Source organism: Lactuca saligna, chromosome 7 (assembly GCF_052625555.1).
Source record: "Lactuca saligna cultivar CGN05327 chromosome 7, ASM5262555v1, whole genome shotgun sequence".
Taxonomy (NCBI): domain Eukaryota; kingdom Viridiplantae; phylum Streptophyta; class Magnoliopsida; order Asterales; family Asteraceae; genus Lactuca; species Lactuca saligna.
In genome coordinates, this window is record NC_136423.1 from 100836537 (window position 1) to 100980715 (window position 144179).

A 144179-nucleotide genomic window follows, 5' to 3' on the forward strand; every position below is an offset into this window, starting at 1 on the left:
AAATTTTACCTGAAATAATATCATCACCCAAAATACGGTATTTGACTTTTAAAGAAAGTAGGAGAATATCACTAGTAATATACTAGGGGAAAATAACATATACCTCAGCAGAAAATACTGCTGACTAAGGCAAAAGAAATCATAGACTCCAGGAGAGTATCGAATGAATGATACGCCTAGCTCAGTCTAACTAAAGGAAACACATACCCCAGATGGTATCAAATGTACGATACAGCTAGAAAGTTCTAAAACAAAGAAACACAGACCCCAGATAGTATCAAATGAAAGATACAGCTAGAAAGGTCTAAAACAAAGAAACACAGACCCCAGACAGTATCAAATGAAAGATACAGCTAGTAAGGTCTAAAATGAAGAAACATAGACCCCAAATAGTATCAAATGAAAGATACAACTAGCAAGGTCTAAAACAAAGAAACACAGATCCCGGATAGTATCAAATGAAAGATACAGCTAGTAAGGTCTAAAACAAAGAAACACAGACCCCAGACAGTATCAAATGAAAGATACAACTAGTAAGGTCTAAAATGAAGGGTGAATGTGAACTTGTATGTAACCAAGCTGATCGACAATAGAGTATCCGATGACCCTCCAGGTCATGCGTAGAGGTAGTGGTAGTAGGAGTATTGGCTTTATGTCACCCATGGGCCTTACCGGCGCGGATTGTAGCTAGTAGTCAGGGTGTGGGAGTGTCAGTCCCGTATAGATCTATACACATGATGTTCTCTCTCCTTTCCGGAGACTCTGGTTACACGGTGCTGGCACAATGAAGCGCTGTAGAGGGAAATAGTGTGTCACATTCTAAAGTAAGAGCGAGAGAGAGAGAGAGATAGAGAGAGATATAGAGTGAGAGATAGAGAGAGATAGAGTGAAAGCTAGAGTGAGAGATAGAGTGATAAATAGAGTCTCCTAACTATTCCTATAATAGTTACTAGGGTTCCAGGAACATGACAATAGAGGGAGGCCTTTACTAACCAAGGCGATGTAATGGTTGAGAGCGAGAGAGAGAGAGAGAGAGAGAGAGAGAGAGAGAGATTTTATGTCTGTATATGTATACATGATATATAACTAATTTTTAAACGACCTTGGGATGGATATTCGATACCCACCAGACCACATCCCAACGAGGAAAAGGAAATAGGGCAAACTAGCCTTCCTAAGTCTTTTAAACATTATTTATATAACTATACAAATACATGCATGCATTTAACAAAGTAAAAGCATAGAAGAAAACATTGATGAAAACTTTGGAAAACCTTTACACATAAGAAATTTACGACTTGAAGTCAGTTTGTAAAACAAGTTTGAAAACCGTTCATAAACACGTTTAGAATATAATTTGATAAAACAATATAAGTAAAGAAAACCTTTGTTTAAAACACTGCTGGAATTGGTTTAGAAGTAAAACATACAGCATGAGAGACATTTTGAGAAAAGATTCAAACAAGTAAAGATGTTTTGGAAAACCATCTATAGTGTTATACTCTGTAAAACAGCTGAAAGTATGGTAAATCCTTGTGCAAGCCAGTTATTAATCACATATGATTGATATGATAACTAGCATGTTTTAACTTGTATTCCCCCCATAAAAACATGTAAAAACATTTAAAAGATTAATTCAGGGGTATGAACTCACCTGTTGTAAGTGGATCGAACGAAAGTGTCGGTTGGGTGCTCGGTGTCAAGTGAAGACTTGAACACACTTAGTGACCTACTAACATATTATGACATATGTTTACATATAATTAGTAAATATAATACTAATTAAACATGTATACGCATCCTAAAGTGCGGAAAACACTTTGGTTAAGTGCTAGGAGTGCCCCGGGTAACATCTAAGGGAGTGTATGGCCTAGATAGGGAGTTTACTCTTCAAGAGTAAACTCTTTATAGAGTTTACGGCCCTAATACCAACTCCCCACGAGTTTACGGCCGTAAACTCATGCTGGGGGGTGTAAATGGTCTTATCTCACTCGTAGAATTTGGCTAGGTCCAACTATAAGGCATATAAATGGGTTTAAGGCAAGAAATGGACCATTTAAGGAGTTCATGGCCCTAAACAAGGAGTTTATGGCTGTAAAATCTCACTTGGTCATTTCCTTCATAGATCTAAGCCTTAAATGATAGAGTATAAAGTTCTAAGCATTATTCCAAGTCAAATGGGGGTGTTAGGGCATCATTTGGCCACCTTTTGGGAGTTTACGGCCCATTGACCAATCCTAAGGGGGTTTATGGCCGTAAACTCCTATGTCCAATGATTCTTTGATTTTTAATGCCTTTACTTCAATGGTGGTTGCTTCTAGACATTTTCCAAGGCCATAGGAGGTGTTTGAGGGCAATTCTAACACCCTAAAGGGTGTTGACGTCCTATGAAGAGGGGTTTACGGTCCAAGAGTGTTCTGATGGGTTTTGAGCATTCTAACACTTCCTAAGTGTACATGCAACCCTAATAACCTTGGATCTATGTTTGTCTAATTTGTCATGCAAAGTTGATTTCCAAGGTTATATTCCTATCTAGCATACATGGGGAACAATTTAAACATAAAGTATAGATAGAATAACTTACCTTGTTGTTGCTTGTGTTCCTTGAAACCTTGTGAGCCTAGCACCCCAAGTGGTGATGCCTCAAATGCTTCACACAACACCAAATGCTCTTGGAAGAACTTATGAGAGAATACTCACTTCACAAAATCGGCCAAGCCCTCTATTTCTTAGTGTGCATGTGTGTAACCGATTTGGGAGGACATCATATTACTTATATAGTGTTGACACATCTAGGGTTAAACCCTAATGTGTCATGACTCTTCATTTCCATGACCCATGGGTTTGTAACTCCCATGGAGCATCCATGGAGCATCCTATGGGTGGAACCCAACTTGATGATCCATGGAGCCTTTTAGCCCACTATACAAGATATGGATGATTTACTTAATCAACCCATATATTTAATTAGTTATCTTTTGATCACTTAATTAATTCTAAATTAATTCTTGATCAAACTAATCAAATAATATATTAGAGCTTATAATATATTAATAATCTCCAAGCGTTATTTCTCTCATTTAGTCTATCCAATTGCATGGTGCCATGCAACCCAAATGGACCATGCCGGGTCGGGTCAAGTACATACCAGAAATAGTTATGGACTTAGACACCTTATCCAACAGTCTCCCACTTGGATAAGTCTAGTAACTATTACTGCAAGTATGACTTCAGGAACTGATCGGCAATCGTAGCATTTTACAAGGTTTCTCGAAACTTGAGAAGATGATGGTACGCCATTTAAGATAAGTGATCATATAATCCTCTGTTCTAGATATCAGTCGGACAAATACATGGAACAATGTCTTACTTATTGTCCAACATTTGTTTCCCGATTTCCGATTTGTTTGACAAAGAATTTTATTGAACACATCAATTTAGTTCTGACCGGGCCCGGTACATAGGTCAAAACAAAATCATCGAGGGGCCCAGATATCAGCTTCTAATCCAAGAAGGAACAGATAAACTTCGACTCATATGTTTGTTCTACTACTCATTGAATTACACATAAGAGCACGATTTTATAACATCGAGTTACCAATGCGTTTTTCGTACAATCAATGCATAACCAACTTGTAAGTAACAAATCATATCTCTAGGTTTAAAGACTTATATGATATTACCGTCTCACGATCACTCGAGATAGAATTCCATGAAGTGATTCCAGTGAGCGTGGGTTGAGTCCAATGCTCAGAACTTATGAGCACTCATGATTGTTGTAGCCTTGTCCCAGACCTCTACAACCAATCATGACAGTCTTGATTCATACCTACTTCCGACATATGACCGACTGTGGAGGTTTGAATAATATGTTAAACCAAACAAAATTATTCTGGAAGTCAAAACATGCAAAAGAAATATAGTAAACGATCGACAAGAGATAGCAACACTTTACTTATAAATAAAACACTTTTATTCATCATCAAATGTCAATTACACTTTACAAATTTCGAGATTATCTAACTACTAAATTTAATATCATCCTTCAGCCCTATGCTCCGAGCATGCTGGAGATGCTTAACCCAAGTCAGTCCCTTCGTGAGGGGATCTGCTGGGTTCTCATCCGATGATACCCTCTTTGCCACGAGGAGTCCTTCTTCGATCCGATGTCTGATGAAATGGTATTTTCTGTCGATGTGTCTGGATCTCCCGTGATCCCTTGGTTCCTTGGCTAAGGCAACAACACTTTCACTATCACAGAAAATTTCCATCGGCTCTTTAATAGCTGGTACAACTCCAAGGTCTCCAATGAAGTTCCTCAGCCATAACGCCTCCTTTGCCGCTTCGCTAGCTGCAATATACTCTGATTCACAAGTAGAATCTGCCACTGTCTCTTGCTTGGAACTCTTCCAAGAAATTGCTCCTCCATTTAGGGTAAGACCCAGCCCGACTGAGAGCGGAAGTTATCCCTATCAGTCTGGAAGCTAGCATCACTATACCCTACAACTCTCAAGTCATCACTCCCACCGAGGGTAAGGACCCAGTCCTTAGTCCTTCGTAGGTACTTGAGAATATTCTTTACCGCAATCCAGTGTGCCTTGCCAGGGTTCCCCTGAAACCTGCTAACCATGCTCAAGGCAAAAGCTACATCAGGTCGAGTACACGTCATAGCATACATGATCGAACCTACAGCCGAAGCATAAGGTATTCGACTCATTTTTGCTATCTCAGCCTCAGTGCTAGGGCTTTGTGTCTTACTCAGTTTGGCGCTACTCTGGATGGGCAACTCTCCTTTCTTGGAGTCTTGCATTCTGAATCTCTTCAGAATCTTCTCCAAGTAGGTACTTTGACTAAGTCCAATTAGTCTTTTACTCCGATCTCTCAAGATTCTTATCCCCAAAATATAGGCAGCTTCACCAAGGTCCTTCATAGCGAAACACTTTCCAAGCCAGGACTTTACTTCCTGCAGGGTTGGAATGTCGTTTCCTATGAGTAGTATGTCATCCACATACAATACCAAAAAGCTAACTATACTCCCACTAGCCTTGACGTATACACAAGATTCATCTTCACTCCTAGAAAAGCCAAATTCCTTGACCTTTTCATCAAAGCAAAGATTCCATCTGCGAGGTGCTTGCTTTAATCCATAAATGGATTTCTCAAGCTTACACACTCTATTAGGGTACTCGTTACTGACAAAACCCCCTGGCTGACTCATGTAAACATCTTCAGCCAACTTTCCATTAAGGAAAGCGGTTTTGACATCCATTTGCCAGATTTCATAGTCATGAAATGCGGCTATGGCTAACAGAACCCGAATAGACTTAATCTTGGCTACCGGAGAAAAGGTCTCATCATAGTCCACTCCAGGAATTTGAGAGAAGCCCTTTGCAACCAGTCTAGCCTTATAAGTGTGTACTTTACCATCCATGTCGGTCTTCTTCTTGAAGACCCATTTGCACCCTACAGTCTTTCGACCTGGTACATTCTCAACCAAGTTCCAAACTTGATTGTCATACATGGATTGTATCTCGCTATCCATAGCCTCTTTCCATTTGGCAGACTCGGGGCCCGCCATGGCTTCCTCGTAGCTGTTAGGGTCATCTTGACTTACTAGTGTCTCATCACTAATAAGTGTCTCACCTTCTGCAGTAATATGGAATCCATAGTAATGCTCAGGTGCACTCCTAACTCTCGTGGAACGCCTCAGAGGTACAGATTCGTCAATTGGCTCAACAGGAGTTTCCTCCTCAAGTTGAGGGCTAGAGTTTGAAGTTCCTTCACCACTTGACTCTTGAATTTCTTCAAGATCAACTTGCCTCCCACTGTCTCCTTGGCTTATAAACTCTCTCTCTCGAAAGACTCCTCTTCTTGCTACAAAGACCACATTGTCACTAGGTCTGTAGAAGAGGTAACCAAAGGATTGCTGTGGGTAGCCGATGAAAATACACCTCTCGCTTCGGGGTTCAAGCTTATCATGAGTCTCGCGTCTCACGAAAGCCTCGCAGCCCCAAATCTTGATGTGGTCTAGTTTAGGTACTTTACCAGTCCACATCTCGTGAGGAGTTTTGGAAACTTTCTTTGTAGGGACTAGATTAAGGATATGGGCGGCAGTCTCTAAGGCATACCCCCAGAATGAGATTGGTAGCGAAGCTCGACTCATCATGGAACGAACCATGTCCAACAAGGTTCGATTACGCCTCTCAGCCACACCATTCAACTGCGGTGTCCTGGGAGGTGTCAATTGTGAGACAATCCCACATTCCTTTAGATAGTCGAGGAACTCTGAACTAAGATACTCACCACCTCGATCGGATCGAAGCATCTTAATGTTCCTGCCCAATTGATTCTCGACTTCCTGTTTAAATTCCTTAAACTTCTCGAAAGTCTCCGACTTATGCTTGATTAAGTAGACATATCCATATCTACTGTAATCATCGGTAAAAGTCAAATAATAACGATTAGCATCTCTTGTGGCATGTTTGAATGGTCCACACACATCCGTGTGTATAAGGTCCAACAAACCTTCACCCCTTTCACATGAGCCTGTGAAGGGTGACTTTGTCATTTTTCCAAGTAAGCATGATTCGCAACTATCATTTGACTTTAGGTCAAACGACTCCAAGACTCCATCCTTTTGGAGTTGGCCTATGCGTTTCTTGCTTATATGTCCAAGACGACAATGCCATAATGATGCTTTATCCAAGTTACTATTATTAGTAGAATCAATACACAAAACATTATTTCCTAAGTTATCTACAATAGATACAGCTTCATACACACCATCACAAGGTAATGCTTTAAAATAAAGTACATTATTAAAGGAAGCATTAATCGAACCAACTTCATTATCAAACGAAAAGGTGAAACCTTGTTTGTACAATGCATGAAAGGAAATAATATTTCTTGCCATTTCTGGCGAATAACAACATTTATTCAAATCTAAATTTAACCCACTACTTAGCGATAAAGTATAAACTCCAATCTTGGTGACAGGTGTAACTTTCCTATTCCCCATGATTAAGTTTATTCTTCCTTGCTCCACATTCTCACTTCTTCCTAGTCCCTGCAAGTCACAACAAATATGAATACCGCAACCTGTATCAAGGACCCAAGATTTCGAATGGGGTGAGTTATTAGAAATGATAGTGTAAATACCTGCATGGTTGGGTTTGACTTTCCCATCCTTCACATCTTGCTGGTACTTTGGGCAGTTCCGCTTCCAATGAGCTTTTTCGTGGCAATAGAAGCATTCAGCCTCTTTTGGGTCAGAAGAAGGAGTAATGCAACCTTTCTTGGTTCCACTTGAAGAAGAGCCATCAAGGGTCCGAGCCTTGGTACCCTTTGAAGATCTCTTTCTCTTCCTCCCTCGACTTTGCCCGATTGCCAAGACCGAAGTTGTTTCTGGAGTAGGAGTGATAGCAACCGACTTCCCCTTAAGACCTGTTTTTGCGGTCTTGAGAAGTCCCTGAAGTTTGCTGAGGGTGACCTCTTCCTTGTTCATGTGATATGTCATGCGGAATTGATCATAGCACGATGGTAAGGAGTGCAAAATGATATCTATTGCAAGCTCCTCAGGGAAGTTCACATTGAGCTTCAGCAACCGATCCACATACCTTTGCATTTTCTGCATGTGGCTCGTGACGGACTCTCCGTCCTTCATCATGGTCGTTATCATGGAGCAGATGACTTCGTACCTCTCTTGTCGTGCACTTTGATGGTATCTTTCCATCAAATCTTGGTGCATTTCATAAGGGTAGAAGTCTTCATAAGACTTTTGGAGTTCAGCTGTCATGGTGGCTAACATGATGCAAGCCACCTTGGTTGCATCTCTTTCATGAGTATGAAAGTCAGCGATCTCCTGGGGAGTTGCAGTGGACTCGTCAATTTCCTTAAGCTCCTTGTCAAGGACATATTCTTTGTCCTCGTAGCGGGTAATCATCCTGATGTTTCTGATCCACTTATTGAAGTTGGATCCATCAAAGGTGACTTTCCCACACAGACTCATAAGAGTAAAGGGGCCATTAGGATTCGAGCCAGAAGCATTATTTGAAGACATCTGAAAAGAAGAACAAGTTTAGTTTAGATTTAAGAGAGTCCTTAATAAAACACCCAAATGTAATATTAAGGCTAGGATCCAATCACAATATAATATAACTTAGAAGAGGTATGCCGTAATCTAAGCTATACCATATTTGAAAGGTAGGTGAATGACGATTCACCAATTTCCACCACGAAAACCGAAATAATAAATATTTAGTTTTTTATTGGTTTTTAGAAATTCCTAGATTCTTTGAGATCCAATGAACTTTTCAAAGGCATGTTTCAATCTCGGGAGTGCCCTCCAGGTTTTGTGACTGGGATGCCGAGGATCACAAAACGAGGTGTGAAGTAACCATGCAAATCACTTGGTACCCTTAAAGTTTATCACTCAATCGATGTGCCGGTAAACCACACACGCTCCACCGATACTATAATAAACCTTAAGTCACCCTTTACCTACCTTGTTAAGTCCAAGTTAGTGTGCCGGTTAACCACACACGCTCCACCAACGACTCAGACAAAGTGTAAAGTGTAATTTCATGGATTAGCACCTTATTCACATTTTTCCTAAAGTAACTAAGATTGGGAATTTAATAAACATTTAGTTACTTTATATATTCATCATACTTTGAATGAGAATTTATAAGTCCTTGTCTTACCCGTTCGGCTAACGACCCTCCACCAGTCAAGCAAGCGGTGGGTGAGAATATTCACCCATTAAGTCACCATTTTATAGGCAACAACCTTATACCCACCTTATAGACCGGCTTCGTGAATGAGGCGTACTAGCGGTAAGACGACTTGTTCTTATACATATATATATAATTATTAAATCATCATAATATAAGTATAAGGGTTGAATTTTAACTTTTAAAATTCTAGGGGTTGGAACTAAAGTTTTAACTTAACTTTACTTGTTCCAAAACTTGAGGGCAGGTTTTGTAACTTTCAAAACTTTTCATTTCTTGTAACTTATGAGTTTAATAGAGTCATAAAATGAAGACTCTTCATTTTTATAACTCTTGTGTTTTCTTAATGGTTTTTTTTAACTCAAGTGACTCTTGGTTTTCCATTACTTAAGGATAAGTTATGGACTCCATTAAAACACATTATGATCAAGAATTAAACTACCAAATAGGTTACAAATAATTCCTATGATCATCTAAAACTTCATAAGAACAAGAACATGAATATGAACATAATCAAAAATTACATAAAACTTTGTAATTTTGATAACTAGTTGTTGTAAATGAATTAGCAAAACATTACACCACCAAAAACAAGTTTATATTTACTAAAACAGTTTAGGGTAATGTTTCTAATTCATTTTTCCAGCAACTTAATCGAAATTCTGCACTCATTCGACCCTACTCGCCGAGTGCATGAGCATGACTCGCCGAGTTGGTTGAAGATACACATGGACTCGACGACTCCCCCCTATGGACTCGACGAGTCCGATCGCAGACAGCAAATTTTCGATCCTGTTTTCAACTTTTAAGCACAAATAAGAACAAACAAGCCTAGGCTCTGATACCACTGATGGGTTTTGAGCATTCTAACACTTCCTAAGTGTACATGCAACCCTAATAACCTTGGATCTATGTTTGTCTAATTTGTCATGCAAAGTTGATTTCCAAGGTTATATTCCTATCTAGCATACATGGGGAACAATTTAAACATAAAGTATAGATAGAATAACTTACCTTGTTGTTACTTGTGTTCCTTGAAACCTTGTGAGCCTAGCACCCCAAGTGGTGATGCCTCAAATGCTTCACACAACACCAAATGCTCTTGGAAGAACTTATGAGAGAATATTCACTTCACAAAATCGGCCAAGCCCTCTATTTCTTAGTGTGCATGTGTGTAACCGATTTGGGAGGACATCATATTACTTATATAGTGTTGACACATCTAGGGTTAAACCCTAATGTGTCATGACTCTTCATTTCCATGACCTATGGGTTTGTAACTCCCATGGAGCATCCATGGAGCATCCTATGGGTGGAACCCAACTTGATGATCCATGGAGCCTTTTAGCCCACTATACAAGATATGGATGATTTACTTAATCAACCCATATATTTAATTAGTTATCTTTTGATCACTTAATTAATTCTAAATTAATTCTTGATCAAATTAATCAAATAATATATTAGAACTTATAATATATTAATAATCTCCAAGCGTTATTTCTCTCATTTAGTCTATCCAATTGCATGGTGCCATGCAACCCAAATGGACCATGCCGGGTCGGGTCAAGTACATACCAGAAATAGTTATGGACTTAGACACCTTATCCAACATGTTCTTGGGCTGTAAACTTATGTTTACTCTCCAAAATGCAAGGTTTTGGAGTTCTAAGCTCGAAGGTGTAAGTCCACACGTTGTATCTGTTGGATAAGGTGTCTAAGTCCATAACTTATTTGGTATATACTTGACCCAACCCGGCATGGTTCATTTGGGTTGCATTTCATCCGAACTATTTATGGATAATTTTACGAGAGTTATACACATATGTCTATTAATATATTATAAGGTATAATATATTAATATGAAGTCATGTTATTTAATTAGTCTTAGTCTTAAATTAATTATGAATTAATTTAGAGATTAAAAGGAAGACTAATTAAATTGTGGGCTATTATATTTTATATAGTGTGGGCTAATACTCATTTGTTAATGGGATAAGCTAATATGGAAGTCCATGGATGATCCATGGAGCTTTTAACCCATGGATCCTTGGAAAAGGAAAGGTCATGGGTTATTAGGGTTTCACCCTAATCATGTACACTATATAAGCATCCTTATGTTGCATGAAATAGCTACTAGTGAAACTAGTGTAACTAGTATGTGTGTTTGTGTGTGGCCGATTTTATAGTGTGTATACACTCTCTCAAAGTTTCCAAGAGTTTGTGGTGATTTGTGATTCCATTTGAGGCATTCACACTATTGGTGCTTGGCCCTCAAACTCCTTAGGAATCAAACTCATCATCAAAAGGTATGTAATCTCATCTAATTCTTTTATGTTTAAAAGTACCCCATGCCATGTTAGATAAGTTATGAACCTTGGAAAAATTATTATTTTGCATGTATTTAGACAAACATAGATCCAAGGTTTATTAGGGTTGCATGCATATTTAGGAAGTGTTAGATTGCTCAAAACCCAACAGTGGTATCAGAGCCTAGGCTTGCTTGTTTGATAATTGATGCAAAATAATGAAAAAAGTCGATATTTTTGCTGTCTGCATGATGGAGTCACCGAGTCCATGGGGGGACTCGTCGAGTCCAAGGCAAAATTCATCCTACTCGCCGAGTAGATTCGTGCACTCAGCGAGTAGAAGGTTCAGAATGCAGATTTTCGACTTTTGCTGCTGGAAATGGACTAGAAACTTTACCCTAAATTGTTTTGATGTTTCAAAACTTATTTTAGTTGGTGTAATGGTTGTTCTAATCCATTTACAATAGCATATATCAAAATTTCATGCTTTGTATGTGTTCACATAATTCTTGAAACTTTGATAATCATGTTCATGTTGTTATGAATTTAGAAGATGATAGGAATTATTTGCTAAATTGTTTTGGATTAATTCTTGATCATTTATGTGTTTTAATGGAATCCATAATTTGTCCTCAAGTTATGGATATCCAAAGGTCACCTTTCTTTAACACATATTAAAAACACATAAGTTACATAAAATGAAGAGTCTTCATTTTATGAACCTTTAATTCATAAGTTATGAAATGAAAAGTTTTGAAGAGTTACAAAACTTGCCCTCATGTTTTGGAATTTGGAAAAGTTTCACACACTTTAATAAACTTTAATTCCAACACTTAGAATTTTAAAGGTTTAAATTCAACACTTATACTATTTATAACATTAATGGTTAATTATATATATATATATATATATATATATATATATATATATATGTATAAGAACAAGTCGTTTTACCGTTAGTAGGCCTCATTCACGAAGCCGGTCTATAAGGTGGGTATAAGGTTGTTGCCTATAAAATGGCGACTTAATGGGTGTCCACTCTCACCCACCGCTTGCTTGATCGGTGGAGGGTCGTTAGCCGAACGGGTAGGGCAATGACTTTAAATTCTCATTAAAAGTATAATGATTATTATAAAGTAACTAAATATTTTTTTTATTTAATTCCCAATCTTAGTTACTTTAGGAAAAATGTGAATTTGGTGCTAGCCCATGGAATTCACACTTTGTACCTTACCAAGTCGTTGGTGGAGCATGTGTGGTTAACTGGCACACTAACTTGGACTAGTAAGGACCACGAAGGGTGACTTAATGTTTGTCATAGATGAATGGAGCGTGTGTGGTTAACCGGCACATTGATTAGGTGATAATATTAAGGGTACCAAGTGAACTGGTATGGTTATTCACACCTTGTTTTGTGATCCTCGGCATCCCAGTCACAAAATTTGAGAGGGCACACTCGAGATTGAAACATGCCATTGAAAAGTTCAATGAATCTCAAAAGATCTAGGAATTTCAAATCCAGTTAAAACATAATAAATTTTTTCGTTTTTCATGGTGGAAATTGGTGAATCGTCATTCACCTACCTTCAAATATTTTATAGGTTGGATTACGGCATCCCTCTTCCAAATTATAAAATATTGTGTTGGGTCCTAGCCTTAATATTTCATATTGGGTGTTATATTAAGGATTTTGAATCAACTAACTTGATTTTCTCCCATTATAGATGTCTGGTTCAGACAACTATGATCTTCCCAAATTTCTTGAAGATGGTGTCCCTCAACATCCAACTTCACTTCCTCCACCTCCTCCAATTATTCTCCCTCACCCACAAGTTCTTGAAAAGTTTAAAGTTACTCAATCCTTATTGGCAAGCATAGTCTATGTGTGCTCACATCTTGGAGATAAAGTCACATATTGACAAGCCGGGAGAGTTGGGTGTCAAAGTCTCGTGAAAGTTGGATGTTCAATCACTTTCTTAGTAACATAGTGAGTCTCTTTGGGACTACTATGAGACAGACTATGACACGAGCCTTAATGATCTTATCTATTTGCTCAGTGCTGCAGATTCAACAATGATTCTGAACACTAGTAAAGCAAATTTTTTTAGAAGATCAACTTCCCAAACCTTAAATGGACATTGGCAATGGTAGCATTGGATATCTAAAAACTCATTTCTCTTCCCAATGGAAAGGGATCGGCCATAGTCAACTCGGTTGACCAAATGGTAAAGAGAAAGGCTAAGTCTGAGATAGTCTCATGTGCCATTACCAAATGGTCTATATGTTTTGTTGCCAAAGGGAGGGACACTGATTGCGAAGCTACCCTATTCACCTGAAAGGTCATAAGGTTGATCAAGTCAAAAAATTTGACTCTACTTCAGTTAAAGTCCACTGACTAACTGTATTAAGTTCCTATTTGGAGATTCTTAAAGAATCAAAGAAAAGATAGGATGCTTAAAGTAAGTATATGTTGATTCTGATTGCGAAGGTGGGTTTCGATCGCATGGTTCGGTAATCAGAATTTTGAGCTGTTGCTTAAGAGTTATAATATATTGCTTATGAATAGATAACAACAAGGTTTTCATGTGGATTGTAAGGATAAGTTTTTCCGCAAAGTTTTAAAATAAAAGAAAAAAAGGGTTTTAATTTATTTATTTTAAAAATATCCTTACAATGGCATCTGTGGAAAATTGTTGCTTATATGTTTCCAGTAATAGCAATATTGGAAAGTGGATTTGATTCTTTCATTTGTGGTAGTGTCTGAATTTACCAAATGAAGAAAGTTTTTCATCACCTAAGTTTCAATTGGATAGAAACTTGGAATCATACAAGTTGTATTGTATGATGAATGAGAATTTTCATCTTTGAAAATTAAGACTAATTCTTTGATCACATGTATATGTGAGTCAATTGAAGGACTAAGGAATTAGGTACACTGGGTGTGCGCTGGTCAAGGTCCACCACAAAGATTGATTTGTCATTGTTTACTAAAGATTAGTAAATATGATTATACTTATGAGATTAAGCATAATTCTATAACATTGGAAAGGTTACAATGTATGACAAAACAAATGAGAAGAATCAAATTAGGTAGAAAGATAAAAGTTTCTCAAATCTAAAAGGATGGGAGAGTACTTTAGTATCATATTTCATGATCATCTTAATGATTATGAAACCATATCACAAATTCATACTCTAAGGACGTCTTAGTGCATTGTTATGGCTAAGAAGAGAGGTCATGAATTGTTGGATTGGTTAAAATCAAGAAGATGAGTCATACTTCGTTCCAAAACAGTTATTAGAGTCATACCCCAAGATTGTAACCGTGAGTGACATAAAGGAAGATTTATTAACACTAGTCAAATGTAAGAGTAAAATGTTTTCTACTCTTGTACATTTGAGATTGGTAAGTTGTGATGTCTTGGATGAGACAAAGACCAACTAAGACCAATTGTGTGAAGTGTTAGTCTTGATAAGAATCCGCACTATCCTTTGAATATTTGTTTTATCAAGGAACGGTTCTTGACTGGGGAAACTTATATGTCAAGGGGACAGTGGGAGCCTTAAAGATCCTGAAAGAGTTTCAAGATTTAATCAAGAATAAAACCTGTAATTTATCACTAGCACACGACTTAAGGTTTGCAACCGATCATGTTGACATAATTCTTATTTCTGTACCTACTTCAAATAAGTTGAATTTGCATGTGAGTTATCAGAGTTCAACTTGGAAGCATTGGTGGGCCTTGTGCTACCAAGAAGACAAGAAACTAAGATTGAACAAGTTTAATCCATGTAGGGCTGAATTTGTCACTAACCTTATCTTGTGATTATGGTTTTAACAAATTCACATGGATAGGAACTCATACACTATAAAATCTAAGTGTCATAAGGTTTCTCTCCGATTCATGAAAATGATGGTGAGGAAACGCTTTCACTAAGTAGATTTTACGTAGATATCAATTGTGTTATTTGCATTTTCAAAAGTCGTTAGTGGAGCGCGTGTGGTTAACCGGCACACTAACATGGACTTGTGAGAAATGGCAAATGCCTAAGCAATTGAGACTATGATTATGGCATCCCTTTTCATAGTTCTGAAAATTGTTTAGACACACATGTGAGCTATCTAAGAAAGGGTGTATGAATCTAATTTTAGAAGTCCAACAAATTTCTGAAAATATATCAGAGCTAGTGGGAGCATAAGTGTTATGCTGATAATCGTCATGTTAGTGGGAGCATGATAATTATGATTAGTATTGCAAGCTAGCAATGTTAATTATAGAAAAACAAAAGTTTCAATTCGTGAAGTTGTAGGGGTTGAAAAAGTCGTTTTGCTATAATTAAGGGAGAGAAAATTATACTTCATTTCAATTCTAGAAGCTTAGATTGAAATTTTAATCATCTTTAGTCAAGGAAATATATATGGATTTTATGTCTGAATGGTTCGACTGAAGGAAATTCTATATATATTGCGTTCTCAAAATTCAATTATGACTACGACATCCCTCTTCATAGTTAAATTTTGAAAACATGGCAAATAAAAAAATATTGTAGCAAAAGACTGGTCTAGTATTATGTCTTTATGTGAGACATAATGAATCGGTTCCCATATGCTTTGGATATAGGATCGATTTCATGTGCTACAATATTCATCCTTTCTAAATTTTCCAAATGCTCAGGGCATTTAGAAGGGAAAAGTCTAGAACTGGATATGACTAAAGTGATTAAGCAATTGTCGAGGACAATCTGAGGTTTGCCAAAGATTGGTTGCTCAGGAACATTTGGAAGTATAGTGTTAATTTTGGTAGGACCACATTGACATTTTCTGAAAAGAGGTAACTCTTGTTCGGAAGTGATAGTCAAAATGGGACTATGGAAATGTCTCCTTAGGAGGAAGTTATTCAATCTATGTAAGATTAGAAAACCTTAATGCAAGAAGGATGTTCAAAGCAATGTACTTTGAATATGAGACTTTCATTCCATAGAAGTTGACCTTCTTTGGAATACTCTGTAATGACTGGTGACAAGGTTTTGGTGCTTTGTGGATAATCATTACAAGAGGAACATTGCATAAAAGTTTAAAATCTAACATATTTTTTTTGGTAAATGATAGGAATTGGGGATTCTCACATTTACAATAAGGATTTGGGATTGTGAAATGAGTATCATTGGAATCATGTTCAATTGATCTATTTCACAAAGTAAAGATCATAGACGAACATAGTGTGCACACTTGGAGTATGTCATAACTATTGTTTAGAAAAGAAAGTGTGCATGCTAGGAGCATGAGACAACTATTGTTTTTATTCAAGTCTTAAGTTGATTGTTTGAAACATTATACAATGAATAATGTGTAATCAATATGGTGATAAATAAAAGGTGGTTCTATTTATATTCAAAAGGGTTCTGAGACCATATTAGATTCGATTATTATTGTGTTTCACTTTACATGTTTTGACTTCCAAAATAGCTAGGTTATTCTTTCTGAATGACTAAGTTATTTAAACACTCCACAGTCGTTCATATGTTGGAAGTAGGTATGAATCAAGACTATCATGAATCGAGTTTGTAGATGGCTAAATGGGTTTAGTCATAGCAATGGTTGCTACAACATTCATGAGTGCTCATAAGTTATGAGTATTGGAATAAACCCACGCTCACTTGTATCACTTCATGGAATTTATCTCGAGTGATCGTGAGACGGTAATATCATATAAATCTTCAAACCTAGAGATATGAGTTGTTACCTATGAGTTGGTTGTGCATTGATTGCACGTAAACACATCAGTAACTTGATGTTATAAAACGTGCCTTTGTGTACAATTCAACAAGTAGTAGAACAAGTATATGAGTCGAAGTTTATCTGTTCCTTCTAGAAATAGAAGCGATATCTGGGCCCCTCGATGATTTTGTTGTGACCTATGTACCGGCCGGTCAGAACTAAATTGATGTGTTCGATTAAGTTCTTTGTCAAACAAATCGGAAATCGAGAAACAACTGCCAGACAATAAGCAAGACATAGTTCCATGTATTTGTCCGGCTGATATCATGAAAACAGAGGATTATATGATCACTTATCTAAAATGGCGCTTCTTAGTTCAACATAGTTTTCGAGAGCTACGATTGCTGGTTGGTTCCTGAAGTAACATACGCAACTATAGTTATTAGACTTATCCAAGTGGGAGTCTGTTGGATAAGGTGTCTAAGTCCATAACTTATTTGGTATATACTTGACCCAACCCGGAATGGTCCATTTGGGTTGCCTTTCATCCGAACTATTTATGGATAATTTTATGAGAGTTATACACATATGTCTATTAATATATTATAAGTTATAATATATTAATATGAAGTCATGTTATTTAATTAGTCTTAGTCTTAAATTAATTATGAATTAATTTAGAGATTAAAAGGAAGACTAATTAAATTGTGGGCTATTATATTTTATATAGTGTGGGCTAATACTCATTTGTTAATGGGCTAAGCTAATATGGAAGTCTATGGATGATCCATGGAGCTTTTAACCCATGGATCCTTGGAAAAGGAAAGGTCATGGGTTATTAGGGTTTCACCCTAATCATGTACAGTGTATAAGCATGCTTATGTTGCATGAAATAGCTACTAGTGAAACTAGTGTAACTAGTATGTGTGTTTGTGTGTGGCCGATTTTATAGTGTGTATACACTCTCTCAAAGTTTTCCAAGAGTTTGTGGTAATTTGTGATTCCATTTGAGGCATTCACACTATTTGTGCTTGGCCCTCAAACTCCTTAGGAATCAAACTCATCATCAAAAGGTATGTAATCTCATCTAATTCTTTTATGTTTAAAAGTACCCCATGCCATGTTAGATAAGTTATGAACCTTGGAAAAATTATTATTTTGCATGTATTTAGACAAACATAGATCCAAGGTTTATTAGGGTTGCATGCACACTTAGGAAGTGTTAGATTGCTCAAAACCCAACAGTATCTAAGCCCTAGGGGTAGTTTAGAGGGCTTTGGGGCTTCAAAACCCCACTTATGGGTGTTCACGGTCCAAGAGTGTTCTTGGGTTGTAAACACATGAATTTGACCCTATTTGATGTCTTAAACACGAATTTTCATGTTAACTAAGCTACACAACAAGTTAGGATAGATTACTTACTAGTTTGGGGCTCGTAATGGGCGTTTTTTGCTCCAAAACAAGTTGTAGAGAGAGAGTGTAGAGAGAGGGTGGAAAGAGTGTGAATGCAGTCCACTCACCCTTATATAGGGGTTGAGCTTGGAGCTCAGTGGAAATCTGTCACACCCCCAAACCAGAATGGCGGAAACATTCGGGGGTGGATGACTTCACGTAGTACCATAACAATTGAATATCGTAAAGAAAGTACACAACCATCATATATATATATATATATATATATATATATATATATATATATAATAAAAACGTATATTGTTACGTTATACATATTTCAAAAAGAATATTACAATATGATGATGTAAATGTTTAATAATAAACGTCCTTAGCGTTCCTTCTTCAAAAGCTGATGGTTACCTGTATTACTGATTCCCTGAGAAATACAAGTGGTTTCGAAAAAGTATCAACAATTAAGTTGGTGAGTTCATGGGTGTTTTGTATGGAAAAAGTACGTCCTTTTGGTAGCAAATCAATGAATGAAGTTTTCAGAAAATCCAATATTTTCTATAAATAGTTTGATAAGTTCTCAAAGTTGGAATGCGTTAGTATTTTTCGTACTTGAATGATAAAGATAATCTTTGTGCTCAAAATAATGTAGATACTGAATGCATATATGAATCTCGTAAATCAAGCTTGTTTTTATACTTTCATGTGAGTTTTATAACCATGCTATTGACACTGACTGCCTGTAACAACATTCTTTAGGTGTTGCAGTGTTATGACACTTGTCACCCCAGACCTGCCGGTCTAACTGTAGCTAACAGTTTAGGTGCGGGGTTGTCAATCCCGTATAGATCTATACACAAGTATCACGCTCTCCCTCCAAGAGATTATAGTACACAATACAGGGCTTGAAATGCATACGTATGTTGAAGTTTGAATACCTCACATTGCTTAGTATAAATAGATTTATAATAAGACTGACTTTACTTCTTTTGAAAGTATTTCGTTTTTCAAGATATATATGTAAAATGTACGATTGACCTACTAATATACCCATTATAGATTTTCAGAAAGTATGTTCTATCTGGTGAAAATAATTTGGTGATGTACTAGCTCTTTATACATAAAGATGTTTGAATCTTTATTCTATAAGATATATATTACATTTATGTTTATAAAATGATATTTTGACTTGTAATGTACTTGTATTTCCCCCCTAAAGCATGAAAATAATTGAAAGGTAGGGGTATGAACTCACTTTTTCGGGTTTGAGAGAGTGGGGCTAGAGTCGAGCAGAACTTCAACCGCGGAAAGATGCGTCTTCGAGCTCTTCGGGGATCTCGGTAGCGTAGAACCTTCGTCGGGGTTCGAGTACGGAAAAAAAGAGTGTCGGGATGGTTTCTGGAGCTCTAGGGTGTGTGAAAGTGAGAGAGGATATGAGAGATATGTGTCAAAACCCGTAGCTCAAACCCTCTATTTATAGTGCTGGATGATCGCGTACGCGGGGCGTACCACCGGAGTACGCTGGGCGTACGCGTTATGCGAGGCGTACTTCGGTTACGCTGGGCGTAAAAATGCGTCATGGATTACGACTCCGATCTAGCTAACGTAGAGCACTCGAGCCGATGGGACTTGATACTGGGCCTAGTACGCTGGGCATAATCTTGGATTACGCTGGGCGTAATCTAGTCTTTCATCTTCTAAATTCCGTAACTTTCGCGTACGGGCTCCGTTTTCCGCGTTCTTTATATCCATGCATAGGTGAGATTATGCTCTACAACTTTCATTTAGATTCCGTCGGCTGGTTTTGAATTCATTTTTAATGACATGTTTTTAATAGGCCGGGACTGCTAAAGTCGGTTAAAAATATATAGTTTCTTTATTCGACGTCGGTTTTTCGTTTGTCTTTTTATCATTTTACTCCTATTGTGGAGGCCATCAACTTTCGTTTAGGTGGAGATAGCTAAATAACACTCGATCTTCAATTTGAGTTTTTAGCCCTCTACTACTGTTACGAAACTTTAGGAAATTCGTAACTTCTTCATACGAGGTCCAATTTGGGTTATCTTTTTATGTATGTTTATAGTCTAACGAACTCTACATATTTTGTTTAGATACTTAAGGCTAAAATGTAGTTTATTGAAATTTCACTTGTTACGTTAAATAGCGTTTTAACGGTGTATCGAAAATATACGAGTGTTTATAATTTCTTCAGTATAACCCAGTTTTGAATGTTCTTAAAGTTTTTGAAAACCTTGGCACGATATCTAATATTTGACGCATCCCATATTAGTTATTTGAACACTTTATTTTTGAGGTTAATTTAGCTGATTCCAAATAGTTTTTGTTGTATTTGACTTTTGAGCATTACACTGCTTTTGGAAAAATATAGGGTTGTCACATCATCCCCCCGTTAGGGGAATTTCGTCCCAAAATTTAATCTAAGATAGAGTTTACAGGTTAGGAAAAAGATGCGGATACTTTTTTTTTATCTGATCCTCGCGTTCCCAGGTGTATTCAGGTCCTCGCTTGGCGTTCCAGCGGACCTTCACAATACGTATGCGACTTTGCTTAGTCCTTTTTATTTCCCGCTCCATGATCTCTACTGGTTCTTCCACGAATTGGAGATTATCATTTATTGCAATTTCGTCTAGCGGGATGACAAGGGTCTCATCGGATAAGCACTTCTTTAGGTTTGATACGTGAAAGGTAGGGTGTACGTTGTGGAGCTCCTGAGGTAATCGAAGTTTGTACGCCACTGGACCGATCCTGGCAAGGATCTCGAATGGTCCGATGTATCTTGGGTTTAGTTTCCCACGCTTTCCGAAGCATATTAACCCCTTCCAGGGCGAGACTTTTAGTAGGACTTGATCTCCATCCTGGAATTCCAAGGGTTTCCGTCTTTTATCCGCGTAACTCTTTTGTCTGTCCCTTGACGCTTTCAGACGTTCCCGAATCTGAACAATCTTCTCCATAGTTTCCCTTATGATTTTTGGTCCAGTGAGCGTGTGGTCTGTTGCTTGTCCTCTTGCTAGTTGTGTGTCACCCACTTCGGCCCAGCACACAGGTGATTTGCATTTACGGCCGTAGAGGGATCCGAATGGGGCAGCCTTGATACTAGTGTGGTAGCTATTGTTGTACGAGAACTCGACCAAAGGAAGATGGGTGTCCCATGCTTTGCCAAAACCTCGTCGACTTCGAATTCTTCTTCGACTTCGAATTATTCTTCGACTTCCTCCTCGATTTCATCCGGGTCTCCTCCGGATCTTCTTCTATCCAGCCGCCGTTGCCTTGGTTTGGGTAGTAGGGGTCTCCCGGAAAAGGGAATCCGACCATTTGTCTGTACTGGGATAGAGGTATGAGAATTTTATAAGAAAATAAATTTCTATTTAACGACATCCTACGTTTCACTATATCTTACGGAGTGCAAGTTTTTCATTGTACTATTATTTGTAACAATAGTCCTTTAGTATTTCAAATTAGCGAATCTAAAATAATTTTATAAGTTTTTGACTTGTTGTCCACTACGACCATTCCTCGACGTCATTGGTCAAATCCAAGATAAATATAGTTGATCAGACTATATTTATTCTTGATTTGATTACATACCCAAGGCCCAATCGTAGTGTCGCAACTTGCCCTAATACTTTTTAGAAAACTTGTCATGATACGAGATTGATACATGCGAGTAAAAATGTATATATTTAAAAGATAATATATTTTTATGAGAATGTTTTGTCAGAGGGTTTTTGGTTCTCGTTGCATTTATAGTTTGTATATCTTATGTGGTTCGACATACTTAGTTCACTATAAACAATGCTCTGATACCAGTCTGCCACACCCCCAAACCAGAATAGCGGAAACATTCGGGGGTGGATGACTTCACGTAGTACCATAACAATTGAATATCGTAAAGAAAGTACACAACCATCATATATATATAATAAAAACATATATTGTTGCGTTATACACATTTCCAAAAGAATATTACAATATGATGATGTAAATGTTTAATAATAAACGTCCTTAGCGTTCCTTCTTCAAAAGCTGATGGTTACCTGTATTACTGATTCCATGAGAAATACAAGTGGTTTCGAAAAAGTGTCAACAATTAAGTTGGTGAGTTCATGAGTGTTTTGTATGGAAAAATTATGTCCTTTTGGTAGCAAATCAATGAACGACGTTTTCAGAAAATCCAATATTTTCTATAAATAGTTTGATAAGTTCTCAAAGTTGGAGTGCGTTAGTATTTTTCGTACTTGAATGATAAAGATAATCTTTGTGCTCAAAATAATGTAGAAACTGAATGCATATATGAATCTCGTAAATCAAGCTTCTTTTTATACTTTCATGTGAGTTTTATAACCATGCTATTGACACTGACTGCCTGTAACAACATTCTTCAGGTGTTGTAGTGTTATGACATTTCTCACCCCAGACCTGCCGGTCTAACTGTAGCTAACAGTTTAGGTGCGAGGTTGTCAATCCCATATACATCTATACACAAGTATCATGCTCTCCCTCCAAGAGATTATAGTATATAATACAGGGCTTGAAATGCATACATAAGAGTACGTTGAAGTTTGAATACCTCACATTGCTTAGTATAAATAGATTTATAATAAGACTGACTTTACTTCTTTTGAAAGTATTTCGTTTTTCAAGATATATATGTAAAATGTACGATTGACCTACTAACTATAACCATTATAGTTTTTCAGAAAGTATGTTCTATCTGGTGAAAATAATTTGGTGATGCACTAGCTCTTTATACATAAAGATGTTTGCATCGATATTCTATAAGATAGATATTACATTTATGTTTATAAAATGATACTTTGACTTGTAATGTACTTGTATTTCCCCCTAAAACATGAAAAGAATTGAAAGGTAGGGGTATGAACTCACTTGTTCGGGTTGGAGAGAGTGGGGCTAGAGTCGAGCAGAACTTCAACCGCGGAAAGATGCATCTTCGAGCTCTTCGGGAATCTCGGTAGCGTAGAACCTTCGTCGGGGGCTCGAGTACAGAAACCAAGAGTGTTAGGATGGTCTGTGGAGCTCTAGGGTGTTTGAAAGTGAGAGAGGATATGAGAGATATGTGTCAAAACCCGTAGCTCAAACCCTCTATTTATAGTGTTGGATGATCGCCTACGCGGGGCGTACCACTGGAGTACGCTGTGTGTACGTGTTACGCGGGGCGTACTTCGGTTACGATGGGCGTAAAAATGCGTCATGGATTACGACTCCGATCTAGCTAGCGTAGAGCACTCGAGCCGATGGGACTTGGCACTTGGCCTAGTACGCTGGGCGTAATTGTAACATCCTAAAATAGCAAGGGTTTAGTGGAAGGGCTAAAAGTGTAATTTGGGAAAGAGTGACTCGGCGAGTCCATGGATTGACTCGGCGAGTAGAGTCGCGTCTTTGTTGCGTGTTAAATAGCCGACTCGGCGAGTCAATGAGATGGACTCGGCGAGTAGGCGCTGAGTGGAGAAAACCCTAATTCTCAGGGTTAAGCCCTATATAAAGAGCATTATGTTTCCTCCCCAGCCTCTTTATCACCCTTTGAGTCCCTAAAACCCTAAAATCGTGGAGAAGCACCATTGTTGAGTGGATTGGGGCTTGGAGAAGTATTTGTTGAAGAAAGTTTGGAAGTTTGAAGGTGTGGTGCAAGGGGCTTTGCTTGGATTCGAATTCCTTGCAGATTGGGGCATTCTTTAGAGGTAATATCTCGTTCTTAGGCTGTTGTTATCTTGTTTATTCATTTTGGGGTTTGAGGGAAGCTTATCTTGGGTGATATTGGAATCTAGACGTTAGATATGAGGTTACTACCTCAGATCTGGAATGGAGGAGAGTTGGAATGCAGGAAAGTCCCTTTGTTGAGTGTTGGATGAAGCTATCTTGTCCCAAACCTTAGCCCTAATGTGCAAAATGCATATATCTCTTTGGATTCACGTAAAGATTGCCACTTTACGTGATGAATGAGTTGTAGGAGGCTAGATGTATGTTTGGGATCAATTGCATGGTCTGGAACGCTTCTGTTTGGATGCAGACCGGTGGTACTCGGCGAGTCTCATGGGTAGACTCGACGAGTTGCTTGAAGATGAGCTGGAACTCGACGATTTTGAAGATAGCCTTAGACTCGACGAGTCTGTTCTTGGACTCGACGATTTGGATGAACAACTCGGTGAGTAGGTTGAAGATAGCCTTAGACTCGACGAGTCTGTTCTTGGACTCGACGAGTCTTGTCGAAGAGTCCCAATATTTTCTGGTTGAGTCGAAGAATCGGCGAGTCAAGGGATGACTCGGTGAGTTATGTGCGAGTAGACTCAGAGTTGTTGGACTCGGCGAGTCTCGGGGTGACTCGGCGAGTTAGGTCGCGGATTGAGTGAAGTTTTGAGTTGGGAACTCGGCGAGTCATAGGGTTGGCTCGGCGAGTAGGGTCAGTCAGGGGTTGACTTTGATCCAGTCTTTGACCAAGGGTTAACCAGTCGTTTCCAGGGGTATTTTGGTAATTGTTGATTATGGTTTTGAGTTCAGTGCATTGGTGGCTGTCCAGTGGTGGAGATTGCATCAGGGATCGGAGCAGCTTGGGTTATCTATTCAGTCGGCAGTTTCGAGGTGAGTTATCTTCACTATATCTATCGGGTTTAAGGCACCAAGGCCGACCCTTTTATCGGATAGAAATCCGGGTAATTATCTATTGTATGATATTGCGGGATATGGGCCGGAAGGCGTTACGTTATGGGACGGAAGGCATCATATGTTGTGGGTCGGATGGCATTACATGTTGCGGGCCAGAAGGCAATGCGATGTGGACCGGAAGGTCATGGCCTGGAAAGGCGTATGTGCATAATTATTATGTTGGCTGAATCGTAGGGTGATGTTATGCTAGTGATTGGCTAGGCTGGTATCTTGGTTAGGGTAATGATATGTTATGTGATCTATTGATCGATTTGCTAACTATGAACTGTTATATGATTACATGTTATGTGTATGGTTGTCTGGTCTGGAGTGTAACCCGGTATGCATGGTTGTTCTATGTTCTGTCATGATATATATATATATATATATATATATATATATATATATATATATATATATATATATATATATATATATATATATATATATATATATATATATATATGCTTTTACGTTGCGGGCCGGAAGGCGATATGTTATGGGCTGGAAGGCAATATGTTATGGGCCGGAAGGCATTACGCTATGGGCTGGAAGGCGATATGTTTTGGACCGGAAGGTTGTGGCCTGGAAGGGCATATATGTGGTTGGTGTTTTGGGGGTATCTCACTAAGCTTTCGGGCTTACAGTTGTGGTTTTTATGTTTTCAGGTTCTCAGGAGTCTGTGGCAAGGCAAAGGCGTGATCGTATCTTTCCTCTCGTTGGTGTTTTATGAAATGGACCTAGGAAAATACTCTGTTAAATAATGTATTGAAAACCTTTTTGTATCAACGTTATTAAAATGGATTGTTTTGAAAAGTTTTAATTGTTTCAAAATTTTGGTCGTTACAAGTTGGTATCTGAGCCTTGGTTTGAGTGAATTGGAGGAACACTTGTGTCACTCCAGTCTCAAATCGAGGAAGGTTTTAAAAGAGAAATTAAAATGGTTTTAAAATTAAGTAAAAGGAGGACACGGAGGTACGATCAGCCGGAGCCTGTAAGTAACACCAACTTACCAATCATGACATTTGTTTATTTGAGCTTTGATAGAACAGCATGCTAGTGTTAGGCTAGGGATCTTCAGGATTTCATGATAATGTTGCCTGTTTTATGATGCCTGCTAGCCTAAGGTTTTCCTCTGTCGAGATTTCCAGTGTTCCTCTAGGAGTGAGGATCGAGCGCTTGCTATGAACATTTGTCGCTAGGGTGTTGTGGTAGTACTTCATACAAATATGGGTAGGTGTGGAAGGTAGTATGGGCCCGTACTACTGAAAGCACAGGACCCATACGCGTATCAGGGAAACCATGACCTCTAGAGTTGGGTTGAGAGTGGGTTCCCGGGATAGTGGGAAGAGTCTGAGGTTTTCTAGTATATTTTCAGTAAGGAGATTTCGAGGCATGCTGGAAGCGGATCCGGGTCAGGATCGGGTACAGGAGGAGGAGTTGCGGACGGGTCAGTACCGCCCGAGATTATTGGTCAGATGAGATCGTGCAAGTTGGATGCGAGGATTCATGAGAGCCTGCATGATGAGGTTGCCGCATTGTTTCGGGCCGAGCTGTCGGAACTGTTTGGGTCAATCAAGACCGCCATGGTTGAGTATTTTGATGAGCGTTATGCGGTTCTCACGAAGACAGCTGCCGCGGCGGCTACAGTGGCTGTAGCAGCGGTAGGGGGAGGAGCTGATAGGGATTTTCAGTATCGGGACTTCGATAATACGGAGCCTCCCACCTTCGATGGGGTTCAGAACCCGATTGTTGCTATGAGATGGTTATCGGACGTGGAGGGGTGTTTATTCATGTGTTCATGCCCTGCTGATCTGAGGGTGAGGTGTGCTCTGAACCTGTTGAGGCTCAGGGCGAAGGATTGTTGGAGATTGATCACGGGGTCATACTCGGATGCGCAGAGGGTTGCGGTTTCATTGGATCAGTTCAGAGAGATGTTCAGTAGTCGTTATGTTCTACATGTAGAGAGGGAGAGGTTGGCTCAGGAGTTCCTTGAGCTGAATCAGGATTCGGAGTCGGTGACTGAGATCACCAGGATGTTCCCTGAGAGGGTGATGTTTTGCCCTGAGTTCGCTTCGCAGCAGGCTCAGATGTCCCGATATCTGAGTATGCTAAAGAGAGACATCAGACAGTTTGTGTCCGCACAGAGGTGAGGGACATTGTTGGAGTTGTAGGTGGCCGCCAGGCGGCGTGAGTTAGAGGTTGAGTTGCAGTTGCGTGAGCTGAGGCAAGCTCCGGTTCAATCGGAGTAGGCAACGAAATGGTCTAAGACCGTTGATTCCAGGATGGGGGATCTGAGCAGCCACACTTGTGGGAAGTGTGGGAGGAGTCACACCGGAGTTTGTAGGTCCGGTGGTGCATGCCGCAAGTACGGAAAGGAGGGACACCATGCGAGGGATTGTCGGCAGCCAGCGCCGGTTCGGGATTTGAGGACTTGCTATCATTGTCGTCAGGTTGGACATATGAGGGTCAACTGTCCACAGTTTTCCGCGGGACCGGTGCAGGCTCCAGCACCGACCACTTTGAGGATTTCAGGAGAAGGTCAGGGTGGAGCGGAGCCCCCAAGGGCTCAGGGTCGTGCTTATCAGCTTGCGGCAGAAGAGGTCAGAGCAGTGCCGGATGCAGCTGCAGGTATGTTTCTTTCTTGATGTCATGTTATCTTCCGATTATTATGGTGTATTGTTGTGCGGGTATATTTGTGTGGTTTTCGATGCGGTATTCGTCGTTTTGCGGGTTGAGGTTTTGGTTATGGATTCGTGTTTCGGGTTTTCATCTTGGTATCCGTTGTTCGTTGAGGGTTTGGCATGGTTATGGATTCGTGTTTCGGGTTTTCGTCTTGGTATCCGTTGTTCCTTGAGGGTTTGGCATGGTTATGGATTCGTGTTTCGGGATTTCGTCCTGGTATTCGTTGTTCCTTGAGGGTTTGGCATGGTTATGGATTCGTGTTTCGGGTTTTCGTCTTGGTATCCGTTGTTCCCTGAAGGTTTGGTATGGTTATAGTTTGGTGTTTTGTGCTTTCGTTGGTTATCATTCGTAAGGGTTATTAGTGGAGATGCGACATTGGGTTAAAGGTCGGGTAGCATCGGCTTCCTTGGGAGATCGATGAGTCTTTTAGAGTGCTTAGCTGTTGGGATTCAGTAGTGTTCTGTCAGCCCAGAGTATAGGCTGATAGGAGCGAGTGTCGGGTATGCGGGGCGGGATACCAACCTAGGGCATTTGATTGTGGAGGCCTGGGAGCAGGCCGGGATCGAGTATGTATGATGGAATTAGAGTTCAGAACCCCTAGAGGGCTAGAACGGTATGCATGGGAGGATTTCCGGGGGCGACAGCTCGGAATGATGAATGCTTGTTGAGCGGTCCAGAATGGATTGAAGGCTTGGTAAGACAGTCCAGTCATGCTGAAGACTCTGCAGGTATTGTTGGATCAGTTGGAGGATATGGATTGGGTATGTCACAGTGTGTTTGCATTAGAAGGTCTGGCCCCGGGTAGTGATCTTGGTGAGTTGAGATAGTGCATGGGCTTGAGATTCCCTGCGATGAGATTCAGAGTATGTGTGTTGGATGGATAGCGGATACGCTATGAAAGGGTGGTGTAGTGTTGGGCGAGCACCGTAGCACTTATCGGAGTGACAATGTGGTCGAGTGGTTTCCTTGGTAAAGGAAGAGAGAGTGAGGTGTAACTCCGAAAGGGAGTGCAAGTTCACGGAAGTGAAAGCGGTAGAGCAGAGTTGTGATTAGAGTGATTCGAGTATGGTTTATGAGCCGCATGTTTGCGGCAGTGGAATAGGAGCTCATCCGGTGTGGGATGCCTGCTGAGGTTGCGAAGGGAATTCCGCAGGTATAGAGCCAAGAGGCTTGGAAAGGATGCAGGGAGAGAGTTGTGACAACCGTCATATTCTGGTCAATTCAAAGTCAATTGGGTTAATATTCGCATATGGGTTCAACATATGAATTTTTGATTTCGCAAGTTTAGAGTTCAGAACTAAACTGTGTTCGCATCTGGAATGAAAATTTTGTGAATCGCATTTGATTAATTAGGTTAAAATGCAAAGGTGATTAATGCGAAGGGATGCGAAGGGTGTAAGAATGAAGATGCGAAGTATTTCACAGTAGAATGCGAATTGGGGAAGAAAACAGAAGATTTCAAATATTGTCCCTGGAGTTTCGCATTTTTGGAAATAAATACTCAACTTCGCAAATGGGGGTCATAAAATGCGAAGGTGATTAATGCGAAGGGATGCGAAGGGTGTAAGAATGAAGATGCGAAGTATTTCACAGTAGAATGCGAATTGGGGAAGAAAACAGAAGATTTCAAATATTGTCCCTGGAGTTTCGCATTTTTGGAAATAAATACTCAACTTCGCAAATGGGGGTCATAAAATGCGAAGGTGATTAATGCGAAGGGATGCGAAGGGTGTAAGAATGAAGATGCGAAGTATTTCACAGTAGAATGCGAATTGGGGAAGAAAACAGAAGATTTCAAATATTGTCCCTGGAGTTTCGCATTTTTGGAAATAAATACTCAACTTCGCAAATGGGGGTCATAAAATGCGAAGGTGATTAATGCGAAGGGATGCGAAGGGTGTAAGAATGAAGATGCGAAGTATTTCACAGTAGAATGCGAATTGGGGAAGAAAACAGAAGATTTCAAATATTGTCCCTGGAGTTTCGCATTTTTGGAAATAAATACTCAACTTCGCAAATGGGGGTCATAAAATGATGAAATTGCAGAATTTTTAAAGAGATACACACACATAGACAATTATAAGACATTGTTCTTGACTTTTGAGTCCAAAGACGTATGATCCGAACTTTAATTGTGAAATCGTCCTTGATTGAGTCAATTTCCTTTTTAGGAGTAATATATTCCATTGTACCTTGCAAGTTAAAAAAAAAAAAAAAAAATCAAAGTCACAAGCAACCACCCCACACCCACTCTATGACCAGCCATACCTCCCCACCTTACCTAGGTCACATCAATGTCTTTTCCACTCAATTATCCCTCTTCCCACGTTTTTGAGGGCTGATTATTCATCCTCTCTCCTCATTTCCTCTCATTTGCCCTCATTTCACTAAGTATCAAACACCGCTTTCTCTCTCAAACTTTTCCCACTCCAAACTCGAGATTCAAGGCTGATCTTCACGTGTTCTTCCACTCTTAGTAAGTATAATTCATCCTCCTTATGATTATTTCACTTCATTCTACTCAAATCATGAATATCTTACACAAACTCCATCATAATTGTGTTAGATCTTCGAATCTTCAAGTGTTTCCTCAAGTGTTCTTAGGTTGAACACTTTCCTTCTTCAACACTTATCTACTGAAATCACTCAAGGTGAGTTCATACCCCTACATTTTCATGTTTTCTCAAGTTTTCAAGGGGGGGAATACAAGTTAAAACACTAAGAACATAACTAAATTTCTCTAACAGCCTTCATCAGAAAAGTTCAACTCCATTCACGGACTGTTTTGGGCATCTTAAACATTTTTGTTTTCAAAACTGTACAAGGTGCAAATAGTTCAAGTTTTTAGCTTTAAAATGGCTACTTGCACATCTCCATATGATTTTTCTACAATTTATGGTGATTTTTACAAAACTGCCTATCATTTCAAACAACAATCCGGACCAGTCTGTGATTATGGACTTTTTCACCCAAGTTAGAGGTCATTATAAATTGTGATAAAAATTATGAGCAAACTAGACACATTTTGTGAACTCTCAGAATTTACGGATCTAGTTTTCGACTTCGTATGATTTTTCTATGACTTTTCCAAAACAGGGCAGAATTGCTAAATTTTGCCAACAGCATGTAAATATCATAACACTTTGTATTATGTTGAGCAAAGTGTATAATCATAAGTTTTAATGTTTGAATGTGTTTCCTAGTTAGTTTATCATTATGAACTGAAACTAAGACATTCATATTAAATATTATTCATTCATTTTGGAACACGTACTATTAAACTATAAAAAGTATAGTTTGATAAATTCAAAACACTAATACATTTCCATAAAAGAGTTCATACATAGTACATACATTTTAGATAAACTATAATAGGTATAGTTTATGATACATCACTCTACGCACTCGTACAAGAAGGGTACATTCATACAAGAAAGATTTCTATTCGCACACATTTCACGTAAACTTGTTACCCTATATTGTGAGTTTCTCTATTTTTTTCCCTCTCTCTATCTCTCCCCGTACGTCCGAGTGCGGGATATAATTCCTGGTAGTTATAATCAGAATCTCCTTGAGGGAGAACGTGATACTTGTATATAGATCTATATTGGGTTTGACACCCCACACCTTTCTGCTAGCTACAGTTGGACCTGCAGGTCTACGGGTGACAAATGTCATTTTATTTTTCGCGACACTGAGAACGTCGTGGCAGGTTCACATAGTCATAGTATGATTATAACGGCTCACATAGGGAACAATCCATAAGTTTACGGGATTTTATTTTTAAAACCTAAATGAGTTTTATGTCGATTTAAAATCACCTTTTATCTCTATGGGTACAAATACAAAACGTCGGGTCTCTATACAAAGTTATTATGATATTAAAACTATATTTCCTCTAGAATTGTTAGATTTCAGCTATAGTTGCTGAGCGTATATGTTTGAGTCATATAAGAATTTAGTCATGATTGGCCTAGAATTGGTGGTGCCCGCCTCATCTCCTGTTCCTCGTTGGGTTGTGGACCTGGGGCAGACCCACTATATTCAACGTTTTATCTAAGTTAAACCTTATATAACTTATATATGTTGGACGATTATAGAGGAACTCTACGGATTACTCTAGGGTTCATTAATGCATCATGCAGGATTATTTCTATTCATACTTAACTAAGAAAATATTGGATTTTCTGGAAATCAAACTAAATCGATTTTACAAGGAAAAACGGTTTCTACTTCAAACAAAACTCTTATGAACTCACCAACCTTTGTGTTGACACTCTTTAAAACTACTTGTATTCTCAGGAAGTCAGTGAAACAGGCAAACTTCATCGCTTTGAGGATGGGACGCTAAACCGTCAACAAATTTATTTTGTCATCATAATGTAATTGCTTTTGAAACATGTAAACATATACTTTGGTGTAACTTTTGCAATTATATTTATGGTGGTTGTTTTTACTTTGAGCACTAATATACACGTTGTTGTGATACTGTACATGAAGTCCTCCACCCCCAGACGTTTCCGCCATCCTTGGTTTGGGGGTGTGACAGATTGGTATCAGAGCATTGTTTATAGTGAACTAAGTATATCGAACCACATAAGATATACAAACTATAAATACATTGGGACTAAGGTCTCTGATTTTAAGATTTCAAAACCACTATACCTTTAAGAATAAATAACTTTTGTTAAAAGAATACATGCATGCATACATACTAAGGTCAGCATTATTTTAGGACAAAACAAAAGTAATGATTGTTGGATATCACAGGTAAGCCTAGGGATGTATGATCAGTCTTGGGAGTGGCATAGCCTGATCAACTATGCTGGTCCGAGGAGTGATTAGCATATGCCCAAGAATGTTTGTGATGTGGCAACAAGTCTGAAAACTTACCAACACTACCACAATGAAATACCATAGGGGTATTTTGGCATTATTAAAATTACATATGTGAGAACTAAATAGATCTTTATCAATAGGTCAATAGTTGCTTAGTGGATACATTAAAGTTTTATGTATCCAGGACGTCATAGACTTAGAATCTGTGGATCTTTGCTCTACTTCCTGTTCTCGTTGGATTGGGGATTTAGAGTTAGGGTCGCTTATTCGAAGGTCTATCCTGTCCCGAATACATATAATTAGTATGCACTAAACAATTTGTTGAAGTACCTGATAAAGATCATCGTATAATTAGCTAATTAGTACGTTTGCTTAATTATTTCTTATATCCCCATTTCTCGCGAAGATATCATGGTTGGATTTCCATCCACACGACGACCGTACTACCCTAACCACGACAATACCAAATGGCTCGGAGAGGAGCCAGAGAATGATTACCCAACCCCTGTAGATGGTCACCAAGCTGAAGGCTATGCTGATGGTTCTGACTCCGACGCTGAAGTGGAGAACTTAACCCCGATGACTCTTGTTCCGAATCCCAACCCTCGACCGGCTATCAAGGCCTGACGCCTCCTTGGGAAGAGTGCTTGGAAACCGGGAGCAAAGAACAAGACCAACATATGTTGTTTAATAGAGAACGAAGTTTCTACAACATAAACGAAGGAAGCTCAGCAGATACAATTTTTCCAATCCTGGTCCATAGAGTTGCCCGAAACGAGATTCAGGGTAGAACAACTCTCTATAGTATCGCAGAGGTTGATAGAAATGCAAGAATACATACGATCCGCACCAATCGCCTTGAGCACACTCGTGAAAAATCTAAGAGAGACCACAAAACCCACTAACTCGTGAACTTCATTCATATGGACTTCCTTTATGAACTATATATAAGGAATTCTTAAATCGAAGAAAAATGCTGGAAAAATCAAATTCTATAACAACTGACTTGTCTTTACTAGTAGGAACTTACCATCTGATCAGTTTTCCTTTTGCAAACTCATGACAGAACAATGTCACCGAGGGAGAAACCACTCCGGAACTGCCCGCAAATATCAGTACGTGTTTCTAACATCGACATTTAAATCCCGAATTTCTTTATATGCTAAATCTAGCATCGATTAAAGCATGCATAGTAGTAATCATGTGACATCGGGCGAGTTATTCCTTACCATAATCAAATTCTCGTACTACGAAAAGTTATCCCCATCTTTCCTCTAAATTCCTGGATCCCCATTCGAAGTGCAAATTTCGGGACGAAATTCCCTTTAACGGGGGGATGATGTGACAACCGTCATATTCTGGTCAATTCAAAGTCAATTGGGTTAATATTCGCATATGGGTTCAACATATGAATTTTTGATTTCGCAAGTTTAGAGTTCAGAACTAAACTGTGTTCGCATCTGGAATGAAAATTTTGTGAATCGCATTTGATTAATTAGGTTAAAATGCGAAGGTGATTAATGCGAAGGGATGCGAAGGGTGTAAGAATGAAGATGCGAAGTATTTCACAGTAGAATGCGAATTGGGGAAGAAAACAGAAGATTTCAAATATTGTCCCTGGAGTTTCGCATTTTTGGAAATAAATACTCAACTTCGCAAATGGGGGTCATAAAATGCGAAGGTGATTAATGCGAAGGGATGCGAAGGGTGTAAGAATGAAGATGCGAAGTATTTCACAGTAGAATGCGAATTGGGGAAGAAAACAGAAGATTTCAAATATTGTCCCTGGAGTTTCGCATTTTTGGAAATAAATACTCAACTTCGCAAATGGGGGTCATAAAATGCGAAGGTGATTAATGCGAAGGGATGCGAAGGGTGTAAGAATGAAGATGCGAAGTATTTCACAGTAGAATGCGAATTGGGGAAGAAAACAGAAGATTTCAAATATTGTCCCTGGAGTTTCGCATTTTTGGAAATAAATACTCAACTTCGCAAATGGGGGTCATAAAATGATGAAATTGCAGAATTTTTAAAGAGATACACACACATAGACAATTATAAGACATTGTTCTTGACTTTTGAGTCCAAAGACGTATGATCCGAACTTTAATTGTGAAATCGTCCTTGATTGAGTCAATTTCCTTTTTAGGAGTAATATATTCCATTGTACCTTGCAAGTTAAAAAAAAAAAAAAAAAATCAAAGTCACAAGCAACCACCCCACACCCACTCTATGACCAGCCATACCTCCCCACCTTACCTAGGTCACATCAATGTCTTTTCCACTCAATTATCCCTCTTCCCACGTTTTTGAGGGCTGATTATTCATCCTCTCTCCTCATTTCCTCTCATTTGCCCTCATTTCACTAAGTATCAAACACCGCTTTCTCTCTCAAACTTTTCCCACTCCAAACTCGAGATTCAAGGCTGATCTTCACGTGTTCTTCCACTCTTAGTAAGTATAATTCATCCTCCTTATGATTATTTCACTTCATTCTACTCAAATCATGAATATCTTACACAAACTCCATCATAATTGTGTTAGATCTTCGAATCTTCAAGTGTTTCCTCAAGTGTTCTTAGGTTGAACACTTTCCTTCTTCAACACTTATCTACTGAAATCACTCAAGGTGAGTTCATACCCCTACATTTTCATGTTTTCTCAAGTTTTCAAGGGGGGGAATACAAGTTAAAACACTAAGAACATAACTAAATTTCTCTAACAGCCTTCATCAGAAAAGTTCAACTCCATTCACGGACTGTTTTGGGCATCTTAAACATTTTTGTTTTCAAAACTGTACAAGGTGCAAATAGTTCAAGTTTTTAGCTTTAAAATGGCTACTTGCACATCTCCATATGATTTTTCTACAATTTATGGTGATTTTTACAAAACTGCCTATCATTTCAAACAACAATCCGGACCAGTCTGTGATTATGGACTTTTTCACCCAAGTTAGAGGTCATTATAAATTGTGATAAAAATTATGAGCAAACTAGACACATTTTGTGAACTCTCAGAATTTACGGATCTAGTTTTCGACTTCGTATGATTTTTCTATGACTTTTCCAAAACAGGGCAGAATTGCTAAATTTTGCCAACAGCATGTAAATATCATAACACTTTGTATTATGTTGAGCAAAGTGTATAATCATAAGTTTTAATGTTTGAATGTGTTTCCTAGTTAGTTTATCATTATGAACTGAAACTAAGACATTCATATTAAATATTATTCATTCATTTTGGAACACGTACTATTAAACTATAAAAAGTATAGTTTGATAAATTCAAAACACTAATACATTTCCATAAAAGAGTTCATACATAGTACATACATTTTAGATAAACTATAATAGGTATAGTTTATGATACATCACTCTACGCACTCGTACAAGAAGGGTACATTCATACAAGAAAGATTTCTATTCGCACACATTTCACGTAAACTTGTTACCCTATATTGTGAGTTTCTCTATTTTTTTCCCTCTCTCTATCTCTCCCCGTACGTCCGAGTGCGGGATATAATTCCTGGTAGTTATAATCAGAATCTCCTTGAGGGAGAACGTGATACTTGTATATAGATCTATATTGGGTTTGACACCCCACACCTTTCTGCTAGCTACAGTTGGACCTGCAGGTCTACGGGTGACAAATGTCATTTTATTTTTCGCGACACTGAGAACGTCGTGGCAGGTTCACATAGTCATAGTATGATTATAACGGCTCACATAGGGAACAATCCATAAGTTTACGGGATTTTATTTTTAAAACCTAAATGAGTTTTATGTCGATTTAAAATCACCTTTTATCTCTATGGGTACAAATACAAAACGTCGGGTCTCTATACAAAGTTATTATGATATTAAAACTATATTTCCTCTAGAATTGTTAGATTTCAGCTATAGTTGCTGAGCGTATATGTTTGAGTCATATAAGAATTTAGTCATGATTGGCCTAGAATTGGTGGTGCCCGCCTCATCTCCTGTTCCTCGTTGGGTTGTGGACCTGGGGCAGACCCACTATATTCAACGTTTTATCTAAGTTAAACCTTATATAACTTATATATGTTGGACGATTATAGAGGAACTCTACGGATTACTCTAGGGTTCATTAATGCATCATGCAGGATTATTTCTATTCATACTTAACTAAGAAAATATTGGATTTTCTGGAAATCAAACTAAATCGATTTTACAAGGAAAAACGGTTTCTACTTCAAACAAAACTCTTATGAACTCACCAACCTTTGTGTTGACACTCTTTAAAACTACTTGTATTCTCAGGAAGTCAGTGAAACAGGCAAACTTCATCGCTTTGAGGATGGGACGCTAAACCGTCAACAAATTTATTTTGTCATCATAATGTAATTGCTTTTGAAACATGTAAACATATACTTTGGTGTAACTTTTGCAATTATATTTATGGTGGTTGTTTTTACTTTGAGCACTAATATACACGTTGTTGTGATACTGTACATGAAGTCCTCCACCCCCAGACGTTTCCGCCATCCTTGGTTTGGGGGTGTGACAAGAGTCTTGAACTCTCAGTGTGATTTTGATCAGGGTATGGGGTATGTATTAGTGGCTTATCATGGGGAATGTTTGAGGATATTATTAGTGTATCAGGTTTTCCTAACCTGAGGGTGTTAGAGCTAGTCCAGCATGTGTATGCGATTGCAAGGGGAGAACTCGTGAGAGTTGCTCTGAGATTGAGAATGGGTCTCTCAGTCGTCCCGGAATGGATTGAGTGGGATTCAGATCGGGGATCCGATGGTTCATGGTTTTCTAACCCTTATGGGTCGAGTGATTATTGAGATTTGGGGCAGTAATGCATCTTGGGTAATTCTCGGTTATTGAGTGTGATTATCAGAGGGTACAGCCGGTGCCCGGTTAGAGACGGTGGTCAGGACACCGTAAGGGAAGGGAAAGTGTGTTCGAGTTTCGACGGGTATTCCTTGTGGGAACATCTTTGGAGTTGTATTACTGTAGGCTTCGGGGGTGAAGCCTAATTTAAGTGGGAGAGAATTGTAACATCCCGAAATAGCAAGGGTTGAGTGGAAGGGCTAAAAGTATAATTTGGGAAAGAGTGACTCAGCGAGTCCATGGATGGACTCGGCGAGCAGAGTCGCGACTTGGTCGCGTGTTAAATAGTCGACTCGGCGAGTCAATGAGATGGACTCGGCGAGTAGGCGCTGAGTGGAGAAAACCCTAATTCTCGGGGTTGAGCCGTATATAAAGAGCATTATGTTTCCTCCCCAGCCTCTTTATCACCCTTTGAGTCCTTGAAACCCTAAAATCATGGAGAAGCACCATTGTTGAGTGGATTAGGGCTTGGAGAAGTATTTGTTAAAGAAAGTTTGGAAGTTTCAAGGTGTGGAGCAAGGGGCTTTGCTTGGATTCGAGTTCCTTGCAGATTGGGGCGTTCTTTAGAGGTAATATCTCGTTCTTAGGCTGTTGTTATCTTGTTTATTCATTTTGGGGTTTGAGGGAAGCTTATCTTGGGTGATATTGGAATCTAGAGGTTAGATCTGAGGTTGCTACCTCATATCTGGAATGGAGGAGAGTTGGAATGAAGGAAAGTCCCTGTGTTGAGTGTTGGATGAAGCTATCTTGTCCCAAACCTTAGCCCTAATGTGCAAAATGCATAGATCTCTTTGGATTCACGTAAAGATTGCCACTTTACGTGATGGATGAGTTGTAGGAGGCTAGATCTATGTTTTGGATCAATTGCATGGTCTGGAACGCTTCTGTTTGGACGCAGACCGGTGGTACTCGGCGAGTCTCATGGGTGGACTCGACGAGTTGCTTGAAGATGAGCTGGAACTCGACGAGTTGGATGAACAACTCGGCGAGTAGGTTGAAGATAGCCTTAGACTCGACGAGTCTGTTCTTGGACTCGGCGAGTCTTGTCGAAGAGTCCCAATATTTTCTGGTTGAGTCGAAGAATCAGCGAGTCAAGGGATGACTCGATGAGTTATGTGCGAGTAGACTCAGAGTTGTTGGACTCGGCGAGTCTCGGGGTGACTCGGCGAGTTAGGTTGCGGATTGAGTGAAGTTTTGAGTTGGGAACTCGGCGAGTCATAGGGTTGGCTCAGTGAGTAGGGTCAGTCAGGGGTTGACTTTGACCCAGTCTTTGACTAAGGGTTGACCAGTGGTTTCCAGGGGTATTTTGGTAATTGTTGATTATGGTTTTGAGTTCAATGCATTGGTGGCTGTCCAGTGGTGGTGATCGTATCAGGGATCGGAGCATCTTGGGTTATCTGTTCAGTCGACAGTTTCGAGGTGAGTTATCCTCACTATATCTATCGGGTTTAAGGCACCAAGGCCAACCCTTTTATCGGATGGAAATCCGGGTAATTTTCTGTTGTATGATATTGCGAGATATGGGCCGGAAGGCGTTACGTTATGGGCCGGAAGGCATTATATGTTGTGGGCCGGAAGGCATTACATGTTGCGGGTCGGAAGGCAATGTGATGTGGACCGGAAGGTCATGGCCTGGAAAGGCGTATGTGCATAATTATTATGTTGGCTGAGTCGTAGGGTGATGTTATGCTAGTGATCGGCTGGGCTGGTATCTTGGTTAGGGTAATGATATGTTATGTGATCTATTGATCGATTTGCTAACTGTGAACTGTTATATGATTACATGTTATGTGTATGGTTGTCTGGTCTGGAGTATAACCCGGTATGCATGGTTGTTCTATGTTCTATCATGATATATATATATATATATATATATATATATATATATATATATATATATATATATATATGCTTTAACGTTGCGGGACGGAAGGCGATATGTTATGGGCCGGAAGGCAATATGTTACGGGCCGGAAGGCATTACGCTATGGGTCGGAAGGTGATATGTTTTTGACCGGAAGGTTGTGGCCTGGAAGGGCGTATATGTGGTTGGTATTTTGGGGGTATCTCACTAAGCTTTCGGGCTTACAGTTGTGGTTTTTATGTTTTCAGGTTCTCAGGAGTCTGTGGCAAGGCAAAGGCGTGATCGTACCATTCCTCGCGTTGGTGTTTTATGAAATGGACCTGGGAAAATACTCTGTTAAATAATGTATTGAAAACCTTTTTGTATCAACGTTATTAAAATGGATTGTTTTGAAAAGTTTTAATTGTTTCGAAATTTTGGTCGTTACAGTAATCTTGGATTACGCTGGGCGTAATCCAGTCTTTCATCTTCTAAATTCCGTAACTTACGCGTACGGGCTCCGTTTTTCGCATTCTTTATATCCACGCGTAGGTCAGATTATGGTCTACAACTGTCACACCCCGAAAATCGAAGGCGGAAACATTTCTGGGGCGGACTCCACGTTGAGTATGAAATCCAATATACATAGTAATCACAGTAAACAACCATTACATTACATATATTTGAAAGTTTACATTTGTTTCAAAAGTAAATTATACAAGTGTTATACATATATCATATGAACAAAAGTTGAGACGAGTCTTCTAGGATCTCCGTCTTCACCAAAAGATATCGCCGGGTACCTGTCTAATTTGGACCTGAGAATACAAGCGATTTGAAAATCAGCATAAAGCTGGTGAGTTTATAAAATGTTTGTTTTCTAAAAATGTACCAGTTTCCTTTAGTTTTCCGAAAAGGTTTGTTATCAAAGAAAATACCATATTTTCTTATGTTAAACAATTTAGTTATCCTTCATTACAGTTCAATTACGCGTTATATGTTAACCCCAGGAAAATCCCATATTTTCCTAAATGCAAGATTGATTGATTAACACAAAGTATAGTTTAATACACAAAACTATATATTGAGAATCATGGGATTACTATCCCGAATTAGATATAAAATACTTTAATATGCACAAACTGTAGATAGAAAGTAGTTTGAAAACCTTGGGAGTAATATCCCGAACTAGATACAAGATAGTTTGATATACTTGAAAATATAGACTGAAACCCATGGAACTACTATCCCGGACTAGATACAAAATAGTTTGATAAAACCATGGGATTACTATCCCGAAATAGATATAAGATAGTTTGATAAAATCATTGGATCACTATCCCGAACTAGATATAAGATTGTTTGATAAAATCATGGGATCACTATCCCGAACTAGATATAGATTCTAACCATAGGAATAACATCCTGAAATAGATATGAACCCTATAGACTAAAAACCATGGGATTACCGTCCCGAACTAGATATAAGATCTAAAGATAGAAGATTGATATAAAATCAAATCCAAAACCAAGTCGTGAATAAACTTATATTAATACGTGTTGTGAGTCGGGTAACCATGCTGATACAACAAAGAGACCTCCTTGACGCTTGTCAGACGTCGAATGATATACAGAAATTTGTCACCCCAGACATGCCCGCCTAACTGTAGCTAGCAGTTAAGGTGTGGGATTGTCAGTCCCGAATAGATCTATTCACAAATTCCTCGCTCTCCCTCCAGGAGACTCTGGTTACACTTTCGGGGAGGATTTACTGATCATCCATAAAGGGTAGTGACTAACTCACAAACTAGTACTAAATGGTTCTCATACGATATCAAACATACAAAAGATTATGAAACATAATACAGTGAATATAAATACATACAATGAAACTATCTGGCAATACATTCAAATGATACGGAGATAAACTGAATTAGACATAGTTTATCTAATAATTTTATATACATATTAGTACATGATAAAACGAACACTAAAGAACCCCGAATTATTCCCATAATAATTTGATTAGTTTGGTTATTTTCTTAACCAAAATCCATTTAGTTGTAGTTGATAAATCATCCCTCATGCTCAGCATAATACATAAGGGGCTAAAGTGTTTATAAGTTTACCAGATATTATTTGAAACATTTTAATGTTATAAATTCAAAACCAGTTATAGTTTGCTTGTATTCCCCCCCACCCCTGAAAACATTGAAAAACACGGAAAAAGCGTAGGGGTATGAACTCACCAGTCGAGAAACGTGATGATTTAAGATGTTAAACGTTGGTTCGGAGCTTGCAAACGCACGAGGTTCCTATGTATAATGAAAAGATACACATTTTTACCTAATTAGGACTTGAATTGTCTATTAGTTACGGACAAACACTTCTAGTTGCGGAAACACTCCATTACAAGTGTTTGGAAGGACTCGGGTGGCATTTAAGGACATGTGAAGCTTGGATATGGAGTTTACTCTTCAAGAGTGAACTTGCAAGAGGGTTTATGGCCCTAATGACCATTCCCCATGAGTTTACGGCCGTAAACTCATGGGTGGTAAGTTATTGGACGCCAATGGTCAAACAATGCACACGGAAAGTTCTAGGGTCGATTCCATGGCTTAGGAAGTGATCGGGACTTGAAATGACCTTGGAAATGAGTTTAAGGTCTAAGGAGATGTTCTTGGGGAGTTTAATACCTTAAACTCATGAGTTTACAACCGTAAACTCAAGTTTTTCCATCAATCAAGGGCCTTGGTGGTTGTAGTTCAATCACATGTGATTCTAGTCCGACATACAAGCCATTCAAGGTGATAAGGGCACTTAAACACCCATTTGAAGAGTTTATGGTCTAGGAAGATGAGTTTACGGTCTAAGAATTTTCTTGGACCATAAACTCTCGTTTGTTCGATTTATGAATGTTTTGGTGCATTTCTTGAAGGGTTATACTATTATATGCACTCATGGAAGTTCATTGAAGGTGTTTAGGGGTAAACTAACACCCAAAATGGTGTTTAAGGTCTAAGATTGAAGGTTTACGGTCCAAGCATGTTCTTGGACCATAAACTCATGTTTGGTCCCTTCTTGTATGATTTGGTGCTTCAAATTATGAAGTAGAAGGTCCTAGACAAGTTTGGAAGCTTGTGGTGGTGTTTAAGGGCCTTTTAAACACCTTAAGAGGTGTTTATGGTTCATGCATGGGGGTTTACGTTCCAAGAAGGTTCTTGGGTCGTAAACGCATGTTGATACATCAAATGTCATGATTTTTGGGTCCTTATTCCATGCATGCAAGTTTCTAGGTCGAATCTAGGCCCTAGAAGTGTTTTGGAGGGGTTTTCAGGCTTCAAAACCCTCATATGAGGTGTTCACGGCCTAAGGAGGGTTCTTAGACCATAAACACATGTTCATATGTGTTTTGGGTGATTCCAAAATGAATTTGTAAACCAATTAAGTTAGATAACAAGTTTAGGATGGATTTCTTACCAAATGATGCTTAAAATAGGGTTTTTGAGCCAATTCGAGTTCTAGAGAGAGAGTGTAGTGAGAGAAAGTTTTTACAGAGAGGGAAAAAGCCTCAAAATGATGTTACTCAATCCCTTATATAGGGGTTGAGTTTGTGGCCCAGTGGAATTCTACCCGATACTGTCGTTAGACGATGCTTTTGGCCGCACCAGATAAAGTTGTCGTAATTACGATTTAGACGAAACTAAATATTTTCTAAATGAAAATAGAAAATATTTTAATGAATTAAAATATATCCCAACACTTATGAGATTTAAATGGAAGTCGCAATTGATTAAATTAATCCAAAGTTAACGGAAAAATTTGGGACGACACGGTTTTACTAACGGAACCGGTTTAAAGCGAAGAAATAAATTACGGGGTGTTACATTATCCCCCCATTAGAGTGAATTTCGTCTCGAAATACAAACTTTAGATGCGAATTGCGGATTTGAAAGGAGAACACGGATACTTCCGTTCTTTTGAATCATCACACTACCTAGTGAATTCGGATTCTCTCATGACATTTCAGGGAACCATTCACTTTTTAGAATATGGCTTGTTCATACGTTTAACCTCTTGATCTAGAATTTGATCGATTCTATAATGATGCTCAAATCTTCCTTGATTCTTGTCTCATCAAGGGGATTACCAAGGTTTCATCGGGTAGGTGCTTCTTAAAGACATAGACGTGAAGTACCAGATAGATGCTACTAAGTTCTGAAGGCGTTCGGAGTTTGAAGGTTATGAAATCAATTCTACGAGGATCTCGAAGGATCTGATGTATTATGAGGGAAGTATTTTGCACTTCCCAAAGCATATCATGATTTTCAGGGATAAATCCATCAACATGATGCACGATCCAACATGAAGGCACGTCTTCATGGAGTCGGGTAGCTAAGGGTTTGATGGCTTTAGTAGGAATTTATGGGTAAGACTGTGATATTAGTCGATGGGACCTGAGAATTGATAGGTTTTTATAGGTATTTTCGGTGCCGACAATTTCCCTATTGCCTTAGACGTAGGAGAAGTACACGGTTACGACTGCTTTGCTTGGCTACATGATCGAGGGAAAGAGATTTGACCGAAAGGATACCACTACTAACCCATAGTGATCATATCAATTCTTGGTCACCATGTTGAACACGCCATTCTCACTGAGGTTCGGTCACGAGGTAGATCCAGAGATTAGGCCGATGCGGAACTAAGCTAAACGTTCGAAAGGAATTCTCGGGAATTCTTCGGGAAAGAAATTTAGGGGAAAGAGCTGCTGACTTCTCGTTTCTTAATGATCACAGAAACAAGGAATACGTGGTAATTCATATCAGGAAAAACTTTTGAGCTTTAAGGCATGGATTGATACGAAGGTTTGATGCCGAAGATCACGAGAGTCGGGTCGGGGAAAAGATCTAGACGAGCGACCCTTTTCAAAAATAAAGGATAGCAACATGAATGAGACTTGGTCATTCCATGTCAAACATAGCATCAAAGTATTTTGTGAAAAGTTTCCCCCTTTTAAATCGACTGGAACAGAATAATCCTCCGGACTGAGTATTCAATCTATAGGTACGAAGTTAGTGTTCTCTATCTCACTGGTTAGTCTCCTTAATTGTACTTAATTTCGATTACGAACAAAGGATTAAGTTTAGAAATTGCTCGGATGGATAGATAACAAGTTTTCCTTCTGGTACTAGAGTCGAAAAGAGTTGTAGGGATAAGAATTGTCAAAGAGGAGTATACCTACGGCGACAGTGGGATCAGCGGTTGTAGCTGCTTTGGGGCAATTTCTTTTGAAATGCCCTACTTCGCCACAATTATAGCAGGCTGGACTGATTCCCGCTCCAGATGATTGGTTCGTTGATTTGGCTGGTTTTCTGCAGGTTCGAGCAAGATGGCCCTTCTTGCCACAGTTGTCACAGATCCTTTCGTGACATGGACCAGGAATACGGTGATGGTAGTTTCACTTACCACACCAAGGGAGGGTACCAGTGTATCTACTTATAGGAGTTTGGGCCGTGGATTCGATAGCTGAAACAGCAACAGGGGTAGTAGCAGCATGGACCGTTACCGTTTGTTGTTTCTTAGAGGAACCTTGCGCACTCTGGGCCTTCCGCTTATTCCAGAATTTCTTTTTACTTCCACCTCCACTTGTGACTTGCTCAGGAGTGGTGTCCTCCTCATCAGAGTTGTCTTCGTGATCGATCAAGATTTGTGCAAGACATTTGGCGCTGTCGTAGGTGTCTGGCTTCGCAGCCAAGACATTCCCTTTTGTTGGTTGGGTCAATCCCCAGATGAATCTCTCGATCTTTTTACTCTCCGGGGTAACCATTCCCGGATAGAGTAATGCCAGGTCATCGAATCTTGAAGTATAAGCAGCTATGTCAGAACCCTTCATCTTAAGGTTCCAGAGTTCGTGTTCTAGCTTCTGAATTTCACCCCGAGGGCAATACTCTACAAGCAGAAGCTCCTTCATAGCTTCCCAACCCTTAGCATTTGCTACAGGTAGAGTCAAGGATTTGATTCGGCCGTTCCACCAAGTCAGGGCTTTGTCAAGGAAAGTGCAAGCGGCGAACTTTACTTTGTTAGACTCCAAATAGGCGCATATTTCAAAGATTGATTCGATTTTCTCGAACCATCGGGTGAGGGAAATGACACCTCCAGTGCTATCAAAGGATGTGAGCTTCGCATTCATGAAGTCTTTATAGGAACCCTCTTTTCGGTGTCCCTGGCAATCTTCTGGGTTTTGGGGCTGGGGACCACCTCCTGAGCCACCAGGATTCATTTGCGACATGGCTGCTACCATTGCAGCAGTTAGAACTATCTGAAGCGATGCAAGATCAAATTGAGGAGGAGGTGGTGGCGGAGGAGGATTGTTGTTGTTCTTTGAGCTGGGTCTCTTTCTTGGAGGCATCTTGATCTAAAAAGATCAGGAAAGAGAGGGTCATAAGTCCTCTGAATTGGATCAAGAGATATGGAACAGGGGATATCTCATCAAGATAGATATGGCATCATACTAAGTGATAAAGCAGGAAAGAGTTATCAAGACAGAACATTTTTATCGCCTGAGGAATGATCAAGTAACAACGCGTATACGAGGACTTTCTACCAAGGATCGGCTCGAGAAATACTCCCATAGTATTTCATGATTCGCTGCAACGATGACTCGTTGTTTGGGGTATTGGGTAAGTTTTAGGTATGTTGTGTACCACAGTCACTCCCAAGAACATGTTGGCCGTGTCTCAAATGAATATAGTTGGCCAAGCTATATTGATCCTAGACACGACTACATAACTTTCCAGGTTTTACCGCAGCGTACAACACCCATTTACTTATGTTTTGTTCTACTTGTAGTTACGGATCTCGACGGTTCAGTATACTTGTATACTTTTGAAAATAGTTATAGTTTGAAGATACTTTTATTTCAGAGCACTTAGGGCCTTTAATTTTTATAGTTTTATACCATGTAAGGTTTGGTATACTCCGTTCACTATAAACAAGGGCTCTGATACCAATCTGTCACACCCTAAAAACCGAAGGCGGAAACATTTCCGGAGCGGACTCCACGTTGAGTATCAAATCCAATGTACATACTAATCACAGTAAACAACCATTACATTACATATATTTGAAAGTTTACATTTGTTTCAAAAGTAAATTGTACAAGTGTTATACATATATCATATGAAAAAAAAGTTGAGACGAGTCTTCTAAGCTCTCCGACTTCACCAAAAGATATCGACGGGTACCTGTCTAATTTGGACCTGAGAATACAAGCGGTTTGAAAATCAGCATAATTCTGGTGAGTTCATAAGATGTTTGTTTTCTGAAAATGTACCAGTTTCCTTTAATTTTCCGAAAAGGTTTGTTATCCAAGAAAATCCCATATTTTCTTATCTTAAACAATTAAGTTATCCTTCATTACAGTTCAATTACGCGTTATATGTTAACCCCAGGAAAATCCTATATTTTCTTAAATGCAAGATTGATTGAATAACACAGAGTATAGTTTAATACACAAAACTATATATTGAGAATCATGGGATTACTATCCCGAATTAGATATAAAATACTTTAATATACACGAACTGTAGATAGAAAGTAGTTTGAAAACCTTAGGACTAATATCCCGAACTAGATACAAAATAGTTTGATATACTTGAAAATATAGACTGAAACCCATGGAACTACTATCCCGGACTAGATACAAAATAGTTTGATAAAACCATGGGATTACTATCCCGAAATAGATATAGGATACTTTGATAAAATCATGGGATCACTATCCCGAACTAGATATAAGATTGTTTGATAAAATCATGGGATCACTATCCCAAACTAGATATAGATTCTAACCATAGGAATAGCATCCTGAAATAGATATGAACCCTATTGTCACAACTAGAAGTTTTGTGTCTTGTAATCACTAAACTCAAGTGAAGGTTGAATGAAAAACTTATGAGCATGTGTGACACCTATTATTATGACATCAAAAACTTCAAACAAGTACATTGTACAAGTACTACAAATGGTCATCAAGAAATTGGAAACCCTTAAGTCCATTTTGGACTGGGACTTCCTTATTGGGCCCAAATGGACCAATAAGCTTCCAATTTGACTTTCATGGGCTTAGAACCCTTATATGGGCTCTAATTGGACCCACATTTATTTATTTCAATATTTTGGGCCATGTTGGGCCTAGAATGAAATGAATTAAAAGCTTTGATCCATGATTAACCTAAACTAGCTCAACAAAGTATAAAAATCATATTATATTTCCTTTTAGGTTAAAACTCATCCAACCTAACTCCAATATTGGGCTTAGGGGCAAAAAGCCCAAAAAATCTTTCTTCCCTCTCCATTCTCGGCCCAAGCCCAAGAATAAGGAGGAGTTGACTTTGGATTGCCACCTCACTTTTATTTGATGGATATCCATGCATGCAACTCATACTTCCAAGCATCTATCTTGTCAAAGCCACCCTCTTCTTTCCTCTTTCCCCCTCTCGGCCGAATCCCAAACACACACACAAACATTTCACTCATTTTTTCTCTCAAGGATCTCTCTCCATTTCTCTCCAAATTTTCGAAGATCTAAGAGGAATTCAAGGGAGTTCTTCCACAAAGATCATCATCTAGGTAAGTTGAAACTTGGATCCACATTTTAGACTTCTTCTTATATCCAAAAATCTCTTCTTAACTCTCATGAAATCATAAATTTGTGTCTTAGAACTCCATAAACTCGAAATCTTCATCAAGGGGTGCTAGGGTCAAAAATCACCAAGCTTTCTTCCATCCTCTCTTCAAAAACCGAATCAATATTCAAAGGCGAGCTTCATACCCCCTTATTTTCGGTTTTTATAAGTTTTTGTGGGGGAGAATACAAGCAAAGGTGTAGATCTATCATTATGTGTATGCTTTGTATGATTTCTATGCTTATATGTATGTTTGGTATGATTATGATGTTGGATCTAGTCATAAATCACTAAAAACCGAGATATACTTTATGTTAAATGATACTAACATAAAACATACTACTACATACAAAGTATACCAATAAAAATAGCTAAGTGGCTTAACAATACATACTTTGGGCTAAAAACTCATTTTTTTGACATAAATGTTAAAAATACAAAGTTGAAGGGCCCAAAATGAAATATTTCGAAATTTGATGGGTGAGATGAGTCAAAACAGTTTCCATAATGTATTTTCTGAAAATATACTCTTTTGGAGGATTAAAAACATAAATTTCAAGCTTAATGGGCTAAAAATGACAATTTCGGCCCAATAGGGCCCATTATGCGAATTTTTCTGTTTTGGAGGGCCAAAACTGTGTTTTTCTGTAAAACAGTGGACTACTAGTGTTACAAGTACTTTTCAAGGGTTTAAAATGCTTTTCAAATTTAAAAAGGACCAAAGTTGCAAAAAATTTCCAATTAGGGCCAAAATTGTAAATACTGCAAAAAAGAGGGGTTATAACCGAGAAAACTGCAATTTCAGGGACTTAAACTGTTTTCAATGAAAAATATGCTGAAAAATATTAATTTCAATAATTTTTGGTGTTATAATGTCAAGAAAAACGATTTAAGGACCAAACCGGAAAGTTATTTAATTAGAGGGTTGAAAAAGTAAATTTTATAAACAATGAGGGGCTGAAAACAGAAAACTTTCAAGGCTAAGTCAATACGCGCAACTTGATCGAATATTGGCACCGCGACTACCGACAGAATACACAACAATACCAAAAATCGTTGTTAAACGAATTCATTCGGTCTCGAATCAATAACAAATTCAAAACTACTAACACTACAACGCTCAATACACATATGGAACTCTCGGAACTCTATACTCTCGTGGAATTACTCAATACGTCGACGTACACTCCTTAGGCCCAAAAGTTGCAAATCATGCTTGTTGTGCCTAGCTAGCCCGATGACATGATCTTTATGCCTAAGGGATACTTGCTTACATGTAGTTGGGTCTAATACGACTTAACCGCGTGTAAAAGGACTTTCAATGGCAAACGTGCTGTTGGTCCCCAAGGGTCCTTCGGTGCTGCTAGTAAAGTCGGGAACTCACGATTGCGGGTTGGGCTTCAGGCCCTTCGCAATTGCAATGGTCTTGAAGGACGTAGGGAAATACCGAGGGTTTCGCACCTTCTCTTTTTCTCTTCGGTCGTGGGACTACACAAGTCCGGGAGGATTGAGTTGTGTGAATAAGTGTGAGTGATGCCTAAGGGATCGCTAGTATGGTTGTCGACTGGACGTTTTCATTAACGGACGTTACAACAATTCACCACCCACTGTATACTCAATGTCCCCGGAGCTCAACGAATACCTCTAACGTAATGAAACAATAACACATAAACTAATTAAAGCAAAGTGATAGGAAAACGTCGGGTTAAGTAACAAATAAGTGAAGAAAGGACTGTACTCTATGATTGATTTGCGGTTGATTAAGTAACAATGAACAATTTATTTTGGGGATGTAATGTTTTGGGACAATGTAATGGATGTAAACGTTACCAATTGTATTATTCCAATGCTTGGTGATGTATGATGTTATGTTTCATGTATATTCATTGTAATGGTATTCAATTGAGTCACAACAGCCCCCGGACGTTTCTGCCGTGTGGTTCGGGGGTGTGACAGGTTGGTATCAGAGCTTTGTTTATAGTGAACTAGCATATCTAGCCACACATTGATATGCAACTATAAACCAAAAAGAGGGACTAACATAACTCTGAACAAAACAAGTAAATAAAACACCCTTGCTTGCATTAGGAATAGGAACATAACGCCGAACCAAACAAAAAAAAATAATACTAGTATCTCGGTTAAATTCAGGACTGTTCTTAGTGGTACCAAGGAGTGGATGTGGCATGATCAACTACACTCTCTCCAAAGTAAAACTAACACACGTCTTGATGAGATCGGGATAGCTAGGGAACCTAAAACTATACCCTTCTACCACTAAAAAGAGAACGCCTACTTGGTCTATGCGATAATTGTAGCATCCTAGGAATAACGTTAGCATAATTACACACTCTCGCAGACCGCATGGCTGGTTTTCATCACCCCGGAGATCCTTACTTCCCTAACCAGGGGAACAACGGATGGCTAGAGGAGGAGCTTGAGGAAGACCCCGAAGAGGAATCTGATGGGGAACCGGAGGCCGAAGTTGAGGGAGAGCCTGCCAATCAGAGGAAGATGAAGGAAGCCTCGAGGAGGATACTGATGATAGTGAAGGGGGTGATTCAGATGTGGAGTCCGAAGTCATCAACCCCCTTACCCGATCAGGGTGCCTGCCTATTGTGTACGCCCCACTGGTCCTACACCTCCCTGTGGTATTGATCTTTGGAGATAGAGCAGACAGCAGGGACAGCGACCCCCGTACGGCATGTCACGTGACTTCTTTGACCTGAGAGATAGAGGACCGGCCGATCGAGCCCTTCCAGTCATGGTGAAACGGTTACGGAATACGGGCGACCTTGCCCAGGACACTACTGATCAGATGCGCCAGTTGAGGACTAGGGTCGAGCGTGCGGAGCAGAAGACGCGTGACGTCCTTCGAGAGTTTCACATGAGACAGGTTCGGTGGGAGTCTCGACTTCAGGACGCAGAACGCTTGGTGGCTCGTCTTCAGGGAGCATCCACATCCTCGGCACCACCTCCGGACGCAACTCATCGCGGTTAGGGATAGACTTATCTTAGTAGGTCGTTAGGAATTATGCTATGTACCCCGACTCTATGTTTAAGTGACTACACTACTCATAGAGTCGTTATGCTGTCGAACTAGTATCACTCATGTATGCTCTTACGAGCAAAATTTTCATGTATCAAATGCGGATAATATTAATAAAGTTTTACGTGTTTTGTTACGATATTACAAATTGCTATGTGTTGAGAAATTATGATTGATTGGTCAATAGTAGTAGTGTTTAAGTTCGTACCATGCACCTAGTCAGTAGGATCACGACCTCACAGAACCCACATACCCTCAACATCTTTCCGTTTTGTGACAGAAAGATGCCTCTCCGACCTACTCGCGGAAACCCAGGACCAACCCCAACTAAAGTTGACTCAGCCGCGTTCCAAGCAGTTGTATCTGCAGCAGTCACTGCAGCAATTGCGCAAATTCATCAAGGGAACAATGGAGGAGTCAATGGACAAGGAGCCGGAAGTTCGAACAACGGAATGAATCAAGGACCCACCAAGACATGTACCTACAAGGACTTCACAAACGCCAAACCACGAACTTTTAACGGCACTGGAGGGGTGATCACTCTGAAGCGATGGATCGAGAAGGTGGAATCGGTATTCGAGATATGCAATTGTCCTGAGCAGATGAAAGTAAAGTCCGCGGCCTGCACTCTTGTCGATCAAGCGCTCACCTGGTGGAACGGACATGTAGAATCCATGACGCTCCCTATAGACAACTCTATGCCGTGGGCAGAGATGAAAGAAATGTTAATGGCTGAGTACTGCCCTCGAGGCGAAATACAAAAGATGGAGCAAGAGCTATGGAACCTCACTGTGCAGAATGCGAATATCGATGCCTACATATCGAGATTTAGCGAACTATCTCTACTATGCCCAGGTATGATCACCTCGGAAGGAAAGAAGATTGAGCGATTCATCTGGGGACTAACTGTAACGACCCGTTCTCGGTATGTTAATAAATTGTCAATTGTCTAAGTTTTCAAGAGGGACTCGGCGAGTTCTAGCCTGACTCGCCGAGTTGGGTCGCGTATTTGTGCACGCGGGAGCCGGGGACTCGGCGAGTCCATATCCCGGACTCGGCGAGTCCGTCCGTCTGGGTGAAACCCTAAATCCCCGGGTTTGCCCACTATTTAAACCCCATTATAGCCTCATTCTCGCCACTTTCACCCTGAGAGCTCTGTGAGAAACCCTAATCCTCCCATTTGAGAGCTTATAAGTGATTTAGTGCCATTTTGTGAAGGTGTGAAGAAGGAGAAGAAGAAGGAAGCAAGGAAACGAGTTGTAGTGCAAAGATCCAAGGTCAAATCTGAGTTTATTGAGGTATTTTCGGAGTTCCCTTCTGGTTATATGCTTAAACTTCCATTAGAGCTCTTTTAAGAGCTATTTGATGTTTGTTCCAAGCTTTATGTTTGCATGAATGTCTTAATAAGTCGAAATACCTTTGGATCTGAGTGTTGGGGTGTTGTAGAGCCCAGATCCACTGTCTTTTTGGAGTTACATTACATATTAGCCATGGATCTACTCATTTTGTGCATCTTTTAGCCCTATTTCCCTTATTCATGAGGTTGTGCACGTAAAGTTGGAAACTTTACGTGGTAAAACAGCTTATTGGACCCAGATCTATCATTTGCATGTGTTGGATTCAAGAGAAATCGAGTAAAAACTAGCTGCATGGCAGCGACTCGGCGAGTCGGGTCGCGAGTCCCCGATTCCTTCGTCTTTAGCAGTGCCGAGTGCACCTAGTGAGTTAGAGAGTGGACTCAGCGAGTTGAGGGTAGACTCAGTGATGGAGGGACTCGACGAGTTGTTCATACAACTCGGCGAGTCCAAGGCAATCTCCTTAGGATCAAGAACAACTCGTCGAGTCTGTTCATCCGACTCGGCGAGTCGGATGAAGATTGTCTGAGTTCTTGGATCAAGAGGGTACTCGTCGAGTCGATGCCACACTCGACGAGTCGCAGTGAGTATGAGTTGGAAGTAAGAGTGAGACTCGGCGAGTTGGGCGGCCTAACTCGGCGAGTCAGCCCCAAAAGTAAGTTGACTTTGACCAAGGGTAAAAGAGTCATTTTACCCCAAGTGCAGTGTTTAGTATTTGATTGAGTGTGTTCATGGACTTGTAGCCGAGGAGATTCAGGAGCAGCAGCCGTTAGCTTTCAGAGACACACTCTCAGCCGCCAGTTTGCGAGGTGAGTTTCCTTCCAGTAGGGACGGGTCTAAGGCCACAATGCCGGCCCGTCCAGTTAGCAGTAGTTTCCGGACTTGATCCGATGCAGTAGTTAGTATGCTTGATGCCTTCGTGGCTCAGGCAGGATTTGTGAGCTATGTTTTATGTGTCATGTACTATGTGTTCCGGGCTACGGCCCGATGTAGTGTGCAGTATATGTGTTCATGCTAGTTGTTATGATATGTTATGCTATTCTCAGTTCCGGACTTCGGTCCGATGCAGTTGGTTCCGGACTTCGGTCCGATGCAGTCAGTTCCGGACTTCGGTCCGATGCAGCCAGTTCCAGACTTCGGTTCGATGCAGTTAGTTCCGGACTTTGGTCCGATGCAGGGGACAAGGTCCCAGTCAGTTCCGGACTGCGGTCCGATGCAGTTAGTTCCGGACCTTGGTCTGATGCAGGGGACGAGGTCCCAGTCGGTTCCGGACTTTGGTCCGATGCAGTTTCCGGGCCTCGGCCCGATGCAGTGGGCAAGGCCCAATAGGTGTTTATATGTTTTGTATGGTATGTGGTAATTTGGGGGAGCTCACTAAGCTTCGTGCTTACAGTTTCAGTTTTGGTTTCAGGTACTTCCACAAGCAAAGGGAAGAGCTCGGGGTGACGGCATCGCACACACCACCGCCTCAGCTTCAGTTTGGGATTGATTTAGTTGTTGATTTGATGTAGTATGAAACAGTTTCCGCACAGTACTTTATTATATTTTGGGACATATCACGCATGGTTTATTTATATGGTACTCTGATTATAGTTTTGATTATATTAAAAACAAAAATTTTTGGGTCGTATTTTTGGGTCGTTTCAAGTTGGTATCAGAGCCCTGGTTTGAGGGATTCGGATACACTTCCGGGTGTATCTGAACTCAAACTAAGGGAAATGAAAGATTTTATTAAAATAAAAACGTTTTATAAAAAGGAATTTTGAAAGTACTTAGAAAGAAAGAATTGTTTTAACAAGATAGAGGTGTGTGCATGCGGTCAGCCGAGCTCAAGTAAGTACTCCCAAATTACCCATACAAATTAATTGTTCAGTTTCAGTTTCAGTAGAACAGCATGCTAGTATAGGGCTAAGGATCTAGGAGAATGCCTTATGTGCCTGTTTATGTGTTACAACTTTATGAGTATTGCATGCTAGGATTGAATAGACAGCAGTAGGATAGCCTGTTTAGGTTATGCCTGATAGTACGAGCTTAGCATTCTATGCTAGTGCAGTTCTTGTTATAAGAATAGTTTTGCCTGAGTCTGTTTTCCGTGTCCGAATGCTGCTTGCTTTGTGCTTAGTGGGGTTCCGAGTGATGGGAGTTAGCCATTAGGTGAACACGTCACACCACATGTGACTAGGATTGAATAATCTCAGAGTACTGGAACTGGCCCTATTGCGCAGCTCTTGTTTGAGTCCAACCGTTATAGGGACGGGTCTTTTACTCGAAGGATTATCTGATCCTCATCACATGTGATGGTGTTTAGGTAATGGCTAATTGGCGTTATGAGGAAACCTTCAGCAACTGAGGACCAGTTGTGTTGAGCCTGAGATTTTCCTAGGGCAAGCCTAGGATGAGAGTAGCAGAGAATAGCAGTAGTAGAAGTGACTTGGGGAAGTCAAGGCAGTTCTTGAGGAAAGTACGGATAGATGTGGAAAGTAGTAGGGGTCCATACTACTGAAAGCAGAGGATCCGTACTCGAATCAAGGAAGGCCAAGACAAGACCAGGAAGCTAGTAGTCGTATCATGATCCCTTGAGATATTTCAATGTTCTGATGTTGTTATGATATGTTTCAGAATGGTAGCTTTGCGCCCGAGACCAGCAGGTGGCAGCTCAGATGCCGGAGGGGGATTAGGATCGGGATCAGGCCCGGAGGTCGGGCAGATGGATGAGCAGACCAGAGAGTTCCTTTCTTCTGAGGTTACCCACATCATATTGGAGCAGACTCCTGTGATCTTCGGTTCGATCAAGGAGGGTATTTTGGAGATGATGGATGAGAGACTGAGTACTTTCCGGGCTGAGATAGCGGCCGTGATGGGGTCGCGCACTCTTACATTCAGGGAGTGCAGGGCGTGCGGAGCTCCTGACTATCATGGGGCACGGGACCCCATAGCGAGTACCAGGTGGTTGGCGGATGTGGCCAACGAGTTCCGCACTAGCAGATGTCCCGAGGGGGACAAGGTCAGATTGGCATCCTGTCTACTGAAGGACAGGGCACGGGATTGGTGGGAGGAGGTCGGACACGCCATCGGGGATGATGCGGCGTTGGATGCTATGACCTGGACTGATTTCTCTACCAGGTTCAGGGCGGAGTTTGCACCGGTCATTGAGGTGCAGCAGCTAGCCAGGGAGTTCCAGGATCTTACTCAGACTACCGAGTCAGTGGCAGAGATCACCGCCAAGTTCAGGGAGAGGGCCCTTCTTGTTCCTCAGTATGCAGCCGATGAGGAGATGAAGAAGGCCCGTTATCATGAGATGTTGCGGAGTGATATCCGCATGTTTGTGAGCCGGTCCAGCTGTAAAACGCTGGACGACATGATTGCTAGAGCCAGGGAGAGGGAGATTGATCTCGAGATGGAGAGGAAGAGGAAACCGGAGGCGGTTTCGGGTTCAGGTAGTGCGGGCAAAAAGCCCAAGGTTTCAGATCACAGGCCCAGGAGTCAGCAGAGCCACGGTCGGTGTGGCAAGTGTGGGAGGATGCACGAGGGGGCGTGCAAGGCAGGGAGTTCCAGCTGCTACAAGTGCGGTCGGATTGGGCATATGAGCAGGCATTGTACGGCCCCTGCTACTGCGGTTCCAGCATCAGACCTGATTTGCTTTCAGTGCAATCAGAGGGGACATAAAAAGTCCCAGTGTCCCAGTCTAGCGGCAGCAGGGAAGGTGGTTGCGCCTGCCCCTGCCACCTTGAGGATTACAGATGGCCGGCAGGGCCGATCTGATGCACCAGCAGCGAAGAGCCGGGCGTTTCAGATGACAGCAGAGGAGGCGCGAGCGACTGGTGACGGGTAGGTATCTTTCCTTCACCTTTTGATTATTATTGTTATCATTTGTATATTTCTTGATGATATGCTTTATTTAGGGTTGTTCTTGGTGAACGGCATTTCTGCTTTGGTATTGTTCGATTCGGGAGCTACTCGATCATTTGTATCGCTTGCGCTTAGCAAGAAATTTAGCAGAGATCCAGGGGAGCTGGATTGTCCGTTAGAGGTTGAGATAGCAGATGATAGGACCGTGAGGGTCGGCAGAGTGCACAGAGGGTGTTCTCTTCAGATATTCGATGAGCAGTTTTCAGTGGACCTGGTTCCCATTCCCCTGCGAGGGAATAAAGTTATCGTGGGCATGGATTGGCTAAGCCCCAATGGGGCGGTGATTGATTGTGAGCTTCAGCTAGTGAGGGTTCGCACTCCCAGTAGGGGAGAGTTAGTGATTCAGTGCGAGAGGCCACAACGTGGTCCGATCTTTTGTTCCGCCGCGAGGGCGAGGCGCTATGTTCAGCAGGGTTGCGCCGGTTTTATCACATACGTCTTGGATGCCCGGGAGAAGGACAAGACGACGATTGATGATGTTCCTATTGTTCGAGAGTACCCGGATGTGTTTCCCGAGGATTTGCCGGGGATACCTCCAGAGAGACAGGTTGAGTTCAGGATTGATCTAGTTCCTGGTGCGGCTCCGATAGCCAAAGTACCATATCGGCTAGCTCCCCCTGAGATGCAGGAGTTGTCTACACAGCTTCAGGAGCTGTTAGACAAGGGTTTCATTCGACCGAGCAGTTCGCCTTGGGGAGCGCCGATCTTATTTGTGAGGAAGAAGGATGGGTCACATCGGATGTGCATTGACTATCGGGAGTTGAACAAAGTAACGGTGAAGAACCGTTACCCACTTCCGAGGATAGATGATTTGTTTGATCAGCTTCAGGGAGCGTCTTGGTTCTCCAAGATCGATCTACGCTCTGGATATCATCATATGAGGGTTAGAGATGAGGATGTACAGAAGACTGCGTTCAGGACCCGGTATGGTCACTATGAGTTCGTGGTGATGCCATTTGGGCTCACCAATGCCCCAGCCGCGTTCATGGATCTCATGAACCGCGTGTGCAGACCAATGTTGGATCGGTCGGTGATAGTATTCATAGATGACATCTTGGTATATTCCAAGACTCAGGGGCAGCACGAGGAGCACCTGCGGGAGGTGTTGGAAACTTTGAGGAGGGAGAGACTTTTCGAAAAGTTCTCCAAGTATGAGTTCTGGTTGCGCGAGGTGCAGTTTCTTGGCCATCTCGTCAACCAGAAGGGTATTTTGGTAGATCCGGCCAAGATTGAGGCCGTGATGCAGTGGGAGGTCCCGAGGTCTCCATCTGAGATTCGGAGCTTCCTAGGGTTGGCAGGGTATTATCGGAGATTTATTCAGGACTTCTCCAAGATAGCAGTGCCACTCACCCGACTAACCAAGAAGTCGGTGGTTTTTCGTTGGGAGCCTGAGCAGCAGGCGGCGTTCGAGACTCTCAGGCAGAGGTTGTGCGAGGCCCCGATTCTTACCTTGCCAGAGGGAGTAGAGGATTTCGTAGTCTATTGTGATGCTTCAATCACAGGTATGGGAGCAGTATTGATGCAGCGAGGCCATGTGGTAGCTTATGCCTCGAGACAGTTGAAGCCTCACGAGGCTAATTATCCTACCCACGATTTGGAGTTGGGGGTAGTTGTGTTTGCCCTCAAGATTTGGAGACATTACCTGTATGGGATCCGTTGTACTATATACACGGATCACAAGAGTTTGCGGTATCTTATGGATCAGCCGAGTCTGAACATGAGGCAGAGGAGGTGGTTGGACGTACTAAAGGATTATGATTGTGAGATCCTTTATCATCCAGGGAAGACCAACGTGGTGGCCGACGCCCTAAGCCGCAAAGTGTCGGCGGCCCCTATCAGGGATCTGTGCATGAGGATGACAGTGATCACTCCACTGTTGGAGCGGATCAGGGAGGCTCGGGTGGAGGGCCTCAAGGAGGAGAGGCAGAAACGTGAGAGAATAGTGGGTCGAGTAGCATCGTTTGATTACGATAGTCGGGGTTTGTTGACGCTTCATGGTAGGGTGTGGGTACCGTACTGGGGTGGAGTACGGCAGGTATTGATGGACGAGGCTCATAAGTCTCGATTTTCTATCCACCTAGGGGCGACGAAGATGTATCGGGATCTCCGACCTGATTATTGGTGGCCCTGCATGAAGTGGGACGTCGCTTGGTACGTTGAGAGATGCTTGACCTGCCGGAAGGTCAAGGCGGAGCACCAGAGACCTCACGGCAAGATGCAGCCGTTGGACATTCCCGTGTGGAAATGGGAGGATATCACCATGGATTTTATCACCAAACTTCCCAGGACCGCACGTGGAGTGGATTTGATATGGGTAGTGGTGGATCGGTTGACGAAGAGTGCCTATTTTATCCCGATCCAGGAGAGTATATCGGTGGAAAAGTTAGCCGATATCTATGTGCGAGAGATTGTGGCACGTCATGGAGTGCCGGTATCGGTGGTGTCGGACCGGGATGTTCGCTTCACGTCCAGATTCTGGAAGCGATTCCACGACGAGATGGGTACTCGTCTCCATTTCAGCACCGCTTTTCATCCTCAGACTGACGGGCAGAGCGAGAGGACGATTCAGACTCTCGAGGACATGCTTAGGGCATGTGTTTTAGATTTTGGGGGCAGTTGGGATACGTATCTTCCCTTAGCAGAATTCTCGTATAACAACAGCTATCATGCGAGCATTGATCGACCTCCTTTTGAGTTGTTATATGGCAGGAAGTGCAGGACCCCGATTTGTTGGGGTGAGGTCGGTCAGCGGGTCATGGGGAGCACTGAAGTGGTGCTCAAGACGACGGAATTGATCCAGCAGGTCCGTAGTAGACTGCAGACTGCGCAGAGTCGGCAGAAGAGCTACGCCGACAGGAGGCGTTCAGACTTGGAGTTCCAGGTGGGAGACATGGTTCTTCTGAAAGTCTCACCTTGGAAAGGTGTCATCAGGTTCCGGAAGAGGGGCAAATTGGGCCCCAGATTTATTGGTCCTTTCCGGGTTTTGGCCTGGGTGGGTCGGGTTGCGTACCGGTTAGATCTTCCTGAGGAGCTCAGTTTGATACACAACACCTTCCACGTATCGCAGTTGAGGAAGTGTTTAGTGGACGAGACAGCAGTCGTTCCCTTGGAGGACATCCAGGTTGATGGCAGCCTGAATTATATCGAGAAGCCGATCGCAATTCTGGAACGGAAGACCAAGACCTTGAGGAACAAGGTAATTCAGCTGGTAAAGGTGCAGTGGCAGCACCGGAAGGGGTCTGAATGGACATGGGAGACTGAAGAAGAAATGAGAATGCACTACCCGGAGTTATTCGCAGATCCAGCCGTTGCAGACTTCGAGGACGAAGTCTGAATCGAGTGGGGGAGAATTGTAACGACCCGTTCTCGGTATGTTAATAAATTGTCAATTGTCTAAGTTTTCAAGAGGGACTCGGCGAGTTCTAGCCTGACTCGCCGAGTTGGGTCGCGTATTTGTGCACGCGGGAGCCGGGGACTCGGCGAGTCCATATCCCGGACTCGGCGAGTCCGTCCGTCTGGGTGAAACCCTAAATCCCCGGGTTTGCCCACTATTTAAACCCCATTATAGCCTCATTCTCGCCACTTTCACCCTGAGAGCTCTGTGAGAAACCCTAATCCTCCCATTTGAGAGCTTATAAGTGATTTAGCGCCATTTTGTGAAGGTGTGAAGAAGGAGAAGAAGAAGGAAGCAAGGAAACGAGTTGTAGTGCAAAGATCCAAGGTCAAATCTGAGTTTATTGAGGTATTTTCGGAGTTCCCTTCTGGTTATACGCTTAAACTTCCATTAGAGCTCTTTTAAGAGCTATTTGATGTTTGTTCCAAGCTTTATGTTTGCATGAATGTCTTAATAAGTCGAAATACCTTTGGATCTGAGTGTTGGGGTGTTGTAGAGCCCAGATCTACTATCTTTTTGGAGTTACATTGCATATTAGCCATGGATCTACTCATTTTGTGCATCTTTTAGCCCTATTTCCCTTATTCATGAGGTTGTGCACGTAAAGTTGGAAACTTTACGTGGTAAAACAGCTTATTGGACCCAGATCTATCATTTGCATGTGTTGGATTCAAGAGAAATCGAGTAAAAACTAGCTGCATGGCAGCGACTCGGCGAGTCGGGTCGCGAGTCCCCGATTCCTTCGTCTTTTGCAGTGCCGAGTGCACTTAGTGAGTTAGAGAGTGGACTCAGCGAGTTGAGGGTAGACTCAGTGATGGAGGGACTCGACGAGTTGTTCATACAACTCGACGAGTCCAAGGTAATCTCCTTAGGATCAAGAACAACTCGTCGAGTCTGTTCATCCGACTCGGCGAGTCGGATGAAGATTGTCTGAGTTCTTAGATCAAGAGGGTACTCGTCGAGTCGATGCCACACTCGACGAGTCGCAGTGAGTATGAGTTGGAAGTAAGAGTGAGACTCGGCGAGTTGGGCGGCCCAACTCGGCGAGTTAGCCCCAAAAGTAAGTTGACTTTGACCAAGGGTAAAAGAGTCATTTTACCCCAAGTGCAGTGTTTAGTATTTGATTGAGTGTGTTCATGGACTTGTAGCCGAGGAGATTCAGGAGCAGCAGCCGTTAGCTTTCAGAGACACACTCTCAGCTGCCAGTTTGCGAGGTGAGTTTCCTTCCAGTAGGGACGGGTCTAAGGCCACAATGCCGGCCCGTCCAGTTAGCAGTAGTTTCCGGACTTGATCCGATGCAGTAGTTAGTATGCTTGATGCCTTCGTGGCTCAGGCAGGATTTGTGAGCTATGTTTTATGTGTCATGTACTATGTGTTCCGGGCTACGGCCCGATGTAGTGTGCAGTATATGTGTTCATGCTAGTTGTTATGATATGTTATGCTATGCTCAGTTCCGGACTTCGGTCCGATGCAGTTGGTTCCGGACTTCGGTCCGATGCAGCCAGTTCCGGACTTCGGTCCGATGCAGTTAGTTCCGGACTTTGGTCCGATGCAGGGGACAAGGTCCCAGTCAGTTCCGGACTGCGGTCCGATGCAGTTAGTTCCGGACCTTGGTCCGATGCAGGGGACGAGGTCCCAGTCGGTTCTGGACTTTGGTCCGATGCAGTTTCCGGGCCTCGGCCCGATGCAGTGGGCAAGGCCCAATAGGTGTTTATATGTTTTGTATGGTATGTGGTAATTTGGGGGAGCTCACTAAGCTTCGTGCTTACAGTTTCAGTTTTGGTTTCAGGTACTTCCACAAGCAAAGGGAAGAGCTCGGGGTGACGGCATCGCACACACCACCGCCTCAGCTTCAGTTTGGGATTGATTTAGTTGTTGATTTGATGTAGTATGAAACAGTTTCCGCATAGTACTTTATTATATTTTGGGACATATCACGCATGGTTTATTTATATGGTACTCTGATTATAGTTTTGATTATATTAAAAACAAAAATTTTTGGGTCGTATTTTTGGGTCGTTTCACTAGCATCACCAATTCAAGGGAATGTGATAGCTGCAAACCCCGAAACATTTGACACTGCGAAAAGATTGGCAAAGAAGCTGTATGACCATAACAACAAGAAGGGAGAGAAGCCAGTAGAGACTGAGAAGGCGAAGGAAGGTGATGGCAAGAAGGGAAGGAACGATAAGAGGAAGGGGCGCCAGGGCCCCGACACCTCCAAGAAGCAGCAGACAGTGGCGGTTAATGCCGTCACCGCACCGGTTCCAGCCACACCACATGCTCCAGCCTCAGCTACTTCAAATGCTTCCAGACCTTATTCCAGTAATCTTCCCAAATGCAACAAGTGCGGTTTCCATAACAATGGAGAATGCAAGGATTTTCAGTGCACCAGTTGCAACCGAAGGGGACACACGGCAAGGTACTGCAGGACTTACCCTCCCCAGAACCAAAATCAAGGAACCAACAACAACAACCATCGCAGCAACAACAACATCAATACCGGCATCAATAACGCAGGGCCTAGCCACACCTGCTTCGGGTGTGGGAGGACTGGACACATCCGCCGAGACTACCCTAACAACAACAATTTAAGAAACAGAGGAACAAGAAGGATGTTGACCATGGGTCAGGGTGAGGCTATTCAGGACCCCTCTGTTGTTACCGGTACGTTTCCCTTAAACCACACTTATGCATGCATCTTATTTGACACCGGAGCGGAGCGAAGTTTCGTAAGCAATAAGTTTAAGCATTTATTAAAACAACTGCCCCAAAAGCTAAATGAAACCTATACGGTGGAAATGGCCAATGGGAAAACCGAATCCACTGGGGAAATCTACACCGGATGTACCCTAACTCTTAATCAACACGTTTTTCGAATAGATCTAATGCCAATATCAATTAGGAGTTTCGATGTGATCATCGGCATGGACTGGTTAAGCCCCCACCATGCTGAAATTATGTGCCACGAGAAGGTCGTTCGTCTTCGTCTCCCAAATCACGAAACCTTAGTAATTTACGGAAACAAATCTAGCACGAACCTTCGCCTCGTTTCGTGCATCAAGGCACAAAAATATCTACGAAGGAACAATCTGGCGTCCCTGGCTCACGTGGTGGATAAAACCAAGGAGGAGATTAACGTTCGAGACATTCCAGTAGCGTGTGAATTTCCGGACGTGTTTCCTGAATATCTTCCGGGAGTACCCCCAGAGAGACAGGTTGAATTTCGAATCGACCTCATTCCAGGAGCAACTCCTCTCGCTAAATCACCCTACCGGCTAGCTCCTGCCAAGATGCAGGAATTATCCAGCCAACTCAGCGAACTTTTGGACAAGGGATTTATTCGACCTAGTTACTCGCCATGGGGAGCTCTGGTGCTCTCTATCAAAAAGAAGGACGGATCTTTTAGAATGTGCATCGATTACAGAGAGTTAAATAAACTTACAATCAAGAACCGCTACCCACTCCCACGAATCGATGACCTATTCGACCAGCTCCAAGGAGCTAGTTATTTTTCTAAAATAGATCTACGGTCCGGATACCACCAACTCAAAGTCCGGGAAGAGGATATTCCAAAAACCGCTTTCCGAACTCGTTACGGACATTATGAATTTGTCGTAATGCCCTTCGGTCTAACGAATGCCCCTGCCGCATTTATGGACCTAATGAATCGAATCTGCCGACCGTTCCTCGACAATTTTGTCATTGTTTTTATCGATGACATCCTCGTCTATTCTCGAAGCAAGGAAGAGCATGACCAACACCTTCGACAAGTCCTAGAAACTCTGCGATCAGAAAAGCTTTACGCCAAACTCTCCAAGTGTGAGTTCTGGCTACGGAGTGTGAACTTCCTAGGTCATGTAGTCAGCCAAGATGGAATCCATGTGGATCCCTCTAAGGTCAAAGCTGTAGAAGGATGGGCAATCCCGACAATGCCCACAGAAATTCATCAATTCTTGGGTCTGGCAGGCTACTATAGGAGATTCATTCAAAACTTCTCTAAGATCGCCAAGCCACTTACCTCGCTTACACAAAAGGGAGTACCATTCAAATGGATAGACAAACAAGAGATTGCGTTTCAGACCTTGAAACAAACTCTCTGTAGCGCACCTGTACTATCTCTGCCTGAAGGAACGGAAGATTTTGTAGTCTACTGCGACGCGTCAAATCAGGGCTTAGGTTGCGTTCTCATGCAACGTGAGAGATGATGGGTTTTGAGCATTCTAACACTTCCTAAGTGTACATGCAACCCTAATAACCTTGGATCTATGTTTGTCTAATTTGTCATGCAAAGTTGATTTCCAAGGTTATATTCCTATCTAGCATACATGGGGAACAATTTTAACATAAAGTATAGATAGAATAACTTACCTTGTTGTTGCTTGTGTTCCTTGAAACCTTGTGAGCCTAGCACCCCAAGTGTGATGCCTCAAATGCTTCACACAACACCTAATGCTCTTGGAAGAACTTATGAGAGAATACACACTCTTCAAAAATCGGCCAAGCCCTCTATTACTTAGTGTAACCGATTTGGGAGGAGATCATATTACTTATATAGTGTTGACACATCTAGGGTTAAACCCTAATGTGTCATGACTCTTTATTTCCATGACCCATGAGTTTGTAACTCCCATGGAGCATCCATGGAGCATCCTATGGGTGGAACCCAACTTGATGATCCATGGAGCCTTTTAGCCCACTATACAAGATATGGATGATTTACTTAATCAACCCATATATTTAATTAGTTATCTTTTGATCACTTAATTAATTCTAAATTAATTCTTGATCAAACTAATCAAATAATATTATTAATATATTAGAACTTATAATATATTAATAATCTCTAAGCGTTATTTCTCTCATTTAGTCTATCCAATTGCATGGTGCCATGCAACCCAAATGGACCATGCCGGGTCGGGTCAAGTACATACCAGAAATAGTTATGGACTTAGACACCTTATCCAACAGTCTCCCACTTGGATAAGTCTAGTAACTATTACTGCAAGTATGACTTCAGGAACCGATCGGCAATCGTAGCTCTTTACAAGGTTTCTCGAAACTTGAGAAGATGATGGTACGCCATTTAAGATAAGTGATCATATAATCCTCTGTTCTAGATATCAGTCGGACAAATACATGGAACAATGTCTTACTTATTGTCCAACATTTGTTTCCCGATTTCCGATTTGTTTGACAAAGAACTTTATTGAACACATCAATTTAGTTCTGACCGGGCCCGGTACATAGGTCAAAACAAAATCATCGAGGGGCCCAGATATCAGCTTCTAATCCAAGAAGGAACAGATAAACTTCGACTCATATGTTTGTTCTACTACTCATTGAATTACACATAAGAGCACAATTTTATAACATCGAGTTACCAATGCGTTTTTCGTACAATCAATGCATAACCAACTCGTAAGTAACAAATCATATCTCTAGGTTTAAAGACTTATATGATATTACCGTCTCACGATCACTCGAGATAGAATTCCATGAAGTGATTCCAGTGAGCGTGGGTTGAGTCCAATGCTCAGAACTTATGAGCACTCACGATTGTTGTAGCCTTGTCCCAGACCTCTACAACCAATCACGACTGTGGAGGTTTGAATAATATGTTATACCAAACAAAATTATTCTGGAAGTCAAAACATGCAAAAGAAATATAGTAAACGATCGACAAGAGATAGCAACACTTTACTCATAAATAAAACACTTTTATTCATCATCAAATGTCAATTACACTTTACAAATTTCGAGATTATCTAACTACTAAATCTAATATCATCCTTCAGCCCTATGCTCCGAGCATGCTGGAGATGCTTAACCCGAGTCAGTCCCTTCGTGAGGGGATCTGCTGGGTTCTCATCCGATGATACCCTCTTTGCCACGAGGATTCCTTCTTCGATCCGATGTCTGATGAAATGGTATTTTCTGTCGATGTGTCTGGATCTCCCGTGATCCCTTGGTTCCTTGGCTAAGGCAACAGCACTTTCACTATCACAGAAAATTTCCATCGGCTCTTTAATAGCTGGTACAACTCCAAGGTCTCCAATGAAGTTCCTCAGCCATAACGCCTCCTTTGCCGCTTCGCTAGCTGCAATATACTCTGATTCACAAGTAAAATCTGCCACTGTCTCTTGCTTGGAACTCTTCCAAGAAATTGCTCCTCCATTTAGGGTAAAGACCCAGCCCGACTGAGAGCGGAAGTTATCCCTATCAGTCTGGAAGCTAGCATCACTATACCCTACAACTCTCAAGTCATCACTCCCACCGAGGGTAAGGACCCAGTCCTTAGTCCTTCGTAGGTACTTGAGAATAGTCTTTACCGCAGTCCAGTGTGCCTTGCCAGGGTTCCCCTGAAACCTGCTAACCATGCTCAAGGCAAAGGCTACATCAGGTCGAGTACACGTCATAGCATACATGATCGAACCTACAGCCGAAGCATAAGGTATTCGACTCATTTCTGCTATCTCAGCCTCAGTGCTAGGGCTTTGTGTCTTACTCAGCTTGGCGCTACTCTGGATGGGCAACTCTCCTTTCTTGGAGTCTTGCATTTTGAATCTCTTCAGAATCTTCTCCAAGTAGGTACTTTGACTAAGTCCAATTAGTCTTTTACTCCGATCTCTCAAAATCCTTATCCCCAAAATATAGGCAGCTTCACCAAGGTCCTTCATAGCGAAACACTTTCCAAGCCAGGACTTTACTTCCTGCAAGGTTGGAATGTCGTTTCCTATGAGTAGTATGTCATCCACATATAATACCAAAAAGCTAACTATACTCCCACTAGCCTTGACATATACACAAGATTCATCTTCACTCCTAGAAAAGCCAAATTCCTTGACCTTTTCATCAAAGCAAAGATTCCATCTGCGAGGTGCTTGCTTTAATCCATAAATGGATTTCTCAAGCTTACACACTCTATTAGGGTACTCGTTACTGACAAAACCCTCTGGCTGACTCATGTAAACATCTTCAGCCAACTTTCCATTAAGGAAAGCGGTTTTGACATCCATTTGCCAAATTTCATAGTCATGAAATGCGGCTATGGCTAACAGAACCCGAATAGACTTAATCTTGGCTACCGGAGAAAAGGTCTCATCATAGTCCACTCTAGGAATTTGAGAGAAACCCTTTGCAACCAGTCTAGCCTTATAAGTGTGTACTTTACCATCCATGTCGGTCTTCTTCTTGAAGACCCATTTGCACCCTACAGTCTTTTGACCTGGTACATTCTCAACCAAGTTCCAAACTTGATTGTCATACATGGATTGTATCTCGCTATCCATAGCCTCTTTCCATTTGGCAGACTCGGGGTCCGCCATGGCTTCCTCGTAGCTGTTAGGGTCATCTTGACTTACTAGTGTCTCATCACTAATAAGTGTCTCACCTTCTGCAGTAATATGGAATCCATAGTAATGCTCAGGTGCACTCCTAACTCTCGTGGAACGCCTCAGAGGTACAGATTCGTCAATTGGCTCAACAGGAGTTTCCTCCTCAAGTTGAGGGCTAGAGTTTGAAGTTCCTTCACCACTTGACTCTTGAATTTCTTCAAGACCAACTTGCCTCCCACTGTCTCCTTGGCTTATAAACTCTCTTTCTCGAAAGACTCCTCTTCTTGCTACAAAGACCACATTGTCACTAGGTCTGTAGAAGAGGTAACCAAAGGATTGTTGTGGGTAGCCGATGAAAATACACCTCTCGCTTCGGGGTTCGAGCTTATCATGAGTCTCGCGTCTCACGAAAGCCTCGCATCCCCAAATCTTGATGTGGTCTAGTTTAGGTACTTTACCAGTCCACATCTCGTGAGGAGTTTTGGCAACTTTCTTTGTAGGGACTAGATTAAGGATATGGGCGGCAGTCTCTAAGGCATACCCCCAGAATGAGATTGGTAGCGAAGCTCGACTCATCATGGAACGAACCATGTCCAACAAGGTTCGATTACGCCTCTCAGCCACACCATTCAACTGCGGTGTCCTGGGAGGTGTCAATTGTGAGACAATCCCACATTCCTTTAGATAGTCGAGGAACTCTGAACTAAGATACTCACCACCTCGATCGGATCGAAGCATCTTAATGTTCCTGCCCAATTGATTCTCGACTTCCTGTTTAAATTCCTTAAACTTCTCGAAAGTCTCTGACTTATGCTTGATTAAGTAGACATATCCATATCTACTGTAATCATCAGTAAAAGTCAAATAATAACGATTAGCATCCCTTGTGACATGTTTGAATGGTCCACACACATCCGTGTGTATAAGGTCCAACAAACCTTCACCCCTTTCACACGAGCCTGTGAAGGGTGACTTTGTTATTTTTCCAAGTAAGCATCATTCGCAACTATCATTTGACTTTAGGTCAAACGACTCCAAGACTCCATCCTTTTGGAGTTGGCCTATGCGTTTCTTGCTTATATGTCCAAGATGACAATGCCATAATGATGCTTTATCCAAGTTATTATTATTAGTAGAATCAATACACAAAACATTATTTCCTAAGTTATCTACAATAGATACAGCTTCATACACACCATCACAAGGTAATGCTTTAAAATAAAGTACATTATTAAAGAAAACATTAATCGAACCAACTTTATTATCAAACGAAAAGGTGAAACCTTGTTTGTACAATGCATGAAAGGAAATAATATTTCTTGCCATTTCTGGCGAATAACAACATTTATTCAAATCTAAATTTAACCCACTACTTAGCGATAAAGTATAAACTCCAATCTTGGTGACAGGTGTAACTTTCCTATTCCCCATGATTAAGTTTATTCTTCCTTGCTCCACATTCTCACTTCTTCCTAGTCCCTGCAAGTCACAACAAATATGAATACCGCAACCTGTATCAAGGACCCAAGATTTCGAATGGGGTGAGTTATTAGAAATGATAGTGTAAATACCTGCATGGTTGGGTTTGACTTTCCCATCCTTCACATCTTGCTGGTACTTTGGGCAGTTCCGCTTCCAATGAGCTTTTTCGTGGCAATAGAAGCATTCAACCTCTTTTGGGTCAGAAGAAGGAGTAATGAAACCTTTCTTGGTTCCACTTGAAGAAGAGCCATCAAGGGTCCGAGCCTTGGTACCCTTTGAAGATCTCTTTCTCTTCCTCCCTCGACTTTGCCCGATTGCCAAGACCGGAGTTGAGTCTGGAGTAGGAGTGATAGCAATCTACTTCCCCTTAAGACCTGTTTCTGCGGTCTTGAGAAGTCCCTGAAGTTTGCTGAGGGTGACCTCTTCCTTGTTCATGTGATATGTCATGCGGAATTGATCATAGCACGATGGTAAGGAGTGCAAAATGATATCTATTGCAAGCTCCTCAGGGAAGTTCACATTGAGCTTCAGCAACCGATCCACATACCTTTGCATTTTCTGCATGTGGCTCGTGACGGACTCTCCGTCCTTCATCATGGTCGTTATCATGGAGCAGATGACTTCGTACCTCTCTTGTCGTGCACTTTGATGGTATCTTTCCATCAAATCTTGGTGCATTTCATAAGGGTAGAAGTCTTCATAAGACTTTTGGAGTTCAGCTGTCATGGTGGCTAACATGATGCAAGCCACCTTGGTTGCATCTCTTTCATGAGTATGAAAGTCAGCGATCTCCTGGGGAGTTGCAGTGGACTCGTCAATTTCCTTAAGCTCCTTATCAAGGACATATTCTTTGTCCTCGTAGCGGGTAATCATCCTGATGTTTCTGATCCACTTATTGAAGTTGGATCCATCAAAGGTGACTTTCCCACACAGACTCATAAGAGTAAAGGAGCCATTAGGATTCGAGCCAGAAGCATTATTTGAAGACATCTGAAAAAGAAGAACAAGTTTAGTTTAGATTTAAGAGAGTCCTTAATAAAACACCCAAATGTAATATTAAGGCTAGGATCCAATCACAATATAATATAACTTAGAAGAGGTATGCCGTAATCTAAGCTATACCATATTTGAAAGGTAGGTGAATGACGATTCACCAATTTCCACCATGAAAACCGAAATAATAAATATTTAGTTTTTATTGGTTTTTAGAAACTCCTAGATTCTTTGAGATCCAATGAACTTTTCAAAGGCATGTTTCAATCTCGGGAGTGCCCTCCAGGTTTTGTGACTGGGATGCCGAGGATCACAAAACGAGGTGTGAAGTAACCATGCAAATCACTTGGTACCCTTAAAGTTTATCACTCAATCGATGTGCCGGTAAACCACACACGCTCCACCGATACTATAATAAACCTTAAGTCACCCTTTACCTACCTTGTTAAGTCCAAGTTAGTGTGCCGGTTAACCACACACGCTCCACCAACGACTCAGACAAAGTGTAAAGTGTAATTTCATGGATTAGCACCTTATTCACATTTTTCCTAAAGTAACTAAGATTGGGAATTTAATAAACATTTAGTTACTTTATTTATTCATCATACTTTGAATGAGAATTTATAAGTCCTTGTCTTACCCGTTCGGCTAACGACCCTCCACCAGTCAAGCAAGCGGTGGGTGAGAATATACACCCATTAAGTCACCATTTTATAGGCAACAACCTTATACCCACCTTATAGACCGGCTTCGTGAATGAGGCGTACTAGCGGTAAGACGACTTGTTCTTATACATATATATATAATTATTAAATCATCATAATATAAGTATAAGGGTTGAATTTTAACTTTTAAAATTCTAGGGATTGGAACTAAAGTTTTAACTTAACTTTACTTGTTCCAAAACTTGAGGGCAAGTTTTGTAACTTTCAAAACTTTTCATTTCTTGTAACTTATGAGTTTAATAGAGTCATAAAATGAAGACTCTTCATTTTTATAACTCTTGTGTTTTTCTTAATGGTTTTAACTCAAGTGTGACTCTTGGTTTTCCATAACTTAAGGATAAGTTATGAACTCCATTAAAACACATTATGATCAAGAATTAAACTACCAAATAGGTTACAAATAATTCCTATGATCATGTAAAACATCATAAGAACAAGAACATGAATATGAACACAATCAAAAATTACATAAAACTTTGTAATTTTTGATAACTAGTTGTTGTAAATGAATTAGCAAGACATTACACCACCAAAAACAAGTTTACATTTACTAAAACAGTTTAGGGTAATGTTTCTAATTCATTTTCCAGCAACTGAATCGAAATTCTGCACTCATTCGACCCTACTCGCCGAGTGCATGAACATGACTCGCCGAGTTGGTTGAAGATACACATGGACTCGACGAGTCCCCCCAATAGACTCGACGAGTCCATTCGCAGACAGCAAATTTTTCGATTCTGTTTTCAACTTTTAAGCACAAATAAGAACAAACAAGCCTAGGCTTTGATACCACTGATGGGTTTTGAGCATTCTAACACTTCCTAAGTGTACATGCAACCCTAATAACCTTGGATCTATGTTTGTCTAATTTGTCATGCAAAGTTGATTTCCAAGGTTATATTCCTATCTAGCATACATGGGGAACAATTTTAACATAAAGTATAGATAGAATAACTTACCTTGTTGTTGCTTGTGTTCCTTGAAACCTTGTGAGCCTAGCACCCCAAGTGTGATGCCTCAAATGCTTCACACAACACCTAATGCTCTTGGAAGAACTTATGAGAGAATACACACTCTTCAAAAATCGGCCAAGCCCTCTATTACTTAGTGTAACCGATTTGGGAGGAGATCATATTACTTATATAGTGTTGACACATCTAGGGTTAAACCCTAATGTGTCATGACTCTTTATTTCCATGACCCATGAGTTTGTAACTCCCATGGAGCATCCATGGAGCATCCTATGGGTGGAACCCAACTTGATGATCCATGGAGCCTTTTAGCCCACTATACAAGATATGGATGATTTACTTAATCAACCCATATATTTAATTAGTTATCTTTTGATCACTTAATTAATTCTAAATTAATTCTTGATCAAACTAATCAAATAATATTATTAATATATTAGAACTTATAATATATTAATAATCTCCAAGCGTTATTTCTCTCATTTAGTCTATCCAATTGCATGGTGCCATGCAACCCAAATGGACCATGCTGGGTCGGGTCAAGTACATACCAGAAATAGTTATGGACTTAGACACCTTATCCAACAAGAGAGTGATAGCCTACGCATCCCGCCAACTAAAGACGCATGAAGTAAACTATACGACCCATGACCTAGAGTTGGGAGCTGTAGTCTTTGCCCTAAATATTTGGAGGCATTACCTTTACGGTACGAAGTGCACCGTCTTCACGGATAACAAGAGTCTCCAACACATCTTGAACTAAAAGGAGTTGAACATGAGGCAACGAAGATGGGTGGAATTGCTAAATGATTATGAGTGTGAGATTAAGTACCACCCAGGCAAGGCCAACGTGGTAGCTGACGCATTAAGTCGGAAGGAGTACTCTAATCGTCATACGAAAACTCTCTCCATAACCATTCAATCTCACCTGGTCACTCAAATTGCAGTAGTCTAGTCAGAGGCCATGAAGACGGAAAATAGAGCAAGCGAAGCATTGCACGGAATGGAAAAGAACCTGGAGGCAAAGGAGAATGGAGTATACTATTTCATGAATCGTATCTAGGTCCCTAAACTTGGAGGGTTTAGAGATGTTGTTATGAAGGAAGCCCACAAGACGCGATACTACATTCATCCCGGTTCAGACAAGATGTACTTGGATATTAAACAACACTATTGGTGGCCTAACATGAAGGCGGAAATTGCGACCTACGTTAGTAAGTGCCTTACGTGCGCCAAAGTAAAGGTGGAGTACCAGAAACCCTCAGGATTGTTACAGCAACCGGAAATCCCGGAGTGGAAATGGGAGGGGATTTCTATGGATTTCGTGACCAAGCTACCCAAAACGTCGGATGGATTAGACACCATATGGGTAATAATCGACCGACTGACGAAATCTGCCCATTTCCTGCCAATTAAAGAATCGTACAAGATGAAGAGATTGACGCGTTTATACATTCGAGAGATCGTGAGACTCCACGGAATACCAATATCTATCATCTCGGATAGGGACAGTAGGTTCATGTCATGATTTTGGCAATCACTCCATAAGGCGATGGGAACAAACCTCGACATGAGCACCGCTTATCACCCACAAACGGATGGTCAAAGCGAGCGAACCATCCAAACGCTCAAAGACATGCTCCGCGCATGCGTGATAGACTTTGGGAAGTCTTGGGATACCCACCTACCCTTAATCGAGTTCTCGTACAACAATAGTTATCATTCGAGCATCAAGGTGGCTCCTTTCGAAGCACTGTACGGGCGTAAATGTAGATCACCGTTATGTTGGGCTGAAGTAGGTGACACCCAGCTAGCAAAAACGCATACGTCAGACAAAGCACTAACGGGACCGGAGATCATTCGCGAAACCACGGAAAAGATCGTTCAAATCAAAGTTCGATTGCAAGCATCGCGTGACCGACAAAAGAGCTACGCCGATAAGCAGCGAAAGCCCTTAGAATTTCAGGTTGGTGATTGAGTACTGTTAAAAGTCTCGCCCTGGAAAGGAGTTATTCGTTTTGGGAAGCGGGGAAAACTAAACCCACGGTACATTGGACCTTTCGAAATCGTCGCCCGAATAGGTCCGGTAGCATACAGACTGCAACTACCCGCAGAGCTAAACGGTGTACACCCCGTGTTTCATGTCTCTAGTCTGAAGAAGTGTCTATCAGATGAAACACTCGTCATTCCCCTTGACGAAATCAAAATCAACGAGAATCTCCTGTTCGTTGAAGAATCAATTGAAATCATGGACAGGGAGGTGAAGCGTACTAAGCAAAGTCGCATCCCGATCGTGAAAGTACGGTGGAACGCAAAGCGTGGGCCAGAATTCACGTGGGAACGCGAAGACCAAATGAAGCAAAAGTACCCTCACCTATTCTAGCATTCTCAAATCTAGCTTTCAAACAGAATTTCGGGACGAAATTCCCTCTAACGGGGGGATGATGTCACAACTAGAAGTTTTGTGTCTTGTAATCACTAAACTCAAGTAAAGGTTGAATCAAAAACTTATGAGCATGTGTGACACCTATTATTATGACATCAAAAACTTCAAACAAATACATCGTACAAGTACTACAAATGGTCATCAAGAAATTGGAAACCCTAGAAGTTCTCGTTTAAGTCCATTTTGGATTGGGACTTCCTTATTGGGCCCAAATGGACCAATAAGCTTCCAATTTGACTTTCATGGGCTTAGAACCCTTATATGGGCTCTAATTGGACCCACATTTATTTATTTCAATATTTTGGGCCATGTTGGGCCTAGAATGAAATGAATTAAAAGCTTTGATCCATGATTAACCTAAACTAGCTCAACAAAGTATAAAAATCATATTATATTTCCTTTTAGGTTAAAACTCATCCAACCTAACTCTAATATTGGGCTTAGGGGCAAAAAGCCCAAAAATTCTTTCTTCCCTCTCCATTCTCGGCCCAAGCCTAAGAATAAGGAGGAGTTGAGTTTGGATTGCCACCTCACTTTTATTTGATGGATATCCATGCATGCAACTCATACTTCCAAGCATCTATCTTGTCAAAGCCACCCTCTTCTTTCCTCTTTCCCCCTCTCGGCCGAATCGCAAACACACACACAAACATTTCACTCATCTTTTCTCTCAAGGAGCTCTCTCCATTTCTCTCCAAATTTTCGAAGATCTAAGAGGAATTCAAGGGAGTTCTTCCACAAAGATCATCATCTAGGTAAGTTGAAACTTGGATCCACATTTTAGACTTCTTCTTATATCCAAAAATCTCTTCTTAACTCTCATGAAATCATAAACTTGTGTCTTAGAACTCCATAAACTCGAAATCTTCATCAAGGGGTGCTAGGGTCAAAAATCACCAAGCTTTCTTCCATCCTCTCTTCAAAAACCGAATCAATATTCAAAGGTGAGCTTCATACCCCCTTATTTTCGGTTTTTATAAGTTTTTGTGGGGGAGAATACAAGCAAAGGTGTAGATCTATCATTATGTGTATGCTTTGTATGATTTTTATGCTTATATGTGTGTTTGGTATGATTATGATGTTGGATCTAGTCATAAATCACTAAAAACCGAGATATACTTTACGTTAAATGATACTAACATAAAACATACTACTACATACAAAGTATACCAAGAAAAATAGCTAAGTGGCTTAACAATACATACTTTGGGCTAAAAACTCATTTTTTTGACATAAATGTTAAAAATACAAAGTTGAAGGGCCCAAAATGAAATATTTCGAAATCTGATGGGTGAGATGAGTCAAAACAGTTTCCATAATGTATTTTTTGAAAATATACTCTTTTGGAGGATTAAAAACATAAATTTCAAGCTTAATGGGCTAAAAATGACAATTCCGGCCCAATAGGGCCCATTATGCGAATTTTTCTGTTTTGGAGGGCCAAAACTGTGTTTTTCTGTAAAACAGTGGACTACTAGTGTTAGAAGTACTTTTCAAGGGTTTAAAATGCTTTTCAAATTTAAAAAGGACCAAAGTTGCAAAAATTTTCCAATTACGGCCAAAATTGTAAAAACTGCGAAAAAGAGGGGTTATAACCGAGAAAACTACAATTTCAATGACTTAAACTGTTTTCAATGAAAAATATGCTTTTCAATAATTTTTGGTGTTAAAATGTCAAGAAAAACGATTTAAGGACCAAACCGGAAAGTTATTTAATTAAAGGGTTGAAAAAGTAAATTTTATAAACAATGAGGGGCTGAAAATAGAAAACTTTCAAGGCTAATTCAATACGCGCAACTTGATCAAATATTGGCACCGCGACTACCGACAGAATACACAACAATACCAAAAATCGTTGTTAAACGAATTGATTCGGTCTCGAATCAATAACAAATCCAAAACTACTAACACTACAACGCTCAATACACATATGGAACTCTCGGAACTCTATACTCTGGTGGAATTACTCAATACGTTGACGTACACTCCTTAGGCCCAAAATTTGCAAATCATTCTTGTTGAGCCTAGCTAGCCCGATGACATGATCTTTAGGCCCAAAGGATACTTGCTTACATGTAGTTGGGTCTAATACGACTTAACCGCGTGTAAAAGGACTTTCAATGGCAAACGTGCTGCTGGTCCCCAAGGGTCCTTCGGTGCTGCTAGTAAAGTCGGGAACTCACGATTGCGGGTTGGGCTTCGGGCCCTTCGCAATTGCAATGGTCTTGAACGACGTAGGGAAATACCGAGGGTTTCGCACCTTCTCTTTTTCTCTTCGGTCGTGGGACTACACAAGTCCGGGAGGATTGAGTTGTGTGAATAAGTGCGAGTGATGCCTAAGGGATCGCTAGTATGGTTGTCGACTGGACGTTTTCATTAACGGACATTGCAACAATTCACCACCCACTGTATACTCAATGCCCCGGAGCTCAACGAATACCTCTAACGTAACGAAACAATAACACATAAACTAATTAAAGCAAAGTGATAGGAAAACGTCGGGTTTTCCTAGGGTTTTCAACTAGTACACTTACGAACTACATGCCGAATTTCACAACTCGTACGCTTACATCTATAGAAAACAAACAAGCATACTCACGGAGCTTCAGGTATTTCTTTTTACGCTATACTATTTTCAGAAAATATCGGATTTTTTGGCGGTTTTCAAAACAATACAAACATTGGATTTTAAACATTACTTATGAACTCACCAACATTTCATATGTTGATGTTTTTCCAAAATACTTGTATTCTTAGGTAACAGATAAGTGAAGAAAGGACTGTACTCTATGATTGATTTGCGGTTGCTTAAGTAATAATGAACAATTTATTTTGGCGATGTAATATTTTGGGACAATGTACTGGATGTAAACGTTACCAGTTGTATTATTCCAATGCTTGGTGATGTATGATGTTATGTTTCATGTATATTCATTGTAATGGTATTCAATTGAGTCACAACAGCCCCATGATGTTTCCGCCGTCTGGTTCGGGGGTGTGACACCTATAGACTAAAAACCATGGGATTACCGTCCCGAACTAGATATAAGATCTAAAGATAGAAGATTGATATAAAATCAAATCTAAAACCAAGTCGTGAATAAACTTATATTAATACGTGTTGTGAGTCGGGTAACCATGCTGATACAACAAAGAGACCTCCTTGACGCTTGTTAGACGTCGAATGATATACAGAAATTTGTCACCCCAGGCGTGCCCGCCTAACTGTAGCTAGCAGTTAAGGTGTGGGATTGTCAGTCCCGAATAGATCTATTCACAAATTCCTCGCTCTCCCTCTAGGAGACTCTGGTTACACTTCCGGGGAGGATTTACTGATCATCCATAAAGGGTAGTGACTAACTCACAAACTTGTACTAAATTATTCACAGGGTTCTTATACGATAAAATTCAAAAACAGTTATAGTTTGCTTGTATTCCCCCCCCCCCCCCCCCGAAAACATTGAAAAACACGGAAAAAGCGTAGGGGTATGAACTCACCGGTATAGAAACGTGACGATTTAAGATGTTAAATGTTGTTTCGGAGCTTGCAAACGCACGAGGTTCCTATGCATAATGAAAAGATACACATTTGTATCTAATTAGGACTTGAATTATCTATTAGTTAGGGACAAACACTTCTAGTTGCGGAAACACTCCATTACAAGTGTTTGGAAGGACTCGGGTGGCATTTAAGGACATGTGAAGCTTGGATATGGAGTTTACTCTTCAAGAGTGAACTTGCAAGAGGGTTTATGGCCCTAATGAACATTCCCCATGAGTTTATGGCCATAAACTCATGGGTGGTAAGTTATTGGATGCCAAATGGTCAAACAATGCACACGGGAAGTTCTATGGTCGATTCCATGGTTAGGAAGTGATCGGGACATTAAATGACCTTGGAAATGAGTTTAAGGTCTAAGGAGATGTTCTTGGGGAGTTTACTACCTTAAACTCATGAGTTTACAACCGTAAACTCATGTTTGTCCATCAATCAAGGACCTTGGTGGTTGTAATTCAATCACATGTGATTCTAGTCCAACATACAAGCCATTCAAGGTGATAAGGGCACTTAAACACCCATTTGAAGATTTTATGGTCTAGGAAGATGATTTTACGGTCTAAGAATGTTCTTGGACCATAAACTCTCATTTGTTCGATTTATGAATGTTTTGGTGCATTTCTTGAAGGGTTATACGGTTATATGAACTCATGGAAGTTCATTGAAGGTGTTTAGGGGCAAACTAACACCCAAAATGGTGTTTAAGGTCTAAGATTGAAGGTTTACGGTCCAAGCATGGTCTTGGACCGTAAAATCATGTTTGGTCCCTTCTTGTATGATTTGGTGCTTCAAATTATGAAGTAGAAGGTCCTAGACATGTTTGGAAGCTTGTGGTGGTGTTTAAGGGCATTTTTAACACCTTAAGAGGTGTTTATGGTTCATGTATGGGGGTTTACGTTCCAATAAGGTTCTTGGGCCGTAAAATCATGTTCATACATCAAATGTCATGATTTTTGGGTCGAATCTAGGCCCTAGAAGTGTTTTGGAGGGGTTTTCAGGCTTCAAAACCCTCATATGAGGTGTTCACGGCCTAAGGAGGGTTCTTAGACCATAAAACATGTTCATATGTTTTTTGGGTGATTCCAACATGAATTTGCAAACCAATTAAGTTAGATAACAAGTTTAGGATGGATTTCTTACCAAATGATGCTTGAAATGGCGTTTTTGAGCCAATTCGAGTTCTAGAGAGAGGGTGTAGTGAGAGAATGTTTTTAGAGAGAGGGAAAAAGCCTCAAAATGATGTCACTCAATCCCTTATATAGGGGTTGAGTTTGTGGCCCGGTGGAATTCTACCCGATACTGTCGTTCGACGATGCTTTTGGCCGCACCCGATAAAGTTGCCGTAATTACGATTTAGACGAAACTAAATATTTTCTAAATGAAAATAGAAAATATTTTAATGAATTAAAATATATCCCAACACTTATGAGATTTAAATGGAAGTCGCAATTGATTAAATTAATCCAAAGTTAACGGAAAATTTTGGGACGACACGGTTTTACTAACGGAACCGATTTAAAGCGACGAAATAAATTACGGGGTGTTACAACAACTTTCATTTAGACTCCGTCGGCTGGTTTTGACTTCATTTTTTATGATATGTTTTTAATAGGCCAAGACTGCTAAAGTCCATTAAAAATTTATAGTTTCTTCATTCGACGTCGGTTTTTCGTTTGTCTTTTTATCATTTTACTCCTATTGTGGAGGCTTTCAACTTTCGTTTAGGTGGTGATAGCTAAATAACACTCGATCTTCCATTCGAGTTTTTAGCCCTCTACTACTGTTACGAAACTTTAGGAAATTCGTAACTTCTTCATACGAGGTCCAATTTAGGCGATCTTTTTATGTATGTTTACAGTCTAACGAACTCTACATCTTTTGTTTAGATACTTAAGGCTAAAATGTAGTTTATTGAAATTTCACTTTTTACGTTAAATAGCGTTTTAACAGTGTATTGAAAATATACGAGTGTTTATAATTTCTTCAATATAACCCGGTTTTGAATGTTCTTTATGTTTTTCGAAACCTTGGCACGATATCTAATATTTGACGCATCCCATCATAGTTATTTGAACACTTTATTTTTGAGGTTAATTTAGTTGATTCCAAATGGTTTTAGTTGTATTTGACTTTTGAGCGTTACACTGCTTTTGGAAAAATATAGGGTTGCCACAAAATCTACCCGATACCGACGTTAAACGGGGCTTTTGGTCACACCCGATTAAATGGTCGTATTTTGACTTGGTTGAAACTAAAACTTTTCAAGGGATTAATGAGGGTATTTCTAATTTGTTTCAACCCTTACCAAGTCATTTAAAAAGTCCCAAATTAATTAACCAGTCCAAAAGGTTAACAGACAGTTTAATAAAGTGAAGCTTATTAATGGAAGGAGGGGTTAAAAATGACGGAATAAATTTAGGGTTGTCACAAGTAGGGTGCTGTTTGAGGGAATCCCTAAATCTGAGGATTTTCACCCTATTTAAACATCTTATTGCAACCTCCATTATCCCTTATGCTCCCAAAACATCTCTTATTGAAACCCTAGTCGTATTAAGTGATCTAAGGCCATTTTTTGTGCTTTTGGGTGGTTGTGAAGCTTGGAAGGAAGGAGGAAGCTTGGGAATTCAAGTTGGGGCTTTTAGATCCAGAGATCTTATTCCATTTTCAGCGTAATCAAGGTAAATGCCCACTGTTTTGGTCTTTCTTTTGGTTGTTTATCTTTAGGGCTTAGATTTTGGGTGCATTTAGGGCCCTCTAACCCATTTCCGGGGTTGTAAGGTAATTCATGGAGTTCTACCTTCAGATCCGAGTCATTGGAGGGGTCTCATGGCGTAAAGGTGCTAACTTTATGGCCATGAGAGCCCCATGCACATTGTAGAGCACCTTTTATGGATTTTTAAGCCAAAAACCCCATGCATGTGCACCAAGTTTGGAACTTTACATATAAAATGGACATTTGGAGGCCAGATCTATGATTTTGATGGGCTAAGACCCATTTAAATCGACTGTACGGTATTGGTCAAGGATGGACTCACTGATTCGAGGCGTAATGACCACCAAATCCATTTTGCGGATGGACCAGTTGTTAAGGAAGAGAGTCATGTAGATGTTTAGATGCGAAAAGGGACCTGAGAACCCTGGGACTCGACGAGTGTATGAATAGACCCGGTGAGTCCAAGGCAAAGTCCCAATCTTCGAAGATAGACTCAATGAGTTGTTCATACAACTCGGAGAGTCATAAACTGGGCATGTTCATATGAGGGAGATGAACTCGACGAGTTATTCATACAACTTGGTGAGTCGCATGAAGGTTCATTCGGAGTTATTTTAGAAGGAGAACTCGTTGAGTCATTGCCAAAATCGATGAGTTGAGGCATAAGGAAGACCAGATGAAAAGATAGGGACTTTACGAGTTAGCGGCCCAACTCGACGAGTTGGGTCAACTGGAAGTTGACTGTGACTTTGACTTTGACTTGGTCAAGGGTAAAATAGTCATTTTACCCTAAGAGAAGTTATCAGTGTTTGATTCAGTGCTTTATAGATTTATAGCCAGAGGATCACCGGTGCAGCAGTCAAACATCTGTCGATAAGCTTTTCAGCAGTCAGCCTTATGAGGTGAGTTACCTTCTAGTATGGGTTGGTGTACAACACCAATGCCGACCCACCAGTAGGTGATTATGGTTGAGATGGTTATCTTTGTGATAATTTTATGGTTTCTATTCTATGCTAAGTACGTGCTAGTAGTAGTAGGGCGTACTAGCCCTAGTTACCGGTTGAAAGATACCGAGGACAATTACCAGTTGAAAGATACCGAAGGGGTGGATAAAACCCATGCATGTATAGTAGTATGATCATGATATGTCATTACATGACTCGGTATGTTTACGTATGTTTGTATGAAACCAATATGTTTATGACCTATAATATGTGATAGGGATAAGGGTGAAATAGTCCCCAGATAGTGGTTGAAAGATACCGAAGGGGAGGTTAGTTCCTGGTACCGGTTGAAAGATACCGAAGGGGAGAGTAACTCTCAATTACCGGTTGAAAGATACCAAAGGGGAGGATAGTTCCTGGTTACCGGTTGAAAGATACCGAAGGGGAGGGTAGCTCTCAGCTACCGGTTGAAAGATTCCGAAGGGGAGGGTAGTTCCCAGTTACCGGTTGAAAGATATTGATGATTACCTGCTATGGGTATGATGAGGGAACTCACTAAGCTTCGTGCTTACATTTTTAGTTTTGGTTTCAGGTACCTCTTCGTCTAAGGGGAAGGAGCCAGTGGTGTAGCAGTGCATCATACCCACACTTGTTTTTCGCATGGAGTTCCCTGGGAATGTACTCTGATTTATTTTACTTTTGACAAAATGGTTTTTATGGGGACATGTTTTGGATTATTGAGATAGTGGTTGTGACAGGAAATAACTTTATGAATGTTTTTTTACCGATGGTTTTATGTTATAACTTATTTAAAAAAAAAACGAAATATTTGGCCTTGAATTTGGAATGTTTCAAGTTGGTATCAGTCCCTGGCTTGAGGGATTCGAACACACCCTCGGGGGTGTCTGGACTCAAACCATGGGGCTAAAGGATTTTTACAAAGAAAATTGTTTTCTAAATCTAAGAAAATTAGTTTGAGAAAGAACAAGGTGTGTGATGCGTGCGACCGGATGGGCTCAAGTAAGCCCCAAGATACACATACTTGTTATGTTATGTTACATGATATATGACTCTGAGAACTGTATGCTAGATTAGGGCTAAGGATCTAGGAGGATGCCTTTTATGCCTGATATATGTTTCGAGAATTGCATGCTAGATTAGGGTTGAGGATCTAGGATGGATGCCTTATATACCTGTTGTATGAGCTATATGCTAGGACTACCTAGTCAGCAGTAGGGTGACCTAGTAAGTAATGCTTGATATGGTTACTCAATGCACGAATGCTTCTTGCTTTGTGCTATAAGGGTCCTGGATAACTTTAACTAACTCGTCAACGGATATGTAACAGTATCCACAAGCTAGTTAGGGATGGATGGTAGGGACTCCTGGTGCAGATGATTGCAAAGAGTAGGTCAGAGGGTTCCCTAGGAAAGCCTAGGATGAGAATAGTTGGAAAGGGATATTGGTTAAGAGACTTGGTGAAGTCGAAGAAATGCTTGAGGAAAGTACAGATAGATGTGGAAGGTATTATGGGCCTGTACTACTGGATGTAAAGGATCCGTACTCGAGTCAAGGAGGGTCGAGATGAAACTAGGGATCTTGGATAATGTGTGAGACCTCTTGTGGTATGTTTTGATCCTAACTTTTATGTTTTATTTTCAGTATAGTGGTCACACGACATGGAGCAAGAGTCTCAAGATCTGGGTCAGGATCAAGATCGGGCGCGGGCGCGGGATCCGAGCAGATTGATGATGGGTTACATGAGTTCATCATGTCTAAGATTACGAGAGGCATCCTTGAGGCGACCCCAATCATTTTTGGGTTGATCAATGAAGGGATCATCGAGCTGATGGAGGATCGCCTCCGAGCATTCAGGAGTGATTTGGCGTCTGGCCAGGCGAGTACGCACACATTGTCCATCAAGGACTTCAGAGGGAGTGGTGCGCCAGATTTCCACAGGGAGAAGGAACCCATTGCTACCAGGAGATGGATCGCAGACATTGAGTCTGCGCAGTTGACGAGCTTCTGCCCAGAAGGGTCGAAGGTTGCTTTGCAGCAAAGATGTTTGAGAGACCGAGCTAGAGATTGGTGGGAGTCGGTTGGTGACTCATTGGGAGCCCCAACCATTGAGGCTATGACCTGGTCAGACTTTGTGACCAGATTCAAGGCGGAGTTCGCACCAGCTGTAGAGCTTCAGCAGCTGGCCAAGGAGTTTTTGGACATGAGACAGACTACAAAGACTGTGGCGGAGATCACTGCCAAGTTCCGGGAGAGGGCTCTTTTGGTGCCCCACTATGCAGGAGGTGATGATATGAGGAGGACCCGCTATCACGACTTGTTGACAGCCGACATCCGAGAGCATGTCAACTTCTCGGCATGCCCGACCTTGGACTCAATGATTTCCAGGGCGCGGGAGAGGGAGATCGATTTGGAGCACCTCAGGAAGAGCAAGGCTGAGACTGGGCAGGTTACAGGGGTTTTGGGGAAGAAACCCAAGGGATTCGACTCTAGGTCAAAGGGCCAGTAGCTCCAAGACCACTGTGGAAAATGCGGTCGGTCACACGAAGGAGCTTCTTGCATTAGGTCGGGTTCCAGCTGCTATAAATGCGGCAAGGCTGGGCATTTTGGCAGGGATTGTATTGTCCCTGGCCTCACAGTGCAGATGAAATACCTGATTTGCTTTTATTGCAATCAGAGGGGCCACAAGAAGGCCAATTGCCCTAGATTGACAGCAGTGACAACAGCAGCGCCAGCAGCGACACCGACCCAGCAGTAGCACGGGTTGCGTATGGCTGAAAGGCCAAGGTGGAGGCTCTAGTGGTGCGGAGCTGACAATTTCAATTGACAGCCGACGAGGCACGCGCTGCACCCGATGTGGGGATGGGTATGGTTCCTTCTCTTACTTCTTTATGATTATGTCGGTGTGATTTTGATATGTTATGTGTACGATCTGTTTAGGATCATTCCATGTGAATGGTATTCTAGTTCAGGTGTTGTTTGACTCGGGTGATACCCGATCATTTGTTTCTCTTGCTCTAAGCAAGAATTTTCCTGAGTCTTCGGGCATGTTGGACTGCCCTGTAGAGGTCGAGATTGCGGACGACCGATTAGTGCGAGCATTAGAGGACTATTAGGATTGTGTACTAAGGTTGTTCGAGGAACATTACCTGGTACACTTAGTTCCCATACCTTTGCGAGGGAACAAGGTTATTATTGGTATGGATTGGCTAAGCCCCAATGGGGCAGTGATCGACTGCGCGCAACAGTTGGACCAGGGTGAGAAGCCACAGCAAGAACCAGCTTTATGTTCAGCAGCGAGAGCGAGGCGCTACCTTCAGCAGGGTTGCATAGGATTTGTTGCCTATGTTACGGATACCCGGGAGGCGGGTAAGGCGATGGTGGGTGATGTGCCCGTGGTATGGGAGTTTCCAGATGTATTCCTCGAGGAGTTGCCTGGGATGCCTCCGGAGAGGCAGGTGGAGTTCAGGATCGACCTCATCCCAGGTTCGGCTCCGATATCCAAGGCACCATATCGGTTGGCTCCGCCTGAGATGCAGGAGTTGTCTACATAGCTGCAGGAGTTGTTAGACAAGGGATTCATCATACCGAGCAGTTCACCCTGGGGAGCCCCGATTCTATTTGTAAAGAAGAAGGACGGGTCACGCCGGATGTGTATAGATTACCGAGAGCTGAATAAGGTAACGGTGAAGAACCATTACCCACTCTTGAGGATTGATGACCTCTTTGACCAGCTACAGGGAGCGTCTTGGTTCTCTAAGATTGATCTGCGTTCAGGATATTATCAGATGAGGGTCAGAGAAGAGGATGTGCAGAAGACTGCGTTCCGGACGTCCTATGGCCACTATGAGTTCGTGGTGATGCCTTTCAGGCTCACCAATGCTCCTGCCGTATTCATGGATCTCATGAACCGCATGTACAGACTGATGTTGGATCGGTCTGTGATAGTTTTCATCAATGACATCTTGGTTTATTCCAAGACACGAGAGCAGCATGAGGATCATTTGCGGGAGGTTTTGGATACTTTGAGGAGGGAGGACTTATATGCTAAGTTCTCCAAGTGTGAGTATCTGTTGCACGAGGTGCAGTTTCTTGGGCACCTCGTCAATCAGGACAAGATTTCAGTGGATCCGGCCTAGGTGGAGGCCATGATGAGGTGGGAAGTCCCGAGGCCTCCATCTGAGATTTGGAGCTTCCTAGGGCTGGCAGGCTACTATCGGAGATTTATTTAGGACTTCTCCAAGATAGTCGTACCTCTGACCAGACTGACAAGGAAAGTCGTAGTCCTTCGCTGGGGGCCTGAGCAGCAGGCTGTGTTTGAGACATTGAGACAAAGATTGTGCGAGGCGCCAATCGTAGCCCTACTAGAGGGCATGGAGGATTTTGTAGTGTACTGCGATGCGTCCATCTCGGGTTTGGGTGCGGTATTGATGTAGAGAGGGCATGTTATTGCTTACGCTTCGAGGCAGATGAAGCCTCACAAGGAGAACTACCGGCGCATGGGAGCGGTTGTTTTGCCCTCAAGATTTGGCACCATTATCTCTATGGGGTTCGTTGTACCATTTACACGGACCACAAGAGCCCGAGGTATCTCACTGACAAGATGAATCTGAACATGAGGCAGTGTTGGTGGTTAGTTATGGTGAAGGATTATGATTGTGAGATCCTTTACCAACCGAAAATGGCTAATGTGGTAACCGATGTGCTCAGCCACAACATAGCACCAATTAGAGATATCTGCATGCGGATGATCGTGGTGACTCCGATGTTGAAGCAAATCCGAGAGGCTCAACAGGAGGCTATGAAGGAGGAACATCGGAAGAGAGAGCGTATTGTAGGTTAGGTTTCCTCCTTCCACTATGATAGCCGAGGGTTGTTGACCCTCCACCATAGGGTGTGGGTCCCCTATCATGGAGGCGTGCGCCAGATATTGATGGAAGAGGCGCACAAATCCTGATTTTCTATCCATCTCGGGGCGGCGAAGATGTATAGGGACCTTCATCTTGGTTATTGGTGGCCCTGCATGAAACGGCACGTAACATGGTATGTGGAGCGGTTCTTGACCTGTATGAAGGTCAAGGCCGAACATTAGAGGCCGCATGGCAAAATGCAGCCGTTGGATATTCCCATGTTGAAATGGGATAGAGATAGGGGTGAAATAGTCCCAACATATCGGTTGAAAGATACCGAAGGGGAGGTTAGTTCCCAGTACCGGTTGAAAGATACTAAAGGGGAGGGTAGCTCCCGGCTACCGGTTTAAAGATACCGAAGGGGAGTGTAGTTCCCGGTTACCAGTTGAAAGATATCAATGATTATGTGGTATGGGTATGATGGGGGAACTCACTAAGCTTCGTGCTTACATTTTTAGTTTTGGTTTCAGGTACCTCTTCTTCTAAGGGGAAGGAGCCGACGATGTAGCAACGCATCATACCCACACTTGTTTTCCGCGTGGAGTTCCCTGGGAATGTACTCTGATTTATTTTACTTTTGAGAAAATGGTTTTTATGGGGACATGTTTTGGATTATTGAGACAATGGTTGTGACAGGAAATAACTTTATGAATGTTTTTTTACTGATGATTTTATGTTATAACTTATTTAAAAAAACGAAATTTTTGGCCTTGAATTTGGGATGTTTCAAATTTATTCTTGACCAGGCGCCTCGTATTATAGATCACCAAATCATACATAATACTATGTAACCTTTACTCACCAAATCATACATAATACTATGATTTATAACATCATGTTACTGATATGTTTTCGCAATATCAATGCATAACCGAATTAGAAATTATAACTTATATATCTCCGTTCGAAGATTATAAGATATTATCATCTTAGAAATACTCGTGATAAAATCCATGAAGTAATATCTATGTGTGGGTTTATTGAATACTCAAAATCTGAATTTTCTAATTAGTCATCAGTATTCTACCAATCCCATGAAATCTCCAATCTTTATGGACAATCTACAATTAATTCATCATAGTTTCAATTTTGTAAAATCCCAAACACCATGGATAAAATTTTCATTTTTAAAATAAAAAACATCAATTTTAACAAAATTACATCCAAGGCAACACATTTGTTCATAAACCATTATTCTGAAATCAGTGTTAATAGGAATAAATCCTTAATGATCAAATAGATTAAAACAGGTAGACAAGAACACAATATGATCAAACTAGTGTTGAAGGATTAATAGTCACGCCTCAGAAGAGCTCAATGAAGAATTTCTTCTATAGAGGCGTAAAATAGGGTTACAAAGATGAATATGATAGTTAACAAAAATACGTAGCATGCATGCACCTTATATACTATAATCCTAGCAGTAAATACGAGTAGACATGCCCAACTCGTTTATACAAAATGGATTTAACAAAATAGTTCGAATGACGCAACACTAAATCCTCAACAATCTCCCCCTTTGCGTCAATCGAGACCATAGCCATTTAGTTATTGATTCGCTTTTGCACATCGTAGACCTTGGGAATAAAGCTCAACAGCATCTTGCGAACATGAATATACCATGTGATCAGATCCGTGAAACACTTCACGTCGTCCTTGTTGTTGCCCTAAATTTCGCAACCACCTCCAGAATAAACTCCAGACAAGAAGTAGTAAACATGTGTTCGTCTTCGAGATGAAAGTATAACTTGTGTCGATCTGCTCCTGGACGATCTCTAGACGTGTACACCACAAACCATCCTTCTATGTAAATTTATCCTGGCGTGAGCTTCTCAAAGTCTTTCGGAGCTTCCTTTAGAACAACACTTGGTTTTTGCCTCAAAACAGTGGCAATCTCCACATCCATCATTCCAACTTCTTGAATATATGACTTGATAAAAAGTTGAAGATGCGACACCCGAGGTTCGTACTTCTCCTTGTTGCTCAATAAAATATTATAAATCACCATCCAATAATGGGGGTTCAAGCAAGGCAAGTCTGCGAGAGTGAATGCGTAGGCTTGAGATGATGATCCTCTCAAAACCTTAAACTTTGCATTAGGGAAGCTTTCGGTCTCGATTGGCCTAGTGACCTTCACAGCAACAATCTTACTCTCACTCCAAGTCTCGTACTGGGGCTTCATGTGCTTCAAGTAAAAGGAAAACAACATTTGATCCGCAGTTCTGTCTATGAAAGGTACATTAGCAACCTTTACAAAGGCACGAAACCTGAACGCCTTTGGTGTCATAGGTATAGGTCCAATTGTGAATCATGTGTATTTTGGATCTCAAAGGAAGCAATTGGATCCAACCAATACTGGCTTGGCATATCCATGGCTTGGTTTTGAATTCGCTTCAGGTTCCACTTAGGAAATAATAACATTTTGCTTTTAAGTGTGGTCTGAGCTTCCTTTTCAGCTCTTTCTTTCTCTTTTGCCTTTCTGACGATGCGAGTATGTTCGTCTATCTCTGCCTCGTGAGCCTTCCACCTTTTGAGCTCAGCCTCATCAGGCTCTTCGTCATCGATATCATCAATAATGGTTTCTTCACTGAATAGCTTTTCTTTTCTCTTTGGTTCTTTCTTGATGACAAGAGGTTTGATTGGAGATTTAGGGGGTTCATTCGTTTGAACTTTGGAGCTGCCTTCTCCTCCTTGTTTATGAAAAGACACCGGTTTCGAAACACCCTCCAAATGGTGTAACGTAGCAAACACCAGTCTTAGCATTTCAGACAAATGCTTCTTTACTGTTATGGAGATCATGGGATCACGAGTCTTAGTGATATCAGAGAGCAGTCTAGTAACGTTGGAGATACAAATGTGCGTGAGTGCCTTCTCTGCTAGAAAATCATCGACCTGCTTTTCATCGTATTGAATCTTGGTTTCCAAAACCTTACACTTTTCCTCCTTGATGGCGAGAGCATCAATGATCTTATTTTCTATCGACATATCCTCCTGAAGCTTTGTGAATTTTGCACGGATAGAAGACTGGAATGCTTCATGATCAAACTGAAATACCTTGTGAAGCTCAACAAAGTTCACCTTTTCTATTTGGAACAAGGCACCAACGTTCATTGTAGGTGGTTTTGTAATCCTCCATGAATTCCATTGTTTCAGCTATTATTTTATCGACTTTTTCGGTCATTGTCTTGCAAACATCAGAAGAGTCAGAAACTGCGTTGGACAAAGTAGAGACATTGGTAAATGTTCCTTCATAACTCGCTTAAGGATTGATTCAACATTGGCTTTGGAGTAAGCCTTAGAAGTGGCGATTTTGGATGCGAGAAGCAGCTAGTCAATCTTCTCATGAAGAGATTTGAGTTCCCCTTTCGTAGTAGAGACTTCATCTTCACTATTAATCCTTATTTAAAAAGCACTGAAAGTGAATCCATCCAAATCATCATCTTCATCATCTCTGAAAAGCATTTCTGAGTCATCGGTGCGAATGGGAGAGGTATGGGGCGAAATGGTGGATTCGGTGAAAATAGAGATTGAGAGTGCAATAGTTGTGGATGGTTGAGATGATACTGGTGGTGGAATAGGTGCGATGGTGATTGGGATAGAAGTAGTTGTTTTTGGTGAGGGAGGTGGAGAAGGAACAGAATCATTAAATGGTGGAGTTACCTCATGATTCAGAGATGAAGCCTTAGTACGAAAAGGTGGTTCATTGTAAACTTGTACTACCTCCTCGTTGCGAACAGATTCTTATTCTTCAGTGCGAACGGGCTCATCTTCTGCAATATGAGCAGGGGGATCCTCCTCAATGCGAATCTTCGACTCAGTTTCAGAATCAGTATTTTCTCCTTCACGTTGAGATAGAGTAGGAGTGGGAGACTTTCTCTTTCTAGCATGTTGCTTCCTTCGCTTTGGTGCAGTAGTTGAAGCAGTAGGAGCCTTTCTCTTTTTTAAATGGAGGTTTCGCAACTTCAGAGGGTCCTTCTTTCGCAGTGTCTTTCTTGGTAGCTGTCTTTGACCCTCTACTCCCTTTCTTGGCTTTATCTACCTCAGCCAAAATTTCTTGAAATCCATTAGTCAATGGACGAGGTACTGAAGGAGTAAGAGTGCGATAACCCTCTAGAATTTTACTGGTGGGAGGAACATCACAAAACATAACCTCCAGAATCGAGCCGATGAAAGAAAAGTTTGACCTATCTGCCATAATGATACCAGTTATATGGAGTATTGCGATAAAAGCCATCAGTCCATCAGACATCATTGTAATCTTGAGCTGCTTAATTGCCTTGTTGACGACGATGGTCCAGAATCTCGCACATGAGATCTCACTGTGAAGAGTAACAGAGTGAGTGCTCTAGATAAGTTGAGCCTAGAGGATAGAACCATAGTCAACATTTTGACTAGTATACAGGCCATACATCAGACCCATAAAAAGCTTGCTTGCACAGTCATTGCCAGTGACCTTTCAGCAAAGGCTTTGAACAAGATAGTGAATAGGGCATTCCATGTAGGTGGAATATTGGGTTTCTTGAACTTGGAAACAACAGTGAGAGTTTCCTTGTACCCCATTTGATAAAACATTTCAAGGATAGTGACGTTGGGGATGGTTTTTGGGGTTGACCATGTTTTCAGACTGAGGAAACCCTAACAGATTGCAGAAACGTGCTTTGGAAATCGAGGTTGTGTGATTATGGATGTTGAAGTATATCCGTTGTTCTTCCTTGACATAGTTGGCCGTTGTGTATGCTTTGGAGAGAATCGATATTGGAACATCCTCAACTTTATTCAAAGTAGTAGTGAGAGGGGAGTATTTCAGGCACTCAATCAGTGGTAGTAGAAACGAATCATATCTAACTGGATCTAGATCGATGATGAGATTTTGATGTTTCTTAATGGCCAGAAGAGTTGAACGAGCAGTCTAGTCTTGAACAAAAGGATTCTTAGATGAAGGCGCCATTGATGAAGCTTGAAGAAGAAGATGAACAGTGGAGAGCTTTATGATCGCCAGAAATCGTTTAAGGATTTCGAAAGTGGTAAAGAGTTATGGAACCGTCAAAACCTTTATATACGATTGGATTTGGTGAGGAAAATCCGGAGAGAGTATCTTGAATATTGAACCATCGCCTGAAAAAGCGTGATTTGACAGGCGTGATAAGTCAGAAGCATGCGTCACGTAGCGTATTAGTATCTGTCCGTTCAACTTTTCACACGCCCATTTGAATTCTTATCTTTTAAAACTTGTCGTGTCAACTCAACTCCTTTCGTAGTGAAGAAAGCCTGTTGAATTCAACTGTGAACCTGAAAGTTATTTGTAACAACGAATTAGACTTCTGGAAATCACTAAGATCTTCGTGCAAGAGTGTCAAAGAAAAAGAAATAAAACGAAGTTTATCTGTGGGATCTTGTGATGTCTAACTAGAGACATAAATCTACTGATCCCAGTTAAAGATCTCTTCCTTCATAGTCAAGAGAGACTAAAAAGTGTCTATGTGGTTTCCTGTTGAATACAATCAAATGTTTGATGAGAAACACTAAAAGGCATATTTTAATAAGGCTTATAAAGGTGGTTCATCCTTCAACTAAACTACGAACTTCGTTCAAGAGTGTCAAAGAAAAAGAAATAAAACGAAGTTTTATCTGTGGGATCTTGTGATGTCTAACTAGAGACACAAATCTACTGATCCCAGGGAAAGATCTCTTCCTTCATAGTCAAGAGAGACTAAGAAGTGTCTGTGTGGTTTCCTGTTGAATACGATCAAATGTTTGATGAGAAACACTGAAAGGCATCTTTTAATAAGGCTTATAAAGGTGGTTCATCCTTCAACCAAACTACGAACTTGACATAAGTGCGAAAGTTGGACGAGGCACTCGTGTGACCAGTGTAGTTAGTTGAACGAGTAGGTTTGGAATCTATTTAAGTGACTTGGAAAGATATTGAAATCTCAAAAAAAAAAATGATCCATTGGAAGAAATGTCTTGGGACTAGAACACTTCATTAGGATCTCTCAAACGAAAAGAGATTTCATGGTACTGACCACGAATGTGGACTTTCGTTAATTCTTGGGCAAAAATACTAGAACGTTTGATTGTTCACCATCAACTCATATAAGGTATTGAATTTTCGGTTTCACTCAGTTCGTGGTAGAATGAAACTAATATCATTAACACAAATGTTTATGTAACCATAGACCTCAGTGGTAATTTCTGAGAGTCTCATGGTTTACATGTATGGATGCGAAAGTGATGGAGAAGATAATAGATGGTTACAAGAAGGTGAAAGTACCTCTGCAATGCGAAAGTGAGCATGCAAATAACTCTTAACTCAATGTGTGAAGAATAAGGTAGCTCATGACTAATGTGAATTCACAGCCTGATTTGGAAGAATTGATTGGTGGTATCAACTCTTTAAGGCTTCACAGTTGAGTCGTGGAGGCTTAGGTCAACATGCAACAACATGCTTCTAGGGACACTTAGCTAATACATAAGTAAGGAGATTTATATCTGCCCCATCACACGAGTTGATGAATGTTACAAACATCTTCGTCTATGATCTTGATGTGAATTTATAGTTTTTGGAATTTTTAATATTTTTTTATAAGAAAAGAAATACAAATAAACACAAATTAAAATATTTTTCAGATGTTGATTTTTCTGAAAAACAATAAAATAAAACAAATAAATTATTTTTGGTTTTTGGAGATTTTCTGAAAATGAAATAAAATTAAAAAAATAAATTTATATATATATATATATATATATATATATATATATATATATATATATATATATATATATATATATATATATAATTGAAAATAAACATAAGCAAAAATATACAAAACGTACAAAAGGATATATGAAATACCAAACCACAAATGAATAGTGCTCGGCGAACTACTACGAACGTTCGCATTAATTCGCATCCATAAAATACACTGAATGAACAATTGACTGTGAAAGCCTGCGAGCGTTCGCACTGATTCACAGTGAAGATTTTATGAGTGCAAAAGTGGATTTGGTACTGAATTAGCTTCCATCATTTCTAGCCCTTGAAGGATTCTATTAAATGTTGCTTCAGGTATGGCCTTGGTAAATATGTCAGCCAATTGATCAGTGGATTTTACGAAATGAATCTCAACATTACCATCTTCCACATGATCCTTGATAAAGTGATACCTCATTGTTATGTGTTTCGTATTTGAGTGTTGCACTAGGTTGTGACAAATGCGAATGGCGCTTTCGGGGTCACAATAAAGAGAAATTATTTTCATGCTTAAGCTATAATCGCGAAGTTGGCTTTGAATCCAAAAGACTTAAGATGTGCACGAAGCTGTAGCTATGTATTCAGCCTGAACTATTGACAACGAAACACATGTTTGTTTTTTTTTTATTGCCAACTCACCATCTCGCCATCAAGAAATTGGCATCCACCAGTTGTGCTTTTTCTATCGAAACCGCAACCGCCTAAGTCAGCATCTAAAAATGCTTGTACGAAAAAACTTAAGTTCATAGGATACCATATTCCAAGAGATGACGTTCGTTTTAGATACCGTAAGATATTCTTGACAGCCACCATATGAGGTTCGCGTGGGCTGGCTTGGAACCTAGCACAATAACAAACTCAAAACATAATATCTGGTCTACTAGTTGTTTGATACATGAGTGAACCTATCATCTGACGATAAAGGGTCATATTAGTAGCTGCTTTATCCAACAAAGGAGTTAGTTTTGTTCTGAATGCCATTGGAACCTTCATCTTTGAGTCTCCCAACATTCCAAACATAGCAAGTAGGGTCTTCGTGTAAGCCTCCTGATTGATGAAAATTCCTTCCAGTCCCTGTCTAATGTTTAATCAAGAAAAAAGTTAATTGGACCCATTGAGCTCATTTCAAACTTAGTTTCCATTAGCTTTCGGAACTTAGTTGTTAGGCTGGGATTAGTAGATCCGAAGATGATGTCATCAACATAAATTTGTACGATCATCAAGTGGTCACCCTCTTTGTATAGAAATTTGGGTCAACCGAACCTTGCTTGAATTTGGACATTTTATGAAAACGATTTAGTGTTTCATACCAGGATCTTGGAGCTTGCTTAAGACTGTAAACTGCTTTGTCAAGAATATAATAGTGGTTGGGATATTTTTCGTTTACAAATCCATGTGGCTTCTCCACATAAACGACCTCTTCTAGTTCGCCATTTAAGAATGCACACTTCACATCCATTTGAAAATTTCAAAATTTTTCTGTGCAACATATGCCAAGAAGATGCGAACGGATTCTAGCCTTGCAATGGCTGCAAAGGTCTCTTCGTAGTCAATCCCTTATTCCTGGCAATAACCTTTGACCACAAGTCTAGCTTTGTTCCTGATCACATTCCCTTCTTTATCTATTTTATTCTAAAACACCCATTTTAAACCAACAACCGATGCATCCGGGGGACTTGGAATCAGTCTCCAAACTTTATTCCGTTCAAACTCATTGAGTTCATCTTGCATTGCTTCCACCCATTCAGAGTGATCGAGAGAAGTTTTGATGGTTTTAGGTTCAATTTTGGATATGAACGAATTAAACATACAAAATTCTACTTTGGAGAATAATGTAGTTTGCTTCGCTTTCAGTTGAGAATGGGTAAGGAAACCTATAGAGGATTCACCAATAACTTGAGCTTTTGGGTGATCTCTTGTCCATTTAGTCATAGGAGGATAATTTGGATCTAAGGATGGATTTAGCTCAACATTTACTTCCTCAAATTTAGATTAAATAGATTAAGCGTCTGAGTCATCATTCGTTTCTTTATTCTTCCCCTTGAATGATGCGAAATCGTTGACCTCAGGAATTGAATCGTCACCTGTGAATGGATGTTCATGGGTCATAGTTGGTGGGGAACAATCTCCATCAGAAGGAGGCTCAGTAGAAATGGGTGATGCAAAACCCTCTTCCTACAGAGAAGCATTCGTCGTTAGAGGTGTAGCATCCTCCCCCTGGAATTGTGTGTTAGACCCAAAATTCTCCCCCTGGAAAGTGGTGGGCGTGTCCCGAGGGTCATTCGCAGTGGATGGCTACTTAGGCATGTCTTTCGCAGCATCACCGATAATCTTCTTAAGTTCATCGACTTTATTATCCGCTGCCTTAGCTTCAGATGAGATATTTTTCTCAGGTTCATCAAAGAGTAACATGAATTCTGCATACAAGTTGGACATAGGAACAACGACTAGAAAAGGTTTAGGAAAGATTTCCTTGATCTAACTTTTGTTCGACTGAATTCGCTTTAGATAATTGTCATCAAACGTGACATAGTAGGTTTCTTCTATCTTCTTTGAGCGTTTGTTGAGAACCCTATATGCCTTGGATGATAGTGAATATCCCAAGAATATACCTTTATCAGCTTTCACATCGAACTTCTTCCTTTTTTCTTTGGAGTTGAAGATAAAACACCTAGAACCAAAAACATGGAAAAACATAATGTTAGGTTTGTGATTGTTTATGATTTCATAAGGACTTACTGATAATATCTTATTCAGGATGGATTGATTTTGGGTAAATCAAGCGGTAGCAATCGCATCAGCTCAGAAGTAGAGTGCCAGACATGCGAACGTTAGTATGGTTCGTGCAGCTTCACATAAGGAACGGTCTCGTCTTTCAACTACGTCATTCTGTTGTGGAGTGTAGGGAGCAGAGAAGTTTTGTGTGACTCCCTTTTCAGCAAGAAAGTCTTCAAACGCTTGGTTTTTGAATTCTAGCCCGTTGTCATTGCGAACGTTGTGAACCACCTTTCGCAGTTGAAGTTTGATTTGCTTGATAAAGTCCTTGAGCTTTGGCATTGCTTCAAATTTCTTCTTAAGAAAGAACACCCAGGTGAAAGTTGAAAAATCATCTACAATTACTAGTGTCACACCCCCAAACCAAGGATGGCGGAAACGTCCGGGGGTGGAGGACTTCATGTATAGCATCATAACCACAATTTCAATAGTAATTCAAGCAAACACAACCAACATATATATAATTGAAAAGTTACATCACTTTCATGAATTACATGTTTCAAAATCAATTACAATATGTTGTCAAATATGAAAAGTTTGACACCTCAACGTCCCATCCTCAAAAGCACTTGGTAACACGATTAATGCTTTCCTGTGAATACAAGTTGTTTGAAAAGTGTCAACACAAGGGTTGGTGAGTTCTTAAGCTTTTATTAATAATCTTATTAGAAGTCTTTCACATGTAAATGTCGCGTTGTTTCAGAAAAATCCGATATTTTCCTCGAAATCCGAAAAAAATGTAGCCTTACAACCAATGACTAAAATGTATGAAGAGTCATCGTTTCTTAGTAGGAAAGTTGTGAGTTTAAAATGAATTGGAAAGTAAATTTATTTTATCAACCTAAAACCTACTTTGGTTTTTATGCAACCCCGTAAACTTTATGAATTGTTGTCTCCCTAAGTGAGTCGCTATAATCATACTGTGACTATGTGAACCTGCCACAACGTTTCTCAGGCGTTGCGAAAATGAAATGACATTTGTCACCCGTAGACCTGCAGGTCCCACTGTAGCTAGCAGCGAGGTGTGGGGTGTCAAACCCAATATAGATCTATATACAAGTATCACGTTCTCCCTCAAGGAGATTCTGATTATAACTACCAGGAATTATATCCCGCACTCGGACGTACGGGGAGAGAGAGTCTCACCATAGGTTAACAAGTTTACTTGAAATGGGTGTGAATATAAATCTTTCTTGTATGAATGTACCCTTTTTGTACGAGTGCGTTGAGTGATGTATCATAAACTATACCTATTATAGTTTATCTAAAATGTACGTAATATGTATGAATTCTTTTATGGAAATGTATTAGTATTGTGAATTTATCAAACTATACATTTTATAGTCTAATAATACGTGTTCCAAAATGAATGAATAATATTTAATATTTAATATGAATGTCTTAATTCCAGTTCATAATGATAAACTAACACGGAAACGCATTCAAATATTAGAACTTATGATTATACACTTTGCTCAACATAATACAAAGTGTTATGATATTTACATGCTGTTGGCTAACTTTAGCCATTCTGCCCTGTATTTGGAAAAATCATAGAAAATCATACGAAGTCGAAAACTAGATCCGTAAATTCTGAGAGTTCACAAAATGTGTCTAGTTTGCTCATAAATTTTATCTCAATTTATAATAACCTCTAACTTGGGTGAAAAAGTCCAAAATCACAGACTGGTCCGGATTGTTGTTTGAAATGATAGGCAGTTTTGTAAAAATCGCCATAAATTGTAGAAAAATCGTATGGAGATGTGCAAGTAGCCATTTTAAAGCTAAAAACTTGAACTATTTGCACCTTGTACAGTTTTGAAAACAAAAATGTGTAAGATGCCCAAAACAGTCCGTGAATGGAGTTGAACTTTTCTAATGAAGGCTGTTAGAAAACTTTTGATAGGTTCTTATTGTTTTAACTTGTATTCACCCCCTGAAAACTTGAGAAATCATAAAAATGTAGGGGTATGAACTCACCTTGAGTGATTTCAGTAGATGATTGTTGAAGAATGGAAGTGTTTAATTCAAGAACACTTGGAGATGCCTTGAAGGTTTTCGAGAATCTAACATCATAGTTAGGGAGTTTGTGTAAGCAACCAAAGATTTGACTAGAATGAAGTGAAATAATAATAGGGAGGATGAATTTTTTTACTTACTAAGTGTGGAAGAACACTTGAATCCAGCCTTGGATCTCGAAAATTTGAGTAGAAGAGTTTGAGAGAAAAAGTGATGTTTGTTACTTAGTGGAATGAGAGTAATGAGAGAAAAATGAGGAGTGTGGTTGATTGTTCCAGCTCAAAAACGTGGGAGTGAGTGAAATTTGAGTGTAAGGGAACATTGAAGTGACATAGGTAAGGTGGGGAGGTATGGCTGGTCATAGAGTGGGTGTGGGGTGGTTGCTTGTGATCATACGTCTTTGGACTCAAAAGTCAAGAACAATGTCTTATAATAGTTTATATCCCATTTTTAGTTTAATTTTCTAAATATATGTGTGGTTGTCTATGTGTGTGCATCTCTTTAAAAATTCTGCAATTTCATCATTATATGACCCCCATTTGCGAAGTTGAGTATTTATTTCCAAAAATGCGAAACTCCAGGGACAATATTTGAAATCTTCTGTTTTCTTCCCCAATTCGCATTCTACTGTGAAATACTTCGCATCTTCATTCTTACACCCTTCGCATCCCTTCGCATTAATCACCTTCGCATTTTCATTCTTACACCCTTCGCATTCCCTTCGCATTAATCACCTTCGCATTTTCATTCTTACACCCTTCGCATCCCTTCGCATTAATCACCTTCGCATTTTCATTCTTACACCCTTCGCATCCCTTCGCATTAATCACCTTCGCATTTTCATTCTTACACCCTTCGCATCCCTTCGCATTAATCACCTTCGCATTTTCATTCTTACACCCTTCGCATTCGCGTTTTCTTCACGAATCATCCCTCAATCATCAATCCAATTGCGAATCAAAAACTCATATGTTCTTGCTTTATCGATTCATCGACTACACTCATACAAATGCGAACAATACTCAATTTCAAAATCGATTGAAACTTATAGCAAAGCTAAATCCAACTTCGCATTAATCACCTTCGCATTTTAACCTAATTGATCAAATGTGATTCACAAAATTATTATTTTTTTTTTTTTATTCCAGATGCGAACACAGCTTAGTTCTTGATTAGTACGAAGGCTTAGGAAATTTTTAACACAAACTTTTCTACTGTGATGTTTTCCCATTAACATAGCAAGTTATACAACACGAACATAACACTAACCCTAATACACAAGGTTTAATAGAGTTGACCGGCTTGACTTGATGACTTGACTTGACTCAAGATTGACGATTGTCACAACTAGAATATACTTACTACCACCAACGCTTTCAATAGCAGATGGCCCGCAAAGGTCGATGTGTAGAAGTTCCAAAGGTTCGATGACTTTCGTGTTCACAATACTTGGATGACTTTTTCTACTTTTCTTTCCTATCTCACAGACTGCACACAAATGATCCTTGTCTAGTTTCAATAAAGGAAGTCCTCGCACATGATCAACAAGAACGAGCTTGTTGATGTCTTTGAAGTTTAAGTGTAAAAGATGCCTATGCCATAACCATCTTTCATTTGAGTGAGCTTTTGTAAGCACACAAATGGCAGGCTTTCCTCGTATCAGAATTCGATTTGGTGGATACATTTCACCCTTTCATTGTGATTTCAGAAGAACAGTCTTGGATTTCATTTCAATGATTTTTGATCCTTCATCGTCAAATGACACTTTCAATCCTGTTCCTACAACCAACTTTGAGACACTGATTAGGTTGTGCTGCAAGCCTTCAACATAAGCCACTTTACGAATAGAAAATTCCCTATTCATTATCATGATGTAGCCTTTTATTTTTCCAAAATAATTATTCCCATATTTTACGTTGCCACCATCCTTAAGAGCCCTGAACTCTCGTAGTTCCTCCTTTCTTCCAGTCATGTGACGTGAACAACCACTGTTGATGTACCATTCAGTGTCTAACTATTCGTCACGAATAACCTGCAAAATTTAAGCAGATTTAGGAACCCAAAGTTTATTGGGTCCTTGTGAGCCTTTCACAGAACTAGGAAAAGTAATATCAAGATCAACCATATATGTTCGTTTTATAAGAGTGGTTTCGTCTTTTCGTTTGATGGTGAAAACTTTGATTTTGTTAACTTTTGAGTTAGTTTCTTTAGAATCAAATGTTTTATTCTTGTTATTAGCTTGATTCTTGATGGGCTTCTGTTCAGCTTCCTTAGGGTTAGCATTAGTTTTCTTAGTTGGAACTTTAGGCTCCGAAAACAACTTTCCCTTTCCTTTGATGTTATTATTCGTAGACATTGTGGATTGAGAGTGACAAGCTTTTGGTCTCTCCATTAGTTGCTTTGTGAAGAAGGGTTTTGGAGTCCCTTTTTGCTAAGAGTCCCTTGGACTATGAGAACAATAATGCGAACACTGATTGGAGTTCACTTGTGAAGGAGCTTTCACTTTGTGATTCATTCTCCTGTCGTAGTGAACATAATCTGATTTTTTGGATTGCCAAAATTGTTTCCTTTCATTAACATTTCTTCTATCTCTGTCATTCCTTTGTTGTTTTTGATCAGCACATTGCTTTGATGACTTACATATGTTCACCTTAGGAGTTGCTTTTCTCACTTCTGGTTCGCTCTTCACGGGGTTAGGTTCGCTACGAACCTCCTTGGTACCACTTGGGCTACCTTTTGAAAATGCAGAGCGATTATTTAAGGGTTCAGCCACGTATCTCCCTTTGACTTTCCAAGAAGTTCTTTCAGATAAACCAACGGTTTCGTCAGCATTATCTATGGGAGCTGACCAGAAGAGTTCATCACATATGTCTTTGTTTTCTTCATCGATTGGTCTTTAGCGCAACGGTTTGATTTTCGGTTACTCGTGGACTTTAAAAAATTGATTGGGCGTTGTTTGAACTTTTGGAAAAACAGTTGCTTTTTCTTTCAAAATTTCAGGTTTGTTTTGAATAACTCTTGCGAACTTAACAGAATTTTTAGAAATAAGAGTTTCGCAGGTTGAGATTCATTTTTAATAAACTCTGAACAGTCAACCTCATCCTCTATAGAAATGTCACTCATATCACTATCCTCATCAAATTCAGAAGTGCTTTCAACATTTAATTTATTTTCTAAACTCAAGTTGGCATTCAATAAATCAAATTTTTGCACAATATCATATTTGATCTGCTTTTTATCATTTTCATCCAAAAGTTGTTTAAACATGTTTTTGTGGTCCATGGACTTAACGTAATTTTCAATACGTTCAAGTACGACTTTGTATGCATCAGAAGTATCTTCAGACGAAACAATGGATTTGCAATTATAGCAGTCTGCGTCTATTTCATCTTCATTTAATTCGAGAAATGGAATAATCATTTTATGAATTTTCTTACCGATTTCAGAATCAAGGTCTAGTTGTGTAATATTAAAGTAAAGCCTTTTTGCAATCAAACAAAAAATATTTTTTTTTGTTTTAAACGCATTAAATTATCTCTTTGCAAATAAATAGATTCGTCCCTAGACTTATACGAATGCAATTCAACCTTTTGGATCCACATACGCCTCTCCTCACTCTTGGAAGTTTCCTTACTCAATTGATCGGTTAGGTTAGAGTTTGAAAGTCGGGTTCGTTTTAAACTATCACTTATACTTGAAAATGTGAATTTTAGATCGTTAAGTTCTGTTTCGTATCTAGATACCGGAATATTAAGTGATTCAAGAATGGAATTTACCTTATTGATCAGATGTTCGCGTTCGTTTATCTGTTCTGAAACTGGCCTTGCCGCGAAACAGCTATCTTTGCTTCATCCACTCCCACTTGAATTCTTCTGCATCTGCGATCCACCTTCAGTCACCATCAAGCATCTTCCTGAGTACTGCGAATTCTGTTCTTTTGCAACAAACGCCCTTCCATGTGTAGGCTTGCGTACTTCTTCTGTCACAACCCGAAATTTTCTATCCTATACAATCAAACACTTCATTGAAAGTCAAACTCATTTCTGCTATCATTTAGCACAAATTGGAGTCTGTTTGAGCATTCTGAGCCTAATACACTTAAGGAATAAGTGTTAGAAAGTACTTGCTAGAACCACAGTGTAGCAAATCAGACCATAACCCACTTAAAATGAGTTCATGGCCACAAGACCATGAGTTTAGGGCCGTAAACTCATGTGGACGTAAACTCAAGAGTATATATATGGTCCTTGGCCATTTTCTCATTCTTTCTTTTCCTTGACTGATTTTACTTCAAATCCTCTCAAGTATCATCCCGATCTTCACCTTAGATCTTCGAGACTAGTAAGTATTCTTCTTGACTTGTTGATACTGTTGGGTTTTGAGCAATCTAACACTTCCTAAGTGTGCATGCAACCCTAATAAACCTTGGATCTATGTTTGTCTAAATACATGCAAAATAATAATTTTTCCAAGGTTTATAACCTATCTAACATGGCATAGGGAACATTTCAACATAAAGAGTTAGAAGAGATTACATACCTTTTTGATGAGTTTGGTTCTTAAGGAGTTTGAGGGCCAAGCACCAATAGTGTGAATGCCTCAAATGGAATCACAAAACACCACAAACTCTTGGAAAACTTTGAGAGAGTGTATACACTTGTATATTTCGGCCACACACAAGCTCACACGCACTAGTTCACTAGTTACACTTGGGCACCATTTCATGCTCCATAAGCTTGCTTATATAGTGTGCATGGTTAGGGTGAAACCCTAATAACCCATGACCTTTCCTTTCCAAGGATCCATGGGTTAAAAGCTCCATGGATCATCCATGGACTTCCATATAAGCCTAGCCCATTAACAAAAGAGCATTAGCCCACACTATATAAAACCAATGGCCCATAATCTAATTAGTATTCCTTTTAATCTCTAAATTAATTCATAATCAATTTAAGACTAAAACTAATTAAATAACATAATCTCATATTAATATATTATAACTTATAATATATTAATAAACATATGTTTATAACTCTCATAAAATTATCCATAAATAGTTTGGATGAGATGCAACCCAAATGGACCATGTCGGGTCGGGTCAAGTATATACCAAATAAGTTATGGACTTAGACACCTTATCCAATAGATACAACTCTTAATCTAGCACTCTCTCATGATTTCATCCTTGAAAATCACGTTTTCATAGATCTTCAAGTTTCACCAAGAACACACACTAGTGTTCTTGGCCAAAACCGACCAGTTCAAGCTCATATATCGTAAGAACTCTTGTTCTAACTTGTTGTACACTAGATTAAACATGTTTAGGCATTAGAAACATCAAGATTTGAGGGTTGGATGAGAGTTTATGGCCAAGGATCTCCCAAGGCCGTAAACTCTCTTTTATGGTGAAAAGTTGCCCTAATCTCCTTCCTTATGCTTAGAACTTGTATTAGAACACTCCACCAATGAACTAGGGACATTAAAATTAGATTTAGTGCATCATACCATGAGTTTACGGCCGTAAACTCATGGATAAATGGTTTCCACGTCGTAAACACATGTTAAGGTCAATTCTTGGACCTTAAACTCATATAGCCTCTTGTTTAACCTTGGAACACTTAACCACTTGAGACTCCATAACTTTTAATCCTCTAAATATGACCCTTTAGAGAGTTTATGGCCAGGAGTAAACTCCCCTGGGCCGTAAACTCTATTGAGTGTGGTCATTGGGCCATAAACTCAATAGCAATGCCTTACACTCCTTTATTGAAACCCAATGGCCTTCTAGAACTTTGATCAAAGTGTTTTCATGTCGTAGGGTGTCTTAACTTAGTTAATTAGTTGTTAAATGACTAATTGGATACATATATGTCTTACTATATATTATTTAGGATCATTGTGTGTGTTCAAGTCTTCACTTGACACCTAGCACCTTCTCCAACACTTCCGTACAATCCACTTACAACAGGTGAGTTCATACCTGTTAATTAACCTTTTAGATGTTTTTAAATGCTTTTATGGGGTGGGGGGAATACAAGTTGAATCATGATACTTATTATATCAATCACATGTGATTAATAACTATCAAACTATGGATTTACTACACATTTAGCTGTTTTACCAAGTATACTACTTCAAAATGGTTTCTCAAAACATTTTTACATACAAAACTCTTTATCAAACTGTCCTACATACTATATCTTTCCTTTCAAACTCTGTTATAACTACGTTTCAAACAAAGGTTTTCATGTACTTCAAGCTGTGTTTCAAACAAAGGATTCTTGTACTTTAAATTGTTCTTACCAAACAAACTGCTTTTTAATCATTTTATAAAATGGCACCAAGTCATCAATTCTTATTTATTAAACTTTTCAAAGGTTTTACAAAACTTCTTTTAAACTTTGATATTGTCAAATACATGCCTATATATTATGTATACATGCATATACATAAAGGTTCTATCAGTCAAAATTCAGTACCTTTGGGTAGCAAAGACATACCTTCGGTTATACATGTACATTACTAGTAACTATAATAGTTATAGTTAGGAGATACTACTTACTATTCCTAGTACAAGGAATCACACAAGAGTCAGTTCATTCATGAGTCTATACAAATAACATACTACTATATGAAGAGATACTATTACATACTATATGAAGAGATACTATTACATACTATATGAAGAGATACTATTACATAATATATGATGAGATACTATTACATACTATATGAATATATACTATTATATACGATACGGGACTTACCATTCTACACCCGGCTGTTAGCTAAAGTGGGAAAATGCACATCAACGGATGTCTACGGTTGTACTGTTTGGCGAGTTACTATGTCGTGTTTATCCTAGACAAATGGATACGATTTATTATTATCTTTATTTTGTGACACATTCACATAAACGATTTCTTATTATCTTTATTTTGTGACAGATTCACATAAACGATTTCTCATTATCTTTATTTTGTGACACATTCACATAAACGATGAGGTAAACTATATTTTGATAATCATAGTTGTACATGGGTAAAAACCTTCATTCATACGGAGAAGAAAAACTCCAACACTGTCGGGTCTTGGTAGAAGACTACATTTTATACTAGTAGGAAATATGGGATTTTCTAGGGTTTTCATACTTATACGAACGTTTTCATCAAAAATTTACAAGTCTTTTCTTTACAGTTTTACAAATCAAAGACACTAAAATACTTATGAATTCACCAACTTAAATGCAGATCTACGCCTTCAAAATAACTTGTATTCCCAGGTCATCAGTAGACAGGTACCGATGTCAGCTTTTGAGAAGATGGAGCACATACAAGACTCGTCTTTTATTTTGATTCATATTTTGGTGTCTTATAAATCCACAGAACACACATGTAATAAAACTTTACTATTAATGCAATGGATGATGTTGTTGCTTGTTTACTACTTTGCATTGTTATGATACTTTACATGACCTCCTCCGCCTAAGAACGTTTCTGCCGTTCCATGTTTTAGGGTGTGACTGATTGGTATTAGAGCATTGTTTATAGTGAATTGAGTATATTAACCCATAAAGATATACACACTATAAATACAATGGGATTAAAAAAACTTTGACCAAGAGTTTATACTTTTAAATAATAAAATATTTAACTAAGTATACATACTTGCATTCATACTAAAATCAATGTCACAATGACAAGAACAAAAGTATTATGATTGTTGAATATCACAAGTAAGCTCGGGGATGCATGGTCAGTCCTGGGAGTGGCATAGCCTGATCAACTATGTTGGTCTGATGAGTGATTAGCATATGCCCAAGAACGGTTATGATATGGAAACAAGTATAAAAGATCTTCATTACTAGGTTAATAGTTGCTAAGTGGATACACTAAGGTTATATGTAACTAGGATGACATAGACTTAGAATATGTGAATTTTTGCTTTACCCCGGTTCCTTGTGAATTTAGAGTTAAGGTCACTTATTCGAAGGTCTATCCTATTTTGATTACATATAACTGGTATGCAGTTTACAAATAGTGAAGTGACTAATGTGGATTATCTTATAATTATCTAGTTATTTCGTCTAATAATTATTTTCCTTACCCCAATTCTCGCGTAGATAACATGGCTGGACTCCATCCCCACGGCGATCCGTACCTTCTGAATGAAGGTAATGCTGGATGGTTTGGAGAAGAACCAGAGGATGATCACCCAATCCCTTTGGATGATCACCATGCTGAAGACTTTTCGGATGGTGCTAACTCCGAGCCCGAAGTTGAGAATCTACCCTGGTAGATCCCATTCCAAATCCTAACCCTCGTCCGGCTTTTCATGGCCTGACGCCTCCTTGGGTAGAATACTTCGAAACATGGAGCGAAGAGCAAGATCAACCTATGTTGTGCAATGGAAACCGAAGCTTCTACAACTTAAGTGAAGGGGGGTCAGCATACAGGGTTCTGCCAATCCTGGTCTGTAGAGTTGCCCAAAATGAAATTCAGGGCAAGACGACTCTCCATCGTATCGCAAAGGTTGATACTAATGCAAGAATGCATACTATCCGCACCAATCACTTTAAAAACACTCATGAAAGATCTGAGAGAGACCATGATACCCTGTTGCAAGCACTAGCTGAAACTCGAGCCAAAGTCATAGAGCTCCGAGTACATCAGAGGGTGTACGAAAGACACCTGCTTGATATGGAATGTCAACTAGCTGAACTAAGGGTTCACCATAGGGGTGGCCATCACCAGTAGGAGATGCTTTACTTTCCTTCCTTGTTTTAAGGAATCGTTCTCTTGTCTATGTCCTATGTAGCACTTTTCTATGTAACTATCTTGTACGGTAAGTACTTTTGGTTAGGCCTCTCTACTGTCAAAAATGTTTCTACTCCGGATATGATGTAAGACCCACTGCAAGGTTAATTTTCACAAACTTATTACATCATGAATATCAATGATATTGATAGTCGGCTAATTTCTATGTCACTCTTTGTTCAAATACTTTCATCATACTATCGTTGGATTCTATCTGAAACTCACTCTAGTCAAGTTATTGGACTATGGTAAATTAGCTCTGGGATCATTCCAATTCTTTTTCAAAGGTTGGATCATGTATCCACCAACCAATTATACCCTAGTTTGGACGGCAAGCGTCTTGTGACCATTCTATGAACTTACTTCTACTCGGTACTAGGACTGCATCATAGGGATGTAGGGATGCCGTGACAGTTGTCCTTGCAAACCTCAGCTTTGGCAACGCGAATAAGTCTGGAAAAGGGGTTGACAATTCTGATCGTTGTATTGATTTGAGAAATCAACAAATAGTAACAGTCACAAACACCCAAAGCCACAACTCAGACTTTAAGAAAGAAAAGCGTCGAGCCAAAAAGGAACACAAGCGATATGAGGGAACACTCCTAAAGTGTAACGAGTGTAACTATCATCATAATGGAGCTTGTCGGGTATTGCAATGTATGAATTGCAACAAAATGGGGCACATTGCTCATTTCTGTGGAACCACCTCCACCACAAAGAGCCAGCCAGGGTTGCTGTAAATGTGGTGAGATATGACACGATAAAAGGAATTGTCCAAAAAGGAAGAAAAACAAGAGCGCTCGTGTCCAGATAACTTCGACCCGACACATCACTTCCACCACCGATGCTGGTACAAGCCAAATATATCACCTATACCGTGAGATAGGACACCTCGAGAAGGATTGTCCAATAACAAAGAACTCTAGCACCGACGGGAAGATACTGAGGATCACTGCTGCAGGAGAGACTACTCCGGACCCACGTTGAAGTAATTAAGGCATTTCGTTGTAACAGATGCATAACTATATAAAACTAGTGCAACTTGAGTCTTATCTTTTGCGAGACCCCATCAGTTAAAGGGACCCTCATGCTGCGTATACTTGCCTTTTGTAGTATACCTTATTCGCAGCGATAGTCTTTTAGTTAAACTAAAGTACTGAAACTATGTTAAAAGTTGCACTGTTGTGTTTTGTCTGTAACACCTTTATGATCAAGTCTAATGCCTTTATTTCCAAGTGAGTCCGACATTAACATACAACTTGGGTCAATTAGATCCTCACAATACCAATTTCATGCGTACATCTCTTTCTCCAAAATCGCCTTTCTAGCGAAGCCGTCATTCTAGAATTCGAAGGTACTCATGCATAGAGTACCTTACGTTTCGTATCTTGCCAAAGAAATCTCAGCAAACCTCCCCGGAATACCACTCGTACAGTACGTCAAGTTCAATCCAAAGACCCTTACGATTGATCTATCGCTGAAGAAAGTATACACAAGGGTGGTATATAATCAAGGTTCTACAGGTTTAGAATTGATGATTCCGCTTTAACTTCTTTTCCTTGTTTGTATGTGAGCTTAAAGAAGAATGATTTATTCGACTACCTTTTCAATCTTAATTATATACAACTCGTATACATGAGATTGTGATCGATAAACCATGTATGACTTCTAATATGAACTTCAGGACGGAGACTGCTCAAGACTACGAGTGATCGTGCCGTCATGTGAATAAACTTAGAATCCAATCAAAGGATACTCATGTAACCAAATCGCCCTATAGTCTAACACCTACGGAGATGCAAGAACCATCTGGGAAACTTAACAAACTACTCAGCAATGGAATTGAAAGACAAAGCTCCTCACCCTGGAAATCTCCGGTCTTATTCTTCAAGAAGAAAGACGGATTGTTGCGTAGGTGCATCGACTAACGGAGTCCTCGACAAGATTTCCATTAGAAATCATTACCCTCTGCCTCACATAGATGAATTAGTTGACCAACCGCAAGGAACGATTTACCTTTTAGAGATGGACTTAAGATCCAAATATCACTAGTTGCGAGTGTTAGAAAAGGATGTCTCGAGGATGATCTTCTGAACTCGATGCGGACGCTACGAGTCCGTAGTGATACCCCCGGATAAGACAAATGCGCCGCAACATTCATGGATTTAATGAATAGAGTATGCCGTTCTTACTTGGATCAGTTCGTCATTCTTCCTTATAAATGACCTACTTATATACTCACATAGTACGAAAGAGCATAGAAGCATCCACGACTCAACTTACCCCGCAAACTCAGTAACGTATATTCTACCCTCTACGTCACTAACTTGAAAAAGTATATGTCCGACGAGACTCTTGTAATCCCACTCGACGATATCGAGATCAACGAGAGCCTCACCTTCGTGGGAGAACCTTAGTGACCATGGACCGAGATGTCAAGTAGACGAAGCAAACCCGCATCCCATTAGTGAAGGTTCGCTGGAACGCCAAGCGAGGACCTGAATTCACTTGGGAGCGCGAGGATCAATCGAAACTGAATTATCCTCATCACTTTACTTGATTATTCATACCCACTTCCTTACCTAAACTCTAATTTCGGGACGAAATTCCCTCAAATAAGGGGATGATGTGACAATCCGAAATTTTCTATCATATACAGTCAAACACTTCATTGAAAGTCAAACTCATTTCTGCTATCATTTAGCACAAATTGGAGTCTGTTTGAGCATTCTGAGCCTAATACACTTAAGGAATAAGTGTTAGAAATTACTTGTTAAAACCACAGTGTAGCAAATCAGACCATAACCCACTTAAAATGAGTTCACAGCCACAAGACCATGAGTTTACAGTCGTAAACTCATGTGGCCGTAAACTCAAGAGTATATATATGGTCCTTGGCCATTTTCTCATTCTTTCCTTTCCTTGACTGATTTTACTTCAAATCCTCTCAACTATCATCTCGATCTTCACCTTAGATATTCGAGACTAGTAAGTATTCTTCCTTGACTTGTTGATACAACTCTTAATCTAGCATTCTCTCATGATTTCATCCATGAAAATCATGTTTTCATAGATCTTCAAGTTTCACCAAGAGCACACACTAGTGTTCTTGGCCAAAACCGACCAGTTCAAGCACTCTTGTTCTAACTTGTTGTACACTAGATTAAACATGTTTAGGCTTTAGAAACATCAAGATTTGAGGGTTGGATGAGAGTTTACGACCAAGGATCTCCCAAGGCCGTAAACTCCCTTTTATGGTGCAAAGTTACCCTAATCTCCTTCCTTATGCTTAGAACTTGGATTAGTATGGACATTAAACTTCTATTTAGTGCATCATACCATGAGTTTACGGCCGTAAACTCATGGATAATGGTTTCCAGGTCATTAACACATGTTAAGGTCAATTCTTGGACCTTAAACTCATATAGCCTCTTGTTTAACCTTGGAACACTTAACCACTTATAACGACCCAAAAATCACGACTAAAAAATTCTTTTAAAAACATTACTAAAGCCATGTTTATAAAAAACGCATCATAAGTCATAAAATAATTTCCTAGTATTAATCCAAAACATAATCTTATTATCAGAGTAAACATTCCTAGGCTAACTGACTATGGTGTATGCGCTGTAACCTCTCCGAGCTCCTCTTTTGAAAACCGAGTACCTGAAACCAAACTGAAAACCATAAGCATGAAGCTTAGTTAGCTCCCCCAAACTACCACATACCATACAATAACATATAAAGCACATACTGGGCCTTGCCCACTGCATCGGATCGAGGTCCGGACTAACTAGGGCCTTGTCCCCTGCATCGGACCAAAGTCTGGAAACTGACTGGGACATTGTCCCCTGCATCGGACCGAAGTCCGGACTATCTGGGGCCTTGCCCCTGCATCGAACTGAAGTCCGGAAACTGATTGGGACCTTGTCCCCTGCATCGGACCGAAGTTCGGACTAACTACATCGGACCGAAGTCTGGAACTAACTGAACAAAGCATAACATAAACATATCAACTAGCATGAAAACACATATACTGCATACTGCATCGGGCCGTAGCCCGGAACACATAACACATAAATCCTGTCTGAGCCACGAAGGCATTAAACATACTAAGTACTGCATCAGATCGAAGTCCGGAAACTACTGCTAGCTAAACGGGCCGACATTGTGGCCTTAGACCCGTTCCTACTGGAAGGAAACTCACCTAAACTGCTGAGCTCTACTGATAACCGTCTGGCTGCTATCCGACAACCCTCTAAGGCGCTGCTCCTCTAGCTCTTTGGGCTACCAATAAAATATATGACTTAGTCTGACAGCCCTTCAAAAGTCAGCTTAGTCAACTCTGGTCAAAGTCAAAGTCCTGGTCACAGTCAACCTTCCAGGTTGACCCTACTCGCCGAGTCATCCTTCTGACTCGCCGAGTTCATAAGCTTTGAAATCCCTTTCATTTGCGACTCGACTCGCCGAGTCAGACCATGACTCGCTAAGTAGGGTTAGGGGTTTCACGACTTAACTCGCCGAGTCTAAGGCAATCTTCAACAAACTCACTGAGTTGTTCTTCCAACTCCCCAAGTTCATGCTCGTGATCATACAACTCGCTGAGTACACCCATGTGACTCGCCGAGTCTCTTCAGTTCTTAATCCATACAGTGGCTTTTCGAGCCATGCAGGGGCTCAAATCCATAGATCCATTCCTCTAGAGCCTAACCCCCATGTAAAGTAGCAAACTTTACGTGTAACCAAGGAGTTATAGGCTTAGAGCACTCTAGGGCTAGGGTTTGTAACAAAGGGGCTTCACCAACAACTTATTGGCCTAAAATTTATGACTTTCTGGGTTATTACCAACCTAGATCTGAGGTAGCAACCTCAGATCTACTCCAAACTCAAAATAGATCTCATCCATACTCAAAATGCCCAAAACTCAAACATAAGATAGATCTAGATGCACATAAGCCCAAACAACATACTATTACCTCAAATGAAAGATCCAACTGAAGCAAATCTCAGATCTACACCACTCCCTTGAAGCAAATCCCTTGATCTTTAAGCCCCTCTCCAATATTCTCTCCTCCAAGGCTCTATTCTCTCAAATACTGAAGGATCACTAAATTCTAGGGTTTTTGGAACTCAAAAGGGGAGCAAAGAGGCTGAGGGTGGGTTATAATGTGCTTTATATAGGGTACAACCTCTGGGATTAGGGTTTTTCTCGCCCAGACCAAACTCGCCGAGTCCACTCGCTGACTCGCCGAGTCGGTCACTTACTCAATGACCAGGATCCCGCTTCGACTCGTCGAGTTCCTCCCTGGACTCGGCGAGTTGACTCTTGATTTAGAGCTTAACCTTTCTTTTCTTGGTCTTCCTGATTCTGGGTATTACACCACTTGAGATTCCATACCTAGAATCCTCTAAATATGAACCTTTAGAGAGTTTATGGCCAGGATTAAACTCCCCTGGGCCGTAAACTCCATTGAGTGTGGTCATTGGGCCATAAACTCAATAGCAATGCCTTACAATCCTTTGTTGAAAACCAATGGCCTGCTAGAACTTGAATCAAAGTGTTTTCATGTCCTAGGGTGTCTTAACTTAGTTAATTAGTTGTTAAATGACTAACTGGATACATATATGTCTTATTATATGTTATTTAGGATCATTGTGTGTGTTCAAGTCTTCACTTGACACCTAGCTCCTTGTCCAACACTTCCGTACAATCCACTCACAATAGGTGAGTTCATACCCTTAATTAACCTTTTAAATGTTTTTAAATGCTTTTATGGGGGGAATACAAGTTGAATCATGATAGTTATTATATCAATCACTTGTGATTAATAACTATCAAATAATGGATTTACTACACTTTTAGCTGTTTTACCAAGTATACTACTTCAAAATGTGTAACACCCCGTTCTTCGACTGTTCAATTATAAGTCCCTGAAGTTTAAGAGAAAGGTAATTCTGGTCCTTTTCGAGAAGTGAGTTTCATCCGAGAAGGTTTTGGGCGAGTGTATGTGTTAGAAGTATTGGGGCTTCTCGTCACCCTCGTTTGAATGTAAGTTTATTTAAGAGTGGGTTTAGATTAGAGGAGTTGCGGTGCCTCAAAGTTGATCATTGCTTATAGTTCTTTGTGGAATAGGAAGGAAATGGTTCCATGCATGCATGCTTATGTGTTTTGTAAGGTGGCTGGATACGCCCAGCGTAAGCTGGACGTATGTCACACCCCAAAACCAAGAACGGCGGAAACGTTCTGGGCGGAGGACGTCATGTAAAGTATCACAACACTGTAAATGTAATTAAGCAAACAACATGATCTATTGCATTAAATATATAATTTTAATACAAGCGTGTTCTGTACAGTATAGACACCAAAAATAATGTAAATCAAGATAATAAGATGAGTCTTGGATGCGCTTCATCTTCTCAAAAGTTGGCCTCGGTACCTGTCTACTGATGACCTGAGAATACAAGTTATTTTGAAAGAGTTTATCAGCATTAAGCTGGTGAGTTCATAAGTATTTTAGTGTCGGTATTTGTCATCCAAAAACATTTGAACATGTCTCAAGTGTAAGTTTGTAAAATGTAAGTAAATGTTTGAAAGTGTTTGTACAAGTTTCAATCTCTCAGAAAAACCTATATTTTCTATTCAAGTAGCCTTCTACCAAGGCTTAACTGTTTTGTATGCTCGTTTGTTGTAAAAGTGTGTAATTTCCCAAGCATAACTATTATTTAACAAAATATAGTTTGTACATTAAAGTTTAAGTGAAACAATCACTAAAAGTATGTAATGGGTAAATTATTGTAGTACTGTAGTGTTGTATTATAGGAACTGCTGATGTACTAACTACCTTAAACCGGATTTATATTAAGGTATCATGTGATAAATTGCACCATACTATCGACTGGTCACAACGACATACGAATGGTCGTAATAACATAATGACGTTTGGCACCCGTAGACCTGCAGGTCTGGCCGTAGCTAGCAGCAAGGTGTAGGATAGTCAATCCAGTATAGATCTATACGAAAACTCACGCTCTCCCTCCAAGAGAATTCTAGCTACAACTCGGGCCATGACAATTAAGGCATGCTCCGATACAGTGGATCACAGTTGTTAACGTATTCTTGTATATGTAATGTAATGAACTGTTCTAGTATAGTTGTATATGTTCTTCCTCTAGTATAGTTGTATATGTTCTCTGTCTAGTATAGTTGTATATGTTCTCTTTCTAGTATAGTTGTATAAGTACTCGTAGTAATAAGTATTAACTCATGAATGAACTGACTCATTTATCTAGAAATTGTAGTAGTACGATCCTATGTTACCCCGATGGTAACTTACTGACGATGTACTGATAAGTATGAATATGGAAGTACTTTTATGTCTATACATGTATATTTGATATATAATTAATATTGAAACGACCTTCGGAAGACTACCCGAAATCCCACCAGACCACATCTCAAGCGCGAAAAGGAAATAGGGTGGATAGCCTTCCGAAGCCCTTTAAACATTTCTTATATATCTATACATATATGGGCATGCAATTTATAAGAAGTAAAACAAAGTTTAATAAAAGCATTTGATAAGTAAAAGAGTTTGTAAAACATTTTGAAGTAAAACAGTTTGAACAGTGATAAAATCATTGGTTTTCCACTTATTAATCACATGTGATTAATGTAATCACATGTGATTGATGTAATGACTATAAGTATTTAACTTGTATCCCCCCCCCCCATAAAGTATTTAAAACATTTAAAAGCATTTCAAAGGTTAATTAAAGGGGTATGAACTCACTTGTGGTGAGTGGATTGGGTTGAAGTATCGGGTACCGTGCTAGGTGGCAAACGGAGACTTGTTCACACGCACGAGCCTAGTTATCATATAATGAGCATATATATAACTAATTAGCCCAATAATAACTTAATAAAATAAGTTGGGACACTCAGGAACATGTAAAAACTTTGTATAAGTGTTATAGGTCCTAAGGGTTGCTTCTAGGTTGTTATGGGACAAGGCTAAAGGGGTTTAATGTACCAAAGGGCTTTATATAAGATTTTACTACCCAATAAACCCCACACAAGGAGTTTACAGTCGTAAACCCTTGAGTTTACGGCCGTGAACTCTAATCTTGGTGGTTTTTGGTGTTTTGAAGTGTTGTTTGATTTCTAGAATAAGCTGTCACACCCCGAAAACCAAAGGCGGAATACATTTCTGGGGTTGACTACCATGTTGAGTATCAAAGCCAATGTACATAGTAAGTAAAGTAAAACCAGCATTACATTACATAGTAACAGTTTTACAGTTGTTTCAAAAGTGAAGTTTGTACAGTTATGATACATAGTATATATAGACAAAATGTAACAGGTCTTCATGTACACCGTCTTCAAGCAAAAGGATCTTCGGGTACCTGTTCTAACGTTGACCTGAGAACACAAGCGGTTTGAAAATCAGCATAAAGCTGGTGAGTTCATAAGCGGTTTTTGTTTGTGAAAATGTTTCGGTTTCCTTTCGGTTTCTGAAATGTTATGTATACCAAGAAAAATCCCGTATTTTCTTAAAAGTTGGTTATTATTTCACAAATGTAAAGTATAGTAAGTTTGTACACTGAAAACATGTTTACTTATCATGTGTTACCAGGAAACTCCCATACTTTCCTTATAATATGTTTCACATTGTAAAAGATGTAATGTTATCCAGTTTGTTACTCTTTCTAGTTATGTAAGTGTTACCCAGGAAAACCCCATGCTTTCCTGCATGTAGGTTTCTAATGTAAACGATGTTAAAGATGTAAAAGATGTAAATGTAGTTAGGTTCCATGTTTTCCCCAGGAAAGTCCCGTACTTTCCTGAATGTTAGCTACAGTACGTGAAAGATGTAAAAGATGTAAAAGATGTAAACGATGTATAAAGTAATCCATTATTACTGTAAGTAAATCTCTGTTATCCTAATTGCGAGTTCCATAACCATACAATAGACTAAAACCTGTGGCAATAAGTAGTCCACATGTGGTAATAAGTCGTCCACATACTTATGACTTTCGTCACCCTTGAACCATTTCGGTTCGGCTGTAGCTAGCAGCCAGGTGTGGGGTAGTCAGCCCCGTATAGATCTATACACTCAAGTCACGCTCTCTAAATACCAGAGATTCTGGTTATGGGTATAGTCCTCCACTCGCGTAACCTGGGTGGAGTGTTCTCCGAGGACGTGTCTCCAATCATACAGGAATAACAAATTTACTAGTAATAATATGAAAGTCCTCCACTCTTATAAGTGTGGGGAGTGTTACTGAGGACAAAACAGTGTATAGGTATTATGTTCAAATATTTTAATGTCATGCTTTTAACTGATAAAAAGTGGAAAACCATTTGTGAAATACATGTAAAACATACTAGTTTAAAGACTTATTTCACAAATATGTGTTACGTGATTTGCATGTTCGATCTGTTATCGGTTGTGGTAATCAGTTATAAAAGCATACCAAATATGAAATACACATTTGAAAACATGTTTTGAGTACAAGAATTTCCTTGTACTTTGCTTGTGTTCCCCCCCTGAAAACAGTGAAAACAGTGAAAAAGGGTAGGGGTATGAACTCACCAGACTCGAAAACGTGTCGGTTTTGAATGCTAGGCGTCGGTTCGGGGTTTGATTACTCACGATGACCCTATGTAAAATGATATAATGTCCATATATATACAATTAGAGATACATTCACTAATCATATGGAACATTACACTCCAATGAGGTTAAACACCTCAAAACGAGCGTTCGGAGTGACCCGGGTGACATCTTTGGATTTGTAATGACACTAGGGACTTGGGACTTGAGTTTACTCCCCATAAGTAAACATTTTAAGGAGTTTACAACAACGGAACACCCACATACATGAGTTTACGGCCGTAAACTCATGTGGGTGAGGTTTTGGTGTTTTAAGGGCTCAAATGGACTTAGGGATTGCTAGGAATGATTATCTAGACACCTTGGAACACTTGGAATGGATTTAAAACATTTAAAGCATGAGATTACGGCCACACTCATAGATTTTACGGCTGTAAACTCACCAAGGCTAAGAAAAATTGATTTGAGCTATTTAGGGCAATCACATGTGATTCAAACTAATTTTCTAAGCATTGTTATGAATTTAGAACATCAATTAAGACATTTATTGGAGTTTACGGCCTAGAGGTATGTTCTAAGGCCGTAAACTCTCCTTTACTATTGAAAAAGGTAGTTTTTGGTGCTTAAAACAATCACATGTGATTCTAGAAATTTATACAAGCCATTTGAGTGTGTTTGATGCCTCTTAAACATTGTTTTATGAGATTACGGCCAAGGGTATGTTCCTAGGCTGTAAACTCCCATAAATCATACTTTTGTTGTGTTTTAATCCTTTAAACCATTTTTAGATGCATCTAGATTTTACCACAAAGCCATAGATTGAGTTTGGAAGCATTTGAACATGTTTAAAGGCCTTAAATCACCCTTTTAGAGGAGTTTACGGCCCAAGAGAGTGTCTTGGCTGTAAACTCTTCTTTGTTACACAAAAATCAAGTTTAAAGTGTTCCAAGTCTAGATTAGCAAGTCCAAGGTTCATGTCTAAGTCTCAACTAGGTTTTGGAAGGGTTAATTGGCTTAAATACCCCTTGTATATGAGTTTACGGCCCAAGAATGTTCCTTGGCCGTAAACTCACTTTTGTCCCTCTAAATCCATGTTCTACATGTTATAAGTTCTTCCCTTTAAGCCCTTAAGTCATATCTAGTGTCCAACTATGCAAAGGAAGGGTTTTAGGGCTTAAAAACCCTTGAAATATGAGTTTACGGCCCATAAATGTTCTATGGCCATAAACTCATGAATGTTTGGCCTAATTCATGTCTTAAACTCGAAATTGGATGCCAAATATGTTATAGATTAAGGCTAGGAAGGTACCTTAGAGATTAGAAGCCTTAATTTTGAGTTTTGATCCCTTAAACTTGGATTAGGAGAGAGGTGGGAAATGTTTAGTGATAATTTGGCCAAAGGCTTCAGATGAAGTCCTAAACACGTTTATATAGTGTTAAAATTTTGGACACTGTGGAATTCTACCCGATACCGGCGTTAGACGGGGTTTTTGGTCGTACCCGATTGAGTTACTGTAACCCGATACGGTAAATTCTAGAATTATTCCGATCACTAAAGTAGGGTGTTAAAATGATTTTCAATTGTATTAAGACACCCATTAAGTCATTTTAAATGCGTACTATATAATGACTCAATTAAACGGAAGATCGGAAATCGGAAATTGGAACGACGATCGGTTGCGCGAAAGAGTTACATTAAAATGATGCGGAAATTTCGGGTTGTTACATTATCCCCCCGTTAGAGGGAATTTCGTCCCGAAATTCAAGTTTAGAACATAAGACAAGATACAAATCATGGATAAGAAAAGAGTTGTGGATACTTCTGTTTCTTTGAGTCTTCCCGTTCCCAAGTGAATTCCGGTCCCCGCTTGGCATTCCAGCGAACCTTCACTAACGGGATGCGACTTTGTTTTGTACATTTGACTTCTCGATCCATGATTTCGATCGGTTCCTCCACAAAGTTGAGGTTTTCATTGATCTCGATCCCGTCTAAGGGAATTGTTAAGGTTTCATCGGATAGGCACTTTTTGAGATTTGAAACATGGAAGACATGATGAATGTTACTGAGTTCGTGAGGTAAATGAAGTTTATAGGCAACTGGACCAATCCTGGAGAGGATCTCAAAGGGTCCAATGTACCTCGGATTAAGTTTCCCACGCTTGCCAAAGCGTACAGTGCCTTTCCAGGGAGAGACTTTCAACAGGACACGGTCTCCAACCTGGAATTCTAGTGGTTTCCGACGATTATCAGCGTAACTCTTTTGACGATCACATGAGGCTTTCAGTCGGTTACGGATTTGAATGATCTTTTCGGTGGTTTCGCGGATGATTTCAGGACCAGTGAGAGCACTGTCGGGGACTCGACTCCTTGCTAACTGTGTATCCCCCACCTCGGCCCAGCACAGAGGAGATCTGCACTTACGACCGTATAGGGCTTCGAACGGAGCAGCCCTAATGCTGGTGTGGTAACTGTTGTTGTACGAGAACTCGATCAAGGATAGGTGTGTATCCCATGACTTTTCAAAGTCAATGACACATGCCCAAAGCATGTCCTCCAGGGTTTGGATTGTTCTCTCACTCTGTCCATCGGTCTGAGGATGATATGCCGTGCTCATATCTAGTTTGGTTCCAAGGGCTTTCTGAAGGGATTGCAAGAATCTGGAGGTAAACCTACTATCTCGATCAGAGATAATGGATACAGGTACACCGTGTAGACGTACTACCTCCTGAATGTAGATTCGCGCGAGTCTCTCCATCTTGTATGATTCTTTGATCGGAATGAAGTGAGCGGATTTTGTCAAACGATCGACAATTACCCAAATGGTATCGTACCCACTAGAACACTTGGGTAGTTTGGTGATGAAGTCCATGGTAATCATCTCCCATTTCCACTCGGGAATCTCGGGTTGTTGGAGTATACCTGAAGGCTTCTGATGTTTAACTTTGACTTTGGCGCAAGTCAGACACTTGCCCACAAATGTAGCTATCTCAGCTTTCATGTTCGGCCACCAGTATTGTTTCTTAAGATCCAGATACATCTTGTCCGAACTTGGGTGAATAGAGTATTTGGTCCTGTGTGCTTCCTCCATGACTATCTCCCTGAATCCACCGGATTTGGGAATCCAGATTCGATTCATGAAACAGTGAACTCCGTCACCTCTGATCTCAAGTTTCTTTTCCATCCCTCTCAAGGTTTCATCTGACACGTTCTCGGGTTTGAGGGCTGTATACTGAGCTTCTCGGATTTGCATGGGTAAGTTGGAATGGATGGTCATCGTCTGGTTCCTCACTTTGTGGTATGCACTATCCTTTCAGCTAAGGGCATCTGCTACCACATTGGTCCTGCTGGGGTGGTAATGGATTTCACACTCATAATCACTGAGTAATTCTACCCATCGCCGTTGCCTCATGTTTAAGTCTTTTTGATTAAAGATGTGTTGCAAACTCTTGTGATCAGTGAAAATCGTGCACTTGGTTCCGTAGAGATAATGTCTCCAAATCTTCAATGCGAAGATTACTGCTCCTAGTTCCAAGTCATGTGTGGTATAGTTGACCTCGTGTGCTTTCAGCTGTCTAGAGGCATAGGCAATCACCTTTCCTCTTTGCATAAGCACACAGCCTAATCCTTGATTTGACGCATCGCAGTAGACCACGAAATCCTCTGTCCCTTCAGGCAGAGACAGAACAGGCGCGCTGCATAAGGCTCTTTTCAACGTTTGGAATGCAGTTTCTTGCTTATCACTCCAACAAAAGGGTACACCTTTCTGTGTTAGAGTGGTTAAAGGTTTGGCGATTTTGGAAAAAATTCTGAATGAATCGTCGATAGTAGCCGGCGAGACCCAAGAATTGACGAATTTCTGTGGGTGTTTCCGGTGCCAACCAACTCTCTATCGCTTTAATCTTGGAAGGATCTACATGAGTACCCTCCTCGCTTACCACGTGACCAAGGAAAGTTACCTTCCGTATCCAGAATTCACATTTGGAAAATTTTTAGTAAAGCTTTTCGGATCTAAGAGTCTCCAACACTAGCTTCAAGTGTTGCTTATGGTCTTCTTCACTTTGGGAGTAGACGAGGATGTCAACAATGAACACGATAACGAATTTGTCTAGGAAGGGACGGCACACCCGGTTCATCAGATCCATGAACACAGCCGGTGCATTGGTTAGACCGAAGGGCATCACTACGAATTCGTAGTGTCCATACCGAGTCCTAAAAGCTGTCTTGGGAACATCATTCTCCTGGACTCGTAACTGATGGTACCCTGATCGAAGGTCTATCTTGGAAAAGTAGTTGGCTCCCTGGAGTTGATCGAAGAGTTCGTCTATTCTTGGAAGAGGATATCGGTTCTTAACGGTCAACTTGTTCAGTTCACGATAGTCGATACACATCCGAAAGGATCCATCTTTCTTTTTGACAAACAGAATCGGAGCTCCCCAGGGTGAGGAACTCGGCCTAATGAATCCTTAACTGAGCAACTCATTGAGTTGACTGGATAACTCCTGCATTTCTGTCGAAGCTAAGCGATACGGGGATTTTGCTACGGGAGTAGCTCCAGGAATTAGGTCAATACGGAATTCGACTTGACGTTCTGGAGGAATCCCTGGAAGTTCTTCGGGAAACACATCGGGAAAGTTACAGACTTCGGGAATGCTCGCGAGGTCTCTAACTTCTTGTTTCTCGTTGATCTCATGAGCTAAGAATGCAACACACTCCTTTCGAAGGAGCTTTCGAGCTTTGATGCAAGAGATGATATGAAGGTTGGAACTGGGTTTATCACCATAGATTACGAGAGTTTGATCCGAAGGAAGATTGAGACGGATGGCTTTTTCGTAACAAAGAATGTCAGCATGATTGGGACTCAACCAATCCATGCCAATGATAACATCAAAGCTCTTAATGGAAACGGGCATGAGGTCTATAGGAAATGAGTGATCATTTAGGGTAAGTGTACAACCTATGAATACATCGTTAGCGCTTTCTTTCTCACCGTTAGCCATCTCGACGGTAAACGTTTCAGTTAGTGGTTGAGGATTTGGTTTTAGATTATGTTTGAATGCATGACTAACAAAACTCCTTTCAGCACCCGAATCGAAAAGAATACTAGCATATGAGTTGTCGAGAAGGAACGTACCCGAAACAATAGTGGGATCAGCAACTGCTTCCTCCCGTCCCATGGTTAGAATTCTTCCAGTGTTACCAGCAGTTGACTTCTTGGGACAATCCCTTTTAAAGTGCCCAACTTCACCACAGTTGTAGCAGGCTTGACTAACACCTGCTCCAGATGATTGGTTGGTTGATTGGGTAGGAGTTCTGCAGTATCGAACTGTGTGCCCTTTCTTACCACAGTTGGTGCAAGACAATTCTCGACAGGGACCAGGATGATGATGGTATTTACACTTGTCACACTGAGGAAGGTTACCAGCATATTTACTGGTAGGAGTTAAGGCTGTGGATCCCATGGTAGAAACAGCAACAACAGGAGTAGTAGTAGCAGCATGAACTGCCACCATCTGTTGTTTCTTGGAGGATCCTTGAGAAGATTGACCCTTCTTCTTCTTCCAGAATTTCCTCTTTTCACCACTCCTTTGAGTCGGCTCGGAAGTGGTAGTGATTTCCTTGACATCGTCGCTGTGATCAATCAGAATTTGTGCTAAGGTCTTGGCACTATCATAGGTATCTGGACGAGCAGCCAAAACGTGACTCTTTATTGGTTGAGATAATCCCCAAATGAACCTTTCAATCTTTTTGTTTTCAGGAGTGACTAACCCCGGGCAGAGAAGTGCGAGATCATCAAATCGGGAAGTATATGCAGCAATGTCGGAACCTTTCATCTTCAGGTTCCAGAGCTCGTGCTCTAATTTCTGCATTTCACCACGGGGGCAATACTCAGCAATGAGAAGTTCTTTCATGGCTTCCCAGCCCATGGCATTGGCTACGGGTAAGGTCAAAGATTTGACTCGGCCATTCCACCAAGTCAAGGCTTTATCAACGAAGGTACAGGCTGCAAATTTGACTTTATCGGACTCTGCACAAGCACAGATTTCAAAGATGGACTCAATTTTCTCGAACCATCGAGATAAAGAAATGACACCTCCAGCGCCATTAAAGGATGTTGGTTTCGCATTCATGAAATCCTTATAGGAACCCCTCAGGGTTTTGAGATTGAGTACCACCACCTGAACCACTAGGGTTCATTTGTGACATAGCTGCTACCATCGCAGCGGTCATCATCGTCTAGAGCGATGTTAGATCGAACTGGGGAGGAGGTGGCGGCGAAGAAGGATTGTTGTTGTTCTTTGAGCTAGGTCTCTTTCGGGGAGGCATCTTGATCTAATAAGATCAAGAAAGAGAGGATGGTAAGTCCTCTACATTGAATCGATAGATATGACAGTTATATGATTCGAGTAAGCGATAAAGCAGGAAAGAGTTATCGAACAGATAATTTATCGCTAAGACAACCACAGAGAGTCACTCGAATAAGGATTACTACAGAGGATCGGAATCGAGAAATACTCCCATAGTATTTCATGAATTGTTTACGATAATGATTCGATGTTTGGGATATTAGGGTAAGTTTTAGGCATGCCACATACTATAGTCACTCCCAAGCACATGAAACTGTAGGGGTATCAACTCACCTTATGTGAACACTTGAAGAATGGAAGGTTGAATATGAACTTTTAGTTGTTGGTTTGATGCTCCAAAACATCCACTCTTTTGGCTACGTTGCTGTCACGAAAATTTCACAGCAAAAGAGCAAGAAAAAGGGTAGTTTACTCACTGTTTTGAATCAATACTTTTGAGTATCATAACAAGTAACTTCCAGGGGTATTTGGTGGTAAAAAAATATCAAGCAAAAGGAAGGTGTAGATGGGTGAAATGGTGTCGGAAACACAAAAGGGACAACAACCCTTTAGTTCATGGTTTTGATGGCTTTAGAAGGAAGTTCTTGTGCTTGAAAATGAGATGAAGGTTGAGAGTAATTCCCTGGAGTATTGGCTGGTCAAATGAGGGTAAAATGAAGAGGAAATTTCGTGGATATGAAGGAGGAAAGAGTGGAAGAGGATAAGGGGACAAAACCTAGACTAGCTTGTGATGGGATGTGAGTTTAAGTGATGTGATCTTGTCTAGCCACTTGCTTGGATGGTTGCTTAGAGATAGGGTTAGTTAACTAACTAACTACTAGTTATTTAGTTAGTTAGGAGTTCTAGTTAAGGAGAGGGAAGGTCTTAATCTCAAAAATTAGAAGAGGGATTAATAAGCATTCTTAGTAAAATGTCTTAAGTGATTAAGCACTTATTAGTTAAGTTGGAACATATCTAGACCAATTCTCTTATCTTAATTGATTTAGAAATCATATTCCTTACAAGAAATCACTTAAATCATGACCCATAACTAGTCGTTCACTAGATAATAATACATATGTACAAATACATACATGTATACTTAGTATAAAATAAGAATGTAGTTTTTGTGTATTTGAACTTTAATGTTTGTGTTTTATTATTTTTATTCAGAAACACTTAAATATATTCTAATTATACCTTATAATAATTCATTTTATATTTTTATTTATTTAAATATAAAATTTATTGACCAATGTATAATTTCGTGACATTTAACCGGTTAACTATATCGTTAAATACATTTTGTCACTTTGGTTCGTATATTTGTCAAATTTAGATCATCCGCATCTATTAAGCAAACCTTTTACATAGAACCTAATTTACTTATCAACTAGAGACATGTTAATACAAAAATTAAGTTTCTTGCGTTTAAATGATGTTATATGCTAATTTCACAAACCGGTGATGGTTCGTAATCATACATCATAACGAAATTTATCAATAGTTACTTGTTTTATATTTCACAACAACTTATTTAAATAAAAGAGGTTAAATTCCTTCAACCATTCTTGATAAAATACTCATATTGCTTAATAATCAAAACATAGCATCGTACGATCGTTCCTATTTTTACCAATTATTACATTCTCCCCCCGTTAAAAGAATTTCGCCCCGAAATTCAACTTGTAGACGAGATATCACTAAACAATTGGGGGTGTTTTTTTTATTTGATCCTCGCATTACTTAGTGAATTTCGGTCCTCGCTTGGCATTCCAACGAGCCTTCACTATGGGCATGCAACTTTGTTTTGTACTTTTGACCTCCTGATCCATGATTTCCACCGATTCTTCAATGAAGTTTAGAATCCCGTTGATTTCAATTTCATCCAGTGGAATAACAAGAATCTCATCAGACAAGCTCTTCTTCCGATCCTGGGATGCCTTCAATCGTTCACGTGTTTGAAGAATCTTCTCTGTAGTTTCTCGTATGATTTGGGGGTTGGTGAGAGTGTTGTTAGGAACTTGCAAGTTAGCTATTTGCGTGTCACCTACCTCATCCCATCAAAGAGGTGATCTACACTTGCTTCTGCAGAGAGCTTCGAATGACGCGACTTTGATGTTAATGTAATAGTTGATGTTGTATAAGGATTCGATGAATGGTTCTTCCTCTTTGTCTTTCAGTTTGAGGGTGATAAAAAGGACTTCTTTAACGACTATTGAAAACACGAGGCGAATCGCTTATCCCTTATCCAAAATGATAGATAGTGGTATACTATGCAGTCACGCAATTTTCTTGGGATATGCTCTTGTTAGCTTTTCTATTTTTCTTTGTATCCTTGGTCGGTAGAAAGTGTGTGGGTTTGGTTGATTTGTCTACGATCGCTCAACTGGTAGCATGTCCATTCACTATCATGGGTAACTTGTCATGGTGTTCATGGTATGACTCATAACTGATTCATCTATCATCTCTTTGTGTTTATAAGTCGTATATAATTAATATTGAAAAGATAGTCGAATCGGTGATTCTATTCTAAGCCCACATCCAAACAAGGAAAAGGATTTAAAGCGGAATTACCAACCCTAAGTCTGTAGAATCTTAATTATATAGGGCTCCAATATATACACTTAGTAATCATAGATTCACTAGTATGGGTCCATAGTCTCTACTTAAGTGGGGTGATTAATTTGGGTGAGATAGCATTTACAACAACCCTTTTCCACAACTACTGCACTGAGGTTGATTTTTGAACTCTGGTTGCCGTACAGATGGTATTCCCAGGAGATGTTCTGGGAATATATCGAGAAGGTTACGGGCTTTTTCAACATCCATGATGTTTTTATCTTCTTGTTTCTTTTCCACAACACGCGCTAGGACGGCGTGGTACCTCTTGTGTAGGTACTTCTGAGTCTTGTTGTAAAAGGTGAGTCGGGGGTTTGTGTCCGGTTTGTCGCCATAGACAACGAGGGTTCTATTACTCGATGGGTTTAGGCGAATGGCCTTTTCGTAATATATGATATCGGTATGGTGAGGAAACTAACTAATACGTTGTTAAAATGAAAATGTCGTAAATTTTTATTGTGACCGGTTTTAGGATGATTTGAACGAATTGGTTGATTTAGTTCTAGAGTGCACCCTATGTACACGTCTCTAGTGCTTTTGATTATTCCAATTCTACTGTAAATATTTCATATAAGTTTTTGAGGTTTTTGGTTGAGAAATTGATTAAATCTACGACTCACAATACTCCTCTCCACGTTCCTATTATATAGTATCCATGCATATGTGCTATCGGGAATGAATGTACCGGAATCTCAGCGGGGTCTATTATTGCTTTCCCACATTCTGTTGCTAAAACACTTCCGACGCTCCTGACATCTTTGTTTTTAGTCTCCGGGAACTCCTTTATGTAATGCCCTACTTCTCCACATCTGTAGCAAGTCCGACTCATCCCAGCTTTTGTGTTCTGGGCGGTCTGTTGAGCCAGCAACCTACAGAAATTTGTGGTATGCCCCTTTTCACTACAGTTCTTGCAGTGCATTTCCCTGCACTTTCCTTTTTGATGAAAGCTACACTTGGTGCATTTTGGCAGGTTTCCAACATATGGTCTTGTCGGCAATGAGGTAGTAGGGATGGTGGAGGTATAGAATGTCACTGTTTGTTGTCTTTTGGTAGGTTCTTGATTTGGGGCATCGTTGCAGGAACATACTCAGGGTGTCCCTGGTTGTTATTATGATTGGAACTTTCGGTGTCGTTCCCGCTTTTGTTTGTGTCGTTAGCGCCAAAAGTGTGCCATGAATGCTGTCACGGTGGCTGTTACAGCAATTTGAAATGTTTTAGGGTCTATTAATAGAACTAGTGTTGCACCAGTATGCTGATTACCTTCATGTGTCGGCATGGTTCTATTTCACGAGTGGCCTGCTCTGTTCTCAGTTCTGTGATGACTGTCCAGGTTGTAGCTCTAAGGGTTCTTTGTCCTAATACGACTATCTCCTTTTCTAAGGAGTGTAGGTGATCTGTATTGTTCTCTTGACCTGCTTGCCGGTCTATGGGTGCTATGGCCCGAAGTACGGTGCAGTGAGTTTATGTCGGTTATGGATCATCGGTTGTCCTCTCCAATCTATATGTGTCGCTAGGTAGTTAATTGTGGGTTGCTTCCTGAAATGAGAGGTGGAGGTTCTCACACTCCTCTTGATAGGTTAAGGTGTATTGATGGTATCTCCTGAACTTCTTTCTCCATCTGGTCCCTTATCGGAAATCTTCTTCCTCGTATTTCATCTATTGGTACTCTTCGAAATCTTCTTCTAGATCCTTCTCGATCCATCTGTTGCTTCGGCGGCAGCATAGTAGGGGTCTATGTGGAGATGAAGTCTAGCTGATATGCCTATGCGAGAATAGCGGTAAGAAGCATATGAAGAATCTAAGTGTGTGGTTCTATTGTAACGCAAAATACTCCTATAGTATTTTAAATTTGTATGTTAAAGTTTTCATTGTATGGTTTGTTGGTAAGTTTTAGACTCGTCATCCAATACGACCATTCCTCGGCATATGTTGGTCACCTCTTGGATAAATATAGTTGATCATGCTATATTCATCCCAGACATGATTACATACCTCGAGGCTTACTCGCAGTGTTTAACTTATCTTAATACCTTTTGTTTTGTTGCCAATATGACTCCTTACTAGTATGTTTGTCTTCACTTACATTTTTCGTGAAATCTCGGTCCATTCCTGGTCCTTCTATGGTTGCCCTATGTATACAGGTCATATACATTCAAGATTAAATAGTCAGTCGAATAAGTGATCTTACCTTATATCCACATCCAAACAAGGAAAAGGAAGTAAAGTGAAAATCACAAATTCTAAGTCTATAAAACTTTTAGTATATACCACCTTAACGTATACACTTAGCAAACATAGACTTAACATCAAAGGACACCTAATGTTCCTGTTTTGAAATTGTTAAGTCAGAGAGTTTTAGTCCCTATGTATTTATAGTTTGTATATCTTATGTGGTTTGATATACTTAGCTCACTATAAACAATGCTCTGATACCAATCTGTCACACCCCATACCGAAACGGCGGAAACGTTCGGGGGCGGATGACTTCATGTGGTAACGTAACAAATGAATATATAGTAAAGAAAGTAATACAACCATCATATATATAATTGAAAGTTTACATTGATAAAAGGTACATGTTCAAAACCAATTACAATATGATGCTAAAATTTGAATTTAAACTGACGCCGTAGCGTCCCTCCTCCAAAAGTTGTTTGTTACCTGTAATTACTGAATCTCTAGGACATACAAGTAGTTTTGAAAGAGTAGATTAGCATTTAAGGTGGTGAGTTTCATAAGTATTAAATGACAATGTTTTTATGAAATGAAATGTTTTGTTCTTGTTTGTTTGTTCCTAGAAACTCCTATATTTTCTACTAGCATAAATGTAGTCTTCTTTCAAGACCAATGTTTTTTCTCTAGAAAATGTATGTACGTATAAAATTTCCAATACGTCTGAAAAACCCCGTAAATCAATGTGTTTTTAATACTCCATGTGAGTTTTATAACCATGTTATTGACTAGAAATGCCTATACACAACGTTCTTCAGGCGTTGGAATGTTCTGACGTTTGTCACCCCAAATGGTGGACTGTAGCTAACAGTCAGGGTGCGGGTTGTCAAGCCCGTATAGATCTATACACGAACACCATGCTCCCCCTCCAAGAGATTCTGGTATATAATACAGGACTTGAAATGCGTACTCGAACGTACGTGAAGTTGATGTCTCACAAAACTTAGTATAAAACAGATTTACGTGTGAAAATGTTCGTTTGTTCTTGTATATGAAAGTAAACTTCTTGAAATAGTGTTTCTAATATGTAAAAGTTCGTAATGTTCTCGTAAAACTATACCTATTATAGTTTTTCTAAAAATGTGTCACGTTTGCATAGTAATCCCTAGTAAAATGCTCACTTGTTATGAAAAGTATAATTTTTATAGTGTGTAAGATGGACACACATACATATAGTATAAGCATTTACAATATTTTACCCTTTGCTCAACAGGATACAAATGGAATAGAGTTTCGTAAACTATATATGTACATTTTTGATGTAGAAGACAAGTTTGTAAACAAAACATATATATGCAAAAGGTTATATATATATATATATATATATATATATATATATATGTATGAATTTTAAAAGATGATTTGGTATGTTTCGTAATGGTTGTTCATATTCTTACGTTTTTATTAGAAACTCTGCATGAAATAATCCTTAAGTTTGATACTAAGACCTTTTTGTACTTATCACTTTTGTAAAAATTTTAATTAAACATATTTAAATGATTGTGTTTTTAACTTCCTTAATGTATAAACATTGCTCAAAAATGTTATACGATGTTAATAAGTCTATAAACCACTCTTGATAGTTTTACCCTTTACTATCCCTATTTTTAGAAAACTCATAGAAAAATCATCGTAAGTCAAAAACTGAATCCATCACCTCTGAGAGTTTATAAAATGAGTTTAAGTTGTTACTAATTTTTATTATGATTTTTAGTGGTCTCAAACTAGTGTGTAAATGAGCATATTCACAAACTAGTCCGAAATCACTTCTGAAATGACAGGCAGTCTTATAAAAATCGCCATAAATTGTAGAAAAATCGTATGAATGCGTGCGAGTAGTCCTTAGAAAGGTATAAACTTAAACTATTTGCATATTGTACAGTTTTGAAAGATATTAAGTTTAATATGGTCAAAACAGTCCGTGAACAGGACTCAACTTTTCTATAGAAAGCTATCATTTAAATTTAAGTTATGTTTAGTGTTCTAACTTGTATTCCCCCCTTAAAACTTGAAGAAAACATGAAACTGTAGGGGTATGAACTCACCTTATGTGAACATTTGAAGAATGGAAGGTTGAAGATGAACTTTTGGTTGTTGGTTTGATGCTCCAAAACAGCCACTCTTTTGGCTATGTTGCTGTCACGAAAATTTCACAGCAAAAGAGCAAGAAAAAGGGTTGTTTACTCACTGTTTTAAATCAATAATTTTGAGTATCATAACAAGTAACTTCCAAGGGTATTTTGTTGTAAAAATATCAAGCAAAAGGAAGGTGTAGATGGGTGAAATGGTGGCTGAAACACAAAAGGGACAGCAACCCTCTAGTTCATGGTTTTGATGGCTTTGGAAGGAAGTTCTTGTGCTTGAAAATGAGATGAAGGTTGAGAGTAATTTCCTGGAGTATTGGCTGGTCAAATGAGGGTAAATTGAAGAGGAAATTTCTTGGATATGAAGGAGGAAAGAGTGGAAGAGGATAAGGGGACAAAACCTAGACTAGCTTGTGATGGGATGTGAGTTTAAGTGATGTGATCTTGTCTAGCCACTTGCTTGGATGGTTACTTAGAGATAGGGTTAGTTAACTAACTAACTACTAGTTATTTAGTTAGTTAGGAGTTCTAGTTAAGGAGAGGGAAGGTCTTAATCTCGAAAATTAGAAGAGGGATTAATAGGCATTCTTAGTAAAATGTCTTAAGTGATTAAGCACTTATTAGTTAAGTTGACACATATCTCCACCAATTCTCTTATCTTAATTGATTTAGAAGTCATATTCCTTACATGAAATCACTTAAATCATGACCCATAACTAGTCGTTCACTAGATAATAATACATATGTACAAATACATACATGTATACTTAGTATAAAATAAGAATGTAGTTTTTGTGTATTTGAACTTTAATGTTTGTGTTTTATTCTTTTTATTCAAAAAAACTTAAATATATTTTAATTATACCTTATAATAATTCATTTTATATTTTTATTTATTTAAATATAAAATTTATTGACCAATGTATAATTTCGTGACATTTAACCGGTTAAGCATATCGTTAAACACGTTTTGTCACTTTGGTTCGTATATTTGTCAAATTTAGATCCTCCACATCTATTATGCAAAACTTTTACATAGAACCTAATTTACTTATCAACTAGAGACATGTTAATACAAAAATTAAGTTTGTTGCGTTTAAATGATGTTATATGCTAATTTCACAAACCGGTGATGGTTCGTAATCATACATCATAACGAAATTTATCAATAGTTACTTGTTTTATATTTCACAACAACTTATTTAAATAAAAGAGATTAAATTACTTCAACCATTCTTTATAAAATACTCATATTGCTTAATAATCAAAACATAGCATCGTACGATCGTTCCTATTTTTACCAATTGTTACACTGTCACCCTTGGCTTCTAAATTCTTGTCCATTCCTCTGAGGGATTAACTTGGCACATTTTCAGGTTTCATGGCTTCAACTTGGGCCACCTGAATTTGTTAAGACAAGTGTGAATGGATGGTTATTGAAAATGACTTGACTTTGCAACCAGAATATTCTTTCCGACTTAGGGCGTCTGCTACTACGTTGGCTTTACCCGGATGATAACGAATATCGCATTCGTAATCACTGAGTAGCGCGACCCACCGTCGTTGTCTCATGTTGAGCTCCTTCTGATCGAATATGTTTTGTAAACTCTTGTGGTCGGTAAAGATAGTGCTTTTCGTTCCATACAAGTAATGTCTCCAGATCTTCAATGCAAATACCACTGCTCCCAGTTCAAGATCGTGGGTCGTGTAGTTAACTTCATGTGTCTTCAACTGTCTGGAGGCGTAGGCGATGACCTTACCTCGCTGCATCAGAACACACCCGATCCCTTGGTTTGATGCATCGCAATAGACTACGAAGTCCTCTATCCCTTCGGGGAGAGATAGTATTGGCGTGGTGCACAAGGCCCGCTTGAGCGTTTGGAACGCTCTCTCTTGTTTCTCTTCCCAGTCAAAGGCCACGCCTTTCTAGGTCAGGGTTGTAAGAGGTTTCGCTATTCGGGAGAACTTCTGTATGAATCTGCGGTAGTAGCCAGCGAGGCCTAGAAATTGACGAATTTCTGTAGGCGTCTTCGGTGCTGACCAGTTCTCAATGGCTTTAATTTTGGATGGGTCCACGTGGATTCCCTCTTCGCTCACCACGTGTCCTAAGAATTTGACTCTTCGGATCCAAAATTCACATTTCGAGAACTTCGCATAAAGTTTCTCCTTTCGTAATGTTCTTAAAACTTGTCGCAGGTGATCGCCATGTTCTTCCTTACTTCGGGAGTAGATCAGGATGTCGTCAATGAAAACGATGACGAACTGATCCAAGTAAGGTCGGCATACTCTGTTCATCAGGTCCATGAAAACTGCGGGCGCATTGGTCAATCCGAATGGCATCACCACGAACTCCTAGTGTCCGTAACGAGTTCGGAAGGCTGTCTTTGGAACATCCTCCTCTAGCATTCATAACTGGTGATATCCAGATCTCAGATCAATTTTGGAGAAGTAATTCGCCCCTTGTAGTTGGTCAAATAGATCGTCTATGCGAGGTAGAGGGTATCGATTCTTGACCGTCAGTTTGTTGAGTTCTCTTTAGTCGATACACATACGGAATGATCCGTCTTTCTTCTTAACGAACAAGACTGGTGCTCCCCAAGGTGAGAAGCTTGGTCTTATGAAGCCCTTGCTGAGTAGTTCGTTAAGTTGACCAGATAATTCCTACGTCTCTGCTGGTGCTAATCGGTAGGGCGACTTGGCTACTGGGGTAGCTCCTAGGACTAAGTCGATTCTGAACTCGACCTGTCGTTGCGGAGGTAATCCAGGTAGTTCTTCTGGAAAAATGTCGGGGAAGCCGCTCACTACTGGGATGTTCTTTAGTTCTTTCATTTCAAGGCTCGTGTCGACAGCGTGAGCAAGGAATGCGTGGTATTCTTTGCGCAGATATTTATGTGCTTGAATACTTGATATAATGCGAAGACTCGCACCAGATTTGTCACCGTAGACGATAAGAGTCTCGTTAGACGGGAGGTTTAGACGGACTGCTTTCTCGAAGCACATGATGTCGGCGCGATGAAGACTCAACCAATCCATGCTGATGATAACGTCGAAGCTTTTAATCGAGACTGGCATAAGGTCGATTGAGAATGAATGGTTATCTAGAGTTAGGGTACATCATAAGTATATGCTACTGGTGTTTTCTATTTTCCATTAGCCATTTCTACTGTGAATTTTTCTTTAAGTGCGTGTGGTTGTTGTTTAAGCATGCGAGCAAATTTATGGTTCACGAAGCTTCGCTCCGCTCCACTATCGAACAGAATGCATGCATAGAAGTTATCGAGGAGAAACGTACCAGTCACCACTGTCGGGTCAGCAAGTGCTTCCCCGTGGCCTATAGCTAGTACCCTCCCTGCTCCTCCAACATTCTTCGCTTTGGGATAGTCCTTCTTAAAGTGGCCTGCTTCGCCACATCCATAGCAGGTCGGGCTCGCGCCAGAGCCGGGGACTTGGGTGATCGGTTGTGTCGGAAACTTACAGAAACAGACGGTGTGTCCTTTCCTGTTGTAGTTAGAGCACTGCATTTCACGGCAGGGGCCGTTGTGGTGGAAGTTGCATTTGTTGCACTTAGGCAAACTTCCAACATACTGTCTCGCCAGAGCAGTGTCAGCAGCAGGGGTTATCGCGGCATGAACAACCACAACTTGCTGCTTTTTAGCAGCTCTCTATTTCTTCTTGTCTTCCCAGAACTTTCGCTTAGTGTCAGCGGGTTTGGAGGGTTCCGGGATGGCTAGGGTTGTCGTGGTTGCAGGGGTTTTGACTCCATGATCAATGAGTCATTGTGCCAGTCGCTTGGCACTATCGAAGGTAGCGGGGTTTGATGATAGGAAATTCCCCTAATACGGAGGCACTAGCCCCCATATGTACCTTTCGATCTTTTTCCCGTTAGTGGGAACGATATTGGGGCAGAGGGCCACCAGTTCGCTGAATCTGGTAGTATAAGCAACAATGTTGGTGCCCTTCATGGTTAGGCTCCAAAGCTACTGCTCTAGTTTCTGGATCTCGCCCCTCGGGCAGTCTTCCTCAATCATGAGTTCTTTCATCGTTTCCTAGCCTATGTCGTTAGCTACAACGAGGGTTAGAGCTTTAACGTGGTCGTTCCACCACGTCAGGGCTTTTCCTTCAAATGTGCATGCGGCATATTTGATTTTGCTCGCAGCAGGACATGAACAAATTTCGAAGACTGATTCAGTCTTCTCGAACCATTGCGAGAGGGCAATGACTCCGCCGGTCCCATGAAAGGACTTTGGCTTGCAGTTGGTGAAATCCTTGTAGGAGCACTCTCTCGAGCGCATAGGAGTTTCAACCGGAATAGAGTTAACAGGGGTTCCACCTCTGCTGGCATCAGTAGAGTGATATTGTGCCATGGCAGTTGCCACTGCTGTAGCTACGACAACATTTAGGGCTGATGTATCAATGACCGTAGGTGGAGGAGGCGGTGCAGGTGTAGGGTTATTCCGGGGAGATTTGTGAGGAGGCATCTTTCAGCTATAAGTTTATAAAGATGAGCAAAGTGGTAAGAATCAATTTGTAAGTAAGGTGAGAGTGACACATGGACTAACTAACCATAGCCCAACAGTTGAATGAGTGTTTGAGATCATAACAAGGAAGATTTGTAGGAAAACACAAGAGTGTAAAGATTTTTCCCATAGATTAGATAGATGTCAATAGTACTGGTATTACCGATGTAATAAGTTCAGGAAAATCGACCTAACAATAGGTATTACATCATACCAGACGGAAAAGTTTGATAGATCTTAGATTCCTAATTAGAGTACTGAAAGTTAGGAATATTTTACAGACAAGTGCTACTTAGAGCACAAATGTTAAAGGCTAATCATTAACCCAAAAGATAATGATGTACTAGACATCATCTAACGGCGATGAGTATTCCTCGGGAGAACCCTAAGGTCTCTCATTTGACGGATCACCTCTTGAGGGTGTCGTTCATGAGCCCTTTGACGAGCTCAAAGTTTCATGACTTCGGCTTGAGAGGCAACCAGATGTTGCTGTAGGGTTTCATTGGTTCTTCGGGTCCGTTCCATGTCTTCTTCGAGACGGCAGATGTGGACTGTGTTGACACCAGAGTTGGCATCAATCTCCACGACCCGGTCAATGGCTGCTCGACCTTGCTCAACATTACGAGCTATTCTGCGGATAATGACGGGCAGAGCTCGGTGAGTAGAACCACCTTCCCTGACGTTGTAAGGGCTTCGATCCCCTATGTATGGTAAGGGTTGACCCTGTTCGTCACTCCAGCGATTCTAGTTATCTACCCACAAGGGAGTGGGACCTGGAAAAGCTGGTCGAGGGTTGTTTCGGGGCTTGACCTACTGGAGATAGGTTGTTGACTTCGGGCTCAGAGTCTGATCCATCCGAGAAGCCTTCAGCTTGATGATCATCCAACAGAATTTGGTGCTCATCATCGGACTCTGCTTCAAGCCATCCTGCGTTGCCTTCATTTGGAAAGTACGGGTCGTCGTGATGGAATCCAACCATTTACTCTACGCGAGAAGAGAGGTATAAGGATATAGTATATATGTAGCTAGTAATACCAAATACACCTATAGTATTTTAAGTTTAGGTTCTATTGATCTTCTTGTGGTATTGTTGGTAAGTTTTTAGACTTGTTAACACATCAAAATCACTCCTCGGACCAGTATAGTTGATCAGGCTATGCCATTCCCAGGACTGACCATACATCCCCGAGCTTACCTGTGATATTTAACAATCGTAATACTTTTGTTCTTGTCGTTGTGACACTGGTTTTAGTATGAATGCAGACTAGTATACTTAATTAAATATTTTAGTATTTAATGTATAGACTCTTGGTCAGAGTGTTTTAATCCCAAATGGGTTTATAGTTTAGTATATCTTTTATGGGTTGATATAGTTTATTCACTATAAACAATGCTCTGATACCAATCTGTCACACCCCAAAACCAAGAACGGCGGAAACGTTCTGGGGCGGAGGACGTCATGTAAAGTATCACAACACAGTAAATGTAAATAAGCAAACAACATCATCCATTGCATTAAATATACAATTTTAATACAAGCGGGTTCTGTACAGCATAGACACCAAAAATAATGTAAATCAAAATAATAAGATGAGTCTTGGATGCGCTTCATCTTCTCAAAAGCTGGCCTCCGTACCTGCCTACTGATGACCTGAGAATACAAGTTATTTTGAAAGAGTTTATCAGCATTAAGCTGGTGAGTTCATAAGTATTTTATTATCGGTATTTTTCATCCAAAAACGTTTGAACATGTCTCAAGTGTAAGTTTGTAAAATGTAACTAAATGTTTGAAAGTGTTTGTACAAGTTTGAATCTCTCAGAAAAACCTATATTTTCTATTAAAGTAGCCTTCTACCAAGGCTTAACTATTTTGTATGCTCGTTTGTTGTAAAAGTGTGTAATTTCCCAAGTATAACTATCATTTAACAAAATATAGTTTGTACATTAAAGTTTAAGTGAAACAATCACTAAAAGTATGTAATGGGTAAATTATTGTAGTACTGTAGTGTTGTATTATAGGAACTACTGTTGTACTAACTACCTTAAACCGGATTTATATTAAGGTATCATGTGATAAATTGCACCACACTATCGACTAGTAACAACGACATACGAATGGTCGTAATAACGGAATGACGTTTGGCACCGGCAGACCTGCAGGTCCGGCTGTAGCTAGCAACAAGGTGTAGGATAGTCAATCCAGTATAGATCTATACGCAAACTCACACTCTCCCTCCAAGAGAATTCTGGCTACAACTCGGGCCATGACAATTAAGGCATGCTCCGATACAGTGGATCACAATTGTTAACGTATTCTTGTATATGTAATGTAATGAACTGTTCTAGTATAGTTGTATATGTTCTCCCTCTAGTATAGTTGTATATGCTATCTGTCTAGTATAGTTGTATATGTTCTCTTTCTAGTATAGTTGTATAAGTACTCGTAGTAATAAGTATTAACTCATGAATAAATTGACTCATTTATCTAAAAATTGTAGTAGTATGATCCTATGTTACCCCGATGGTAACTTACTGATGATGTACTGATAAGTATGAATATGGAAGTACTTTTATGTCTATACATGTATATTTGATATATAATTAATATTGAAATGACCTTCGGACGACTACCCGAAATCCCTCCAGACCACATCTCAAGCGCGAAAAGGAAATAGGGTGGATGGCCTTCCTAAGCCCTTTAAACATTTCTTATATATCTATACATATATGGGCATGCAATTTATAAGAAGTAAAACAAAGTTTAATAAAAGCATTTGATAAGTAAAAGATTTTGTAAAACATTTTGAAGTAAAACAGTTTGAACAGTGATAAAATCATTGGTTTTCCAGTTATTAATCGCATGTGATTAATGTAATCACATGTGATTGATGTAATAACTATAAGTATTTAACTTGTATTCCCCCCATAAAGTATTTAAAACATTTAAAACCATTTCAAAGGTTAATTAAAGGGGTATGAACTCACTCGTGGTGAGTGGATTGGATTGAAGTATCGGGTACCGTGCTAGGTGGCAAACAGAGACTTGTTCACACGCACGAGCCTAGTTATCAGATAATGAGCATATATATAACTAATTAGCCCAATAATAACTTAATAAAATAAGTTGGGACACTCAGGAACATGTAAACACTTTGTATAAGTGTTATAGGTCCTAAGGGTTGCTTCTAGGTTGTTATGGGACAAGGCTAAAGGGGTTTAATGTACCAAAGGGATTTATATAAGAGTTTACTACCCAATAAACCCCACACAAGGAGTTTACAGTCATAAAACCTTGAGTTTATGTCCGTGAACTCTAATCTTGGTGGTTTTTGGTGTTTTCAAGTGTTGTTTGATTTCTAGAATAAGCCTTGCTTGGTGGTTTAATCCTTTGGGTAGTTTAGGGCCTTAAAATACTCCTTTGAGGAGTTTACAGCCAAAAGACCATTTCTTTTGGAGTTTACAACCGTAAACTCTCAAGGGATGGGTGTTTTAATTCTTTCAAGTCTCTTGCACAAGTAGGATAACTTCTAGGCTTTTGTTTAAGGCTAAAGAGGACCCTAAGCACACTTTGGTGCCCTTATTTAGAGTTTATGGCCCAAGAGTATTCCTTGGCCGTAAAATCCCTTTAAGGGGTGTTTTTGATGTGTTAATGTCTCCAAACTAGCTAGAAGTAATGTAGGATTAATGTCTAAGGCCTTTAGGAGTGATTAGGACACATTTTGTCCCTTGAATTTGGAGTTTACGACCTAAGACTTTCTTGGGCTTTGAACTCCTAAAACTATGTGTTTTTGATTGTTTTCTAGTCTCAAATATACATACATAACACCCTAAGCTAGTTAGTTATCAAGGAAATGGGACTAGATTGCCTTTAGGCTTCGTTTTGGAGTTTACTCCCCAAGAACGTTCTTGGGTGGTAAACTCCCAAATCTCACATATTTGACATGTAATCTATGCTATTAAGCATATAACAAGCATTAAATAATAACTAGAGAAGTGTACTCATGATTTGGGATGAAAACCCGAAGATCCGTGAGAGACAAAATGGCTTTTCTCTAGTTGGAAATGTGAATAATGAATGAATTTAGTTCAGAAATCTATTTATAGTCCTGAAATATTTTGGCAGAAAATATTTTTATTCCGGAATTGATTTCTAATATAGCCGAGTGTTGGAATAACAGTGTTGCACAAAACCGTAGTGCATCCACTCTCCTGATATTTCCCTGAAGTGTAAACCCGAAATTACTCCAACTTATACGAAAAGTCTGAAAATCGACTATGACTGTTATAACTTCTTTTGAAGTGATACTTTTGTATAGAATGGAAATTTTGGGTTGTCACAACGTACGCCTAGCGTTATGGCTCGAATAGTTGCAGGTAGTCGAGTGAGTATGCCCCGCGTACCAGGGAGGTACGCCCCGCGTACTCTCAGGAATCTCAAACCCTATTTTTAGGGTTAGCCACTATATAAGGAATATGATGGTTCACCCCTCAGCCTCCTTATACTCATCTTCAACCTCAGAGAAACCCTAATCTCGTATTCCCTCCATATTTGAGTGTGTTTGACCTTGAAAAGCTTGTATTGGCAAAAGAAGGGCTTGAAGGAGAAAAGGGAAGTTGTCAAAGAAGAAGAAGAACGTGTGGAACTTGTGGATCTGAAGAAATACCACCCTTTGGAGCTGGTTTAAGGTATAAAGCTTCTTGCTTGGCCTTCATATTGCTTAGATCTATGTATTTTGAAGCTTTATTATCATTTTGTCCCTAAAGTCTTCATCTTGTTGCATAGTTCGATTTGGTCAAGTGTAGCTGTCCTTTCAGACCATTGGAGAGGTCTTGAGTGATAAAAATGAGGTCCCAAGGGCTGTAGTTATTCCATGTATGAGTTATGTGGGTCTTAATGGATTAAGAGCTTAACGACGTCCCAAGTGATGAAGTCTGAGACTTTATGATTTATAATCATATTTGGCCTATGGATCTAAAGTTTGGGCTTAAGAGCTTAAGCCATTAAGTTGTAAGAAGGACTTAATAGAATTCGCAGTTACGCCCCGCGTAGCGGGCCAGTGCCCCGTTTCACTTTAGTGATCTTTACTGTACGCCCCGCGTACCAAGGAGAGTACGCCCCGCGTACTCCTCCTATGGACTTCCTTTTTGGGCCTTTGTGTTGGGCCATTTGTGGGTTGTTGGTGTTTGGGCCAAGTCTGGAAATTATGAATAGAGTATTTTGGGCGCAATTAATATTATGAATATTGGATCTAGGCCCATTTGGTGAGGTGGGCCCAATTTGGTAAATTGGGCCAATGTTGGACTTTGTGTGAGATTGGGACTTTGGTCTTGGCCCGATAAGTGGAAGTATGTTGACCTAATGCTTATGTGTGTTGTGTTGGTTAGTTCGGGATTTGTGGTGAGTTGGTAGTTTGAGAGCCTGCTTTTTCCGTTCAGAGTATCGGCATTCGCGAGGTGAGTTATCCTCACTATATCGACAGGGTCTAAGGCACCAAGGCCGGCCTTTATTGGATTGTGATTCGGATATGGTTGTTATGTTATTTCTTGACATGTCTGCATCCTGGTAGCTAAGATGGTATATGCTAGAGACCTGATTAAGGTGAGTTTCCCGATATGTAGAGTGATGCTATGCTAGTCACCAGTTAGGTCGGTAACTTGGTTAGGGCAATGATATGTTATGTGATATGCTTGATCGGTTTGTTGGCTATGACTGTTATATGATTGTATGTTATGTGCACATGGACTAGAGATGGGTTGAGGCGGGTCCTTTTTTGTGCTGTAGGCCAAGATACCCAGGGCATACCGGTTGTTCCGAAGGCCCAGCGAGCGGTTCGGATAGGCTGTAGGCCCTATGAGGGCGGACCAGACGTGTTGAGGCTCGGAGAGTGGACCAGGCCGACTGAAGGCCCGATGCGGGTGCACCAGTCATACTGTAGACTCAGAGAGTGGAGCAGGTGGGTTGAAGGCCCGGTGCGGGCGGACCAACCACACTGTAGACTCGAAGGACATGACTAGACTCGGAGGGTGGATCCGGTGGACTGAAGGCCCAATACGGCGGACCAGTTGCATAGTAAACCCGATATGCATGACTATTCTATGTCCTCCTATGTTATGTATGCTATTTATGCTATGGGCCAGAAGGCAGTATGTTATGGGCCGGAAGGCAATATGTTTTGGACCGAAAGGTCGTAGCCTGGAAAGGCGTATATGTAGTTGGTATTTTGGGGGTATCTCACTAAGCTTTCGGGCTTACAGTTGTGGTTTAATGTTTTTCAGGTTCTTCAGGAGACTGTGGCAAGGCGAATGCGTGATCGTACCGTTCCTCGCGTTTATGTTTTATGAAATGAACCTGGGAATACTCTGATAAATAATGTATTGAAAACCTTTTTTTAATAATGTTATTAAAATGGATTGTTTTGATAAGTTTAAATTATGTTGAATTTTCTGGTCATTATAAGTTGGTATCAGAGCCTTGGTTTGAGTTCATTGGAGGAACACTCGTGTGACTCCAGTCTCAAATCGAGGAGGGTTTTAAAAAGAGAAATTAAAATGGTTTTTAAAGTTAATAAAAGGAGGATGCGGAGGTACGATCAGCCGGAGTCAGTAAGTAACCCCAAATTACCATTCATGACATTTGTTTATTTGAGCTTTAATAGAACAGCATGCTAGTGATAGGCTAGGGATCTTCAGGGTTTCATGATAATGTTGCCTAATATGTGATGCCTGCTAGCCTTGGGTTTTCCTCTGTTGAGAGTTCCAGTGTTCCTCTAGGAGTGAGGATTGAGTGCTTGCTATGTATATTTGTCTCTAGGGTGTTGTGGTAGTACTTCATACAAATATGGGTAGGTGTGGAAGGTAGTATGGGCCTGTACTACTGAAAGCACAGGACCCATATGCGTATCAGGGAAACCATGACCTCTAGGGTTGGGTTGAGAGTTGGTTCCCAGGATAGTGGGAAGTGTCTGAGGTTTTGTGGTTTATTTTCAGTATGGAGATTTCGAGGCATGCTGGGAGTGGATCCGGGTCAGGATCGGGTGCAGAAGAAGGAGTTGCAGATGGGTCAGTACCGCCCGAGGTTATCGATCAGATGAGTACACACGAGTTGGATGCGAGGATTCGGGACATCCTGCATGATGAGGTTGCTGCATTGTTCCGTGCCGAGCTGTCGGAACTGTTTGGGTCGATAAAAACCGCCATGGTGGAGTATTTTGATGAGCGCTATGCAGCTCTCACAGAGACGGCTGCCGCGGCGGCTACAGAGGCTGTAGCAGCGGCAGGGGGAGGAGCTAGTAGAGTTTTTCAGTATCGGGACTTCGATAATACGAAGCCTCCCACCTTCGCTGGAGTTCAGGATCCGATCGTTTCTATGAGATGGTTATCAGACGTGGAAGGGTGTTTTTTCACGTGTTCATGCCCTACTGATAAGAGGGTGAGGTTTGCTCTGAACCTGTTAAGGCTCGGGGCAAAGGATTGGTGGAGATTGACCACGAGGTCATACTCGGATGCGCAGAGGGCTGCGATTTCATGGGATCAGTTCAGAGAGATGTTCAGCACTCGATATGTTCCGCAGGTCGAGAGGGAGAGGTTGGTTCAGGAGTTCCTTCAGCTGAAGCAGGATACGGAGTCGGTGACGGAAATCACCAGGATGTTTACTGAGAGGGCAAAGTTTTGCCCTGAGTTCGCTTCGGAGCAGGCTCAGATGTCCTGATATCTGAGTATGCTAAAGAGGGACATTAGGCATTTTGTGTCCGTGCAGAGGTGCGAGACCTTGTTGGAGTTGCAGGAGGCCGCCAGGCGGCGTGAGTTAGAAATTGAGTTGCAGATGCATGAGCTCAGGCAAGCTCCGGTTCAGTCGCAACCGGCCACAAAACGGTCTAAGACCGTTGATTCCAGGATGGGAGATCAGGGCAGCCACGTTTGTGGAAAGTGTGGGAGGGGTCACGCTGGAGTTTTTCGGTCCGGTGGTGCATGCCGCAAGTGCGGAAAGGAGGGGCACTATGCGAGGGATTGTCGTCAGTCAGTGCCGGTTCGGGATTTGAGGATCTGTTATCATTGTCATCAGGTTGGGCACTTGAGGATCAACTACCCACAGCTTGTTGCAGGACCGATGCTGGCTCCAGCACCGGCCATCTTGAGGATCACAGGTGGAGGTTAGGGTGGAGCGGAGCCCCCAAGGGCTTAGGGTCGTGCTTTTTAGCTTGCAGCGGAGGAGGTTAGAGCAGTGCTGGATGCAGCTACGGGTATGTTTCTTCCTTGTTTTCTTGTTTACTTATGATTATTGTGGAGTATCGTTTATCTGCTAGTCTTCTTGGGTGGTTTTCGTTTTGGTATTCGTTGTTCCTTGAGAGTTTGGCATGGTTATGGGGTAGTGCTTCGAGTTTTCGTTTTGGTATCTGTTTTTCCTTGAAGGTTTAGTATGGTTATGGATTAGTATTTCGGGCTATCGTTGGTTATCATTCGTGAAGGTTATTAGTGGAGATGCGGCATTGGTTTGAATGTCGGGTAGCATCGGCAGTCTGAGGAGTGGTTAGCTGAGTATTGAGTACTTTTGGGCGGAATAATCAGTGTGGGAATGTGTTTTGCGAAGGTTGCTAAGGCTAGTGGGAATCGGTCTGCATGTAAGCATTGGAATATGTGCAAGGTTAATTTTTGGGAGGTCAGTGATGGCGATCGGTGGTTGATAGTCAGTGTCTTAAGTGGGGGAGAATTGGAAATTCTCCGGATGATCGATAGATTGGAGAGGTTACTTAGCTGCTTGGGTTTCGGCAGTAATTCTTTCAGTCGAGAGCAGGCTGGTATGGGTGAGTAGCGGGCGTGTGGGGCGGGATACAGACCTATGGCAGTGATTGTGTAGGGACTGGGATCAGGATGAGATCGAATATGTATGATGGAGTTAGAGTTCGGAACCCCTAGAGGGCTTGAACAGAATGCTTGGGAGGATTTCCTGTGGAGATAACTCGGAATGATGAATGCTAGTCGAGCGGTCCGGATAGACTGGAGGCCGGAAGGCGTGCCAGTCAGACCGAAGGCTCGGGGGACGGTCCAGCCAAATTGAATGCCCTGGAGGGCGGCCCAGATTGGCTGACGGTTTTGGGAGTGGTCCAGATTGACTGATGACCTGGTGAGGTGGCCCAGTCATGTTGAAGACTCTGCAGGTATTATCGGATCGGTTCGAGGAAATGGGTTGGGTGTGTTGTGATGTGTTAGCATTAGGAGGTCTGTCCCTGGGTATTGATTGTGAGTAGCAGAGGTGGTACATGGACTCGAGAGTCCTTGCGAGCAGGTTCAGGACATGTATGTCTCATGGATAGCGATCATGCTTAGGGATTGTAAATCCATGGAAGTGGAAGCAGCAGCGCAGGTTTGCGATGGGAGTGGCCCAATTATGGACATTGAGCAGCGAGATTTCGATAGTGGTATGGACCACATCCGGGTTGGATGGTTGCTGAGACTCGGCAGGAATGCATGGATGGAATTCGGAATTTCATATAGATTTGTTTATGTGGTAAAAATGCATCCGGATAGGGTGTTTGGAAGTGTCATCAGTGAATCGGGGTTTTCCTAACCCGAGGACATTAGAGCCATTTTGGTGCGGTTATGAGATTGCGATGGATAACTCGTGGGAGTTTCTCTAGGGCTGAAGCTCGTTCATTCGGTCGGCAAGAAAGGTAAGTTGGGTTTCGGATCTTGATGGTCAAGTCTTGAGAAGCCTGGTCTAGTGAGCGCCAGGCGGAGTATTGCAAGGTTAGTTCGGAGTAGAGTTGTCGCAGGCTTCGAGGGCGAAGCCTACGTTAAGTGGGGGAGAATTGTAACACCCCGTTCTTCGAGTGTTCAACTATAAGTCCCTGAAGTTTAAGAGAAAGGTAATTCTGGTCCTTTTCGAAAAGTAAGTTTCATCCGAGAAGGTTTCGGGCGAGTGTATGTGTTAGAAGTATATGGGCTAGTGTAAGGTTATTTGAGAGTGGGTTTAGATTAGAGGAGTTGGGGTGCCTCGAAGTTGATCATTTCTTATAGTTCTTTGTGGAATAGGAAATAAATGGTTCCATGCATGCATGCTTATGTGTTTTGTAAGGTGGCTGGGTACGCCCAGCGTAAGCTGGACGTACGCCTAACCTTATGGCACGAATAGTTGCGGGTAGTCGAGTGAGTACGCCCCGAGTACCAGGGAGGTACGCCCCGCGTACTCTCAGGAATCCCAAACCCTATTTTTAGGGTCAGCCACTATATAAGGAATATGATGGTTCACCCCTTAACCTCCTTATACTCATCTTCAACCTCAGAGAAACCCTAATCTCGTATTCCCTCCATATTTGAGTGTGTTTGACCTTGAAAAGTTTGTATTGGCAAAAGAAGGGCTTGAAGGAGAAAAGGGAAGTTGTCAAAGAAGAAGAAGAACGTGTGGAACTTGTGGATATGAAGAAATACCACCCTTTGGAGCTCGTTTAAGGTATAAAGCTTCTTGATTGGCCTTCATATTGCTTAGATCTATGTATTTTGAAGCTTTGTTATCATTCTCGTCCCTAAAGTCTTCATCTTGTTGCATAGTCCGATTTGGTCAAGTGTAGCTGTCCTTTCAGACCTTTAGAGAGGTCTTGAGTGATAAAACTGAGGTCCCAAGGGCTGTAGTTATTCCATGTATGAGTTAAGTGGGTCTTAATGGATTAAGAACTTGGATTAAGAGCTTAAGGACGTCCCAAGTGATAAAGTCTGAGACTTTATCATTTCTAATCTTATTTGGCCTATGGATCTAAAGTTTGGGCTTAAGAGCTTAAGTCGTTAAGCTGTAAGGACTTAATAGAATTCGCAGTTACGCCCCGTGTAACATAGTGGTACGCCCCGCAT